Consider the following 111548-nt stretch of genomic DNA (forward strand, 5'->3'; position numbering starts at 1 on the left):
GGAGACCAAGAATCTTCAAACCTTCTCACGCGTTACCGGGCAACGGGTCGGGTAAGACTTATATCGACTCCATACTCGAATTGAAACATACACACCCATACTCAATTTCTTACCCGAATTTTAAGATAATACCTGAATCTAAATTTTTACCCAAATTTTAGGTGGATAATCATACTCGATTTCTTAATCGATTCTTAGGTCACCCAAAATTTTACTCTCATGCCTAAATTCTTTTTTCACTTTAATAAAAAACTAATCGTTTACATATATTTCAATATAGAATATGAATTATACTTTTGTTGTTGGGTAATCAGGTGGGATATGATGTATATTCATATCTGACCCTACAAAATTTTTGAATAAATAGGTATCAGATAATATTACCCAAACTCTTAATCGAGTAGAAAAACCTTGCCCATATCCAATTTATTCGGGCTGGATAGATGGTTATAATCCGAACCATTGTCAACATTAACAAAATTAACCTTTAGCCTTTACAGTTTTATACGACTAAGGCTATAATGACATTCGATATACATGGCCAAACCATCTCAAACAATTTTTTCCTTAGTTTCTCTCCTATTTGTTTTATGCCTATATTTTCTATTTATTTCTATTTTTATTTTTATTTTAATTACCCATCTCAACACTCACGACCCTCCCTGTTACTTAGTTCTTTGCAACTAAGGTATCCAACCTCTTAGAGCACCCGATTAATCCTTAGGGTAGGACACACTAAGTAATTTCTAGGTTAAATCATTGAGGGTGGTTAATAAGGGGGGATTCAAACTCAAGATCTCCGCTTTGTGAGCCATGGACTTGGCCATCACACCGAACAACCCTTGTGAGTTTGTCCCAATTTAAAATCATGAATATGTTGCTTGTTAGTTGCTCAACATTCAACTCCAAAATGTATAATCAATCTTTATGTGGGGTTTGATAAATTTGGGGGTCCAACTCAAAATCAATTGGCTGTGAGTGGAGAGACCCAAGAGCTTATAAGGAGAGAGACAAGGTAATGAGTGTCCAATGTGGGACTAAACTCAACATGCTCCTGCATGTGTGAGCCGAGCTGGCCGAAGCACTTGGGGATATGAATTGGGTGACGTGGAGAGAAAGGCCTGCTCTGCTGTGATTGTGCAAAGGTAGAAATTTGTTGTGTTTGTTGCTCCGAAGGTCTCAATGTGGGTTTTCATGCTTCACCAATCTCCCTTGGAAGGGCTGCATCTGACAAGGGAATCAGGGAGCGTGGAAGAGGAACATAAGAACACAAGAGAGCACATTTAGCATTTTGAATCTGACCCATTGATGAACGCACAGCATCTGCAACGGGCTTCTTTGTGAAAAACCAATTGAACTCTTGAAGATATGTTGATGTCTCAAGATGTATGTATTGTCTCTTTTTCGATATTTCTATCCTATCAAATTGTTGGGAAGAAGCCTTTTTTACTTATTTTTTGTCAAATATTTGGTATAAGAAACAAATTGGCTCTCTGATATATTTGTTTTTGTCGAATTCAAAAACGAAGTTCAAAGCCACTTATTAAGCAGTTTATGGGCTATTATTTCCAATCTTAGGAGTTGTTCTAAATGTTATGCTGAAGAGAATTGTTGTCCATTTCATTATATTTTTAGTGCTTCCACGAACCACATCAATTTGGTATTAGAGCTTCAATTAGCCAAATTGGCCTCAAAATGGGACTAATTAAATCAAATGGTCGTCAGTGCTTAGCCAAGTGTTTGGATAGCTTTTCAGAGAAGCACCCAAAGAATATTCCAACCATGAAATCGAAAAAATATTTCAAATAATCAAATTAAGGACAAATTATATAACAAAAAATCTAATACATTATAGAAGATCTACTTTATTTAGAAGACCCAAAAAAAATTACAGTTGCAACTGAAAATATTAAAAGTTAACAAATCTCATCTCATAGTCCTAACCTACATAAAAAAAATCTCTTGGCCAACATCAAATGAGGGAATCTCATCTGCACTATCTTGTATTGATGGTCACCCACTCGAACGAACATGCGCCCTTCTTATTTCACAGACTGGCTAGGATCATCCACAACCCAATTTATTTTTTTTATGTTTTCAGGGGTGGGATTGTTGAATTAATTGAACATGCTTAGACTGTCAAATGGGAAATTCAGGTCGAATTCAATTGGATCAAGTGAAAAATCCAAGTCCAAAGTAGGAGAATTGGAGGATGAAGTAGCAGCTGAGATGATCTCATTGAGATCAGAGTCCAAGCTCTTTGCAAATTTGGTGTACCTCCAAAGCTATTCATCTGACATGGAGAGGAGTATTTGATTCGGACCTCCTTGGGGATATAAAGTGAGAAAAAAATAAATTTACCAATGAGATTGTAATCGAGTGTCAACGATGAAAATATTTCATTTTCTGTTATGCACTCGAATGGTACGAGGAAGAAGGAGATGTTAATTCTTGGGTATCTAAGCCTTTGGTTTTGACTTTAAGTCCCGATTTTGATTTTGTTTATCTAGTGGAGGCAAACCCAAAGAAATACAGGGTATTGGGATGCAAGCAAGGGCAGAGCCAGGATTTTACTGTAGTGAGGGCACACTATGGTTAGTTGTATAGTTGAAGAACTTGAAGATGAATGATTTTAGGGAGAAATTCAGAGATTTTTTGTTAGAAGTTGAAGAAAATAATATTTTGATCATTTCCAATTGGGGAGAGAGGTGAGGGAGTGGTGACAAATGAAGCATGTCATTAGTTGAAAATATAGGGGTGTCCCAAAGTTCTGGAGGGGCAATTGCCCCCCACCAACTTCTTACTAGCTCTGCCCTGGATGCAGGTGTGTCTTTCTCGATAAGTGACTTCGAAGAATGATGGGTCATCTTCGGATCGTTGAACTTTCTTTGTAGCCAAACACCCTTGACGTTTATGATACACGCATCGAAAATAGTTTCTACAAATTTAATAACCTCTTATTAGATACAGAAAAGATATTCAACTACCTTAAAATCACAACTTTAGATATTTACACCCACATATATTATAGATTTGAGTCATGATAAAATGATGCACTAAATCGTATGTTGTTGACGTGGTAAGTGCATAGAACCAAACATGTTTTTTCATCGGGATACACAAGGAAAAGATCTAGGGTTTTTTGCACTTGCCACATCAACTATGTACAGACCATGTACGTTTTAGCCGTCATTTTATCATTTGTCTATAGATTTTATTTAGGATGATAGGGCCATGGAACATGGTGATAAAACCATGGCCATAGCCATGGCTTGGCATGAAGTGGGTTTGAAATAGACATGTTTAGTGGAGGGGCACATATGACAAGCAATGTAGGACCATATGATTTGGAGAGGTGTCACCATTAGCCGGAATGACAATATATGTATGTATGTCTTCAATTTGATGTAGAAATAACAAGTAGAAGCTATTTTAGAATAAAACTTAGTCATGAGGTCCTAAAAACAGCTTTAACTCTTGGGCCATGGTTACATAAAGATGAATCTATGTTTCTGGTCAAGAGGTTGAGTTTCATTCTCTAAAGGTTAGGTCAGATAATCCAATTGCACCCAAACAGGTTCGATGGTAGCATTTGGAACTTGTTTGGGGGCTGCTTTCCTTCACTTCTAATCAAAGTGATAAAAATAGGTACTTTTTTTTAAAAATCGCTATTAAATCTAGATTTCAATAATTATTGATTAAATCATGATTTAAAAAATAATAATCAAAGTTTTTGAAAACATTACTGATTTTTTAAAGAATCATGATTTAATCAACTATTTTTTGAAAAACAAATGTCAATTATTTAATTTTTCTTTTTTTAGCATTATAAGTGTTATTTTATTATTTAATGTATGAAATACATATTTTTCACATTTTTATACTTAAAAAAAATATTATTGACTTTTTCCAATTTTCTTAGAAGCTTCCCCTCGTCAAACTATTCTCGAACCCAGAATTTCTCACTAAGTACAAATTTAATAACTGATGAAAACGTGTTTATTGGTGCATGTACCATGAGGGTATATCTACAAATTCATTATAAATATCGAGGGTGTAATTATTGAGTGGGCGTAGATGTCTCAAACATGGTGCCCACACATTTTGACCAAATACTTATGTGATAATTGACATTAAAATTTGACTTTTAATTTTTTCAATTAATAACTAAAATATCTCTCAAAGTGTTATTGGGTATTATGACTCGTCAGGTGACATACTCAAATGACTCCATGATGTGATAAATTTGGGGATCATAGATCTAAATATCTTGGGATACACGATTGCACTTCCCCGTATAAAAGTATATTTAGAGAGAATCATGTATCCCGAGACATACATATCTATGGTCCCCAAACTTGTCCACATCATGGAATCATTTGAGTATGCCACCTTACGAGTCATATTATCAGGACTCTAACCAAAATGAGTTGTGATAAAATGATTCACTAGGTGGCATATTCAATCAACTCACTGATGTGGCATGTTCGGAATAGGAGATCTGTACGCCTCAGTATACATGATTGCACTTCCTCATAAAAAACTATATACCGAGGGAACTGTGTATCCCAAGACGGAAAGATCTACGGTTTCGAAATTTGTCCACGTCAGTGAGTCGATGGAGTATGCCATGTGACGAATCATTTCATGAGGACTCTACCAGAATATCAACCCAAAGTCCATACTCTAAAAAAAAAAGGTGTTTTTATAGAAGCATTTTAGTGCCTCTGACATTATCAATAGGAACTTTCAGCTTTATCTGACTAGAATTTTCTGAATTTGAGGTGGATCAGATACGATTAAGACATGTTTTGGGGTAAGATTTCTCACCTTGGGTACTTAGCTCCAAGGATGTCTTTTTGTCCATATTTCATCCAACTGTTACCATCATCAAGAGCACCTTTGAGTCCAGTCCGAGAGCAAACACGGACTTGTTTGGACCATCGAGGCAACATTTCCCTACAACACAAAAATCCCTGAAAATCGCTTTTTAAGATTAAGAATTTCTCCCAAAAACAAATTTTTCATAGAAAAGATGCAATTTTGTTTTAAATGCACCTCTTCTTGTACATATCTCTTCGATTCAAATCGTCGCTTTGTGGACTCCCATTGACCGAACGTGGAGAATCCAAAATACTAGATATGGGTTCTATTGGTTGAATCTCTGTTTCTGAAACACTTGGATTCAGAATCAAAAGAGTCTCGTTGAAGGAAGATAGCATCTTTTCTATTAGAAATTCTCCTGTCGAAGAAGAGGGATTAAGATGGATTCGAAGCTGATTCAAAAGTTCCTTTCCTTGGACTAACACATTGATTATCAAAGGGTTTTGATCTAAATATCCTGTGTTCTGCATTTTCAGATTAAAAAAGAAATGTTGGAAGACTGATTTGGAGTAAAAAATTTCCTTTTAACAGAAATTTCAAAGAATAATGTTTTTATAGAACCATAGAGATATTAAAAAAAAAAAAGATTATATAAATTTCAGTGTTACTCCAGCACGACTCAATAAGATTTATGTAAAATATTAAAAAGAAAATCTAAAATAATTTTCAAAAAAATAAATTGTACCACTTTTCGAGTTTGTATACCAACAATTCCATTGCTGGCTACTGAATTATCTATGTTGCGATCTTCAAAATTGAGGTCGTTCATTATTTCATCACCGATGCCTTGACGCTCTTGATCAAAATTGTGGTTAAGGTCAAATCCGCTACTTGCCATTGGATAAGCTGTGCTGTGCTCCGAAATAGGGTGTCTGTTACCAAATCCACTGTCGACCGTTAAACTATTTGCGTTTTTCTCCTGATCCAAATAGTGGTTAAGGCTAAATCCGCTACTTGCCATTGGATAATCTGTGCTGTGCTCCGAAATAGGGCGTCTGTTACCAAACCCACTGTCGACTGTTAAACTATTTGTGTTTTTCTCCTTATCCAAATAGTGGTTAAGGCTAAATCCACTGTTTGCCGATTGATTATCCATGCTGTGTTCCTGAATAGAGTGATTGTAATCAAATCTACTGTGCACTCCTCAATATGGTTGTTAAATCACAAGTGGCAATAATTTATAATAAGTAAGAGTTGGCGTGCCAATAGAAAATCTCTTTTCCTAATTCTAAACAACCGAATCTAAAACTGTTATAATTCTTTGTTATGTTAAAATAATAACTTATCAAACTTTTGTATGGTTGAATGGTGTGTTTTAATTTTAAATTGGGTGATAAATGTTTTAAGAAATTAGTGTGTAATAAGTAAATGTTGGGTTGCCAATAGCAGCTCTCAAGAAAGGGGAAAAAAAAGGCTAATTCAAACAAAAATCACTCCACTACTCTGAATTTTTACGAACAAACCCACCATTGAAAACCAAATCTTGGGAATATATAAACCCCTCAAGAAGAGAACAAGTTTAACAACAGATTGAAAAGAAACCATAAAACACCCATTAATAGTTCTTAGTTGGTTCAAATAAATCAGAAATTTCCATGTAGCTTTATTATATATACTTTAACAGCATATAGAAAAAGTAGAAGAATTTAAAACGCATTTGAACTCAAAACATTGTAATTTAGAAATGGTCTTAGATGCATGAAAGTTTACCTTATAAGATATGTAGAAGCAGAAGTAGAAGAGGTCCTTTGAAGAACAGAACAGAGAAAGACCAATTGCGAGTTCACTGTGGGAGAAGTTTCCATATATAACTCGAAATTTATTGAAAAACTAATACCGACTTCTTCTAAGAGACGCGTTAAAAAATGGGCCCCAAGGATGTTACATAGAAACTTGGAATCTGGTTCACTTCTCTCTCTCTCTTTTGTGGTGTTCGTCGTTTACTTGTTAGAGCTGATAACTAGCAAAAAGACAAGAACAGTGCAGGAGACCAAAAATCTTCAAACCTTCTTCCGCGTTATTGGGCAACGGGTACCCGAATTGAAACATACACACCCATATCCGATTTCTTATCCGAATTTTAAGATAATACCTAAATCCAAATTTTTACCCAAGTTTTTGATGGATAATCATACCCGAATTCTTAATCGATTCTTAGGTCACCCAAAATTTTACTCTCATGTTTGAATTCTTTTTTTTTTTACTGTAGTAAAAAACTAATCATTTACATATATTTCAATATAGAATATGAATTGCACTTTTGCTGTTGGGTAGTCATGTGGGATATGACGTATATTCATACTTGACCTTACAAAAATTTTGGGCAAATAGGTATCAGATAATATTACCCGAATTCTTAATCGAGTATAAAAACCTTGTTCATATCCGATTTATTCAGGTTGGATAGACGGTTATAATCCGACCCATTGTCAACATTAACAAAATTAACCTTTAGCCTTTACATTTTTTTCAACTCAGGCTATAATGACATTCGGTATACATGGCCAAACCATCTCAAACAATTTTTTTTCCTTAGTTTATCTCCTATTTTTTTTATGCCTATATTTTCTATTTATTTCTAATTTTATTTTTATTTTAATTACCCATCTCAACACTCACATCCCTCCATGTGAACTAAAGTATCTAACCTCTTAGAGCACCCGATTAATCCTTAGGGCAGGATGCACTAAGTAATTTCTAGGTTAAATCATTGAGGGTGGTTGATAAGAGGGGATTTGATCTCAAGATCTCCACTTCGAGAGGCATGGACTTGGCCATCACACCAAACAACCCTTGTGGGTTTGTCGCTACTAAATTTAATATCATGAATATGTTACTTCTTAATTGCTCAACATTCAACTCCAAAATGTACAATCAATCTTTATGTGGGGTTTGATAAATTTCGGGGTCCAACTCAAAACCAATTGGCTATGAGTGGTAAGAGGTTATAAGGAGAGAGACAAGGTAATGAGTGTCCAATGTGGGACTAAACTCAACATGCCCCAGCACATGTAGGCCGGATTGGGCCGAGCACTTGGAGATCTGAATTGGGTGACATGGAGGAGAGAAAGGTCTGCTCTGTTGTGATTGTGCAAAGTTGGAAATTTGTTGAGTTTGTTGCTCAGGAGGAATCTCAATGTCAGTTTTCATGCTTCACACATCTCCCTCGGAAGGGCTGCATCTGACAAGCGAATTGGGGAGCATGGAAGAGGAACACAAGAACACTAAATAGCACATTTAGCATTTTGTATCTGACCCATTGATGAACACACAGCATCTCAAACGGTCTTCTTTGTGAAAAAGCAATTGAGCTCTTGAAGATGTATTGATGTCTCGAGATGTATGTATCATCTCTTTTTAGATATTTCTATCCAATCAAATTGTTGGGAAGAAGCCCTTTTTTTTTTTTTTTTGAATATTTGGTATAAGAAACAAATTGGCTCTCTGATATATTTGTTTTTGTCGAATTCAAAAATGAAGTTCAAAGCCCTTTATTAAGCAGCTTATGGGCTATTATTTCCAATCTTAGGAGTTGTTGTAAATGTTAAGCTAAAGAGAATTGTTCTCCATTTCATTATATTTTTAGTGCTTCCACGAACCACATCAATTTGGTATCAGAGCTTCAATTAGCCAAATTGGCCTCAAAATGGACTAATTAAATCAAATGGTCGTCAGTGCTTAGCCAAGTGTTTGGATAGCTTTTCAGAGAAGCACCCAAAGTATATTTCAACCATGAAATCGAAAAAATCTTTCAAATTATCAAATTAAGGACAAATTATATAGCACAAAATCTAATACGTTACAGAAGATCTACTTTATTTAGAAGACCCAAAAAAAATTACAGTTGCAACTGAAAATATTAAAAGGTTACAAATCTCATCTCTTAGTCCTAACCTACATAAAAAAAAAACAAAAAACAAAAATCTCTTGGCCAATATCAAATGAGGGAATCTCATCTACACTATCTTGTATTGATGGTCACCCACTCAAACGAACATGCTCTCTTCTTATTTCACAGACTGGCTAGGATCATCAACAGTCCAATTTTTTTTTCTTTTTTTTTTTCTGGGGGGGGGATTGGGATTGTTGAATTAATTGAACATGCTTAGACTGTCGAATGGGAAATTCGGGTCGAATTCAATTGGATCAAGTGAGAAATCCAAGTCCAAAGTAGGAGAATTCGAGGATGAAGTAGCAGCTGAGATGATCTCATTGAGATCAGAGTCCAAGCTTTGCAAATTTGGTGTACCTAATATCCGGCATGGTGAGAAGTAGTTTGATTCGGACGTCGTTGGGGATATGAAGGGAGAAGAAAAGTTACCAATGAGATTGTTATCGAGTGTCAATGATGAAAATATTTCATTTTCTGTTTTTATGCACTCGATTGATGTTGAAGGGAATGAGAAAGAAGGAGATGTTAATTCTCGGGTATCCAAGCCTTCGGTTTTGACTTTAAGGCCCGATTTAAGGTTCAAGAGTATCTCTTGTGATTCCTTTTGCCTTTGTTGTTCTTGTTGATTTGAATTTTGCTTTTGTTTATCTGGTGGTGGCAAACCCTGAGCTAGACGGGATGCAGGAATGCAAGTGTGTTTTCCTCGATAAGTGACTTCAAAGATTGATGGGTCATCTTCGGATCGTTGGACTTGCTTTGTAGCATTACAATCTTGAGCATTACGATGAGTGCATCGATAATAGCCTCTGCAAATTTAATAACCCCTTATTAGATAAAGAAAAGATATTCAACTCCATTAAAATCACTACTTTAGATACATACACCTACCTATAAATATATATCATTGATTTTTATTTAGGAAGATAGGGCCATGGTAATAAAACCATGGCCATAGCCACGGCTTGGCATGAAGTGGTTCGAAATAGACATATTTAGTGGAGGGGCACATATGACAAGCAGTGTAGGACCATATGACTTGGAAAGCGAGGGGTGTCACCATTAGGCGGAAACAATAATATATGTATGTTTGTATGTATATGTAGGCATCTTTAATTTGATGCAGAAATAACAGGTAGATTTTGGTATAAAGCCATGCGGTCCTAAAAGCAGCTTTAAAGTGGATGGACTCTTGGGCCATGGTAATATAAAAATGAATCTATGTTTCTTGTCTAGGAGTTGAGTTTCATAATCTAAAGGGTTGGACATAAGGGTAGAGAATTCAATCACGGAGCTCAATCCAATTGCCCCCAAACAAGTTCGACAGTAGCATTTGGAAGATTTTAATAATTATTGATTAAATCATGATTTTAAAAAATATTGTCAAATTTTTTAAAACATTAATGATTTTTCAAAAAATAATGATTTAATCCACTATTTTTTGAAAAAAAAAATTAATTATTTATATTTTTTAGCATGATAAGTATTTTTTTTTTTTTTTGAAGAGTAATATTGTAAGTGTTATTTTATTATTTAATGTATGAAATACATATTTTTCATATTTTTATACGTAAAAAATTATTATGGACTTTTTCCGACTTTCTCAAAAACATTCCCTCACCGAACTATTCCCAAACCCTGACTCTTTCACTAGGTACTAATTCAATTACTGACGAAAATGTGTTTGTTGTCGCATATAACATGTGGGTATATTTACAAATTTGTAATAAATTTCGAGGATGCAATTACTAAGTGGGTGTAGATGTCTCAAAGAGTGGGTGTCAACACATTTTGGCCAAAAATTTATGTTTAATTGCATCTCACAACAGTGAGAAGTAAAAAATAGGTTAAGGAAAAAAATGGCTTTTAATTTTTCCAATTAATAACTAAAATATCTCTCAAAGTGTTACTAGGCACTAATTCAATATCTAAAACGTCCAAAACTTTTAATATAATTACCAAAATATCCACCCAAATTCAAAAAAAAAAAAAAAAAAAAATTTGTTTATAGAAGCACTTTTAGTGCCTCTGACATCGATCAAAAGGAAACTTTCAGCTTTATCTGACTCTTGAGAATTTACTGAATTTGAGGTGGATCAGATATAAAACATTTTTGGGTAAAATTTCTTGATCTTTATGGGGGATTTGAGAGGTTTCTCACCTTGGGTACTTGGCTCCAAGGATGTCTTTTTGTCCATATTTCCTCCAACTGTAACCATCTTCAAGAGGACCTTCAAGTCCAGTCCCAGAGCAAACACGCACTTGTTCAGTCCATCGAGGCAACGTTTTCCTACAACACAAAATCCCAGAAAATCGCTTTTAAGATTAAGAATTTTTCTCAAAAACAGATTTTTCACATAAAAGATTCAATTTTGTTTTAAATGTACCTCTTCTTATACATATCTCTTCGATTCGAATCGTCGCTTTGTGGACTCCCATTGATTGAACGTGGAGAATCCAATATACCAGAGATGGGTCCTGTTGGTTGAATCTCTGTTTCTGAAACATTTGAATTCAGAATCAGAAGAGCCTTGTTAACGGAAGATAGAATCTTTTCTATTAGAAATTCTCCTGTCGAAGAAGAGTGATCGAGATAGATTCGAAGCTGATTCAAGAGTTCCTTTCCACGGGTTAACTCACTGATCATCAAAGGTTTTTGATCTAAATCTCTTGTGTTCTCCATTTTCAGACTAAAAAAGAAATGTTGGAAGACTTATTTGGAGTGAAAATTGGCTTTAACAGAGATTTCAAAGAAGCTGAAAGGAACAAGAGAAGACAAAGAGGCAGAAACCCATAAGACACAAACATGAAAAAAGCAAAAACTCCAAAATGGGTTCTCAAGATTACAACAATAACAGAAAATCTAACTTTTGATGATGATGAGAGAGATAGACCCCAAATAGCAAAAATTGCAAGATGGGTGCTCAAATTACTCTATAACATATACTTTAATTGAAAACTAAATCTAATAAAAAAACAACTAAATTCGAAATGGGTAGTTGTCTCTTTGATGATTTTAAGAGAAAGAGAAGAACTGAAAGAAGTGATGGTTGTTGGAGCTAAAGAAAGAAAGAAAGTTCTCAAACTCTTAGAAGCAAAGGAGGGTGAGGGTTTGGATTTATGGGAAAACCTTTTTTGAATTAGATATAAGTTTGAATGGATGAGAGAGAGAGAGGTAAGTTTGACTGAAGAAAACGAGTAAAATTTCTAGAAAGACCAGTCTTTGGTTATGAAAATAGTGAGAGGTCCCATTAACAAAAACTTCTTAAAAAATCCAAAGGTAATCTCTCTCTCTCTCTAACTTCTTCAAAAATCCAAAAGTAATCTCTCTCTCTAACTTCTTCAAAAATCTCTCTCTAACTTCTTCTCAAATCCAAAAGTAATCTCTCTCTCTAACTTCTTCTCTCTCTCTCTAACTTCTTAAAAAATCCAAAAGTAATCTCTATCTCTCTCTCTTTCTTGGCGTATTGTCCTTCATTTGTTAAAGACTAGAGGGACAATAAAGCGCAAAAAGTCAAGAAGGGGGGAGGAGACCAAGAATCTTCAAATCTTCTTCCGCGTTACTGCCCTAAGTAGAAGACGAGTAATGACATACGATGATGACGTTAGTTAAACCCATAGCTTACGTTGATGTTGATAGATAATTATTTACACGGCAAACGTCGAAATTTATGATGGAAATCGATTTTCAATTTTTTCTAAATAATTTTTTTTTGTCGTTTAGTTAGATTCCCCAAATTTGATTATCAAATGGAAGATTGTAACGTGTCTAATGGACAACGGCTCTGATGGAAATTTTTTCTTAAGACGTGTATTTCTCAACTCATCTCAGCCGTCGTCGGATACACATTGAAACACCTATCTATATCTATATACATAAAGAAGTTAATTAAAAGAATTGTGATAATATGACTCGCCAGGTGGCATATTCAATCGACTCTATAACATGGATAAATCCGAGAACCATAGATTCATATGCCTTGGGATACACGATTGTGCTTCCTATAAAAAGTGTATCCCAAGATGTACAAATCTACGGTTCTCAAACTTATCCATGTCATGAAGTCGATTGAGTATGCCGGCCGACAAGTCATATTATCAAGACTCTAATTAAAAATCTATTAATATTATTTTGTTACCCTGTCAAGTATAGTATAGTAAAGATGAGGATATATTTAAAAGAGCCGGGAGCGGATCCTCTGTAGCATCCTACTCTTATAGCGCTTTTTGACGGTTAGAAAAGTGCCATGTCAACCACAACTTATAGATCTACCGTTGAAGATCTTTTGAAAATAAAAGCTTCGGTGATAGTCCATTTTAAAACTCATGGATCATGTATAGGAAGAGTTTTTTTTTTTTTTTTTGTAATATTTTTTATATTAAATCAGATCTAGGCCCTTAGCACTTTTGGGTTGTGGTGTTATTTTATCAAAATATAATCTTCCCTCAATGGTAAATTATGTGTTACAAGGTGTTACAGGAATAGGATGCCACAGATCGGATCTACTCTCAAAAGAGTCATGGTATTCTGACTTGAAAATTTCATTCGATTTGTACTCGATCGATGTGGCATGTGCACAGAGCCATAGATCTTTTTCTTTAAGATACACAAGAAAAAAAGATCTACAATTTTGTACACTTGCCACATGAGTAAAAAATTTCGAGTCAAATTATCATTAAGCTATATAAAATAGAAATAAATGCATTTAGGAAAATATAGTGAGAATAGTTTTAACATAGAAGATGAAGGGAAATTGACTCAATGATTTGAACGTATTCAAAGAATATTCCACTCTCAAAAAGTAGTCAAGGTGAAAATTTTAAAAGAAAAACAAAAGAGATCTAAACAAATGTGAATGAAGATAACAAAATTGTACATGAACTTATTCTTTCTTTCTTTTTTCTTTTTTCGCCTTCTACGAGAGTGTCTATACTCATAGGCTCGACTAGCAAGGATGAGATACCTAACTTCTTAGAGCACTATTTCTCACCCAAATCCTCCAAGTGTATGCGATACCACACAAGTCACACATATTAAGTAAGTCAAGATAAATCCCTAAGGTAAGAGGTTTGATAAACGAGCTTACTCTTGATGAGATATGACTTTGTTATTGTTGTATTTTATTATCTTATATATATAAATTGTTTAAAAAATCTTGTATGAATTTAACCTCAAGTATTTGTTTGTTAGACCTTCCTTTTATTTAAAATTTAGAAAATTCAAGTGAGTCAAATAAATATATACTGACACTAAATATTTTAAAAGTATTTACAATTAGAGATCAGCTTACCTTCTTTATTATTTATTTTACCTTAGAAAAGAAGATCAAATATATCACATATGCAGAATTTATAATCCCATTCCTACATTTTTTTTTCAAGTCTATTTGACAAGGTGGTTCAAATTGGACAGAATCTAATCTACTCAAATTTAAACAACAATAAAATCTTATCCCAAAATTTGGAGTCAAAAAAATGAATCATGTTTTGGATATTATATATATTTTTTTAATCTCTCCATTTACATATATCCAAAAAGTTTCTCAAAAATGAAAAAAGATTTAAAAATGTAAATGAAATATCAAGAAAAGATTCGAAAACATGACTTGAGTGGAGGATATATCGCTTTAGATTGAATTGAATGAAAAAAAAATCTGGACATGTTAATCACAATCTTCCTAAATGAGTTGTTATCATATTAGTATTGTGGATTTCAATTTTTTTATTTCTAGTACTCCAATCTTTTTTTTCTCTACTCAATGGTGAAGTTCAATTATCAATCTTTGGCTCTGTTAACTTAAAGATTATATTCTGACGATCAAGTCACTTGAAATTTTAATAAATTAACATAATTTATTTATTAAAATTTTGTACCTTGGCATTTTTCATTTTAATTTATATAGTTTTTGTTCATATAAACCCTATGCCATCATTGTTCTTACTTTTAGGGTTTGACATACTCTTTCTTATCATGACAATCCCAGGGCAAACATGGTGGAAAAGTTCAGAACGTCAATTAATTTTCTACTTTGGGTCGATGTGTGTGATCTTCTTTAAAATCAAATTGCAACAAGATATAGCAAATCTAAGTCTAATACATCCTTGAAATGCCTGAAACATCATAGTAAAAATAAAAAAAGACACAGAGATGATTGAATTAAATCCAAGGAAAAATTATACTTGATGTTGATGAATCCACTCAAGAATTCTAGGTAGGTCATCTACCCTCGCATGCATATTGACATTGATGGTTGACTTGCCCAGTCAAGTGTCCGACGCCTCTTTCATATGAAGATTTTTTAACCTGCCGTGGTAATTAACTATTGAAGAATGTGTGTACTAACATAATGATGCATCCCCAATTCACTACATAGGCATGAGGCTTGGACACATATCAACATCCATGATCATGATATTGATCGATCAATCTTTGATACATTTAAGTATTTAGAACTCTATAAATAACTGATCATTTAAAGATAAAATAAGCAATTTCTTTATTTTAACTATTTACCCAATTTTATTTTTAATTGACTTAATCGTCAGAGTACAATGTCAGATCTCTATCAATAAGTCAAAGGTACAATCAACCTACTTCTCATATTAAGGAAGAAAGGTAAACATTTTGTACCAACAATTTGTAAGCCCTCATATACTTTGATAAATTAGTAATGCCTCCCTTTCTAATTAATAAGAAACCATAAAATTGGTTTGGGTCGGTGGGCCGTGGAGAAAATAGCATGTAGTACGTTAAGGAGATCGCTCTTTAGAGCACAGAATCCAAACCCTTTCGGAATCTATCGCGAAATAACGCTGAAACGAAGATGCAAACACCGAAAATTTTAAAATTTTCTGATCTTTACGTGGATTTGGTCCCACCCACTTTAGGACCACACGCTTAAACGTGGTTTCTTATACTCTGAATAGGTCAAACATTAGAATAGTGAAATTACAATAATAGGTCTGAAAGGCAATTTCGCTTTAAAAACAAAGTAGCGTTCGTTCTTCCACACGTCTACAGCGGTTCTAGACGGTTTCAACTCTTGAGGAAATTCAAACCATACAATCATTAAGTTAGGTGTAGTTTTCTAATACACCATTCCTCCAATGGATGATACTTTTAAGTCCCTACCAGTCGGTAGTAGGGCTTGTCAATGGTTCGGGTTGATTCGGTCCCGTTCGGATTGGGTATATCAAGGATCAACTTATATGAATCGAGTGGTTCGTAATTGATCCGATAAGCATCAGATTGGATTCTTGTCCAATTGGATTTTCATCGGATCTTGATATTATGATTCAAATCCAATTTGATAACAATTGATCGGTTCAAGGATGAATCAAATTTGATTTAATATACAAAATATCTATATAAATTTCATGTATTTAAATTATATATAATTTACCTATTTTTTTTTTCATATTTTATTGAATTGTGACTCTATTACAATGCAATATGATTGATCCAAAACGATTTGAGAGATTATCAAATCCTTCTTTTATCCAAGCCTCATTCAAAAAAAAAAAAAATCCAAACCAGATCTAAAGTTATTGGATTGTAAGAAAATGGATTTTGATTTTGATTCTGATTAAATCCGTTCCTTCAAACATAATTGTCAAGGGCCACAACTAATGAGATTTGAATCCAAGTTTTTGGTATCATCACTTAAAGATTTTACCAACGAAATTAATTGGTACTTGCACAACAAGAACATTAATTATCACCTTAAGACAACATATTTAGAATTTTGGAGAAAACAATGATCACCCATGTATGATTGCATGAGAAAATTGACGAGAAAATATGATTTGTTCGTGTTTGATTGCATAAGTTCGTAGCAAAATAATTTTTTCTAGAATGAACAATATTTACCTTCTGTATATTTAGGAAAACATTTGTAGACCTAACATCCCAAGAAGTGTTTTATCGTTAGGATAGAAAACTTCAAACTGTTTCCTTTCTCTATTATAGACTACCCTCTCCCGCAAAAGTAAAAACATTCCATCTATTCAACATTTTCTTGTCAACAATTTAAAAATAAAAATAAAAATTGACAAATATTTATGTAGAGAATTCATTTTGTAGACCGTTTTCCTCAAAAATCATTTTCACAAAACATCCTTTTGTTTTGGATTATACATAAGGAAACGAACTATAATAATAATTCATAGGGAGTCTTGATTAATACAAATTGTACATTATTATTTAACAAATGTAAAAAACAGTACTAAATTGCAAATTGCCATTGAAACAAGGGTGGGAAAATGAGCTTTAATTAATTAATCACTCGAAATAATGAGCTTGTGCGATTGGAAATGATGAGATTCTTTGGATGAAAATTTAATTATTGTATCTTTATTATCATAGCGAGAGAAGGAGGACTAGAAGTGGTTCGATAACAAAATTTTGATTTCAAAAATGCCCCCCTATTTTAATATTAAATTCAATATAATCAATGTCATTTTAGTCAAAAATCTAAAAAATTATAACCCACAATCCTAGAATTACAAAATGTTCTTTCTACTATTTAGTATCTAATATTCAAAAATATTTTAATACAGCATGACAAGTTAGTTTGATTTTTAAGGAAGCCACTAATTATAATATAGTAAAATAATGTCAAATAATTTAATCATTTTTAGGTTTATCATAAAAACATCATCAACCAATCATAGTGTGTGATTCTGACACAAATTATTGAAAATTCTTATTAATTCAATTATTTTTAATTAATTGAAAATAATATAACCGGAATATAAGTCAGAGTGCTCCACTTGTACCCAAACTCATAATTAATGAAGTTGACAGTTCTATGGGAAAATTATAAATTAAGGCCCCACACTCCACAGTGTCAGCTGATTCAGATCTGTTTTATATTTAACGAATTTTATCTATCAAAATTTTAATTTATCTATTTTTTTTTAAATATATTTTTCGTTGGATTTACTTCATAGTTGATAGTTTAGTAGTTATGCAATTTTCCTATATGGTATGTACCCTCTCCCCTTGGACATACACACACGTCTTACTTATCACAGAATCGTAGATCATTTGTCTTGGGATACACAAAAAAAAGAAGATTTATGATTATACATATCTCAAGACAAATGATTTATGATTTTGTGATAGATGCGCTAGCGGAGTGTAAAAAATCATTATTCCCATCTACATTTCTCATTCAAGTACAATCTAGATAAGAGTGTCAATTGGTACTCATTTAACTCAAGTTGAACGCAATTGGAATTGAAATTTCGTGATCTAGATATTTTTATTTGAATCAATTAGAGTTGGTTCTCTTGAAATCAAGTTGATTGAGATTTGGAATTGATAAAAATTGATAGGAACCAAGAGCTGAAATCGTTAATTTTTTTTTTTTTTTTGTGACAATGTGGATTCTGATTACATTAATTTAAGAATCAGAATCTATTAGAATCAAACCTAATAGAATTTTAACCAATCAAAATATAAATCGAAATTGACTCATTGACACCTCTAATTTGAAGATTTCGATTCTATTAATTTAGAAAAATGATCAACTAATTTGGAAAAAAAAGTTATTTAAAATTTACTCGTTGGCGTGGAAAAAATACCTATGGTTATGTGCACATGCCACCCCTGCCCCCTATTAGAATCAAATCTAATAGAATTTTAGCCTATCAAAATATAAATCGAAATTGACTAATTGACACCTCTAATTTGAAGATTTCGATTTTATTAATTTAGACAAATGATCAACTAATTTGGATAGAAAATTATTTGAAATTTACTTGATCCAGAATCATAGATCATTTGTCTTGGGATATATAAGATAAAATTTATGATTTTACATATCCCGAGGTAAATGATTTATGATCCTATGATGGGGGCGTATGCGAAGGGGGAGTCAGAAAATCATTTTTCTTTAAGCATTGAAATTAAAATCAATAAGAATGGAATCAAAACCAACTCATTGACAGCCCTAATTTTACTAGTGGAACACAAAAAACGTCTTATAAGTCATGACATCTTAGTCAGAAAAAACGATGACACCAACCCTCGTTGTGATGGCCTAATCAACAGTTCTTCACTGATAAAAGAATAAATATATAGATATTGGTGAACGGGCCACGGAGGTTCAAGGAATCCAGTGATCCGGATAATGCTTGAACTGCCCATGTGTTTCAACCCCATTGGCTGACACTTGGCCTCTGTTGCGCCGGGAGTAACGACAACTGCGTGTGTTGCTGTTTTTTCTATCCTACTTCATGCCTTAAATAAACGCATTAACAACAAATATAAAAAAGCATAAAATGTGCATCTTTTTCGAATATTAAACTAACAGTTGGAGAAAGATAGAGTATGGAACAATTGTGACTTATAAAAAAATTATGTCAGAGTGTCCTCACGATTTCAACTTATGCTTATCTAAATATTTTGGGTAATTTACACACACCCCTCCATGTTTTTCTTGAATATTTGAGATAACCCCCTATATTTTCAAAATTCCACCTCTCAAAAATCTATCCTCTTCAATCTTTACAAAAAAAAACAAAAAATAAAAGAGTCGTGATAATCTCATGGCCCCCTCTGACATATGCCCACCTACACCCCCATCACAAAATCATAGATCAGTTATCTTAGGATACACAAGATTTTTTATTTTATTTTATGATTCTTTGTATCACGATGCAAATGATTTACGGCTCTGTGATGGCGAATGTCAGAGGGGCGTCAGAAAATTATTATTCAAAAGAAAAAATATTTATACTGTAGTCATTGATTTTTTTTTCTCCTAAAAAACCCTCTTTCTTGAAAGATTGAATAATTCAAAATCTAAGGTTAAATACACAATTCAGTAACTAATCAAATCATGGAAAAGACAAGTGAAAGAGGTATTATCACCAAAATCTAAGGATGAATAATTTATCAAAAATAAAAAATAAAAATAAAAAATCTAAGGTTGAATACAAAGGTTTTGGAGAAAAAAAAATTGAGTGAAAAAGATCAAAATAAAGATGAGGGTGTTTTAGTCATTTTAATTAATCTCCCACAAATGACTGGTCTAAGAGATATGTCATCAATTTGAAAATGGAGGGTTGTATCTCAAATATTCACTGGGGAGGGGAACCCTCTAAAACATTATTTCCCCTTTCGCCACATGTTGTCTTTGGCTCTTCCACCCATACAATAGGCACACCTACCTAAAATTTATGGTTTTAATTAAGTTGTATTATCCTTATCATATAGTGTGTCATTTATGATCTCCAAACATATTTTATTAGAAATTATTCAAAAATCATGTAGTTAAAAGGTTTATTGATTGGTGTCCTGTGATTTTTTTTTAGGACCACAAACACCTCGAGATCACCAATTAGTTGTGTTTTAAGCTCATTATCTTTCTGTCGAACAATAATGTGATACTTGTCAAAGAATCTCCAATACTTAAGTTAGATCAGATCTCAAGTCTTAGAGAATGATTGGAAATCCTTTATATAGTCATGTTTTTGGTATTTATAAAGTTGTCTTCCTTAAATCTTAATTTGATAATTTCATGTTGTTAATACTAGAAGAACCACTCATGAATTGGCTAAGGATATGTGTGGGGTAAACCATATCAGGCCTAGTTATAGAAAGATAAGGAGACAAATGAGTCAAACGATACATTGCAGGATCATGTAGACGCTCCTCACCAGTGACATTCAGCTTAACGTGTTGCTCCGTAGACAAGTTAAGATGAAGGACGCACACCAAGAAGGCCTAGATCTTGGAGGATGTCAAGGGTGTATTTGTGTTGACTGAGGGTTAACGTAATGCTCAAGAAATATAAAAGAGGGGGCCAAGGTCCTTAATGCAAACATGATCATAAAGGAATGATTTTAGGGCAACAATTGCCGATCATCATTCCCTATGACAATAACATAATCGACATAAACAGGGACAACGTTAAAAGTAGTACCATGATGATAGGTACAGTGTTGTCAAATGCGGTCGCATATTCGCATATGCTACAGTTGCATACCCCAAATTATGTTATCTGCCAATACGAGATGACATATTTTTGTGTGATCGCATATGCGATTGGTGTGATGGTATATTTTTGTGCAATTTTTTTTTTCCAATTTATGTTCTAGCAGCATATGCTAGCACAAATGCGATGTGCAAAATTGCATATACGAATAGCATGTGCTGATCGCATATAATCGCATATATTATTTAACAATATTAGATGGGTGAACAAAGAATAATTGGCCTTTGATTGTGTATAACCAACATTATGTAAAACAATGGAGAACTTGTGAAATTATTGTTGTGACGTCTGTTTGAGACTGTAAAGAGACTTGTTTAAGTGACACACGTGGTCTTCCCCTGTTTAGAAAAATAGGAAGGGACATACACACTTATTCATCAAGATCTACACATTTGAAAGCATTATGCACATGTAGTAGCCAATTTGTCACACCATTTAAACCTACTTTAGGACCAATATTCCTGAAGTATTCCATGCCGATCCTATAATTTTTGGTCTGCCAATTAAGTTTTGAGGTTCTTCATATTCAGAACTGATGCTAAATCCACAACTCTGCTTGAGTTATTAACACTTGCATTGGCAATACCTCCTCAGAAGCAAGTTGTTTTGTAAGAGAGTCATTAATTTGATGTTTAATTGTTGACAAATATGATTATTCGATCGTGTTAAACAATTTGCGATATCTGATAAGAAAAAAAGGCATTTTCCATTACTGTTAAAACACGTACATCGCACACCAAGTAAAAGTTGATTTTAAGACAATCATACCTAATCTAACATAATTTATCCATGGCTCCTGCAGATTGATACTGACCCAAATTTTTAAGATATGTGTGAGATATACCATTAGCATTGATAAAGTACATCTCGTACACTGTACGTCATTCCAAAAATCCAATGTGGCAGTGACAGAAGCACCTAAACCTACAGCAACATCCCGATCTTGGCTGCAAAAAACAAAACAAAACAAAAATTGAAAACAACATACACTTAGAGAAAAAAAGATAAAAACCAGAGGAGGAAGAAGAAAGCTTAAATTGATAAGTCTCTTATTCAATTATTTTGCCATATCACATTAGGCATTACAGGAGGAGTATTTAAACAAGTAATACAATGAAGTAATCCCATAAAATCTGCTACAAAAGATCCTCAGATTTGTAATTGGCATTATTCACCAAAAATTCTGCTATTTTGATTTGGTCTTTGGATAAGATTTTCCATATTAGCTGAAACTGATAAATCTTCATATTGATATGATTTTTCCTGATTTTTAGGACTTGCTGGATCATCATTTTGGTTTAAACTTATTGCCATTAAGCTCCAATACCCCTCAACATCTCTCCATCGATTTTGGCAATATTGTGAGAGTCTTCCCTCTTTTTTCTCCACGAATCTTGTGCTTCCTTTCGGTAATATTGTGAGAGTCTTCCCTTTTTTTCCTCCAAGAATCTTGTGCTTCCTTATTGCTCCATTGACTGAGTTGTGGTTGATTGAGTTGTGTTTCCTTATTACTCCATTGACTGAGTTGTGGTTTGTTGCTAATACCCTCTCTCAAACTTTGCCGGTGTTGGAGGCAAAGTTTGTTGCGGAAATATTGAAGGGCTGCTTTTGACATTGGCTTTGTGAAGAGGTCAGCAACTTGGTTATCAGTGGAGATATGTTGAGTGATAAGCAATCCACGTGCAACGCGTTCACGCACAAAATGATAATCCAACTCTATGTGTTTGCTTCGGGCATGGAATACAGGATTAACTGTCATATAAAGAGCACTGAGGTTATCACAGTAGAGTATGGGAGGAGATGTTATTGCAATTCGAAGATCTTTGAGAATGAATGTCATCCAAGTGAGTTCGGCTGCTGTGTTAGCCATGGCGCGGTACTCTGCTTCCGTGCTTGATCGCGAAATGGTATGTTGTTTTTTTGCACACCACGAGATGAGGTTCCCTCCAAGGAACGTACAATAGCCTGTGGTTGATCGTCGTGTAGTAGGACACCCTGCCCAATCTGCATCTGAGAAAGCAGAAAGATCAATTGTTGCTTTGACATATCGTAGGATACGTCGAACCATTTTTAAATGTGTCATTGTTGGAGTATGCATGAATTGAGATACATAATTAACACTAAATGAAATATCTGGGCGAGTGAGTGTAAGATATTGTAATGCTCCAACAAGACCTCGATAGTAACTTGGGTCTTCCAAGAGAATGTCATTGGAAGAAGTTTTGGTTTTAGCTTCAAGAGGTGTACTCATTGGTTTGCAGTCTACCATATTGGAGCGTTCAAGTATGGTAAGTGCGTAGTGGGACTGAGATAGATGAAGCCCCCTATTTGTTGTCGTGATTTCCATTCCAAGAAAGTGATGAATTGGCCCCAAATCTTTCATTGCAAACTCATTGCTTAATAACGTAATGAAATTTTCAACAAGTTCTGGAGTAGATCCTGTAAGCAATATGTCATCCACATAAAGTAGTAAGATTAGTGAACCAAATTCAGAGTGAAAAACAAATAATGAAGGATCGGCTAAACTACAAAAGAATCCAAATTTAAGAAGAAAAGCACTAAATCGATCAAACCAAGCACGTGGTGCTTGTTTTAACCCATAAAGTGCCTTTTGTAGTTTACAAACATATGCTGGATGTTCCGGATCTTTCATTCCTGGTGGTTGCTGCATATAAAGATTTTCAGAAATTAGGCCATGCAAAAAAGCATTTTTTACATCTAGTTGTCGAATAGACCACCGCTTAACAAGAGCGATAGTTATAATCATCCTAATTGTTCCTGGTTTGATCACAGGAGAAAAAGTTTCAGTATAGTCTACTCCATCAACTTGATGATATCCTTTTGCAACCAAACGCGCTTTGAGTCGATCTAACGTCCCATCAGGCTTGAGTTTTGTCTTGAATACCCATTTTGAACCAATGACATTCATGTTAGATGTGCGAGGAACGAGTTTCCATGTTTGGTTTTGATGAAGAGCAGCAAGTTCTTCATTCATTGCTGCTTTCCAACCAGGGTGAGCTAAGGCTATTTTGATATTTTGTGGCTCACGTGGTACATTGGCAGAAGTGATTGTGGTTAAGGCATACTTAGGGTTGGGTTTTACCACACCTAGTTTTGATCTAGTGCCCATGGGATGTATGTTTCCTGAAGAGGTTGGTGTTGGATTTGTTGATCCGGTCAATGTGATTGCTGGCTGTGGGGTTATGCTTTGTGGTATTTCCAAGGTTTCAGGTGTGTGTGTCTCATGTGGTGGTGGATTTTCAAATGTGCCAATGCTGTCATCAATTCTGAGAAGATTATTTTCAAAAATTTCTGTGGTAGTTTGAGGTACTACATTGAGGAGGGGTTGTGGTGAAGGTTCGGGTGACATGGAATCTTGTGAGATTGTTGCTGTGTCTTGAAGTTGTGGTAAGGGACTTAAACATGGAGCTTTGGAGGAGGTTGAATGTGTCCCTACAGAAAGAGGAATATCAGTATGTGGTAACCAAGTGTCAAAAATATTTATAGCCAATGGTTTTGCCGTTGTCATACAAGAGTTATTTGTAGGCTTATAAGGAAAAACTTGTTCATCAAAGACAACATGTCGGGAAATAAAAAAAATTTTGCTTGATGGATGAAAACATTTATAAGCCTTATGTTTTTCACTATAGCCTATAAAGATGCAAAGAAGCGTTTTAGGATCAAATTTGTGACGCCTTGTGTCCCAAGTGTAGGGAAAACACTTAGATCCAAAGGCGCGAAGTGATGAATAAATCGGATGTTTTCCATGCAATCCAAAATATGGTGTTTCAAAATTGAGAGTTGATGAGGGTAGTCGATTCATGAGATAAACTGCTGTGGAAAAGGCTTCTACCCATAAAAATAAAGGAACACCACAATGAAACAACATAGTCATACCTAATTCTCTTATAGTTCTATGTCGTCTTTCAACCATACCAGTTTGCTCGGGAGTATATGGAGCTGATATTTGGTGAACAATACCTGTGGAAAGAAAGTGAGTTGATAGTTTGAAATTAACAAACTCACCTCCTCCATCGGAATGAAAGATTCTTATTTGCTTGTTAAATTGTCTAGCAACATATTTTTCGAAGGTTAGATAAGCATTGAAAAAATCAGATTTTTGCCATAGAGGGATAATCCATGTATACTTTGAAAAATCATCAACCAAACAAGCATAATATTTGAATTTTGCAATAGAAAGATTAGGAGCAGGTCCCCACAAATCGCAATGGATTTTCTCAAAAATACTTGTACTCGAATGTTCCGAACAAGAAAAAGGTAAACGACTAAGCTTTCCTAGTTGACAACTATCACAAAGATGTTGTGATTTTGTTGTCCCTACAACATCAATTAACCCTTTATTTTTTAACATTTGTAGAGCTGAAGATTGAGGGTGGCCGAGACGTTGATGCCAAATTTCTGCTGTGCCAGACTTGAAGCGATTAGAGAAATAAAGTTCTGGTGAAGTGGGTAGGACATAGAGATCACCCTTGCGTTTTCCTGTCATCATCGCTTGTCCTGTTTCCCGTTCCTTAACACAAAAATCCACATTAGAAAATTCACAATTAACAGGAAACTGAGTGGTTAGCTGACTTACAGATAACAAATTCTTTTTTAAATTAGGAACTAATAACACATCATTTAGAGGTAAGGTTGATTTTTTTTGTTTTATATAAGAGTCTCCAATTGCAAGAATTGGCATGGAGGATCCATCTCCTATTAACACTGAATCGGAACCAAAGTAATGGCGAATGTTAGTTAACATACCTGACTTACCTGTCATGTGATTGGAAGCTCCGGTGTCAGTAGTCCATTCCGTGTCTATTATGGTATTGTCTAGTGTCAATGCTGCAAGTGCTTGTGGAATTTCATCTTGAGGAGTTGATTTTTTTGGTACCCACCAGCATATCTTCGCAATATGGCCCATTATTCCACAGTATTGACATTGCTGATCACGATATTTCTCCCTTTCGGAAGGTGTCATGCGACGTTCACCTGTTGGTGGAGGTCGGCGTTGTGTACTTGCAGGAGAAGAATTGTAGGCTTGACTTGAATCCTTGCTTTGCTGTGCTTGGAATCCACGTCCAGTTGACGTAAATTTTTGTGTTGGTCCATGATGTCTTGAGTTATTTGATTGAGAACGTTGCTGTTGTTGACCATAAAATGCTACTTGATGCGTGAGTGTTGATGCCTGAACATCGGTGTGATTGGAAAACCAATTTCGCCTTTGATCATAATTTTGGAGTTGAGAAATCAACTCAGAATAGGATGTGTAGACATGAAATGTTCACAATGAACTTCAATACTACATTGTTTGGAGTCGCCACCATTCTTTTTTGAAATGGGTGTGAATGGGCACCCGAATTGATTTTTTGAAAACCATTTTTTCCATGGCATTGTAGTGACTCTCATTTGTTGGAAAGGGCAAGGTCTACCTAAGATCTAGGTAAGGAGGTCCGATTAGAGGATGGGGAAGGTGTTAGGCACCCCATCCTCTCCACCAAAGGTGGTTACCTTGCTTGGCCATTTTATTTTGTAAAAAATTCAAGAAAACAAATATTAAAATGCATAAGAATGTATGGTAAGAGTGGTATGTGCATTAAGTGGAATATTCCTTAACAAAGGGTTTTTGATTTTTAACATGACATTAGGGGCATTCTATGGAAAAGAATGACCCATGTAGCCACATTAAATTTATGAATATGAATGTAGGTTTGAACTTTTAGAGAGACTCCATGATGGAGTTCCCTTAAGGCCACAACCATGATGCATGTATGCATGGCTAGAAACTTAGTGTTTCATCCCATCAAGAGGGTGACACATTTCTTCATCATTGCCATGCATAGGTGAGTGTGTGCATTGTGTACAATATGATGCATGAGATTGAGGTGAAAAGGGCTTCAACCCCCATCCTTTCGATCGAACCTTAGTCCAATCTACCGGGGATGGAAGAGGGTATGCATTACATCCTAAGACTTTCTAAAAAAAAAAGAAATTAAAGTAGAGGGTTAGGAGAAGAAGATGCAAGTTAAAAATAAATAAACTACATCTTAACCCCACCTTGTCCCTTGGTGGTCTTGAACCTTGAGAGGTAGACTTGAGAGTTGAGTGAGATGATTGAGGGTTGAGTGAGTTGATTGAAGGTTGAGTGAGTTGAAGTTTAGAATATGAGAGAGTGAGTAGAAATTTGGGTAGAGTTTTAGGTTGAGAGATGGGGGCTTGAGAGCATGCCTTGCTCATAGGAAATGAGGGTATTTATAGAGTTTTTGGAGAACTTTTGGGGATAAAGTGGTCCAACCCTAAAAATAAAGAACATGGACATGAGATTTAGGTTATTTCTTTTTGGATTTTTCATTTGTATGAGGGTAAAGATGACATTTGTGAAGAAACCCTAAAAGCATGCTTTGATCCTTGGTTTTTTGGTAAATAGAGGTGAGAGAACAAAGGTACTTTTGGGAGGATGAATGGGGGAGTGACATGTGTAAAGGTGGAGTGGTAGGTAAAAAGTAGATCTTGGTTTATTTGTAAATAACTCATAAAGCAAGGGTGGAAGTGTAGTTTTGAAATGGACCAATGGGAAAACAAAAGCACATTTGGGAGGGTGAATAAGAGGATGACATGTGTAAAGGTGAAGTGGTAGGTGAAAAGTAGACTTTGGTTCATTTGTAAATAACAAATAAAGCAAGGGGTGGAAGTATAATTTTGAAATGGACCAATGGGAGAACTCCATGTATGTACTTGAAGATTCCCACCTTTTGAGGGTATAATGGAAAGTTCCCTCACCTTTATGGATTATTACCAAAGACCAAACAACCTTTTTGGTTTGACTAAACCTTTTGAGAAGGGCATTCTTGAGTTTTCACAAAGGGAAAGTTGACCCTCCAATTAGATGATGCATTGGGTATTGGGGGCTTATGAGGTATCAACATGTGTCATCATATAAGGGGTGAGAGAATGGACTTGGATTTGGGTTTGGGATATGGACTTGGATTTGGGCTTAGGATGGACTTGGTTTTGGGTTAGGGATGTGGACTTGGGTTTGGGCTTAGGATGGACTTGATTTTGGGTTAGGACATGGACTTGGATTTGGATTTGGGATATGGATTTGGATTTGGGTTTGGGTGATGGGCATAGGTTTAAGTGGATTAGGGACAAGGCATGGGCATGCAATGATATGAGATGATGCATGTATGCATGAAAATGATGCAAAATAGCAATGTGGGTCCGTTGAAGAACTTGAGTTCTAAATCGAAATTAATTCGAGAAAATTTGGATTTTCCTATGGGTTCGTGCAAATTGGGGTGTCTACAGGATGGTCGTGGAGGTTTTAACATGGTTGTTGTGAACGTTTCATATTGTGGGCCAAGATTGGTGAGAAGACAGAATACCTTTTCTTGGTCTGGAATTTCCAATTGCTGCTAAATTGTCACAGAGACCTTTAAAGGTTCGAATGTGTTCTGTGATTGTTGTGTGGTCTTCTTTTCGAAGATAGGTAAGCTGTTGGCGCAAAGTGAATTCACGTTCTTGTGATTCTTGGGCATACGCATTTTTAAGAGCATCCCAAACAGCATATGCTGTATCAAGACCAACGATGAGGCCGAGAGCTTCCTCAGAGAGTGTCCCAATGATCCACCCTCGAAGAAGACGATCAGACTTTCGCCAAGTGATGAACGCATCAGTTAATTGAGGATTTGTGTTGTCTGTATTTGAGGAGTTACTTGGGTCTGGTATGACATATTTGTTTGGTGCTGGATCTTCATTTGTGAGATGTCCCACTAATTCTTGGCTTTCAGCAAGAGCTAATGCTTGCTCACGCCACAAGGGGTAGTTATTTGGAGTGAGTCTTAGAGTGATGAAGTTGCCAACATTGAGAGATAGTGTAGCCATGATGAGCGGAAGAAAGAGCTGTGGTTTGTTGCCTAAGGTTCACTACTGCTCTGATACCAAGAGAAAAAAAGATAAAAACCAGAGGAGGAAGAAGAAAGCTTAAATTGATAAGTCTCTTATTCAATTATTTTGCCATATCACATTAGGCATTACAGGAGGAGTATTTAAACAAGTAATACAATGAAGTAATCCCATAAAATCTGCTACAAAAGATCCTCAGATTTGTAATTGGCATTATTCACCAAAAATTCTGCTATTTTGATTTGGTCTTTGGATAGGATTTTCCATATTAGCTGAAACTGATAAATCTTCATATTGATATGATTTTTCCTGATTTTTAGGACTTGCTGGATCATCATTTTGGTTTAAACTTATTGCCATTAAAGCTCCAATACCCCTCAACATCTCTCCATCGATTTTGGCAATATTGTGAGAGTCTTCCCTCTTTTTTCTCCACGAATCTTGTGCTTCCTTTCGGTAATATTGTGAGAGTCTTCCCCCTTTTTCCTCCAAGAATCTTGTGCTTCCTTATTGCTCCATTGACTGAGTTGTGGTTGATTGACTTGTGTTTCCTTATTACTCCATTGACTGAGTTGTGGTTTGTTGCTAATACACTTGACTTCCCAGTAATAAAATTAAAGCTAACAATTTTTTGTTATTGATCCAACTAAATGAACACTAAAGATAGAAACAAATCGTGAACTACGAAAATCTCAATATTTGGAATAATGCATGTATGTATGTTAATGATCTAGAGAGGTAGAGTTGTCCTAAGTTAAATAAAATTAAATGAAGTAAACTTCTATCTAAATTATGGTAAGAAGTCAGAACAAGAATCATCAATGATCTAGGCACTCACCTTGGGTTCAATTATTGGATTTGTCGAATCCGATTCATTATCCTTTCCATTCATTTGTCTCTCCATAGTCTCTCCAGTTATTACTACCACATTCGTCCCCGTCTCGCTCACTTGAAGAATGTCTGAATTTAAATGGGTCTGATTAGCATCGCCACTTTGTACTTGTTTCTCTTGTTCATCATTATGATTATGAAAGCCACCCCTCATCATATTAGGTGCTATGAGATTACCGCAGCTAATCCCTACTTCAACTTCTGGATTATGACGAGGAGAGCCTATTGAAAGAGTACTAGCAACACTGGTGATGTCCCCCATAATCCCTACTTCAACTTCTGGATTACTCCGTGGAGAGCCTGTTGGAAGACTAGCAGCGCTAGTGACGTCACCCGTCACCACATTAAGTGCAATGGCATTACCACAGCTAATCCCTACATCAACTTCTGGATTACTCTGTGGAGGGCCAATTGAAGGAGTACTAGCAGCACTAGTGATGTCACCTATCACCACATTAGGTTCAATGGCATTACCACAACTAATCCCTACTTCAACTTCTGGATTACGTCCTGGAGAGCCTCTCGAAGGAGTACTAGCAGCACTAGTGATGTCACCTATCATCACATTAGGTGCAAAGACATTACCACGGTTAATCCCTATTTCGAGTTCTGGATTATGTCGTGGAGAGCCTGTCGAAGAAGTACTAACAGCACTAGCGACCATGAACTTCGGTTCCTTAAAGGATGTACTCTTTGGCGTCTCTGATTGACTTTGAAGTTGAGATGATTGTATTCCTAGAATGGAAGTGCCACAACCTAAATGTACATATATAGATGAATATTCATTTAGGGTACTAAAGAACAAGTATCACTTTAATATAGAGTACAGTTGGGGTTGTAATTAGGATTTAGGACTACCTTTGCTGCTGCAAGGAGAGAGTATCTGTTGTTGATTTTGATTTTGGTTTTGTTCATTTGCTGGTGGCAAATCCGGAATTGGATGGAATGCTCGGGTGCAGATGTGTTTTCCTAGATAAGTGACTTCCAAGATTGAGGGGTCATCTTCAGATCGCTGAACTTTCCTTTTAGCCAGACATTCATCAACACTACCATGAGTGCATCGATAATAGCTTCTGCAACTTTAATAACCTCTGATTAGAAAGAGTCGCTCTAAATGGGTTTCCTTCAACACTGTGATAATGTGGTAGTGTGTGGAAAGCCATAGATTTTTTTTCTCGAGGTATAAGAAAAAAAAACTATGGTTCTTTGCACACTGCCACATCAGCTCAGTGTCGAAGGAAGTCTGTTCAGCATTTTCTTTAGAAGTAAAAGAACGAGAGTCATCCTAGCTGAATGTGCAGGACACCGCATTAGACACCAAGCTGATGTGGATGTGTTCACAGAGCCGTAGATGCTTTCCACTCATATCTCAAGGAAAAGCATCTATGGTTTTGTGACACCTCCGCATCAGCTCATTGTCCAACTAATGTCGTAGGAAGTCACTTTAGCATTATTGGGTATGGTAGTGTTTTCGTACTCTGCACTTCTGGCTCCTGAAAAGCACTTTTTGATCGAAAATTACCATAGGTAAATGATGTTAAAATTGCTTCCCACAAAAGCATTAGAAGTCAAAAACAGGTTAAAGCCAAAAGTGGCCCAAGCCTCGACAAATAAAATCTTTACATACATCTTAAATTAATAATAGAATAATGCTCAAGTGACCTCAAGATTGGACCTCACATTGCACACCCTGACGTGAAAGTGTATGGGAACCATAGATGTTTTACCTTGAGACATGGGTGAAAAACTATCTATGATTCCTATCTACTTTCACGTCAAGGTGTCCGATGTGAGGTCCAATCTTGAGGTCACTCCAACACGACTCTTTATAATAATTAATTATTATTTGGGGGCAATCTTAAAAAATTCTTTGGAATTTTCTTGGAAAGTAATAAATTATCTAAATGCCTCATTTTCAACCACTTTCCAAAAACCTTTCATTTTTTTTTCCCAAAACCCCATTGTCTTCGATCTCTAGAAACAAATATTTTTAATCTTATTTTCAACCTCAAGACGTACAATTAAGTAAATTTTTCCATAAGATCAATTTTTAGATACAGTGTAATTCAAATGAAATTTTGATATTATATTATAAAATTAAATTTTAGAAATAGTGTAATCAAATGAGAATCTGAATTCTGGAAATCAATTTCTACAATCAAAATCTGATGATTCATAATCATAATTGGTAATCAGGTTCTACAACCTGTACCAAATGCCCCATTTGTGCCTGTTGACTGTTGTGACTTTAACATCAAGAGAATATTTCTGGATCCGAGATTAATTCAAATAAACTTGTTGGTGTTGGTAGGAGAGAATTCTGACATTGGGTATTTAGGGCCTGTTTGGATACCAGGAGCAGAACTACTCTTCCAAAAAATAGGAGCTGAAGTACTCTATGGAGGAGCTGGAAAAGTAATTCTGTGTGGAAAGGGCGTTTGGCAATCAACTCTGTGAAGTACTGGCAGAAGTACTTTTGTGCTGGAAGTCTGTTTGGGAACCATACTGACTTCTCATGACTTCTAGAAAAAAGACCAGAATACCCTTATATTATACCAGTTACTGTTTTTTATCTTTTAGTGTCATAATATGCCTTCAAACTATACTGTTTTTGACATTTTAACTATAAATATTAATATAATATAATATAATAAATATTAATATAATATTTTAAATATTAAATATTAATATAATATGTTTAAATCCATTATACTCAAAATTTAAAAAAAATTGACAGACTGTTTTTGACATAATATGACATAATATTAAAAAAAAAATTGACAGACTGTCTTTTAGTATCATAATATGCCTTCAAACTATACTGTTTTTGACATTTTAACTATAAATATTAATATAATATAATATAATATTTTAAATATTAATATTAATATAATGTGTTTAAATCCATTATACTCAAAATAAAAAAAAATAAAAAATTGACAGACTGTCTTTTAATGTCATGATATGCCTTCAAACTATATTGTTTTTGACATTTTAACTATAAATATTAATATAATATAATATAATATAATAAATATTAATATAATATAATATAATATTTTAAATATTAAATATTAATATAATGTGTTTAACTATAAATATTAATATAATATAATATAATAAATACTAATATAATATAATATAATATAATATAATATTTGAAATATTAAATATTAATATAATGTGTTTAAATCCATTATACTCAAAATTTAAAAAAAAAATTGACAGACTGTCTTTTAGTGTCATAATATGCCTTCAAACTATATTGTTTTTGACATTTTAACTATAAATATTAATATAATATAATATAATAAATATTAATATAATATTTTAAATATTAAATATTAATACAATGTGTTTAACTATAAATATTAATATAATATAATATAATAAATACTAATATAATATAATATAATATTTTAAATATTAATTATTAATATAATGTGTTTAAATTCATTATACTCAAAATTAAATTTTTTTTTTTAATATTAATAAATATTTCTTTCATTTGATTTAAGGGCAAATGAATTAGGAATATTTCATAGAAAATTAATAAAGTTAAGGGTATTTTGGTAAAACGAACCGTTAGATTTTGACTCCCCGCAAGATGAGTTTTGAGAAATAGGTTTTCTCGACTTCTTCACAAAGAGTAATTTCTTGCTTTTGCGCGGAGTAACTCTTCGAAGGAGTTGTTCATCAAAACGCATCCAAACGACTTCTAACTCCCCGCAAGAGTCAGAAGTAGCCAAGGAGTCCTATCCAAACGCCTACTTAGTTTCTACAATTTTTTTCTGTCCGTACTTTTTCCAACTGTAACCATCCTCAACCGACTCTTCGAGCCCAGTTCCCAAGGGAATACGTACTTGTTCTGTCCATTGGGGCTGCGGCGTCATCCTTCAACACAAATCCCCATAAATCACTTTTGAGATTTTTTTTTTTTTTAAATTTAATTTTAAAGGACAGTTCTAGCCAAATTTACATTGTAATTTGAAAATTTCCTAAAATAATAGACTATTTATTGTAGGGTGGTGTTTGGAGGACTTAAAGAGAGTCAAACATTTTTTTAATGTATGGGTTAGAAGTTTCAGAATAAGCTGATTTTTAGTGAGGGTCTCATTTTTTCAATGCATGGGTTAGAGGTTTCAGAATGGGTTGAGTTTTTGTGAGGATGAGAGATCATCCTCACTAAAAATCAGCTCATTCTGAAACTTCTAACCCATCAAAAGTGATTTATAAAAATCGGACGGTCCTCGACTCTTCAACTTGTAAATTAGGTTTAGAAGTTTTAGAATGAGCTTATTTTTGGTGAGGATGATCTCTTCGTCATAAAAATCATCCTCACAAAAAATCAGCCCATTCCGAGACTTCTAACCCCTATTTTCAAAAATGTTTGGCTCTCTATACAGACTCTGAACGCTTCCCTTTACTTTAATTTCGAGAGCAGTAAATTATTGTTTTAAAAAACTAAAACACTTTAGCTATAATGGGAAATGAAAAAAATATTTACTGGTTTATAACATAGAAATTTTTTCCCACTTTCATCAAATTGTTTTAATTTTGGTAAATTCTCAAATAATTACAAAAGTTTTTGTATTTCCAAAGTGCTATTAATGTTGACAAAGTTATCACGTAACAATCTAACAACATTTTTGTAAATATTATATGGTAGTAGTGTTAAAGTATGTATCACTTTCGGTGTTTTCGAAAACTTTGATAATTATTTGGGAATTAACCTTTTTAATTTCAAAAATCATAATTCACCGTTTTTAGAATTAAAATAAGTAGTATTTTTCTCTATCTTTTTGGAAGTTTCCCCTGAAATATATGAAAGTTTCAAGTTTGTTTAAACCAACCAACAAACCATAATCTACCTCTTCAAATGGCATAGTTTTGGCATCTCCGAAACTCGTTCTTTTAAACCTCCGATGTACTCTTCTGTTTCCAAATTGTGAACAATGGATTTCTCTGCTTTTGAGCCACTAATACTCCTATTCGGCTTCGAAAGAGCCTTCCCTTGGTTTAATTCATTGATCATCAAAGGTTCTTCATCTAAATCTCTAATGAAATCCATCTATAGCAAATCAAAAAAAGAAATATTGGAAGACTGAATTGGAACAATGAAGATCACTAGATCACTAGTTGGTAATTGGGAGGGTGCGAATTAATTTGGTTTGGTTTAATTAATTAACAAAGTGAATGCTAATTAATGTAAGAGAGAAGAACCAGAGAGAGAGAGAGAGAGACTAGGAGGATAAAAAGCATGAAAATAGCAAAAATCCGAAATGAGTACTCAAGATTACAACAAGAACAGACGATGTGGCTTTAGTTGTTGATGATGAGATTAATTGGTTCTCAGACCACTCTACAACATATAGTTTAATTGGGGAAAAAAAACCAAAAATGAGAAAATTTTGAAATGGTTAATTGTCTGTTTCGAATGAACGATTAGGGGAGAGGAGAATTGAAAGGGAGTGATGGCTAGAACAAGAAGAAAGAAAGTAGTTCATAAACTCTTGGAAGGAAAGAGGGTGTGAGGGACTGAGGTTTTGGATTCAAGGGAAAGCCCCCTCAATAAGGGTCTAGTTAAGCCTTTTGATAGGTGCATTTAATACACCTTGGAATAAGCATTTGAGGGTATTTTAGGTAAAAGAAAAAACTTTTGAGGATATTTTGAGTAGGAAATTCATTTCTAAAATGTATTTAATGCACCTATACGTGCCCTAATGAGAGAAGTTTGAATACTTTCCTAACGAGATAAATGTGAACGCGTGGGACCGTATCTCTCTCTCATTAGTCTACCAAGAATCTTAAAGACTAATGATAAAGCGACATGTTGACACATACGCGATTGACTTGGCAAGCGCACAAAATGATAGGTCTTGAAAATCTATGGTTCTGTGTCTTTGCCATGTCCGCAGCGTACCATACACGTTTTAGCACACACATTTATTACAACTCAATCTTCAAACCTTATTCCATCGAGAGACCCCTTCTCTCGGTGGAATATGAGTGATGTCGTATGTAGATGATATCAAATCACTGTAAGATCTTTTTTTTTTCAAGATACATAAAGAAAAAGACCTATGGTTTCGTGCACATTACACATCTACCAAGTCAATTTGTCATTAGTTTTTGGATTAAGGGCGTAAAAACGAAAAGATAATAAAATTGGAAAGATATTATTGAAAAGTGATAGAAGAAGAAAAAAAATAAAGTTAGAGAAATAATCTTAGAATAAGAGGAGAGAAGAAAATAAAATTGAAATTATTCCTCGACAAGCATGCGAGATTGAATCTTTCTTTACACAACACTACCTAGCTCAATGGACAGTGTGGTGTAACCATACATAACTTTTTTTAAGGTACCGAGTGTTGTGAGGAAAATCACTGGTTCTTGAAACTTATCATAGAAATTAAGATTGAATATTTAACTACTTATTTATTTATAATTTTAGATCCATGTGAAGATATTTAATATGATCTTTTATGATCTATCAACCTATGTAACCATTTCACTGATTTGTCTTTGTCAAGGGTGACAATTTTTTCCATCTTTCCACTCCTTGGAGCCTTACTTGGTATGCCTGCAATATATCATAAATGTGAAATGTTTGTGTTTTGGACCAAATTTAGGCTCTAAGTTTTACATTATAAAACTTAACATAATGTAAATTTAAGATGATAAAGTATATAAAAGACATCAAGGGATGCTCCAAAATTTTGCAACAAGTTCTAATCGTCAGAGAACAACATACCATCTAGCAAAGTTTTAAGATATTTGCTAAGAGTCAAGCAAGCTTCCTAGACGTAAATTTTTTTATTTAATTAAATTAATTCACTATGATTAGTGATTGTATCAAACATAGATCTAAATGGAACTAATACAGATCATCTATTCAACAAAAATTGTAAGACGTGATGTGATGCACTGCTTGCTTTACATATCTTTGTAATCTGTTAAAATGAGAAAAGGATTAGATTGACCTATTTGATTTTGGTTTTAAGTTTTGTCTTTATATTTGAGGAACTGGAGTTTCATGTGGCCTAAATGATTATTATTAAATAAGTGGAAGCTTGGTTTACAATGTGTGTCATGTAGGCCAACCAACTACTAAGAAGTGTGGCTGGTTTTCAAATTACCATAAGCCATTTCTTATTGATTTGTCCAAAAATGATTTACATCTATAATAACTGATGTGAGGTTTATCCCCTCAAAATTGTAATAATTGTGGGCCTTATAATTTTGTTTTATTATATAGATTAGAGTTCACACTTGCCTACCGCGCATGCATCCTCTTTGGGATTAAAGAGGTAAAAGTAGAAAAAAGAAATAAAGTTGTAGGGTATTATTATTTTAGATTAAGAGGTAAAAGATAAAAAAAAACAATAAAATGGGTTACAAGAATAAAAGAGGAACTATAATAAAATTAGAAGAGTGAAGAGAAAAGACAATAAATTAACTCCTACAAAATTGTAATTTGATGGGATGATTATCTTAACTAGAAGAAAGTTTCTCCTTCCACAAAAGTGGACCCTGCAATTGTGTTTTATTATTATATATATATTGGTAATGTTCGACAGGCAATCTTATAGGGACATTGTTGGGAGACAAAAAAATTCTTATATGGCTTAAAAGTTTTAGATTGGACTGATTTTATGTGAGGATGATCTTTATACACAAAAAATCAACCCAATCTGATACTTCTAACCCTATCAAAAGTGATTTCCAAACTAATGATAAATATCGACGGTCCACAATTCTTCAAATTTGTAAGCCACTTTTGATGGGGTTAGAAATTTCAAATTGGACTTATTTTTTGTGATGATGATCTCCTCTACATAGAGATTATCTATATAAAAAATCAACCCAATTCAAAACTTTTATTTCATATAGAACAAATTTTATCTCTTGTCCCCCCAAGATTGTTTGTTGAACGCTCCCTATTATATATATGGGTCAAGTTCAATAACCAACGTTTTGTCCTATATGGGTTACAAGTTTCAGAATTTATTGATTTTTTGTGATAATGATCTCCTCGCCATAGAGATCATCCTCACAAATCAACAACCCATTCTAAAACTTAAAACCCCATTTAAAGTGGTTTACAAGTTGAAGAATCGTGGACCATTAATTTTTATCGTAATTTGTAAATCACTTTTGATGGGGTTAGAAGTTTTGGAATTGGTTGATCTTTTATGAAGATGATCTCTTCACATAAAAATCAGCCCATTCCAAAACTTCTAACTCATGTAGGACAAAACGTTGCCTGCCTTTTTCGTTGGTTGTTGAACCCTATACATATATGAGGTCACTTTCATGAGTCCACGGATCCCAACCCTTCATTTGTTACAAAAAAATGTTACAATTGTTCAAAAGTTTTTCTAATATTATGTGAACTTTGTAACGAAAGTGGTAGCCAATTTATCACGCCATTTAAACCTACTTTGGGACCAATATGCCTGAAGTATTCCTTGTTGATCCTTTAGTTTTTGGTCTGCCAATTAAGTTCTGAGGTTCTTCATATCCTGAACTGATGCCAAATCTACAACTCTGCTTGAGACTAAGTTATTCACACTTGCATTGGCAATACCTCCTCCGAAGCAAGGTGTTTTGTAAGAGATTCAATTGATGTTTAATTTGGGACCAATATGATTATTCAATCATGTTAAATAATTTGCGATATCTGATAAGAATTCCATTACTCTTAAAACACGTACATAGCACACTAAGTAAACGTTGATTTTAAGACAATAAAGTACATAATCTAACATAATTTATCCATGGCTCCTGCAGATTAATAATAATTCAAAATTTTTAGATATATGAATATTTTGTATCAATGATAAAGTGCATCTCGTACACACGTATGTCATTCCATAACTCCAACGTGACAGTGGCAGCGGCAGAAGCACCTAAACCAACAGCAATGTCTTGATTTTGGCTGCAAAAATTGAAAACAACATACACTTGACTTCTCAATAATAAAATTAAAGCTAACAATTTTTAGTTATCAATCCAACTAAATGAGCACTAAAAATAGAAACTGGATTGTGGTAAAATTCAATAATGAAAATCTGTCTAACTTACGGTACAAAGGCAAAACAAGAATCATCAATGATGTAGGAACTCACCTTGGATTCAATTCTTGGATTTGTGGAATCCGATCCCTTACCCTTTCCATCCATTTTTCTCTCCATAGTCTCACCAGTTATTACTGCAACATCTGTCCCCATCTCGCTCACATGAAGAATTTCAGAATTAAAATGGGTCTGATTAGCATCACTACTCTGTACTTGTTTATCTTGATCATCAATATGATTATGAAATCCACCCCTCATCACATTAGGGGCAATGATATTACCACAGCTAATCCCTACCTCGACTTCTGGATTATGTCGTGGAGAGCCCGTCGAAGGAGTACTAGCAGCACTAGTGATGTCCCCCAGAATCCCTATTTCGACTTCTGGATTACCCTGTGGAGAGCCTGTTGGAGGACTAGCAGTACTAGTGACGTCACCCGTCACCACATTAGGTGCAACTTCTTTACCACAGCTACTCCCTTCTTCGCCTCCTGGATTACTCTGTGGAGGGCCTATCAAAGGAGTACTAGCAGCACTAGTGATGTCATCTATCACCACATTAGGTGCAATGTCATTTCCACAGCTAATCCCTACTTCGACTTCTGGCTTAGGTCGTGGAGAGCCCGTTGAAGGAGTACTAGCAGCACTAGAGAAGTCATCCGTCACCACATTAGGTGCAATTGCCTTACCATAGCTAATCCCAACTTCAACTTCTGGATTACTCTGTGGAGGGTCTGTCGAAAGAGTACTAGCATCCCTAGTGATCATGTCCATTAGTGTTATTTCAGCTTTACTCTTTAAAGTCTCTGATTGATTTTGAAATTGAAATGATTGTGTTCCTGGATTGGTGGTGGCACAACCTAAATGTACATAGATGAATATACATTAAGAATACTAAAGAACAAGTATCACTTTTCTATAGAGTATAGTTGGAGTGGTAATTAGGACTACCTTTGCTGTTGGAATGAGAGAGTATCTCTTGTTTATTTTGACTTTGATTTTGTTTGTTTGGTGGTGGCAAATCCTGATTTGGAACTAATTGTAGGGTGGTCCAGGAAGAAGGAGATATACGTTTCTTGATATGGGTGTCTTTGGTTATCTCGTCTATAACTTCCGGTGAGTTGAAGAATTCTATATCTTCCGGTCCATTTAGATTTAGTTCATTTGGTGGTGGCAAACCCAGAGATATAAGGGATACTGGGATGCAAGTGTGTTTTCCTCGATAAGTGACTTCAAAGAATGATGGGTCATCTTCGGATCGCTGAACTTGCTTTGTAGCCAAACACCATTGAGTGTTTTTACGAGTGCATCGATAGTAGCCTCTGCAAATTTAATAACCTCTTTTTAGATAAAGAAAAGATATTCAACTACATTAAAACCACAACTTTAGATATATATACACCCACCTATATTATAGATTTGAGTCATGATAAAATGACAAGCAGGTTTGAAATAGACATGTTTAGTGGAGGGGCACAGATGACAAGCAGTGTACGACCATATGAGTTGGAGAGTGAGGGGTGTCACTATTAGCTGGAAACAATAATATATGTATGTATGTATGTATGTATGTATGTGTACGCATCTTTAATTTAATGTAGTAATAACAGGTAGATTTTAAACCATGTGGTCCTAAAAGCAGCTTTAAAGTGGATGGACTCTTGGGCCATGGTAACATAAAGATGAATCTATGTTTCTTGTCAAGGGGTTGAGTTTCATTCTCTAAAGGGTTGGACATAAGGGTCAGAGAATTCAATCACGGGGCTCTATCCAATTGGCCCCACACAGGTTCTTCGGCAGCATTTGGAAGATTTTAATAATTATTGATTAAATCATTGATTTTAAAAAAATACTGTCAAATTTTTTGAAAACACTAATGATTTTTCAAAACATAATGATTTAATCGACTATTTTTTGGAAAAAAGAAAATCAATTATTTATATTTTTTTAGCGTGATAAGTGTTTTTTTAAGAGAAGCATCATAAGTGTTATTTTATTATTTAATGCATGAAATACATATATTTCACATTTTTTTATACTAAAAATATTATTATTGACCTTTTCCGACTTTCTCAAAAGCTTCCCCTCGCCTGAACTATTCTCGAACCCTAACTTTTTCACAGGGTACTAATTCAATAACTGACAAAAATGTGTTTGTTGGTGCATATAACATGTGGGTATATTTACAAATTCGTAATAAATTTCGGGGATATAACTATTAAGTGGGTGGATATATCTCAAAAATTGGTGATGTTAAAATAATATCCCACAAAACTCAAAAGTTGAAAATGGATTAAAGAAAAAATTGATTTTTAATTTTTTCAATTAATAACTAAAATATCTCCGAAAGTGGTAGTAGGTCCAAAACTTTTAATATAATTATCAAAATATCCACCCAAAAAAAAAAAAAAGAGAGAGAACTTTCAACTTTATCTGACTAGAAGAATTTTCTGAATTTGTGGTGGATCAGATATAATAAAAAGGCAAATTTACCAAAACATGCACCACATTTCGACTATTTACCAAAATGGTAAACTGTAGCAATTAATTTCAAAAACAGTAATTTTACCATTTTCGAAATTAATATTTTTACCGAAACGGTAAAAACAGTAAAATGTAATTTTTTTTATCAAAAATACCCTTTTTATTTTATGACTAAAATTACGAAAAAAATCCTCTCCTCTTTCATGTTTTTATTTAGTGTTGGGAAGATTAAAAAGAAAAGAAAGATTTAGTTGGATTTTAATTTATTTCTAAGGTTAAAATGGTAAATACATATGTAAAACAAAAAAGGGTATTTTCGGTAAAAAAAAATTATATTTTACTCTTTTTACCGTTTTGGTAAAAAATATTAATTCTGAAAATGGTAAAATTATCATTTTCAGAATTAATTGCAACAGTTTACCATTGTGATAATTAATTATGAAAACTGTACCGTTACGATAAATTTCTCTAATAAAATATGTTTGTGTAAAATTTCTTGGTCTTTATGGTGGGATTTGAGAGGTTTCTCACCTTGGGTACTTAGCTCCAAGGATGTCTTTTTGTCCATATTTCCTCCAACTGTAACCATCATCAGGAGGAGCACCTTCAAGTCCAGTCCCAGAGTAGACACGCACTTGTTCAGTCCATAGAGGCAACGTTCTCCTACAACACAAAAATCCCAGAAAATCGCTTTTAAGATTAAGAATTCTCCCAAAAACAGATTTTTCAGATAAAAGATTCAATTTTGTTTTAAATGTACCTCTTCATGTACATATCGCTTCGATTCGAATCGTTGCTTTGTCCTACTTCAACTTCCGGATTACTCCGTGGAGAGCCTGTTGGAGGACTAGCAGCACTAGAGATGTCACCCGTCACCACATTAGGTGCAATTGCCTTACCATAGCTAATCCCTACTTCAACTTCTGGATTACTATGTGGAGGGTCTGTCGAAGGATTACTGGCATCCCCAGTGATCATGTCCATTAGTATTGTTTCAGCTTTACTCTTTGATGTCTCTGATTGATTTTGAAATTGAGATGATTGTGTTCCTGGATTGGTGGCGGCACAACCTAAATGTACATAGATGAATATACATTAAGAATACTAAAGAACAAGTATCACTTTTCTATAGAGTATAGTTGGAGTGGTAATTAGGACTACCTTTGCTGTTGGAATGAGAAAGTATCTCTGGAATTGGATTGAATGCTTGGGTGCAGGAAGAAGAAGATTTCAGTTCTTGGATATCGGAGTCTTTGGCTATGTTGTCTATAAAGTCCGATGAGTTTAAGAATTCTTCATCTTCCTGTCCATTTTGATTTAGTTCATTTGGTGATGGCAAATTCAGAATTGGATGTAATGCTTGGGTGCAGCTGTGTTTTCCTTCATAAGTGACTTCCAATATTGAGGGGTCAACGTCAGATTGCTGAACTGTCTTTGTAGCCCGACATTGATCAACAAGACGACCACTGCATTGATCAACAAGAAGACCAGTGCATCGATAATAGTTTCTGCAAGTTTAAAAACCTCTAGTTAGAGAAAGAGTTGTTCTAAACTGACTTCCTTCCACACTATGCTGCGTACGTGGCAGTGTGGAAAATCATATATTTTTCCCTTGAGATTCAAGGAAAAAGATCTATGGTTCTTTGCACATTGCCACATCAGCGCAGTGTCGAAGGAAGTCAATTCGGCATTTTCCTTAGAAGAAATAAAAGAGCAAGAGTCGTCCTAGAGTGAGTGTGCAGGACACTGAATTAGAGACACTCGGCTGACATAACCGTAAATGTGTTTCATTCGAATATCAAGGAAAAACATTTCTGGTTTTTTTGACATCTCCACATCAGCTGAGTGTCTAACGAACTGTCCCGTGTAGTCATTTTAGCATTATCTAAAGAACAATGCTACAGTGACTCTGCCGGACACTGTGTTGGACACTGAGCTGGCTTGGAGGTGTGATAGAACTATTGGGTGATTTCTACTCGTATCTCAAGAAAAAGCATTTATGATTTTGTGCACACCTCCATGTCAACTTAGTGTCCAATGCAGTGTAGCGGTAAGAAGTCACTGCAACATTATTCAGATAAAATTGACCCCAAATTAATGGGTTCTATGATAGTGTTTTGGTACTCTGCACTTCTGGCCCTCAAAAGCACTTTTTGATCGAAAATTACCATATCTAATTGATGTTAAAACTGCATCCCACAAAAGCCAAAAGTGGCTCTAACCGAAACAAAAACAAAATCTTGAAATACAACTTATAATTAATAATAATAATAATTATTATTATTATTATATTATTATTATTATTATTATTATTATTATTCTTTGGGTTATTTAGATTTTAGACATGGTCTTGGATCCGGTGGAAAGTAATAAATTACCTAAATGCCTCATTTTCAACATCTTTCCAAAAGCCCCTTCATTTTTCTCCCTAAAACCCATTGTCTTCAATCTCCACAGAAAAATAGTTTTAATCTTATTTTCAACCTCAAGACGAACAATTAAGTAATTTTTTTTTCATAAAATCCAAATCAAATTTGATCTTAGATTGTAAAATCAAATTTTAGAAATAGCGTAACCAAACAAGATTCTAAATTCTGGAAATCAAATTTTGATAATTCATAATCATAATTAGGAATCAGGTTCTACAATCCGAACGAAATGCCCCCTTTATGCATGTGGACTGTGATCTGAATTTGAGATGCATTTATATAAGTTTGTTGGTGTTGGTAAGAGAGAATTCTGACCTTGGGTACTTAGCTCCTAAGATTTCTTTTTGTCCGTACTTTCTCCAACTGAAGCCATCCTCAGGCAGCCCTGTAAGTCCTGTTGCCGAGTCAACATGTACTTTTTGTGTCCATCTGGGCACCTCCAAACTACACAAATCCCCATAAATCACTTTTAATATTAAAAAAAAACAAAAAGACTATTTTATCAAAAGAATAATGTTGCAGTGACCTCAAGATTGTACCTCATATTGCACTTTTCTAAGTGTGTAGGAATAATAAATATTTTTCATCGAGATATGAGTGAAAAAGCATATAAGACTCCTACACACTTCCACATCAAGAAAGTATGATATGAGATACAATCTTGAGATCACTCGAGATCGACTCTTATCAAAATTTACGTTGAAAATTGAAAAATTCTCAAAACAATAGATCATTCATTTTAATTTTGAGGAGTGTAGTTAAAGGCAAAAGGTGCACTTAAGGCATAAAGGCTTCTTAGTGCCTAAGGCGCACATCTAAGTAAAGTAAGGCACAATAAAATTATAAAAATTAAACAGTGAAAGATAGGTTTTAGATATTTTACTATTCTAATATGTAGGAATATGATGTTTTACAAACAAGTGAAAGTATTCAACAATTCAAGAAAAAGGACAATCAATAATAAAAGAAAAAGTAGAGAGGAATAAGGAGAAAAAGAATAAGTGAAGTAAAAGACATAATAGTAGAAATAGAAGTAGAACTAGGCCAACAACATATGTTGTTGCTGCTATGGCACAACAACAACTACAACTATCAATGGGTGAGTTCAGCCCTAACCAAGCCCTAAAAAGGCAGGCTTTACCTTAGACGGACCCTATAGCCTTATCGGGCCTAATTGATTATTCCCTAACTGATTGGGCTGAGTAAAAATCACCAAACATAAAATTCCCTATTTTTTAATGGTAAAAAGTAAAACTTTTTAAATACTTATTTTGTATGTGAAAATTCTACAATCAATCTGGAAATTAATGTCTTATTTAAACAAATTAATCATTTTTAGTGAGGGCCACGCCTGGTACACCTCACCCCCCCCCCCCCCCCCCCAACTTGAGGCGCACCAAGGCGCTTGTCTTGACTACACTGATTTTGAGAGTAGTAAATTTTTGTTTTCAAAAATTAAAACATTTTAGTTGAAGTGGAAAAAAGAAACAAAATTATAGAGATTTACCTGGCAAACCCAACTGTTGCATTTTTACTACAAATACTCCCTTTAGTGTTCTGACAAATCCAAGGAAATCTTACTATATGAAGTTTGTTACTCACCACACCTCACTTTATCAAGTTTGTTACTGAGCAAACCCGGATCTACATCATAAAATTCAAATTTATGTGATTAATTTGTTACCTAACATACCTATGGGTGGATTCTAACCGCATCAATTTGTGGCATCCAAAATACATGATCTGGTGCCACAGGGTTATAAAATACAAAGTTCTAAGTACTTTTAAAAAAAAAGGTTTAATTTTCAACGTTTAATTGTAGTTTTAAATTTAGAAGTTTGTTAACCATCCATTTTCAACACCTACAATCAAACTCAAAATTTTTACTTTTGAATCTGAATTTTCCCATGAAACCTACAAGTCTGTGTTGCTAATTTTATAATCCATGTGAGCCCAACGACCCTTTGTAAGATTTGAAATCTTACTAAGTCATTGGTAGGATAATTCATAGAGTAAGGTTTGTTTGCAGGAAAAATATTTACTGTTTTAAATAACAGAATTTTTTTTTTTTTTTTTAAATGAAACCATAATTTACCGTTTTTTTTAAAGAGTTTTCCTTGAAAGATTTCTACAGGAAAATCAAAATTGTTTAAACCAAATAAAATGTACCTCTTATCTAGAGGAATCCAAATGGATTCTTTTCTTGTTGTTGGTTGAATCTCTGGGAGACTCAGTATCGATTGTTTCTGTTTTTCCAAAATTTTTTTTTTTTGACGTGCAATGAAATCTTCTGATGACCAATTCACATCCTCTGCTTTTGAGTCACAGCTTGTATTCGGCTTCGAAAGAGCCTTCTCTTGGTTTACTACTTCATTGACGATCAAAGGTTTTTCATCTAAGATTCTGATGTTCTCCATTTACAGCAGATTTAAAAAAGAAAGAAATATTGGAAGACTGAATTGGAACAATGATAATAATGATGATGAGAGACCTAAATAGCAAAATTTTCAAATTAATGGGTTCTCAGATCACACTACAACATATAGTTTATTTGAGGAAAAAAAAAAAAAAAACCAAATTTACGAAAATTCGAAATGGTTAATTATCTCTTTAAATGAATGATTACAAGAGAGAAGAACTGAAAGGAGTTATGGATAGAACTAAAGAAGGAAAGAGGCTGTGAGGCTCTGGATTCTAAGGGAAAGCCCTTTTAATGAGACAAGTTTGAACGCGTGGACCCCCTCTCGTGGACAAATTTTTCCTGAAAAAGGAAGAAAGAAAAGGCGAGGAACTTTCCACGAATCTTCAAAACTTATTCCGCGTCACTTCCCCCGGTAAAGATGAGGGATGCCTTCCGCTGAATTTGGGCGTCTCAATGGGTTGGTTCCGGCTCAGTTCCTAAGTAACTTAGAGTCATAATCATTAATATTAGTTCGATTTCGATTTTTCTCAATTTGGTCCGATTTCAAAATAAATGAATTTGAAATCGAAATCAAAATCGTAAAAAATAAGAGTACTCATCAATTCTGATTCTCAAAAATTGAATGAGAAAAAAAAATATTTCAAATCATTATAATAAAAAATTTCATTCAAAAAATTAAATTGCTATTATGTTGTGTCTTGTGCCTTAAAAATACATGCTTTTGATGGGCCAGATGGGTTGAGGCATAACAACATTTAAAAATCATAATGCAAACAAACCACATAAGAGACAAGATTGAAGAAGAAAATTGAAAAAAGAGTCGTGATTTTCTAATGCCCCCATCACGGACCCCGTAGATCATATGCCTCGGGATTCAAAAGAAAAAGGGTTAGAGTCATGTGCATCCTAAGGCAAATGATCTACGGTTTTATGATGGGGGAGTGTGTCCAGAGGGGGGGGGGGGGTTAGAAAATCATTACACCATTGAAAATTCTTTAATTTCAAGATAATTGCCACAAAAGAAATTAAAAAAATTGATTGCAACTTCATAAAGAGAGTGATCTCATTTTTACACCAATGAGCAGTTTCTAACAAATTTCATTTTCTCACAATGGGTCTATTGAAAAATTAATTTTCGTCAAAACATTTTAACTAAAATAAAATTCGCCATCCCCCCTAAAAAAATGACAAAGGAAAATTAATTTATTCCTTTATGGGTTCGTAGAGCACGAGTATCCTCTTTTAGGTTTAAGGGGCAAGAGAAGAAAAACAATAAATTTGACAAGGTATTATTGAAAAAGAGAAAAACAAATATAAAAAGTTGTAGAAAAGTTTTTGGAAAGGATGAGGGACAATCGTCCTTCTAGATATATTGTTTACTAGATATAAATCTTGAGACAAAATAATGAGATCCACATTATGTTTTATTATACAAATTTTATTTTTATTGTATCATTTACAGAATCAAATAAATACGTAAACTTCAATAAGTTTCCTTTTTTAGGTTTTTTTCCAATCAGAATGTATCAGATGATTAATGTGATACTTTAATTCTATAAGATCTTACGATTTGTCAAACATTTTTCTATTAATAATATATTTATTTTATTTTTATTACAGAATGAGCTAGGCCCATCAATGGGATCAGGCCAGGCCTGGATCATCCCTGATCCCAATAGTGTTAGCTTGTACCTTAGATCAGCCATATTCCTTGTAGCCTATGTCGACTAAGCCCTAACCTAACCCTAATAGGCTCGGGTTCCATTAAATTTTGTGTGAAAATGAATACATGTCAAGTTGGGATTTATACAAAAAAAAAAAAAAAGTTTTTCCTTGAAATTACAACAAATGTATTATATTAAGAGTGTGCCAGGGTGACACAGGATTTATGGTGATTCTCACAATTCTGACATGGAGATGCATGCATAACCATAGATGTATTTTACTCGTATCACGAGAAAACATAATCAATGGTTATGTGCACATCCTATGTCAGAATTGTGAGAATCGTAGTAAATGCCCTGTGTCATTCTAGCATTTTCCTTATATTAATTACAAAAGATGTTACTACTTGTCAGAATTTTTTTTTTGGTTTCTATCATACAATTAACCTTTATTAAGGTTCCCTTTTTTTATACATCTTGATCCTATAACACACACAATCATTATGATATATGAAAGGGATAAGTGATTTTATACTAAATTACCTTACTATTATCATAAATATAGACAATTAAATTGAAATATGCCTTATCACTATTTGTATTATTGAAGGTTTAGTGAAAAAAGTGATTATAATTAATAATTAATCCCATTGAATTTCAGAACGATTTAACTAATTTTATTACCAAATCAGGCCAAACCTCGTCCAATCCCCAGTTTGATTCGATTTTTAAAACACTACTTGAAATAGATCAATTGGTAAAACTAAGAAATTAAAAAGAAAAATAAAATAAAAGGAAAATTTCCAGATTATCAGACATCAATTTTTTATCCAACACTATCCTCTTCCCATGCAGAACCCTTCATTATGTCTCATTATCCAAAACCTCTCTATTTCTTCGGGTTTTCGATCTGGTACCCGACCCGCAATAAGATCCCACCTGAAAATTACCATTATTAAAAATAAAAATAAAAAATTAATAGAGCTCCTATTAGCACACGAACTATTATTTATAACACACCATCCATATAAAAAAAAAAAAAAACCTTAATTTCAAAAGGATTGGTGTGTTATAAGTAAAAGTTGGTGTGGCAATAGAATTTCTCAAAATTAAAATATCAAGAGTAAGGGGCCATGCATTCTCCAGTGGTGATAGTGTGATGATGCCAGTCAAAATATTTACCCAGGCCTATTAGAGCAACAGCCTAATCCTCGAGATACGTCCAATCCCCGCATATGTACTTTTCTTAATTTCTTGGATAAATCCCTAAGGGTACTATTATTCTTGATCTCTGATTGCAATTTTACTGCATCATGGGGGGCCATCTCTACCTACCTTTTGTCTTTTGTCTTTGATGGTTGTTGGAAATGAACCCATCATCTCAAGGTTGTAAATTGAAACCTAAACTTTAAGGATCTGTTTGGTTTGCAGTTCTCTAAAGTTGGATTTCCAAAGTTTAACTTTTGAAAGTTGACAACGAGATTCAATTACAACTCTAGAATTTGATTGCTTGTCAAAATTAACCCTGAAGTTATACATAACGTTTTTTTTTTTTTATCGATTATACAGAACTTCAAATTCAATACTTTTTCAATTTAGGCTTGGCTCAAACCTATGTTACATGGTTCGTCGGTTCACTCAGTTCGAATTTGGGTTCGTGGTTCAACACTTTAGAATGAATCCGGTTTGTATGGGTAAGTATAGATAATTCGTTTCTTGGTTAGATTCGGTTCCCTTGATCGGCTCACTAGCTTGGTTCGTTAGTGTGTATATATATAATTCAAGTACACAAATTACAAGTACAATTATAATCTTAAAAAAAATTCTAAATTAAATAGAAATAAATTAATATAATAATCCAAATTCTAAATATAAACAATGAAATAAATATAATAAATTGGTTCAGTTCGCCGAACCAGCCTGCTTTGATTTTTCAAACTCAATCAAAATTCGGTGGGTTCATGATTTACTTGATTTTACCCAGTCCAAACCATATCACGAAGTAGTCCAATCCTTGGTCAGGGCTAGTACCAAGGAATTGGGTAACATAGTTTGAACCACAATTGTATTGATTTATAGTTTTGTACCATCTCGGAATGTTTCGAGAAAATTTGATTTTCGCCGAAATTGGAATGAAACATTGACCTCAAAACATTAAATATTTTGATCGTTTTATAATGTTTCTGGATCATGGTTTTAGTTTTTCTCCTCACCCGACATTATTTCGAAATGAGAATTTAAATCTTAATTACTAGCTTAAACCTCAAATCATTAAAAAAAAATTATCGGAATTGTGAGTTTTGCTAAGAAATCCTACTTGTTTCCGACGAGTTTATGCATCCTATAGATGAGATCTACTTCTTGTTGGGTCATTTTTATGATTTCCCACTCATTACTACTCACTTCTGCAAAATCAATCAAATAAAACAAAAATAAGATGAAGACCCATTAGAGATTTAGTTAAAAAACCAAGAACCCATGAAGGAAAACTGATCTAGGAGACTAAAAAAGGGAAGAAAATTGAAGAAATACTGACCTTTAGATTCATAATTGGTAGTTTTGGTTTGCTTCCTATGAAGTTTATCCATGGTTTGTGGTGATATAAGATAGAAAAATTAACTCGATTTTATCTAAGAAGAAGAGAAAAGAAAATGGAAATGAGGAAGAAAAGAAGATTTAAGATTTGAAGGTTGTATGGAACGACGGGTGTAACGGAACAATCACATACAGTGTTGGTTAGTTCTTTATTGTACTGGAAAAACACTTTCCTTACTAACTTAGTAAGATTTGAAATCTTACGGAGAGTTGTTGAGGTTAAATGGATTACCAAATTAGCAATCCAACATCACAGCCCTCTAGATTTCATGGGAACACTTGTATCCAATAACAACAACAACAATTTTTTTTTTTTAATTTGAATTTGAATTTGATCCAAGGTTTTGAAATGAACTCCCATTGATCTCTCAAATTTAAAATTAAAATTTAATAGTGGATCATGTTTTTGGACGCCACAAGATAAGCTCAAACTACCTTGAGAAACATTTGAAATCTTACTAAGGTAATAAGGCTAGACGTACTCATTATACTTTATCCTTAACATTGAAATTAGTATAATTTCGATTTTAGAAATAACTATCCCCAATAAGAGATTAAAAATGAACGTTTTTAGGCTCATAATTCATTTAAATGGTATGGTATACATGACCAATAAGATTAATTAAATATCTAGGAAAATATTTTAATATCTAAAACTTAAATTATAAAAATAAAAGGACATTGTGTTGGATTGCCAATGTGGTAATCCAAACTAGCCCAACGACTCTTTGTAAGATTTAAATCTTTAAAGTAAAGGGCCGACAGACTTTAAATGTAGAGAGTGAAAGTCCTCTCTTTATTCTAACTTTTACTTTTAAAGAGTACCTTAGAAATCCTTTTTTTCAACTTTCACTCTTTAAAGTAAAGAGACAACAGACTTCAAAGAGTGTTGGAGATGCTCTTAGATGCAAGATCATTGGTGTGGGAGTTGATTTTCGCAAAAAAATCTCAAAAAATCAACTTTTGTTTCTTCATAGGTAATATTCTCTCACCAAACCCATTGAAAAATGATTTGTTTGTCAAGATGGGAAAATCCCATTGTTACTGTTTCAATTGCCACTGCCACCTAAACTGAAAGCCACCTCTCCTTTTGATATTTTCCTAAGTACAATCAAACACAATGAGCAGTTTCTAACAAATTTCATTTTATCACAATGGGTCCATTGGAAAATTAATTTTCGTCAAAACATTTTAACTACAATAAAATCCATCATTCCCTCTAAATGTGCTAACATTCTAATAATGGTTATAGTTGTGCACTAACAACAAATTATATTACGATGTAATTACATAAGAGAAAGCCAACTGGTGATTTTCTATCAAAAATCAAATACAGACTCCAATAATGACAAAGCTACCATCCATGATCGTAGTATGAGTTACTGGTTCACCTCTCTCACCAACGCCGGTCTCTCCCTCCAATCCGTCGTGCAAGCTGCCAATCCTTTTGCACTAGAGCAACACAAGTAAATGCAACAAATTAAACTTCTTTTTTATCTTTTTTTGATTGAACATGTAAAAATTTTTAATAATTATGGACTGCAAGTAAAGAGCTTTGTTTTGATATTTTTTATTTAATGAAATCAAGCCACGACAAAAGCAATTATACAGTACATTTTGAACTACAGGTTCCACCCAATGCATTTAAAACCTAACTAGCAAGATCGACTAGAATTAAAATATATATATAATTAAACAATGAAATGATAAGGAAAAAACTTGGATAACTCAGCATAAGTTGGCAGAGGATTTTGGATAATTATTAACTTTCTTATACAGGGATTCATCATCAAAATACCATATCATCTCCTTCTGTGTTGTCTGAGAAATATTATTCTAGTAAGGTACCGAAACAAGGTACATATAAACTTTTTATAAGAAAATTGTTTGAAGTAAGTAAAACCTTGTTTATATAGCATATATGTCTTATTTAACACAAAAGATAAATGTATATTTTTTTTCTTAAGCTAAATAGTTTAATGTATCTACAAGACATTGTTTTTCTAGGTCTTGCTATGCTCAGTTGATACGTCTTATTCTGTAAGTTAACCAAGAGGCATGAACAATACTGAGACTTTAAGGGCTTAGACCCATAGCTCAGTTGGTTTGACACATTGCAAAGCAACTTTGTGGTCCTGGGGGTCAATTAAAAAAAAAAAACGAACTTAAAACCTTAGTACCTTGGAGCCAGTTGGGCTTAAGTCTTCCTTGCTAATCTGATAGTTTTGGACCATTTGGTTTGCCACTTAAGTTTTTCAGGTTCTTTATATCCAAAACTGATGCCAAATCTACAACTCTGCTTGAGAGAAAGTTGTTCACACTTACATTGGCAAGGCATGCATACGTCCTCATAAGGTACAACCCTTGATTGATGGGAAATTGAAACTACAGATAAAATCAAATTCCCCATCTAGTGTCTTGGATGATGGGCTGGCATTTGTGTGTTGATGGGTGGTTTCGGGATTTCATGTTTGTTCACTTTCAAGGGCCTATGCCAAGTGGTCTAGTTATCAGAACTTAAAAACTGCTATCAATTGTTGCATGAAAACTATTTTATTTAACTGTTTGAGTAGAAGCAAAAACACTATGCACAGCTCTAATAGATCTCAAAATTTTAACTCAGAATATTCAAAAAGAAAGATAAGAAAAAAAAAAAAGCATCCCCTTGTTTTGAAGAGTTTCAACTTACTCAGTGTAACACGCTTCGCATGAATAGTACAAAGCATTGCATCTTCAAACATCTGAACCAAATAATCTTCAGCCGCCTACAAAAATGGTCACCCCATTGAATGTAACATGTGTCTATGTACATTATAATAAGGTATAGCAATAACATCTACCTACATCCAATCAATAATTCCAACATAAAAAACATAAAAAATTGGAGGTTTTTGTGCAGATAATGAAATGTTGTCATATGGCTTTTGAATGCAAAACTAAACTGGTAGAGTTCACCGAACACTACAAATTGTACCCGAAAATAAAGCATTTTAAAATCCTACAAATACATTCAACGGATATACCTCTAAGAAATTATAAATGCCCATATAATTTCAAAAGAACTACGAATGCAACATATGTTTGACCTAAAATAAAAACACAGTAGCAACAACAAGCTATATAATGCAATCAAAGCCATGATCAGTCAAAATCAAACATTCAAGTAAAGATCAAGGTTTGAGAGTCAATCTTTTCTAAACAGAAGAGAGTTTTTTTTCCCCTTTAGCCTAACCAAGACTATGCTGCTTAGGTAGCACACAATTAATCAAGATTTTTTTGTCAATTTCATGGATTTCTATACTGACCATCGATTTCTCTTATGAGTCTTGATTGCCATACTTACGTTAGGATGGTACCAAGTGTTGTCAGGAGCGTGAACAATAACAAAAAAATTAATTTTGGAAAATCTAGGACATCTGGAAAATATTTGAATTTACCATGGCAGAGATCCAAATCATATTAGCAATTTGCTGAAAGCAACATGGTCATCCTCCTTCCATTAGAACTCATGCTGCAAAATCTACTAGTGGTTCAACATTACCAACTTAAATTGAAACCCATGGTGCAAACCATAACTGAGCCATCTCAAGGGGGATCAAAATCAGAAAACAACAATGAGGAGGGGTTTGGTTATAGGAGGGGGGGGGGGGGGGGGAGAGAGAGTTGGGGGAGCAAAACTCTGGTTAGGTGGGAATAAGACCATATTTAAAATTACTAGCATCTACAACAAGGACACCTTGAAAGGGGCACAAGAAAGAGGGAGAATCTAAAAGAGAATCTAAAAAATTTGGCAAGAAAAACAGTTGCTCTATTTTTCACGCACCAAACATGAATAACTTCCAAAAGGTTGAAATTTTTTTCAAGGAGATAAGAATCTTGCAAGATTCAAGTATAAGTTATAATGCTATTTCCATTGACCATTGATGCAAGAGTGTCACAGGACAAGACAATCCTAATTTGAAAATTTATTTAAAAGATGGCTAAATCATAATATGGATGATAGATTTGGAACAAGCATAGAAGCAAAGGCTATGGAGGTCCCAAGATAGTCATGAAAAATACCAGCCCAATATAGGTCTAGTCAATCTTGTGGGGTACATAGGCATAGATTTGGGCATGATGCCCTAACATAGACCAAGGTAAATACCATTGAAAGTATGAAAAACCAAGACAAAGTTGTGTCAAGATATAACATCCTGAACAGAAGATACAACTAACTTACACATGATTAAGATTGAACAAATTGAGACCAACCCAAGCACAAATTTTACATCACTCCTTTGTTTTTTGAGTGTAAGATGAGGTTGAACCCACAACCTCATGGCTGCAATGTAGAAGATCAATCGATTCATCTATAGGCTCGAACACATATTTGACATCAATTGCAGCATCCAATAACTTCTTGAACACCAAATCACTCTAAAGATGGATGAAACAATTAACTAAAGCTGACTTCATTGACATATAAAGTACCAATATTACTCAACCATTCCATTTTTATTCAACTATAGTAACTGAAAACCACCAATAAAGAAATCACACATGTATCTTATAGCTTAATACCTCTTGAAGTGCAACCAAAGCTTCAGCGGTCCAACGACTAACTACCCTGCTGAAGCCATTACTAATCTCCCTTACCTAAAATAAACAATGAGGATCTTTAAAATCAAAGTTACAAACACAGCGCTATCGCCAAGATTAAAACCCTAAAAGCAAACAGAGTAACAGACACCAAATACTTTAAAGCACATATGTTACCAAAGAACTAAACCCAAAATTTATTAATTAAATAATAGATACACCCAATGCTGCATTACTACTGTCTCTATACCTAATCACAAGAACAAAATCAATATAACTGAAATAAATTTCCTCAAGAAAGTATTTTGTCTAAAAGTTAACATTGCAAAGCATTTTGGGGTTCTAAAGTAATTTGACTTGCTCTAGCTTAAATTAAGACTATAAGTCATAGTTCAAGCGTGATTAACACTTAGTAACTGATATAAACCCTAAAATGATAGATCGAACTCTCTAATTAGATTATTCTACAAATAGTTCTGGTTCTGGATTCGAAATAAGCTTAAAACTCACAATTCTGATGAAAGGGGCTGCTGGTATGAGAAGCTTCCAGTTTTTCTGAAAATGTCGAATCTCACGAAGAGCCACTGTTCCTGGACGAAAGCGATGGGGTTTGCGTTTCCTTTGTGGTGGTCGTGGTGGTGCCTGTAATTAATCATTCACCAAAAATGATCTATCAATTCCAAAAAATTGGGAGAGAGAAAGAGAGATCGAAGTGAGGAGTTGGAGTACCGAACTAGGGCCAGGAGATGCTGAGGTTTCTGCGGCTGATGCTATTAGAAGAAACGATAAGGAGTTAGGGTTTTGGAGGAGAAAAAACCATTAGAGAGGTTGAACTAAATATTGGTGAGACAAAATCACAGAGAGAGAGATCTGACCAGATGGTGGGGCGGTTCGCCCCTGGCCTCGAGACCTTTTGGCGGGATGTTTGGTCCTCGCCATTGATATTGGTGGCGGAGGCTGAGAGAGAGAGAGAGAGAGTTTCGACTTGCTTGTTTTCAAAATGAAATTCTAGAGAGATTATTTCCCGCTCGATCTGTGATTTGATTTAGGTTCTCTCTTGTTGTCTTTGCTAGGCTCAACATAACGGTTGAAATGTTAGACCATCTCCAGTCTCCGCTGATGGTTTTAAAACTCAGTTTCACATCTCGTCTCACCCATGTCAGATACCGAGTCAGTTTAGACGAGTTTTCTGATAGAGAAAAAATGAACTTGGGGTTTTAAATCTCATCCTATACATTGACTTGTCCGTCTGTCTTGTCCATGCCCCGATACTAAGACTACTCGGGCCAAACGTCTTCGTCTCGGACAGGTTTTGATATCATATCTCCAATGCTAATGTTAATTTGCCTCGTAGAAATTCTATTTTTCAAGAATCTAAATGCATAAAAAATATCATATTTAACCCATACATCTCCCATGTTTCTTTTCAAAAGAATGTCATTGAGATGTTTCAGGTGGTAATTTGATAATAAATATTAAAAAAAAAAAACTAATCCGAAAAAAAGTATCTTTTCATTTGTTTGGATGGTCATTTAGTAAAAAAGAATAATTAAAGACACATTTAGCAAATTATGAGATGAGATAAAATCAATGTCAAAATAACATCTATTATATTTGAGACACCATTTGAGATGTGCATTGGAGCGCATATCTGAGAGACTATTTCAAAATTTGGAATTGGCATCCCAATTTGAGAGATAATTGGAGATGTTCTTAGGGATTCCCTAGTAATGCTCTTAGGTTACTTCGTTTTTTCATTTTTTTTATTTAAAAGAAAGTCATGAATATTTACAGGGAAAAATTGTGAATCTTTTCAAGAGATGCTATTGGCACCCTCAACTTTTACTTATAACTAAAGTTGAGAATAATTGAAGTTGGGATGCGAATAGAAGCTCTCTCTCTCTCTCTCTCTCTCTCTCTCTTTTTTGTTAGATTTCTAGTTTTTGGGTTTGAGATTTTATATGCTATTAATTAGAAGCTCTCTCTCTCTCTCTCTCTCTTGTTAGATTTCTAGTTTTTGGGTTTGAGATTTTATATGCTATTAATTAGAAGCTCTCTCTCTCTCTCTCTCTCTCTCTCTCTTTTTTGTTAGATTTCTAGTTTTTGGGTTTGAGATTTTATATGCTATTAATCAGAATAGTAAAAACTACTTAAATTGTTTGAATGAGTGTTTTAATCTTTGATTAGGGTGTGATAAATAATTTAAGATATTGTTGTGTAATGAGTAAAAGTTGGGGTGCCAATAGCAGCTCTCTTGTTTTTTAATCTTTTTCTTAAATTATTCAAGTAATTCGTAGATGATTCAAAGAATAGCTAACTATGACTATGTAACTATGACTATGGTTGAGTCATGGTCTGGGTTGTGGATCCGGGCCCATTTAATCTTTAGCCGAGGTCCGGCCCCTTTACGGTTGGATTGTACATTTGTACCATCTTTGGGAATAATACTAGGGATCTCCTAAGGAATACTGTCCTCCTTAGATCTACACTGTTGGATGGTCCTCCATATATATGGAGTGGAAGCCTTGATTCCATCCAATGGTGTGGGAACTAATGCAATAGTAGTCCAACAGTTTAACATCCTCCCAATAGAGGAAAGAAGTTAAGATTTTGTAAATAGTAGATCTCACCCTCATGCCTACTTTTCTGGAGGGCCAACATGAACAGCTTCACTAAAGATACCAGTGTTACAAACATGATCCTGACCATTCAATTGGCCAACAGCAGAAAAATCTTCACTGATCCAATGGATGAAAATAAGTGAATTTCATTAGGGAGGGACAAATCAAGAATAAAGCTTATTGCATTTTGTGATACATGCAAACAAACACTTAACCATCAAAAAACATTCGATTTCGAACAGTTCTTTTTATCTGATTTCCATAATAAGGGATCTCCCTTGGTGGGTTCTGTCCCACTGTGTTCCAAGCGATATAAAACCGCCACCACAGACTGGAATTACAGTATTTATAAATAATAATAATAATAATAATAATAATAAATAGAACTAAAATTTTGAAATTCATGGAATGAATTTCATTTAGTCCATCTCATCATATAATTGCATCCGAATAAAAATCAATATAAGAATTAAAGTCGATAAGCATTCTTCGTAAGATCCAACACTAACAGAAAAATATAACGAAAATGAATTTCCGTCACCATGAAGTAGCCAATATGCGAACAAAAGGAAGATATTGCAGACTACTTTGTAATTCTTCGAGATACAAAACCAAATATATATTGTATTTATTTATTTAGTTTGATGAATCCATTTAAGCTCAAGAACTTAATGGAACAGAATAATTTAAATTCCATAACTCACATAGTCGTCCCCGGATTTCCTGGCCAGACCATTTTTGTTCCAAGAACACAGATGTGGGTATTAAAGTGCAATACTATGCTACGGTGGAGAGGGTGAAGGAGATGCTGGAGGTTTGAAATCCGGATACTGCACCCACAAAAATAAGAGAAAATTAAGTAACTTTAGTTTAGAAAATAACACAACAAATTAGATTGTTCGGCAACCCCAAGGGGTTGGCCTAGTGGCAAGCCGAGCCTTGATAAGCTCCTTACGAGTAGGTCAAGTGTTCGAAACCCCATGCAGCTATGAATTTCTTGGGGCCACTCTCAAGGGACCAGCGGACCTTGACTCACCTGTTGCACATAGGACTTTCCAAGGGGGCAGTGCGTGTGACCACAGGATTAGTCCCACCCGAAGATTGTTCGGTAAACCAATACTTTGGTCGATAGTAAAGAAGCCAGACATCATAGCTCATGAGATGACATTAAAATGAAACAAACAACAAGAACATATGAACAATTAATGAGATATCTCATGAACTACATATTAGCTCTACATTCAAGGAAAAAAGAATAGTAAAGAAAGGTTGGTAAGTAGTAGTTACATTTGGGTATGGTGAAAGTGATCTTGACATTGTGGGATGTGATTCTTCTTTAGCTTCAATATTAGGGATTGAATTGATCTGGGGAGGAGGTTCCGCAGCTGACTCGGTATTCAACTTGGGAGCAACTTCAGCTTTCTCTACAGGAGCATCAGCGATGGCAGTACTCGGACTTACCTCCACAGGTGCGGGTAAAGACTTCTTATCCGTTGGAAATGGTAGAAAAGCCATCCCAATTTGCTGAATTTTCAATAGAATGAGAACATATAGATCATAAATCATGGGTGCCAAGCACAACTTCCCTTTTTTCAATATTTGAAAAAGAAAAGAAAAAATTACTAGATTGGTTATCATAGATATATACAGATTAGGTAGTCTAATAGTAACAAAGTTCAGATTCGGTATTTATTCAGTGGAGGGTTCAATTCGGTTAATTCAAATAAATTTGGGAAAGTTTCATATAAAAAAAACGGCAAAATTTTGGAGATTATACAAAATATTTAATTGGGTTTCTTACCAAAACTTGAATAAATCCTATCTTCTTCTTGATGTTTGAATGTTGAAAAAACTAAAATTTTGGAGGTGAAGGGTAAAAATGTTACCATATTCCACGATGAATTGAGGGATCGTTGATTAATTCGTCAATTCGCCGAATTAATCGGCTAAACCCTAATTTGAAGGATTTTACGAATTTTCTGAAAATTTTGGAGAATTTTGTGACTATCTACAATATTAAAAACACATCATTGTCAAGTACTTAAAACGTTTTCTGAGATGTTGAGTGAGATTTAAGAGATTGCAGGGTCATTTATAACAACAGATTGATCATCAGAAGATTCTAAAATGACTCGATAAAATAAATGGAGCACCCAAAGTGGTTAGGATGAACTACCTTTACGTCACCGACAAGCTCTTTGGGAGCAACCTTTGTGGTTACAAACTCATCAATTTGTTGCAGAGTTTCCTTTCGATCCTGTAAATGAAAAGTGAAGAAAGTAGCATGAACTCCAACTATTTATTGATGAGATTTGAGAAAAATTAAGAGGAAAGAGAAAGAAGAGGGACGGAGTATAAATTTCTAAATTAACCCTCTATCCAAGAGCAGGATTAAACAATTTTTAAAATATAGACAAAATTCGTTATTCGAAATTTCATGCAACAACAACAACAACAATAATAATAATAATTGAGAAGGTATCATAGACTAACTTCCGCAAATAGAAGTTTCGTGCTGACAAATTGCACGAGTGCAGCTGAGCCCAAAACTTGGAGTAACGTTTCTATCTGCAAAAAATTACATTTAAGCCATTAATGTTAAAGTACTCATCAAAAAACATCACAACCTAAAAAAAAAAGATTTTAACAGCCCAACCTCCGAAAATGCCAATACGCCTAATCCAGTAGCCACCGCTAATCCAAGGGTGACAGACAAAGCATCAGAACCCTCCTGCACAAGCATAAGGGCTTATTTGTAATTTAATTTAAAGTGATTTTAAAGATTGCATATTAAAAGGATATTCTTGTAATTTTGAAAAGCTAACCAACGTGAGAATAGGGGGGCGTGGGATCGGAATTTATGATTTTTTTTCATTTTTTACCAAAATGACTGATTATATTAAGTTTAAATTTAAAGGTGAGGGAATTTGTGGGATCCAAATTTTGGTGTCGAGTGTCGACCAAAAGCTTATCTAACATCATCCTTATGACATAGGTTATGAGATAGATATTCTAAATTTGGAATTTTTAAGATTTTCAGCAAAATGTACTTAAAAGAATTTTAACAAAGTAATTAATTAAAAATTCTCAGATACTCACTCCAAGTGCTTCACTGAATGCATCTGTTAAATTGCCAAAATCAAAACTCAGTGTTCTCTTTGGCGGTATCCAAGGAAGCCCACTATTCTGCAACATTGGAATTCATTTCCAAGATTCTAGATACTAAATGAATCAAATATAAATTAAAATTTTGATGCTCAAAAGAACAAGAAATAAATAAATTAGATGAGAAAAATGAAGACCATCCATCCGCGAGCTCCTTCTGCACCATCTTTTATTGCATATGCAGCTTTGAAACCATTCACAGTGGCTAACTCCGCCACCAGTTCAGAGTTCCCATCAAATCTGGCTTCAATCACAGTTTCGGTTAAGTAAGTTCTGAATTCTAACTTTGAAAAAAATTAAACAACCGAACAGCAATTAAATATCCACAAAACAAGATAATCGAAATATCAGCTCCCGTGGTTAAGCAGTTTTGTCTTTTATATCAATGTTCGATCTTGGTCGTATCCGCTCTCACTACTTCAATCCACATTCTTTTGGCCGTCACCATGCACTTTTACAACCTTATTCTAGATGTGGTTGTGATTGGCTTTTTATTGCAGATTACCATACCATCTCAAACAATTTTCATTTAGGTCATCACCTATTGGGGATACCGACTACATTTTCGAAATTGTATTCATTTCTAAATTTTTATTTCCTATGTTTTCCATTAATCCATCTCATCATCATCATCTCTGCTACACTCAATCTATTCCACATGTTTCTTGATTGCCCAACATTCAACTCCATAAATCATAGCCAGTCTTATTGTTATATTATAGAATTTTTTTTAATTTTTTTTGTTTAATTGGGAAACGCCAATCAAATTAGGGTATTCTTGAGTTCTTCGTGCATTTAGGAAGTGAGTTTTAATTAATTTTGATCTCTTGGGAGTGTACATCTATTCTATCTACCTATTATTTCAGAGTTAGAAAACTCTCACCAAACAATGGCATGGCATTGGTACCATACCAACTTTATACCAAAACTAAGCCATTAAAGTTTATATCTTATAGATTGCCAATGTGGAACCTCTTCAATCCAAAATGATATGGTTTGTGGAGACTGGTGGTACTGGTCAGGAAAGAGTATTGTTCATCATTTTTCCATGGGTATTTTCGTAATTTCACTAGTATTAGGTAAAACCCTAATTAGATTTTCCAAGGGGTTTATATATCTATTTCCGGTGAAAAGGTGTAATCTGTAACTACAAATTTTCTCTTCATGGTGAAATTGTTATGATCTATGGACGTACCTCAATCTTGAGGGAATCACGTAAAAATATGTGTTTTGTGTGTGATTGCATCTTGGTTTATTTTCCTTTTTTTTTATTATTGCTATTGGATCAATTTCACTACACAAAATACTTTTTCTCAAAATCAAATCAGACAATAACAAGTACAATTCACATGTCAGGGAGAGAAACAAAATACATCACTTGGGTAAAGAATCTTACTTGTCTAGAATGAACAATGTGGTATTCTCTGGTTCCTTGAACTTCAAAGACAATTTCTTCAAGAACCCAGGCTTGTCTTCTCCCTTATATACTATGGACACCGCCTTCTTCTTTAAGCTTCGGATATCTGGGCTACCAACTTCCCTCAAATCCCCCAAAGCCCTTATATCAACCAATTGGGTATTGGCATCATCAGCTAATTTTGCATAAGAATTCTTAGCAGATTCAACACCCCATGGTTTGGGTTTCTTCAGAATTTGAGACAAAAATAGGGGGACAGCTAAAATGGTGACTCCACCAATTATGATTGCTGGGTTCTCTGTTCCAAACTTAACAACACTGTCTACAAACCCATTAACATCAAAATCAAAACTACTCTCTGATCTAGAGGTACCCGTAGACTGTCCTAGAGCTTCCTCATATGTGAGGGCTCTTGCAAGCCCACCACCAAGAACAGAAGACAGAACCACTAAACCTCCATTAACATTCCTTGACAAAACCTCTGATAAATTAGGTGGGGTGGATTGAAGTTTAGTAGATTTAGAGAGTTTGAGGTGACAGGTTAAAGGGAGTGATGAAATCTTTCTGGGTTCTGTTCTTCTTTCAGAAAGAACTGATACTGGGGTCAAACTTGCTGCATTGAGAACCTCCATGGCATGATTTTAGATATAAAAAAAAATTGGATCTGGGTTCTAAAAAAAATGACTAAATTGATCCTATTTCCATCAAAATTGAACGATCCTTGACGATTAAAGTTCTTTTTGTTGTTTTTTTTTTTTCAAGGTAGATTACAGATGAAAGGCTTTGCTACAGACTGGACAGTACAATGGTGGAGTTGAGGTGGAAAAAATATGGGTAGGACAGTAAGGAAGGGGTGCCACGTGTAATTTAAGATGAGATATTGACGATCTTGGTATCTTGGACGTTATATGATTGTGTGGATGAGAAATGTTTGAAGTTTCCAGAAGGGCTAGGAGCTTGAAAGGAGTTGGTTGATATAGTGCTCTCTTGGTGTACCATATTAGGGTCCTCAAGTCTTTGGTTTATACTATGAAAATAAACCTCAGCCATCGCATCAACGGTTGATCATATTCTGGCAATTCTTATTTCAAGATAAAAAACTTTGATATGAAATGCTGAATTTTGATCTAAACAACAAACAATCGTTGGATGCTGATGGCAAGCACCACTGGCCTTGATTCAATGCGAAATCCTAGAGATGGCCCACTGATCAAACAATTATATTGATGCCAATTAGGCCACGTGTGGATTTCGAGTGCAGGGCCCACAAGCTTGATCGGATACGGCCTCATCATTTTTATCTACTACTCATCGATTCTTCTTGTGGGACCACCACTGATTTATGATGATCATTTCACACCAAACGGGGGAACCTCTCATAGCATCTCAAAACCTGATGAAATGTAGCAAAAAAAAAATTGCTTTCCAAGAGAGAGAGTCCATTAAAACAAGTAAAATGACAAAGGAAACGAGGTTGATAGCTTTTACCCATAAGAACTGGTGCGATATTAATACAAATTGTTACATTGTTTAAATAAAGTGACATTAGAGAAGATCAAAAAAATAATCCAAACCTTGCCCGATCTCCCAAATCGAAATTCCAGTCCCCCAAGCACGAGCTTCCTCCAATCGTGTTGAAATCGACATCAAAGACGGGTAGAACACGGCGTGCTTGGTTCGGCGATCATCAGAGTAAACAAACATGTGCTCCTCACTTTTCTCCTCCCACTGCAACACAGGCTTGTGTTTCTCCAACAAAGACAAGTACTCCCTACTTGTGATCGCTCCACCTAAAGCTGCAATATCAAAATCATTCGTTTATTCAAAAAAACAACGATCAAAATTGCTCAAACCCAATTCACAAATATGTCAAACCACATACCTTCTGAAAGCCCGTAATCATTCCCATAGAAATTGATGCCAAGAAATATCTTGTGGGGTGGGTTTCGTGCGTCGGTACTAGTGGCACCAAGAAGTATCCGTAAGGTTAATTGAATCCACTTCAAAGGTGCATTGGGCCCAGGGTTACGAATGCTTGAGAAGTCATACGTCATGAGCGAGAAACCATCTACCACATCACTTAAGCCTTGAAGATCTTCGGGTCCAAAATCATGTTCTTGGAGTTTTGCCGAATGTGGTGGACCAATAACATAGATCAACTGTAGACGTTGGTCAGGATTCCTAGCTGATGTTACAGAATGCAAGACTTGTCCTAGTTTTTTGATGAACTTCAGTGCCTGAGCTCATGTACCAAGAAAGAACCCATCAAATAAATGTATTTAACACAAATTTGTACTTAGCTCATGCATTGCAAAAGTTCGTAATTACCATACTCCGCATTTCTGGATCATACAAGACACCATATGCCGCCCACCTTGACCAGGATTCTAACACCACCCCATCATATTCCATCTCCCTATTCATTAACAAGTAAATTCACAACAACAAAAATAGTAAATAATGGATGCGCAGCCAGTGTAGATCATTGGTAATCTCGACCTCCCATGCTTGTTTTCTTATCTAGATAAATATATTTAGAGAGCTGGTATTGACACCCAAACGTTTACTTATTACACCCCAATTAAAAATAAAGAAAATGAGTGAATGATTGAGAATAAGAAAAAGTTAGGGTGCCAATAGAATCTCTCTCTTTTTCTTTTTTTTCTTTATTACAGTTCTATTGAAATTGTTTGAATGAGTGTTATAATGTTTTGTAATGTTGAGAATATCATTTGAGTCAAACCTTTGTAATGTTTGAAGAGTGTGTCTAATCTTTAATTGGGGTGTAATAAATAATTTAAGAAATTGGGTGTAATAAAAAAAAATGGGGTGCCAATAGCAGCTCTCTACATTTACAGTAAATTATATAACACTACAAGAGTAACAGCTAAAGAGAAGGGGAAAGGGGAACAACTGCGAAGATTTCTCAATAAATGAGTGTATGCATGAATCTCCATAAACTCATCAATTTCTTTGAAAATTGGAGATCAAGGCAAAATGAATAGTAAAGATGGAAAGCTTACTTGCACTCTGTTATTATGAGATCAATCGCTTTATCTTGGTGCTTCCTATTGCTAAGAAACTCTTTAGGAAACGCTTCTAGAGCAACTCGAGGTAACACCTATTTATCAATAAATATTGAACATAAAAAGATTGTATGAACCATGCAAAAAATGTACAACATTAAGTTAGTACAATTGAATCTTGAAAGCAAATAAATGGTATTTCAAATACCATGAAAATTTTGTTCTCAAGGAACTCCGAAAGCATCTTCTCATAAACATTAAAGAGAGAGAGAGAGAAGGAAAGAACATCATTTGAAAGAGTACAAGGAATCATTTGTAGACATTGAATTATTTTTTTTGCTCATAAATTGACTTAAAAACTAAGTAGCTCTTCTGCTTCTACCACAACTCAACCCCCCCACCCCCAACCCCTAAAATGTTTTGAGTACTTTTGGACCGAAAAGTGGTTAATGCCCGTAGGTCGTGAGTTCGATACCTAGTATGAGCATTAATTCCTCAGGGGGCGCACCCTCACTTACCTGGTGCGTGTGATGTGCGGGCGTCGCACGTGCCCTGGGACTAATCCTTGGACAAGACATGGTCTATGAACTGGGCAAAGCCCAGAAACGGGCCCGGTTTGTTGTCTACAGCGATACCCGGTTTTAAACAAACAAAAAAAAAACCTAATTAACATATGATTCTCCAATATAAGGCTATTTCTTTTATTTGTCTTGCATACTTAGATTCTCTTTTCTCTTCAATTTATCTTTGCTGTACTCAAAACCACTTTTGCCCAATGAAGGTAAACTACCGAGGTAGTTTTTTCTAATGTGTAGTAGTCTTTATCTTGTTTGTTTCATTCCATAGTAACAGGTAAGTCTCCTCGAACCCCTTGTTATTCTAGTAATAAATGTTATGCCCATAAAAATAAAAATAAAATTGTTACCGCATCATTAAATTTTCTAAAGCATAATTCAAAACAACCTCGGTAAGGATAATATTCATACCAGAGCATGTCCATTCATTCTAAGATCTGAAATCCATCCCAAATCAGCATTGTGCCTTCCCTCCAAAATTAATTGAGCCCCTTCACTGGAACCAGAAAAAACCAAAGAACTTTAAATAACAATAGCAGTTATAGCTTGAACAGTTGTCTCACAAATTAGCATACCTCTTAAGATTATACCACACAGGTGATAGATGTGTAAACTTGGAGTTGAATCTCTTAGCCAATTCATAGCCTCTGGAATTCCTGCAAAGTACAGAGAATTAGAAGGATTTCGTAAATTGATATCTCACTCACAATGTATGTATGCCAAGAAGAGCAACAAAATTGTAAAAGGAAATAAAAAACAAAACCAACTTTTTTCTTATCTTTCTAACCTTTTTTGTATTTTTCAAGATTTTCTCCACTTCGATTTTGTTATTAGGTCTTGAACTAAACTCTTTTCTCAAATAATCATTTGAACCTAATTACTACTCTAAGAACTTTTTGCACCACTCTTTCAGTATAATTGTCATTCATCCCACATCACTAAAGCGCCTTGCACATTAGTTCCATATTCCTTCATCTATTAACCTTTTTCCTAAACGACACTATATTTTCTCTTTGTACATGATCTACCACATAATTCTTAGGCAAAATTTAATGAGGATGTGTTTGATTGCACATGGAAAATGTCATTTCCATGTGTTTGATTGGTTTTTGTTATAAAAAATGGTTTTCAACCCTCTTCCAAAAATCCAGAATTTCATTTTCTCACCTACACCCATGGGAAGGTGAGAAAATGAAATCTGCCCCCAATTTTCATCCCCAAATCAAAATCCTAATCTCCGCTTTTCTTCTTCTTTATATTTGTTTTCCTTGATTTTGTCTAGATGCAATCAAACAATGGAATTTGATTTTTCAACGCTACCCATTTTCCACCACCATTTTTTCAATGGATTTCAAATTTCTTGGAAAGTGACTTTCCATGCAATCAAATTAACCCTTGTAGTATTTCTCTAACATCTCTTAACACAAATATTCATAACCACTAACTTATATTTCATGTTAGACTCTCCATTGGGATCATTCTACAATCTTTGCATATCAAACATTATTATTTTTTATTTTTTTATCCCAGGGGGAATCCCCACCTCGCCACACTCATTGGGTAATTGCTGGTCATACCAAACCCTAAGGGGTGGCCCCAAGGGAATCATTGCTTTCTTGGGCTTTCAAACTCCTGACTTACGCTTCCTGAGGCACTTATAAAGGCTCGACTTGTGACTAGGCTAACCCCTCGGGGTTCAAACAATACTTGCTTCTTAGAAGAAACGATTCTATCAAACTTTTACTAGTCTCACTTTTAAAAGTAATCAGACATTTGTCTCTCTTTTTAAGGCAAGTATTTTAACTAATATCAGGTCATAACCCCCCCAACCCAAAAAAAAAAAAACATTTCCTTCTCCAAAACTTAGTATTGTATGTGTCCTCTCATATCTCCTATTTTCTTCCACATATGCTTATAGGTCCTCTCTTATAAATATCATTTCAAAATCAAGGATTTTTAGTAATAAACCATCACTCTTTTCCTCAAAAGGTTGGGATTCATTGACTCACAAAGAATGACTCATGAGAAAACACATGATCCCAACCATTTAGATACAATATCCAACAATTGAGGTTTATGCATATCTTGATAACACATATCTCGAAGATACTTATCCCGATGAGAAATCTAAACCATTGGATTTTGTGTTTAAATGGTTGGGATCATGTGTTTTTTCCACGAGTCATTCTTCATGAGTCAAGGGATCCTGGCCCTTCCCCAAATTATCTTTTAACATTTTCATCTCTTCCTACTAGGATGCATAAATGCTAATAATGTTAACTATCTTTACTCTTAAGACTGGTTTAATACACATAAGTTTGTCACTCACTCACTCCCATGACACACGCTATCTACCAAATACTTTTCTAAATACTCCTAACTCACTTTAAGTATGATCTGGGCCTGATATCGACAATTTAAGCCTAAGGCTCTCAAAGGTGAAATTTTGTTAGATTCCTTAATCACTTAGGAAAATTATAAAACCAAAACAAAAGATAATTCTTGAATTAAAAAAGAAAAAGTGCACATAAGAAACATACAAATGTTGATATTCTAACATTCCACAACAAATTTTAATCAATTTAATTGAAATATACTCTTTTTCTTCTTTCTTTTTTTTTAAATGATTGGTGAGCTGGGATTTATACGGGATCTGCCCAAAAACATAGAAATCCATTATAAACAGGATTAGATTATTAAAACTAATGAATCAATTTACTTGCAAATATTAAAACTAATAAATTTAAATAAAACACTAAAATTAAAAAAAAATATATGATTTAATCAGACTATCAGAGTCTTGCAAAAATTATTTTAAATGGTCACTAATTAAATTCATTATTATAAATGGTCACTAATTAAATACATTATTATAAAACGTCACTAATTAAATTAAATTAATCAATTTACTTGCAAATATTAAAAAACTAATGAATTTAAATAAAATATTAAAATTAAAATTATTTCTGTATTTTATGATAAATGGTCACTAATTAAATTAAATACAGCAAATATGATCTATAGAGTATAGAGACTAGAGAGTAGAGTACCAAGGAGTGATGTAGGCCAGAATAGGATTCGTATAGTACCGACGAGATGTATTTTCTGAAACCCTCGAATTTTCCTGAATTTCTTGGAAATAAAAACAAAGGAAAACTAAAAGAATAAAAAATAAATAACTAAAAAGAAGGGAAAATGCAGGGACTTGATGGGAATTATATGACTTACAGCGAGGATTTCTTGGTAATTTGTATTAGGTCTTACAAGTCCTCGCTCGTACACAGAGAGGAGTACAGTATCGGGCGTATGTGGAGCTTGTTTAATACGATATACGATGAGGGGTATTATGGGAAGGATGATGAAGAAGAAGATGAACCGACGATCGAAGCGGCTGTGGTGAGATTGAGAAGAAGCATCACCGGTTCGCTCTCCTCGAACCGCTTGTTCGGCTCGGTCCGAGCTGACCTGAACTCTCTTGTCGCGCTTCTTGGCCATTCTTTGAGTCGTCGATTCACAGTTGCAGACTCCCAACTGGCAAAAGTTCAAACCCCCTCGAAATGAGAAAGTTTTAGGAATTTTAGATGTGCTCTCCAAATTTTGATTAATGTTAGAAACGCCCTATATTTTAAAACCGATAAATTACTCCTTGACCATTGTCTTCTACCAGATGCTCATGTAAACGACTGTAATACCCCCCTTCAACTTCCAATTTACTTCTACAACTTCACCTATTAAACTCTAATAACAATCTAACCAATTCCATCATGGTTTCAAAATTCGTCTGAGATCGAGATGTATCGCCCGAGTCATCTCAATATCGAGCATGAACGAGACGGACGCATAAGTTAATTTTTTTAACCAGATTTAATATCTCACATTCATTTTTGAAATTTTTGGACAAGACATCTCAAACGTATCAAAAAACTTGTCCGAGATGTCTCGGTATCTAGCATGGATGAGACGAGACGCGACGCGAAATCGAATTATAAAACCATGAATTCCATAGATATTTTGATAGAAACGGATGAAATACTTTCCATTAAATATTCTATTTATTTTCCTAGAGACTCGAGTTCAGGTATTAATGGATTCGTTATTTGTTTCCAAGTTTCATATAATTTAGAAAATACTAATGTTCTCAAAGCATCTTGATCGTATCTCTCGTCAAAGGGTGTTATTTGATAATGCTTGCCTAGCAAATTCCCTGCTAATTCAAGCGAGCATTCAAAAATTTGTCTTACCTCTGAGTGCATTTTGAAACATTGGTTAACATAATTAGAAGTAATCAATTAAGTTTATGATGAAACCTAGAAATCAATCATTCATCCAATCTGAGTACTTCCATAAGATAGACCTTAATAGAAAACTAAAAGGTAACAAGGTGTGGATTGAGAGAAATAACAAGGTGTTCAAGAGTAAGATAAGAAACGCTCACGACAGCTTCTTAGAGATTTTGGGCCTGCTATATCTTTGGTCAAAACAGAACACAGAATTCAAGGGAACTACTTTTAATAATTTTGTTTTTAGATAGAACTCTTTACGTAATGATTGATGCTTTAGCTTTCCTTTGCTTTGTTGCTCTTTGAGAAGCTTCATCGGCCTCCTTGTAGTTTTTTTCTCTCTTTTTTCAATATATTACACTTATCAAAAAAAAAAAAAAAACCTAAAAGATAACAAAAACAAGTGATTGAGTTTAGTAATTTCTCATAAAAAAATTATTGACTTTAAATATATGATAATATGGAGAAGACTAAATTTCTTGAAGCACCCACAAAACCAAAAACACCCATTGTTTCAAATAAAGGAGGATGAGTTATTCACATTTTTTTTTGTGGTCATAAGTTAATTGAAAACTAAGTAATTGTAATTTTACGAAGAAAAATAGAGATGTCTCCTAACCCTTAATTTTTCCAAAAGAAAGTTCTTTTGAACCTCATCTAAGATCATTATCAACATTTAAATCTTATCCCAAGAATTTTGGGTTGGCTAAATGAATCGTATTCTTCCCTTTCACTTGGTATAAAAAGATATGTCTTTTATTATTTACTATTTATTAATATGTTAGAGTTCGCTTGTGCCTATGGCACGGGCATCTTCTTTGAGAGTTAAGGTGGATGAGATGTTTATCTTAGCTTAATGAGAGTTTTTCCCTCACAAAAATGGGACTTATAATTGTATTTTATTATATAGGTACTTTTTCTTATCTTTTTTTTATGTATTTTAAGAATCGTGATTTTCTGACTCTCTTTTTAAATACGCTTCTTGACCTGATAATTACATAATCATAAATCTTTTTATTAAGTATCCCGAAGCAAAGGATCTATGTTTTTATGATGGGAGCATATGAAAAGAGAGAGTCAGATTATCACAACTCATTTTTTAACTCGATTATTATGCGACAAATACTCAAAATTATAAAGAAAATGAAATAATTAATCAAGTAAAAGAATCTGATCATAGATCACAGATATTTTTAAGTTCAATATTAGTGGGACAAAGTCTAGCCACGTGTCAGTTTTTCTCGTGGACTAGGACAAATTTTGATCCTCCATTAAAACAGCAAACTTTGCTCCCAGCAACCCCATCGGCTGATCGGCAACATTCTCAGGAGCATAAAGCAATGCCACGTAACACAAATAAACACGAGAATTTCAAACACGTGGAAAATCATGCAGCAAGGCACGTATCGATACCAACCGTTCTCCCCACTACTCTCTCTCTGTCTCTCTCCATTATACGAAGTCTTCTCTCTATCTCTCTTTGTCTCAAAAACACAGATCGATTCCGAAAGCGATTTTGCTTCAAATTCCTCAAATTTGTGAGGATTTCGACTTGAAATTAATTAGTTAAATCTAACAATGGTGAAGCTTGCATCTGCAAGAGAAAACAGATTGTACGGTCCAAGGTTGGCCCGAAACCAATGGGAGTACATCAATGCAGGGTTATATGTGTTTGCAACAGTTCTTCTTCTTTGTGGATTTGTGTCTCAACTTTCGAACATGAGCGCGAAATCTGGTCTAGTATTGCTGCTTATAAGTTCAGGGATCATAATAGTGGTGAATCTTCACGATTTGTTGGCTCATTATGCAGGAATCGATTATCGATTGCCATTGTTACAGATTGATTCTCAGCTTGGAATGGTTGAGTTTTTTGTTCCAATTGTACAAGCTTTGGGATCGCTTCTTTTCTTCTCGGGAATTCTCTTGCTTTTCATCGAGGTTTGTTTTTCTTTTTTAACTTTTTGTTGGACTTTTTTAACCTCAAATGAACGTTTCATGCAGTGTGTCAAATGTACGGTTGAGATGCGCATTTTAGGGATCGGTTTTTTTTTTTTATATTTAAATTATCATAAGAAAGATCCAAAATTGGTTATTTATAGATTCTTTTAATCTTTTTGAGAAAATTCCCAAAATGGTAGAAAATTAATTGTAGATGCCAAAACTTGTACCTTGGGATTTTTTATGTTGGCTCGAGATCTCTATGTCTTGAGTTTCTAGGTGTGCCTGTCATACAACCCCTCTGACGCTCAAATAAACCAAATAAAAGTGGTAGAGTAATAATCTAATGACTAAAAAACATACCTTTTGGTGACTCTGTATTTGTATTTATTGAGATAAAACCCTGAGATTCTCTTACATCTTATTATCGATTTGACATTTATCCAATTTAGAATGTGGGTAATCTAGATTGTTTCTTTATTCAATCCTTGATTTTTTAGGGATTCGGATTGTATAAGTCACTTAACTACGTATCTTTGTCCCAATATTACCCCAATCAACCCAAATTTATATTCCTAGCGGAAGGTTTACTTTCGATCGGGTGAGTTGTCTTAGTTTTCTTAGATTTACACAAATTCCTAAGTGACACGTGTCATCCCACGGTACTCGTCCTACAAAAAAAATACCATCCACACTATTCATTTCAATTTTCTAAAAATGATAAATTACCATTTTAGGAATTAAAACAATAAAGGCATTTACTGTTTTATAAAACTAAGAGTCCTGATAATATGACTCGCCAAGTGGCCTACTTAATCGACTCCCTAACATGGACAAATTCAAAAATTGTAGATCTGTACACCTTAGGATACACGATTCATTCTGGATACACATTTTTTTATGGGGAAGTGCAATTGTATATCCTGAGGTGTACATATCTACAATTCCCGAACTTGTCACATCAGAGAGTCGATTATGCCACATGGTGAGTACTATTTTTATCGAGATATGAGTGAAAAAACATCTTTGGTTTCTATATACTTTCACGTCAGGATGTGCGATATGAGGTAAAATCTTGAGGTCACTCCAGCACGGCTCAGGAAAAAAAAATATGAAAAAAAAAAAAGATAAGTCACAAAAGGATGAATTTTCACTATAATTTATTGTTGAGTTTAGTCCTACATCGGACACTCATTACCTTTTTCTCTCTCCTTATAAGCTATTGGGCCTCTCCACTCCTTGCCAATTGGTTTTGAATTGAACTCCTAAATTTATCATGGTATTAGACCGGGCCTTTCTCTCCTCCACGTTATGCAGTTCATATCTCCACGTGCTTTGGCCCAATCCGGCCCACACGTGCGGGGGCGTGTTGAGGTTAGTCCCACATTGGAAACTCATTGCCTTGTCTCCCTCCTTATAAGCTCTTGGGCCTCTCCACTCATTGCCAATTGATTTTGAGTTGGACCTTCAAATTTGTCATAGTATCAAAGTAGGCCTTTCTCTCCTTCACGTCACCCAGTTCACATCTCCATGTGCTTTGGCCTAGTCTAGCCAACACATGCGGGGGCGTGTTGAGTTTAGTCCTACATCGGACACTCATTACCTTGTCTCTCTTCTTATAAGTTCCTGGACTTATCCACTCATTGTCAATTGGTTTTGAGTTGGACCCCCAAATTTATTATCTGTAGAGCCAAATCTAAGTTAATTCATTGATGCCTAAATTAGAGAGTAGACCCATTGACAACCCTACTTGGGATCGAACCTATTGTTGAATTCATAGACAGCCAGCATTAAAATCACTTTGATTAAAGTTAAGGTTTATTATGTGAAAAGCATTGGATTTTCCTTTTAAATGTTGGCTCATACTTAATTTACTTGCTGTAATTAATTTTCAGGTTGAAAAAGGTTTTGTTAATGATAAATTGGAAAAGCACGCTTTGAACATGCTTACTGCAGGGCCGATTTTATGGCTCATTGGTTCGATTCATAATGTGTGCCAAGTTTACCAGAGAGCAAATGGTCATCTTCAAGTTTTGCAAGCAAGTGTTCAAATTCCGTTCTTGATGGGAAGTTTGTTGTTCTTGGTGGGTGCAATTCTCAATAGCCATGCTCACGTTGGGCGATTAGCCCACCATGGCTTGACATTACTGGTACAATCTTGTAACACAAACCATGGAACTAGTACTTATCCTCCCATATCATGTCATGTTGAATTTATCTTTCAAACACGAAGAGGGGGGGGGGGGGGGGGGGGGGGTTCTATGTTCGAAATTATATTGGTATGATGGGAACAACACAAATCATCCGATGGGGTTGATTTCTCACTTAAAAATCTTTTGGTCGGCACTCTTTATTTATCCCTACCTAGAGCTATACTTCTCCTAAGATCTGTTCCCGTTTTTTTTTTTTTTCAACAATTCCAATTTAATCTTATCTTTTACTTATTTAGAGCTCTGTTTAGAAGGAACATGTAAGTTGGATTTAGGGGAAAAAAATTAAGAGGAAGATAAAAAAGAACGTAGATTGAGATATCGATTAACAAACTTACAATAACAAATAACATGGCTTTCGATAACAATGAAATGGAAGAACATGATTCATTCATCTGACCCTAAATTTATGGGTCAAGACTTTGATGAACTTGCACCACAAAAATTCTCTTTACGTGACGTCATTTTTTTTTCTTCCAAAAAAATAAAATAAAATAAATTGTTTTTAGCATTAAAATTTAATCTTTGATCGTGTTGATTCATTGCAGGGAAAGAGTTGGATTTGGTTGGGAATATTTGGGAGTTCATTGTTCTTGTTAGGTGGATTGATGAATTTGGTGAAGGTATTCAAGATGCAACAAATAGTTGGATTAAGGCTGGAGAAACTTCGTTGTGGAGCACAAGAGCGACTTAACCGAGAAAGACAAGGCCAAGTTCCCCTCATACTAGAAGAGGAGAGGAGAAAGAGTGAGGAAGGGAGACCAGTGCCTGTGCCCACACCTTACAAGGACGTCCTCATTGGCCAGGCTTGAAGCAAAAAGATGGTAATAATCATGGTTCATTTAAATTGCCTTGTACAAGATAGAAAGTTTTTTCTCTCTAATTATTATCTGAATGCTTGGGACTTAGTTTCATTAAACTTCGTTTTCTTCGTTTCTTTAATTTTCTTTGTTTGATGCATGGTTCCAAATTTACGCCATTCAAAAAGCTTTGTTTTTTCTCTTCCCCTTATCCCTAAGATAGTGAGTGTTGGTCGTTTAATGCGAATCTGATTTTGCTACCTAAATCATTTGTTGTTTTGTTTTGTTTAGATATGTAGGATGGTAGGTTCGATCGATCGATTGCTTGTTGGGCATGCCAAATTATTATAATGTGTGAACATCGAATGCCCCGATGAACTTTTGGCTCACTCCTTGGTGGATCTTTAATCCCAAAATAATCCAATTCAAGGGATTTTAATCATAAACCATGGGTGAAAACATTAGCCCTTGATGATAAAATTATAGTTTATGTTACCACACCAACTTTTTTATGGCATACCAAACAATATAATAAAAAATGTTGTTTACTATTTTTTTAATTAGTAATTCCAAGCCTTTTAGTTTGGGTATCTAGTATAAAAGTGTTGAGTTCTCCAAGCTCTAGTGGGACCGATTGCAAAGTTGCTTTTAGGAGATTGGTTATGAGAACGGTAACAATCAAGGAAGAAATCGAAGATAACTACTATTGGATTGTCGTCGAAGTTGTTCTTTTCATCGTCTTATATTATTTTATACTTTTGATCGGTCCCCTCCTTTTTTATGCAATATCCTTATTTGGTGCCATATATAATTTCACTAATTAGTGTTATTATAAAAATAAAAATAAAAATAATTTAAAAAGAGTATTTTGCCAAAATTATATACTTTTGGAATGTTTATAAAAAGGGTAAATTCTAAAATAATTACAAAAGTTTTCGGTATTTTCAAAACAAGATTATCATGTAATGTTGACAATTTGATAACATTTTTTTCACCATTATGTGATAGTTGTGTCAACATATGCAATATTTTCGATATTTTTGAAAACTTTAGTAATTATTTGGAATTTACCCTTATAAAAAGGCCACAAACCCATTTTGATATAGATATAACCAAAATGGGTTATTTACAGCCACTTTTTGTGATTTTACATCCATACCCTTCTTGTGAAGCACAAATTAAAGATTATTCAAAATAAGGGTATAAAGGTAAAAGTCACTAAAATGATTATATGAAAACCTTATATTTCATACGGAGGTAGACTACCTAGTGGAAATGCTCTTTAAGGGAACTTTAGCTTTAGTTGGTCGCGATCAAGAAATCACTAGTTTCACTTAGTAGGCATGGATATCCGATTTTGCATGAGAACCTATTTTGATAAAAATAAATAGATCTTTTTATTTGGGATACATAAGGAAAAGATCAACAGTTTCGTGCCCTTGCCATGTCAACTGAGTACAAACCGAGTGAAAATTTTCAAGTCAGAAAATCATTAGAAAATAAATAAATACCAAAAACAAGTATTATGGTTTTTTTTTTTTTTTTTTTTTTTTTTTTTTTTCTTTTGTGTGTGAATATTTTAAAAAACTTGTGCCAATAGTTTTGAAATCATATGTGCCATTCTTTGTACTTTCCTCGAGTCTATACCCAAAGAGTCGAGCTGGGATTGCACAAAGGGGGAAAAAGGGGTGGCACACATGTTACCGTAGATGCTTTTCCGGGAGATACTACAAACAAAGGGGTGACAATGACTTGGTGGCACGCATGTTACTGTAGATGCTTTTCCACAAGATAAGACTACGGTTATGCACGCGCCACCACATGTCACCTTATGTCTCTATTTGTGTCATTTCTCTAATAATTCTTGTTGATCAGGCATCATAATTGGAGACAAAATCTCTTTAGGAATAGTATATATTCTCTTGCTATAGGGTCTGACAATGTGAATGATTATGACAAGTGAAACATATAATGGGAGAGTTGAGATTGCTACCAGAGATCAATGGTAAGTACATTAGGGGCTCAGGATGATAGGAGACATGATTGAAGTGGTGATCATGGTTTCCTATTAGTCTAGGAAGAAAAGAGGTGTGAGAGTAATGAACACAAACACACTCATGTTGCATGTGTTGACAGCCTTTCTATGTGACTTCTGTTGAAAAATGGAAGGAATTTATGCTTCCCCTATGATACTAATTTCCTATCTTTAACCATTTAAAGTGGTCAGTGTCACAATAACTCCAACAAACAAACGCACACATGACAACATCCACTACTCACACTTGTTAAAGTGGTGATCACTGTCACTCACACACATACACATGCACTCACACGGAATGGTACTTGAGTTAGGCCAATCAAGACAAAACAAAGGGAATCCATCATATCCAAGGAGAACCTCAGTGACTCCCCAATTTTGTTGGGTTGGAGGGTGAATTTAGGCTCAACCCAAGTAGTAGAATTCTTAACCTGAGCTCAACTCAACTCGACCATCAAGCTTGAGCTCACTAAACTAAGATCAACCCAAGCTTGATCATCTAAAATTGGGTTAGGGTTGGGTTAGCCCGAGTTAGATAATTTTATGAATATCCCTAATTTCATTTTAATTAATAAATAAATTTTATATTTTAAATAAAAATACAACATAAAAAAAATAAAACTACCGGTAAATAAAATCACATACAACCTCCAAATCTATCATTGAGAAAATATGTAGACAAATCATGCTTAATCAAAGCCCACATTAATAATATATCATTGTCCACAAGGTGGAATGAAAAAGTTAACAAAAAAATATAATTACTATAAAATATTTGTATATTTAGTAATAGGCATCTGTTGTATATTTGTATATACAAATATTTGTATATAATTAAGGGTTGCTCAAACCCTTAATCGAGCTCAACATGAATTGAGGTCACGTTGAGATATTCTAACCCAGGCTCAACTCGTTTTCTTCATAACTCAACTTAGGCTCGCTCATGACTTGGGTTGGGCCCGGGTTGAGTTTGAGTTAGCTCGCCCAAGTTGTAACCCTAGTTTTGTTGGTGGAGGTGTGTTAAAAACCCATATCAACCCAAGCCTTAGTATAATATGAACACGTTTGGATCTTACCAACCGAAGTGAGGAGTGTGTAAGGGTGCATGAGCGGGCTAGACTGCGAGAATAAGTTAAAAAAATCACAAAGTACGGAGTTTCGTTTCCTTCTGCTTTACCTATTTTATTATCATTTAATTTTTTTATATCAAGAAATATACTTTTAATGAGATCAATAACTTAGTGATTGGCTGATGGCGAGAATTGAATCCTACTCTCTACTATCTCTCTACTATCATCACCTATAGACTTTACTGACTAAATTAGCTACCACTTTCCACTACTTACTATTCTTTGAAGGATCTCTAGTAAAACTTGAAACTAACAATCTATAACTATTTTAATTAATTAAATAAATTATATATCTATGAGAAAGACAAACATAATTTCTCTATGGTCTATTGTTTGGTTATATTTTCACTCATACCATGTTCATAACTTGATTGCATTTCATTTCACTATTATTACGATTTGCCAATATCACTAATGTCGATATTTTACTCACCATATCCGACTAGCTACAACAATACAATTATAATCTATATTTTTATTTTTTAATTATAAATATTTAGTGTGTTATTGATAATTGAAACTTATTCTTCTATTTTTTTTTTTTTTTTTTTTTTGAGGTTTCTATGAATTGTGTATTTTGAACACCATTTTACCTTTTTCTAATATCACACTATTGATGTCTTTTAGTTCTAATAACTAAAAATCATCAATATTTTATTACAATTTACGAACATTGTTTTTAAGAATAAAAAAAATTACATAATATTGTAGATGGAATAAGATTATCCTAAGTGGATTCCTAGCACTTTGGACCTTAAAGTTGGATTGATTAGATATAAAACCCGAAATCCAATTCGTTATGATAACTTTGAATCGGGATTGACAACTAGAGGTGCCATAAGGATTCAATTTTATGACCTATTGGATTCGTTGTGGATCAATCACATCCCGATCTGATAGGAGCCTGATCCGATTAAAATTGGGAAAGCATGTAAAATTGGTTTAAATTGTGTACATCAAATTGAATCAGTCTTATAATCTGTTATTATTGGATTAGATTTCGACCCTAATATTGATATCCAAAAACCCCAAGCTGATGTTTGTTGGATCAGTTTTGGATCTGATCCAATCTTCACCGGATTACTCCCACTTGACCCAACCTGATCCATTGACAGCCCTACCTCAAAGACCGAACACTTCTATTTGTTCAAGAAGATGGTTACTATTGCCACACCAATCAGGTGCCATTCAATGGTGATATACATTGGAATTGGTGTGGCATTAGTAAAAGTTGGTGTGGCATTAGCAACTCTCTTGTTTAATCATATGAGAGAGAGAGAGAGAGAGAGAATCCAATCTTCCAAAAGTTAGATATGTTTCAGTCAAAAGGTAGAAAAAAAAAAACACAAAATAAACCTCATACTTCCTCCAACATATTACACATAAAAAGATAAAAAAAATCTAAAAAAACCCATTTTGACTTTTATAGGAAACTTCAAGTCCTCTTTATCTCCTACAATATTAGGCAATCTCTTGGTTCTTCTCTACAACCCTCACTCCCTTTACAGATCTAAGAACTTCTGCCTGTTTAACAAAACAAATAAAAATGTAACTTTTAGGTAAAAATAACTAAAAATAAATATAAACCCTTGAGACTAATAACACCAAAATCACCTGATCATCACTAATTTCAACTGCAAACCCATCAACAATTACCAAAGAAAATCTTTTCTTGTAGGATCCTGGTTCAAGTATACTTGCCAAAAGCTCATCATGTTTGTTACTCATATATGAATCTAGCTCAAAAGCTCCTTTTTTTGTTCTATTAAACACAAACCAACAAGAATGTATAGAACACTTGTATTAGAGTACTCTTATAAGAAGAAACTTAAACAGATTATTTTGTATAAAAAAATAAAAAATAAAAATATAGAACAAACCGATCAGCTCGAAGACGCTCGTATTGAGGATCAAAATTCATGAAAACAAAGTATAATTCACTTGTACTACTTCCCATTACTACTCACTTCTTCTTCTTTTTTCAGTAGTTTTCAACTCTACATTATTGCTATTTATACACAAATAGACAACAAAGAAGACTTGGGAAGTTCATGAGAACCCACAATTCTCTTTTGGAGAAAAAGATGCTTTTCTTAATAATCTCCTCCTTCTTTGTTCTATCTAATTTTATAGAGAAACCCTTTCCTTACTATGATAGTGGGGAAAAAGGCATTACTAAGACTCATCCACCATCAAAAGAACCTTGAGATGCGTAAAACAAAAACTCCTGATTTATTAAAATCTCGAGAAGATGTTTTACGTATCTCGAGATCTTTTTTACGGTGGTGGATGAACCTTAGTAAGGCTGGTCGAACTTAAAATAAGCACCCCACTTCAATTTCTCTTTTTCATGGAAAATCTCAAGCTAATGATTGAAAGAAATTGCAATTATCAAATTACTCAAGTGCCCTTTTAAATTAAAGATTCACGTGATAGGGGCCTGGGGTGACATTTGTATTTACTGCTATTATCACATTTCTGACGTGGAAGTGCTCACATAATCGTAGATGATTTTTTCTCATATCTCGAGGAAACATGTATATGATTATCACATAAATGTAGTGAAAAACAAAATCCCTTAGGATTTTACTTAAAATTGAGGACAAAGAACCTTCCTAGAGTGACTTTGTTTTTTTTTTTAAACTGCAATTCACACGTTGTTGAGGAGGTGGTGTTCTCAGAACCACATATCTTTTCACTCTTATCTCAAGGAAAAGTATCTAGGGTTTTAAGCACATCGCCATTTCAGGTTTAATTTTTGGCTTATATACGGATAATCAATTCCAAGTGGTGGTCTCTGATTGGGTAAAAAGTTTTTTCATTTTCAGATCTTGGAGAGGGGTTTGTGAGTACAGGGCAGGGGACCATGAGGCTCTTGTTGCTCAATGTGGGCCCTATTCACTGAAAACTAAGAAAATTTTCAGTAAGATTTGCAATTCCAAGGAGAGTGCAAGCTGTAACTACTACAGTACTATTAAGTAGCAACCATTTACAAGGTCCAAATATACCCTGTGCTCGTACTGAATTTTAGTAAAAATATTATCTTGAAAAATATTTTCTAGAAATTTCAAAGAATCTTTTGTTATAATTATTATAAATAAAAGAAAATCAATATTAATTTTTTTTTGTTTTGTTTTTGTTTTTGTTTCAAGGCCTTAAGAATGTATAAATAAGATTAATCTTCGATTCGCATTGAAGTAAGGGTGTCAATGGATATCCAGTTATCCAAGGTTTCAACCCTGCAGGGTTGGCTCAATGGCAATTTCAGATCGAAAAGTTGTCACTACCCGTAGGTTGTGAGTTCGATACCCCATCTGATCATTAATTCCTTAGGGGTCACCATTACCTAGTACATGCAATGTGTGGGTGTTGCACGTGCCCTTGGAACTAGTCCTTGGACAAGACCATGGCCTATGGACTGGGAAAAGCCCAAATACAAGTCCAATCCGCTATCTACAAGCAGGGCGGAGCCAGGTTTTTGTTGTCGTGGGGGCAAATTACAAATAGAAAAATTTTCTAATTTTCTATGGGGGCAAAGCAGTAGAATGTTAAAAAAATTTGTGGGGGCAAATTACAAATAGAAAAAATTTCAAAACTTCTATGCGGGTAAAGCAGTGGAATGTTAATTTTTTTTTTTATATATTATTAGTACCTCCCTATTGATTTTAGAAATTCTTGTGGGGGCAATTGCCCCCACTGTCCCCACTGTAAATCCGCCCCTGTCTACAAAGATACCTAAAAATAAAGTTATTAAAGATTTTTGAAACCAATCATTCAGTGTTAGGTCCACCAGCATCGATCTAGTCATTTTTCAATTTGGTTTGGATATCTATTTTATGGATTTGATAAGAATCGAGTCTCCTTTCAATATCTGGCTAGTGAATTTATTTTACATAAAATATTGATTATCTAATAAAAATATTAATTAAGGGCATCTTAAAGTAAATATTTTTTTTTTATCTAAGATTAAAATCTAAAATGATGTAGAGTCTTTTCTTTTCTTCTATGTAACGCCAATTCATAATCTACACAATTACAAATAATAATTTTGTATGATACTTTCTTTTCAAAAAATTTCTTTGCTTGAATAATTAAGACCGGCAATGGGTTGGATAATATTTATATACTGACTCATCTCTACCTAAGTTATTTGGGTACGGCTTTAGAAATTTTTTATCCATTTAAAAAATCGGGTAAATTTATCCGTAATTTTTTTTATCTGAATATTTTTAAGGTTGGATATGGATATGTATCCGTTTATCCGAGCTTAATACTGTAAATTCACAATAAAATATATGTATAACCCAAAATCAAGATTTTTTCATCACAATGAGATGTATATATCCGATTTGGATATCCGTTCGAAAATTAAGTACAAGTCGAATACAAGAAATTACAAGGATATGAAAATAGTTTCATCTGATTCATTGCCAACCCTATGAATAATCAATCGTTGGTATATGAGAAATTACAAATTAACTTTTTATTCAAAAGTATTATTATTATTATAAATTCATCATTTATAAAAGAAAATTTTTTTATCGCCTCGTACATAAATAAATAAATAAATAAAATAAAAATATTTTATTACTAATTTATAAAGTTTAGAATTAAGTATTAAAATGATCAAAACTGTAACAATGAAAAATCAACAATCCAATAAATAATTACTTAATCATCAATCAAGGTGACTGTTTCTGTACAGTCCCATCACGAGATCAAACTTACAGGAATAGCAAACATTTTGTCTTAGGTAGTACAGCGAATTTGCATCAACGTGACGTGTCAGTCTCTGCGCTTCACATGTCCACCCACGATTCCTGTGGAGGAGGAAACGCTGACAATGAACTGAGGCGTCGTCCTATTGTCCAGTTCGCCAGCTGTCAACCTTATGGTGGTCCTAAAGGACAAGGGTTAATATGACACGTGCTCCTTTTAACCTTAGTCTTCTGTCTAACTAATTAATGGGCTGGGTAGGACAAAACAACTCGGCAAACTTCTTAAGCCTATGGGCCTACAACCAAACTAACCCGTTAGAGTTGGCCGGGCTTTCAATATGAGAACCCTACCCGACCCAGGCCCATGGAGCTCCATTTATCCCCTCCCCCGAATTTTTTTACTCACTTGTGCTCTATATGACTATATAAATACAATTATTACATTAACTTACCATTGTTTCTTAGATAAATATGGTTCATATTATGACCTTTTAAATGTGATTTTAACTCAGAGTCAAAGTTAAGTCAAGCATCAAGCAAGTCATCCAGATTTCAAAGTGGGTAAATAGTTAAGTTCCAATACAACTAAGAGCAACTCCATTGCATTTGGGCTTCGACTCTGTATCTTCTCTAAATTGTCATTTTACAAAGTCAAAAACTTCTAAAATCACTACAATACATTTGGATTGGGGATCTCTACTTTGAAATATTTTAGTGGGAGAAAGTGAGAGAGACGAAAGAAGATAGTGAGTTTCTCTCTCTCTCTATCTCTCTTTCTCTCTCTCTCTACCTATTGACGATAAAAACGACAATAATTATGAAATATTTTATTGTAATTGAATTTGTGAAAAATTATATTTACTTAATATGGTTGGAGAGAAAACCCTTTGAATAGGTAAATACAAAAATTTCTTTATCTTTTTTACTAAATATTTATTTTCACGAATTTTTTAATATTATAAATTCGCCAAGTTTGAATGCAATTGTTGCCACTCATTTGTAAATTGGGGAAAAAAATGAAAAAAAAAGGCGAAATAGGAATCTACCTACACTTATGAAAAATTAAGAATTTTCATTGTGATATTTGCTTTTCTGTGCTAAGTTTGTTTCCTATGCTTTTACTTTGTGAGTTGAAAACTGAATTTTATTTCTTCAGTTGTTCCTATTGTTTTTCTATTATTTAATTGAACTTTCTTTGTTGTCCCAATGATCCAATCCAATTATTAGATCAGTTATGGTCCAATATATATCCGATCCTTATCGGATTGGTTTCTGATCGATTACGATCGACTGCCCTACCAAATGCCACGTAACAAGATTATTGTACTTTATAATTCAAAAGAATGTTTAAATAATTGTTATTTTAAACACACAAAAAAGTAGTCTATCTCTATCATATTTTTACCTTCAAAGCTGCAATTGTGGATTTTACATAGATGGTTCCACCTAGAATTTCCTTTAGAAAAATACTTTCTTTTCTAACTTAGTAAGATTTCACATTTTACTAGAGGTCGTTGGCCTAGATGGATTACCAAATTGACAATCCAACACCACAGCTTTCTAGATATCACAGAAAATTTATATTCTTAATAATAATAATAATAATGTTTCAAGCTTAATATAAGGTCTTGAAAGTAGTAGCCATCAAACTCCTAAATTTAAATTTATAATTTAGTGACAAAAAATAAATTTTTTTCAAACTAGATTCTTAAAAAAAATTTCCTCTACATCGCTTTGGCATCAGATCATGTTTTTAGATGCCACAGTGTGAGCTCATGTCCCTTAGTGAGATTTGAAATCTTACTAAGCTAGTCAGGTTAGCCTGGCTGTTTCTTTTCCGCCAAACTCTTTTTTTAATTTTATGTTTATAAACTTAACATTTTTGTGTAAAATGATGCTGCCCAGGATCGAACTGGGGATCTTTAGTGCGTAGCCAAACTCCTTATAGTCCCTTTAGATGGCCCCGAGATGCCACACGTGTCTTGAGAGTATATTTGTAAGGGTCTTAAAAAACACTAAAAATAGTCCCACATCGCCAAGCTGTAAGATTAGCGCTTCCTTTATATACAAACACGTTCAGCATGATAGTTGTCTCTTCGGAGACATCCGATAAAATTGGAACGATACAGAGAAGATTAGCATGGCCCCTGCGCAAGGATGACACGCACAAATCGAGAAATGGTCCAAATTTTTTTGACATTTTTACCCTCAATTTTTTTAATCGTTTTCAGGATCTTCGATTTCTTGCAAGTATTTGCTTATTTGCACTAATTTCTGCAACAATTGTCGAGTTTGAATTGTTTAATTATGATTAATTTTGGATTTGAGTTTTGTTTGCTCGTCTTCTTCGAAAAATTCTATGCACACAAAAAGATTTATTGGGTAAAGTAGATAACCTTTAAAAAAGTACCATTTTTTTTTTTGGCGGAAACACAATGAGATGAAGGGCTCTTCACAACCCAACCACCTCTGATTTTGCTTGTAACGGTCGAATTTCAATGGATAAAACCACCACAATTCATCAACTCAATCTCTCTGTCCCTCAAAACCCATTCACCAAAAAGCGAAACAGAGCCAATCTTCTTATCCCTTGTGTTCTTGGAGTCGCAGAAACCTCAATTTCAAGACCAGTTTTAGTTGACTTTAGAAATTTAGAATCATTGACTTTAGTCAAACAGATGCATACCAAGATGATAAAAGAAGCAGAAAATTTGAAGTCTGATGCTTTGGTGGAAAATTTGATTAGAATGTACTTGAAATTTGGTGATTTTCAGTCTGCTTCAATGTTATTCTTCATGGGTTTTGCTAAAAACTCTTCCCCATTGAGTTTTTTAATTGAAGAAGTAAACAAGGGAGGGGGGAGAACACATGAACTCTTAGAATTTTTCAGGGAATTACATCACAAGGGGTTGGTTTTTAGCAGTAAAGATCTTGTTGTTTTTCTGACGGTATGTGCCGATTCAACTGATTTTTGGTTGGGAGTTGTAATCCATGCATATCTGATAAAGATGGGTTTTGATTCGGATTTCGATTTGAAGTGTGCTTTGATGGACTTCTATGCAAGTAGTTGGGGCGTTAATTATGCCGATCAAGTCTTCGTTGAAATGCCCCTTCGAAAAGTTTCTTTGTGGAACAAAGCAATAATGGCTAATTCACAAAGTGGGTCATGGGTAAAAGTTCTCCATTTGTTTCGAGAGATGCAATTTTCGTCGGTGGAAGCTAATGGTTTTAGTGTTGTTAAGGTTCTGCAAGCGTGCGGGAAACTGCAAGCTTTCAAAGAAGGAAAGCAAATCCATGGCTATGTTATTCGTTCTGCATTCGAATCAAATTTCTTGATTGGTAATTCTTTGATTAGCATGTATGCTAAAAATTCCAAACTTGAATCGGCTAGAACTGTTTTCAAGTTGATGCAAAAACCTACAACAGTCACTTGGAACTCAATCATCTCGGGTTATGCTCTAAATGGTTATCTTAATGAGGCATGGCAGCTCTTCCATGAAATGGAATTGTCTGAGACGAAACCTGACTTGGTAACTTGGAATTGTCTTTTATCAGGCCATTTCCTTCACGGATCCTATGAGAAAGTCCTGATAATTTTGCAGAAAATGCAAAATGTGAGTTTCAGACCTAATTCCAGCTCCATCACATCTGTTATTCAGGCAATTACTGAATTGGGTTCATTGACTTTGGGGAAAGAAATTCATGGTTATGTGATAAGGAATGCGCTTGAGTTTGATGTATATGTCGGAACTTCATTGGTTGACATGTATGTGAAGAATCGTAGCTTAATGGTTGCGAGGGCAGTATTTGATTATATGAAGAATAAAAACATCTTTGCTTGGAATTGTTTAATTTCGGGATATGCCTTTAATGGGCTTTTTGACTTAGCTTTGGACTTGTTGAATCAAATGGAAAAGGAAGGTATCAAGCCTGATTTAGTCACATGGAATGGTTTGATCTCCGGGTTTTCAATGTGGGGCCGTAGTGAGAAAGCTTTGGCCTTGATGTGCCAAATGAAAACGTTGGGGTTGTACCCAAATGTGGTCTCTTGGACTGCTCTTATCTCGGGTTGTTCTCAGATGGGGAACTACAGAGACTCACTTGAGTTTTTCATCCAAATGCAACAACAAGGAATCAAGCCCAATTCAGCCACCATATCAAGCTTACTCCGAGCTTGTGCAGGCATGTCCTTGCTACAAAGGGGTAAAGAAGTACACTGCTTCACAATCAGAAACAGTTTTACCCAAGATACATTTGTAGATACAGCCCTCATTGACATGTACTGCAAATCAGGTAGTTTAAATTATGCCCATCTGGTTTTCAGGAAGATTCGGAATAAAACAGTAGCCTCTTGGAATTCTATGATCATGGGTTTTTCCATACACGGACTCGGGAAAGAAGCGATTTCACTTTTTGTTGAAATGTGCGAAGTGGGTATACAGCCAGACAGTATAACCTTAACGGCTATCCTCTCGGGTTGCAAACATTCGGGTTTGATTGATGAAGGATGGAAGTATTTTGATAATATGAGTAAGGATTATAATGTAACCCCAACACTTGAGCATTACTCTTGCATGGTTGATCTTCTTGGACGAGGTGGGTATTTGGATGAAGCTTGGGATTTTATACAAACAATGCCATTAGAACCGGATGCTAGCATTTGGGGTGCACTTCTTGGGTCATGTAGAATCCATAAAAATTTGGAGCTTGCGGAGATTGCAGCAAAGTACCTGTTCAAGTTAGAACCGTATAATTCTGCGAATTATCTATTAATGATGAACTTGTACAGCATTGCAAACCGGTGGGAAGATGTCGTGAATCTTACAGATATGATGGGTTTTGTAGGGCTTAAGAGTAGGCCAGGATGGAGCTGGACACAAATAGATCAGACGATCCATGTTTTCAGTGTCGAAGGGAAATCCCATCCTGATATAGGAGAGATATATTTTGAGTTATATCGGTTGGTTTCGGAAATGAAGAAATTGGGGTATGTGCCTGATACAAGCTGTGTGTTTCAAAACATCGACGAGGTTGAAAAAGAGAAGGCTTTGCTAAGTCACACTGAGAAGTTGGCTGTTACTCAAGGACTGATCAGGAGAAGAAGTGGACCCGTTAGGGTTATAAAGAACACTAGAGTTTGTGCCGACTGTCATAATGCAGTGAAATACATGTCTCGGGTAAGCAGTCGTGAAATTTTCCTTAGGGATGGTGTTCGGTTTCACCATTTCATGGATGGGAAGTGCTCCTGCAATGACTACTGGTAATAGGGTTTTGTTAACACGTGCCCTAAGGGCACACGTCAAAGTGCATTAAATACACCTTGGGAGTTGATTTTCATATCAGAAGTGTCCCCTTTTTTTTTCCTCCAAAAATACCCCAAATGCTTATTTCCAAGGTGTATTTAATGCACCTTAATGTGTTCCCTTAGAGCACACGTTAACCATCTCAGCCAACTTTCTATTGCAGTCAACTAGTGGAAGATTTGCATCTAAACACACATCCTAGCCAATCAATGGTGATATAAGTACTTGTACAAAGAACACTCATTCAGGAACAAATTTAAGAGCAAGGCTGAAAAGTTCAAATGGGATTCAATGAGACAAATCACTCGCTATGGTTCAGTGTATACTATCATTAACGAGCTTCCTTAGGAGGGCTGCCAAGAGTCAAATGAAGTACAAAGCTTCCAACTTCTGTGCTAAGGTAAAAGCCTCAAAGCTATCTGGGAAAATGATGCAATGGAGAGTAAAGAAACAGTAAAACAATGTATTCTGATGGGTTCAGGCATGGATGATTTCTTTGATTAAGAAATCAAATCCATGGAATTTGAAGCAATGAATCTGTCGTCTAGTGTGATGAGTCAGGAATTGAAGAGCTTCGTTCGTGAGAGATTCAACGAGGAACAAATATTAAGAATATATTTCATAGAGGGTTTATCTATCTCAATATGAATGCATGGACAGCTCCTTGTCATTTCCATTGTAGGGCTTTTTTTTTCCCTTTTCTGGAACAAGATACACTTGTTGTATAGAATTGTTTGATATAGTTTTTCAATTAAGTTTGTTCTATAGTAACTTGAGTTCATGGCCCTCTTGGAATGTTATGTTTTTTCATGTCTTTTGTGTGAATGGTGAAATTTTCTTCTCCTTCAAGGTATTATAGACTCCAATAAATTGCATGAGAGAAACAATAGGTGAGGAAGAACAATGGGAGATTTTTTTGTTTCTTTTGATGGGTGAAAGAAATGAAGGCAATCTTGGCCCAAAGAAAGTAAAATGGAGGCTAATTCCTTGTTGATGAGTTTGCATATGGTGAAATTTGAGCAATCGTGGTTGTTGATGTAAAAATTTGCCACCCCCAAAAATTATAGTCGACCCAAATATTCGGAGTGAGGCTTTGTTGGATACGGGGAAATTACCCGATGGGAATAGTTTGGGTTGGGTACAATTCATTTCTTTTTCATTTAAAATTTTGGCCAAAAAAGAGGGAAAAACAAATCTAATAGGAGTTTGATGACTTTTGAAATGTTTATAATAGAAATATTGTCTTCTAAATAAATTGGGAATAAACCAGCGAGAGATGGGTATAGTGGCCAAGGCCTCCCTCCAAAAAGGGAGAGGTTTTGAGTTCAATCCCCCTTATTGGCTATCTGCAAGGATTTATCCCAACTTACCCAGTATGTGTGGATTGTAGGGTATTGTATCTACCGGGGGCATTTGGGTGAGATATGGTTCTCTAAGAAGCTAGTTGTCTCACCCTTATTAATCAAACCTATGGGTCTGAATACTCCCGTCATCAAAATAGATAAATAAATATCTAAATTAATAATGATACATGAATAATATTCACACGTGTATTGATCAAACTAGGATTTTCACTGGATTGGATTTTAGTCCAATCCAATTGTTGTGGATGGAATTTGGATGGTATCAATTTTGTTGGAGTCAATACATTTTAAAAAATTTTAAATATATATCTTCTAAATTATCTATTTTCTTATGAAAATAACATTCACAAAAGAGTCATGATTTTCTGACTCCCCCTATACTCTCCGGATGTGGGATGTGAGAGAACTGTAGATTTTATTTCCTCAAGATGCCCAATTACACATCCTCATAAACATGTGTACTTGTGTATCTCGAGGAAGAAAATTTATGATTCTATTACATGCCACATCATGAGAGTATGTCTGTCAAAAAATCATTATTCTTCACAAAAATTGATGGTTCATTGAGCAACCATGGTCCAACACTCCAACCTCGTCGGCACGCCGATGTCATATGGCCTTTAAAATAGAGTCTAACTAGCCTTACCAAGCAATGATTTCACCCTCACTAAGGGTCCTTGGGTTCAACCTATGGCATCCAAAACCGTGATATGATGTTTTAGGTTTGTAGAGGATAAAATTATATGAATTTTGAAAAAATATCGAAAAAAGTTAATTTTTTATCATGAAATTTTAATTTTAAAAGTTGAAGTTATGGGGAAGTATGGTAGTCGTTCACTTTCAAAACCCTGGATCAAGTCATGAAGTCGAAAGAAAAAAAAATTAGATTTTTTTTTTTGGATTTGAGTTATTTCATGAAATTAAGAGGGCCATTTGAGAAAAATCGACTCTTATAAGACTTCAAATATTTAATAAGTTAGTAAGTAAAATGTCTCTCTTTAAACTACTAATATAGTGAGGCCACGTGTTTAACTTGAAAGAAAGATTTTGTTACATTTGCAGCTACGATGTACAAAATATTGGTCATCGTAGAACGAGTTACGACTCGGACATGTACAATATCTCTCTTCCCTCTATTAAGACTCTCCTTCTCGATTAGATAAGGTTTTGCCTCTAATTCACTCTTCAGTCTTCTTTGATCGTGAGTCTAATAAAAGTTTAAACCAATTACAGAGGTGGAGAAATGGAGTACAGAGAGGGATAGAGGTTCTTCAAAGAGAATCCTCTAAGGCCCTAGTTTTCTCTTCGCCATGACGGCTCTTCAAGCTTCTCTTCTCTGTAGACCTTCGTGTTCTCATCATATTTCTTCCTCAAAGCCTCCTCACATCTCTCTATCCAATTTTCATCGCATCCACTCATTCAATTCTTCCGTCTCCTTTGTATCTCGTTCATGGAGATCTCACCATCACCAACACAAATCACTGATCCTTTGTTCAATGGTGTCAGAAAATACGAATTCAAGCTCAGATTTGAGTTTCTTTGATCAAAATTCGATTTCGGATGTTGAACATAAACAAAATTACGATTTATCTGAGGAATTTAGTAGCGGAAGTTCCGAACCTGAAGCGGAGGAATCTGTTATGGAGGTTTCTACGGTAGGAGATGTTAGCTCTGAAGTAGAAGTTGTGACAGAATCTGAAAATTCTTTGGAAAAAGACAGAGAAGTGAGTAGATTACCGGTAGTAGTGTTTCTATTGGGAGTGTTAGCTTCCGCAAAAAGTGGATTTGAAAAGCTCGGATTCCGAAAGTGGTTGAATTGGTGGCCATTTTGGCGACAAGAGAAGCGATTGGAAAAACTGATTGCTGAAGCTGATGCCAATCCTAATGACGCAGTAAAGCAGAGTGCTCTGTTTGCTGAGCTCAACAAGCACAGGTTCAACTCTGTAATCTTATCTTTTTCATCAAATTACATTTTTTTTTTAAATTTTGTTAAAAAATGTTCACAATTTGATTTTTCTGTAATTTTAATTAAACATATTCTTGTTAATTAATAATTAAATCTTCAAAGAAAAAAAATAGATTTATTCTTCTTTTTGAAGATTTAATCATAAAATTAGATTTATACATCATTTTGGCATTTAAATATATAATAGTTTAGGATTTAATCATAAAATATTCCCGATTTATTTTTCTTGGCAGTCCCGAGTCTGTCATAAAGCGTTTTGAACAAAGGGATTGTGCAGTAGATAGTAAAGGAGTTGCAGAATATCTTCGAGCTCTTGTGGTTACAAATGTAATAGAAGAATATCTTCCGGATGAGCAATCTGGAAAGTCTTCCAGTCTTCCAGCATTGGTAATGCCAACCCAGAACTTGCTTTTAATTGTCAATTTTTATTTTTGGGTGGCTCATGAATGTTAAATATTCCTCAATCCATAATCCCTAGCATTGGAAAATGTCTGCCTCTAAATTAGTATCAGTTTGTTGAGTACGTAAGTTTTTGGATTCAACTAGTGTTTTGATTTGATTTCCAATTAGATACTCCTATGTGTTTACTTTTCCATATATAGGATATATTACATCAAAATTCGAATATGTTCTTTCTCATTTTTCATTTTCTTAGTATTTGATTTTGTTATAGTTAACAGTCGGCCATGACTAATTGCTGACCTTTTACAAATAGTTGCAAGAGTTGAAGCAGCGTGCATCTGAGAATACAGACGAGCCATTTCCTAGCCTTGGCATATCTGAGAAGCAGCCGTTGCATGTGGTGATGGTAAGAAGTAATACATTATTACAAATTGGTTCATTTGCTGTTTGTGGAATATATTTTGTGATAATTACTCATTTGCTTCACTTCTCAAAAGGAAAAAAAGAAAAATTCATCATCAAAAATGAGAGATAGATTGCTGTGTTTTTGAGTGTCCTCCAACAGCTGTGTTCTTGTAATATTCTTCATTTACAGCTTGCAATGCTTAGCTTGTGGTTTCTTTCTGTATTAGGTTGACCCTAAAGCATCAAACAAATCAACACGTTTTGTGCAAGAGTTCATCTCAACTATCTTGTTTACGGTTGTTATTGGCTTGATGTGGTATGATGTTGTTCCATATCCCTACACCTTTTTTACTTGATACTATTCGTTAATGAAAATTCTTCATTCTTTTTCCTGTTATTATCGTTTTTTTTTTGGTCTTCATTACCTTGTGCGCTTCTGGCTTTGTTGAATTATGGAGATTTTGTTTTCTTCTACATGCCTATTAAGGTTTCCTGTTGGGACTTATCTGTTTCATTCAACACAGTCAAGTTCCCAACACAAATGAATTCATAGCATTTTTGGTTGAAATACATGACGTTTTGAATTGTTGTTACATCAAGGCATGACCTTGTTTCTTTTAACGTTTCTTGGAGTTTTCAATTGTTTAAAAGTACAAGCATTTTTTCCAGGGTAATGGGTGCAGCTGCACTTCAAAAATATGTAGCTGGCTTAGGTGGAATAGGTGCTTCTGGTGTTGGCTCAAGTTCTTCATATGCCCCAAAGGAGTTAAACAAAGAAGTCATGCCTGAAAAGGTAGATGTTGATACTCTATGCCCAAGCTATCTTGGGTTTGCAATTTGTATGATACTAGTTTTATATGAGTTTTCTTATGAGACTTAACTTGCATATATATATATGTTTTTTTTTCAAATATCTTTTTCTTGTACTTTATTTTGAAAAATGAGACAGATTGGGTGCTGTCGTAGCATTGTAGACGCAGGTGCTGTGCTCACAAATCAGAGGTTGAAAATCAGATTTTATTGTGTTTCTTTGGACCTCATAATCAAATCCAAATTCCATACAAAATCTGGAAAGTTTTTCTAAGCAATTATATAATCCATTGCAACTGTCCATCACGGCCCAAAGGAATTATATTACTGGTTTGATTACATAATTAGTTGATATCATTTACTATCACAATATTTTTCTGACTTGTTGGCTTGTCCATCAGGGCCCATAACTTTAATCTTCCTGTCCCTACCTTGTTAAAAATATCCCCCCACAACCCGAACCCTAAACCTTCTTTTCCAGATTCATATGATCTTTACATCAGACACCCTAGACCTTTTTGATTTATCCAATAAGAACCCTAAATCCTTAGTTGTTCAACATACCACATCCAAAACTATCAGTTATTATGGATCAATTGATATATGATATATAACCTGCATGTTTCTTCCTTTCACCTATTAATTGACTTTCCTGCAGAATGTGAAAACCTTTAAGGATGTTAAAGGCTGTGATGATGCAAAACAAGAACTTGAAGAAGTAGTAGAGTACCTAAAAAATCCAGCAAAGTTCACTCGTCTTGGAGGGAAGCTGCCCAAGGTATGTTGAGATCTTTAAGTTCCTATGAATTATACTTCTACAGTAGTACACAGGAGATGGTTTTCCATGTATATTTCTATGTTTGCAATTCTTTCCTTTCTTTGATGGATATGGTAATGTTTGCTAGAAGTTCGAACAAAGATACAACAAAAATATTGCTAAGTTAATATTTTAAGGAAACTATTTTTTTCCAGTTTTTACACAAACCATGCTTTGTTTTTTGAAATGGTTTCAGAAGAAAAAGCAAAACAGAAACTATGGATGGTTAGCTCATGCTTTCTTCTGTGCTACGATTATTGGTTTAGTTTTTTTTTTTTTTTTTTTAATATCTAATTATATTGAGATATTTACAAAAAAGTGATCCACTTTTGACGAATTTACGATTCCAGCTCACTGTTCATATTAATTACCAAAATGTGAACGATAACGAATTCAGAGGTTTTTAAAGTGACTATTTCGCAGGTTTAAAGTGACAATTTCACTTTGAAGCTGCAAAATTGTCACTTTAAGCCTGCGAAATAGTCAGTTCTTTCTGAATTTTTTTTTAACGAAAACATGATTGTTCACGTTTTGGCAATTAAAATGAAAACTTTCCGGAATTGTAAATAACTCATTTTCAGCTCACGAATTAGTAATTCACCCAATTATATTTTTCTAATTGATTATCTATTTTTTAATTTATATTGGTATTTATTTTTTGAATTATGTGTGGCACTGATGCCTTTTGATTCCTTGATTAGTTGTTTTATTAGTCATTTTGTAGTATCGTTTAGTGTAGCTTCTGCTTTCTTCTTGCATTTTGGTTATGACTGAGTCTAATAGGACTTCACAGGGAATTCTTTTGACAGGATCCCCTGGGACAGGAAAGACACTGCTTGCTAAGGTAAGGCGTTATGTGTATATTATTGTCCAAATTTTTTACCTTGTGTTATGATTTTCTTACTCCTTTTTCTGTAGTTATTTGAAAATATAAACTTGCTTGTGCTACTAGGGAAGTTTTTTGGGTTGGCACATTTGATATGTTATTTTTGAGTTAAAATATAGTCCTTAGCTACGCTTTTTTTTGCCAAGTATTTCTAGTGTTAGCCAATTTTGTTCACCATACCTTGTATTTAGTGCCACTTTTTGAATTTAAAAACCCACTCAACCTAGGGTATATGCCTCTAGGAATTGGCATTATTTATCTTGTATTTCTGATTTTTAGCCTTCTTAATCCTAATTTTGGATCTCATGGCTTATCGGCATGTCTGGAAAGTTATTTGATATGATCTGGAAAGTTATGTTCTATTATACATGTTTATCCCTGGAGCTGCCCCTTTATTAATAGGACCAAGAGAAACGGAAACTTCTTTTCTTCTTAGCACAACATTGAAGCCAAGAGCTTGTTCAGGTTGCTTTTTCAGATTTTGTCATGCTTCATTCTCATTACTATTATTGGGGGAGAGAGAAAAGAAGTTTGAGCCACCAAACTTTTCGGAAAAAAAACTTGAAATTGAACCACCATGGTTAAGGTGGTGTGAAGGTTCATCTCAAAAAGCCATTCAGGGGTGTGTGGAGGAACCAAAGACTTTATGGGTATGGGTGCCAGAATAGGCAATGGGAGGGAAACTAATGTCTTTCTTCCTATGGGACAGGATTACATTCATTCTGATTTCAGGAAGGGTAGCTTATAATGTGGAAAAAGGTGATCGAGTCAAATTTTGGGAGGTTCTATGGTGTGGGGAGGAGGCACTTTCCCATCCATTCATGCCTTCTCGGACTACAAAGGAATCCAAATAAATGAGTTTTGGAATATCGAAGGAGATGTGCAATTACTAGAGTACAAAGGTGGGACCTGGGCTTCCAAAGAAATTTCAATGACTAGGAGTTGGACGATGTTGGGAGGCTTCTGGGTGTTCTTCAGAACGAGAGAGAAGTGGAGGAAGAAAATAGAGGAGTGTGGATAATCCTCCCTATGTTTACTACCCACACTCCCAGTTTGTTAACTTCTATGTGCATAACTGAAGATGCCAGCTTGCTAAGTTGGTTAAAGTCTGAGTGTTGACACTACGACTTGGTTCAAAACCTACAAATCTCACTTGCCTAACTAAAAAAAGTTCAATGTGCATATCTTTCTTTTATAGTGAATCAGATGCTTATTTGTCTACATTTATCCCTTATTTTTGGTCCATAATTTACATCCTCAATTGTACATGTGATTGTTGCATTTGGATCTTTGAAGGCTATTGCTGGTGAAGCTGGGGTACCTTTTTTCTATAGAGCAGGTTCTGAGTTTGAGGAAATGTAAGTATCTTCCTTGTTAATCTATAAATAGTTTTGGTGGTCCTATGGTAATAATATAGTAAAATTTATGTTATTTATCATTGCAAGGGATACAAATGCATCTATCATTTTTCATTTCTTAAGTTTGCTTCAACCTGCACCAACACATTCTTGACCAATTTATTAAATTTGACCATACCATATCAATTGACTCTCTTCACTTTATATCCTATTAGTGCACTTTTACCTTCTCAGGCTCACTGGAATGTGCTTATTTCTGATTCTGTATTTTTTGGCGTGCTTCTGTCACAAAAAACTTTACATTAGTCATCCAGCTTAATTCTATGGGCAACATCATCGATATTCCCCAATTACCCACCCCCACTGTAAATGAATCGAGATTAAAAGAGGGTCTCTGTTTTGGGCATCTCATGCTCATCAATCTTACATATCCCCAGTGATTTTGATTTACAAGCTCAAAACTCATTTCTTCCCCAACACCCACCAGATTCTGTCTTATTATAAGCTTTCTCCAGGTCATTAAGACCATGTGAGATTTTCAATCTTCTTTTTAAACTTCTCCATATGTTGTCTATGTAATATGATAGCCCCTTCCTGGCTTTAAGTGGAACCAGTTTAAGGATATCCTTGTTTGCCATCTTAATCTTTGAACCATCACTTGTTTCTATATCGTTCTGTATGATAGGCTTGTAAAGAAAAAATCATTCATAGGTTATTATACTGGTTTGCTTCAGACTGCTTCCATTCCACTAAGGGCCTAAGACAAACAAACTTTTATGCTGGATTATGTGTCAGTATTTGAGCAACTTTTAATCCTGAAATTGGTTTCAGTTTGAACATTTGGAGAAGCTTGTCCCTGGAATACACAGATATAGAATGCATATTCCCCTTGATGACATTCGTAATCTTCATTTTTGTATCTTTCTGCTGTATATTTGCTTATGCATTATGTTATTGCCCCACACTTTGGTACAAAACAAAGTCTTATCCAAGATTTGGGATCATATAAACAAATCATGTTCCTCGATTCCACTCTCATATGGTTAGAAATTAATGAACCAGTTCTTAAGGTATTGAAAGAAGTTAGGTATCTTTAGGACAAAGTCTTAATGTGTGGTGAGGTCTTTTTATTCCAGGTTTGTTGGTGTTGGTGCTCGGCGTGTACGGGGCTTATTTCAAGCTGCTAAAAAAAAGGTGATTGTTGTTGTTGTTATTATTTTTTCGTAGTATAAAATCGTTATCACTAATATCTCCTGATGAATGAATTCCTTATGGGTTGACGGAGACTTAGTGTCCTACCATGGAGGATCTAGACCAACATCATACTGTCAGTTGGTGCACATTATATGATGTAGGACATTTACAACTCTAAGCAATGTTCTTATTCTATTAGGTTTTATTTCTATTTCTAGTTCTAGTAGGATTTATATTTCATAATTATGTTAGGAGTACAATTCTTTGTTAGTTTCTAATTTGTTTTAAATTTATTTTTATTATTTAGGCTATAATTAGAAGTGTTCAATTTGAGTTCTAATAGGATTTGAAAGTTAGTATTATGTTAAGAATGTTAATTTTTAGTATTTTAGTAGAATTATAAGTTGTTATGATGGAGTTATCTATATATGGACCTCCAAATCTGAAAATTCAAGAAAAAAAACAATAATCAATTCAATTATCTTTTCTCTTTTAATTACTTTTTCGTTTTATGCTTTATTTTTTCAAGGTATTGCTTGTTTATTAATTGAATCTATTGATTCAAATTGATTTTGAGTGTTCCATTGAATACAATCTATCAAATCTATTGATTAACACGCTTCCGCTACGTCATGATGATATCTTCAATTATGCATGAATAGATATCTGAAACAATGAGAATCTGTTACCACAAGAAAAAATCCTAGAAGCCAAATTCTTATGGAAAAAAAAAAGATAGTCTGGCACCTCAAGTTCAAGGATGTGAGAATTCTTCTGGGGGAAACATTCTAATCCAGTTTTCCATATAGAAACACAAAACTGGTAGACATTAATAATTATTATGGGAACAACAGTGGTGTAACAACCTTCAAGAACATAATGAAAACATGATTGCAAACTTCTGTAAACTATAAATCCTCTTCTGATATAAAAATAGACTGCTAGCTTCTGTAAAAGAGATTATGTGCGGGTAAAATCATTATGGCAATCCTGATTTCCTATTCCACTACGTCAGGACTTCACGAAATCAGTTTTAAAGTCTTTTAAAACACGAACTGAATATAATAAGCTTGTTTTCATCTTTTTTATTTTCAGAATTCCTCATGTCCAATCCTTCAATAAGATGTCCTCCTGTTTTGCAAATATAATTTCTACGTGTAATTGTTGTCTTTCTTTTAAGTGTCATACCTTCTGTGACAGTTATCTAGTGCATTTGTGCTTATTGCACCTTTTATCTACCATCATTCACAGGCACCTTGCATCATTTTCATTGATGAAATAGATGCAATTGGATCCACTCGAAAGCAATGGGAAGGACATACAAAGAAAACATTGCATCAGCTGCTTGTTGAGATGGACGGCTTTGAACAGAATGAGGTACATTTGGATATTCTCACCAAATTAGCCGTATGAATTTATTTGCTCATTTCTTAATCCGGTTAGATCTTCTTATGTAGTAGGGCATAATATTGATGGGTGCGACAAACTTACCCGATATTCTTGATCCTGCTTTAACAAGACCAGGCAGATTTGACAGACATGTAAGTTTTTCTTAGATATCTTGATAACAGGAATGTTGTTTTGGCTGAAGTTAATTTTGAAGTTTGGAATTGTACTCTTATGAATTGATCCAGAAAAAAAAAATGTTTATGACTGATGAGAAGTAGGCCCATTAAATACTACTGATGAATTCTGCTTATCTAGTGCTTCTTTTACAAATACTTTGCTGATCCCAGCAAAGTATTGTAAAACCTACTTTAGAGTGAGTTGATAGAAGTCAGGGGCTTAATAAACTTCACCAATTTTCAGATGCTATTACGATCCAGCAATCCCTATTATCAAACTCCATGAAATGCTTATTTGGTGCTAGCAAATTCGTTATGACAGCTATAGTTGAATTTTTGTTCAATATTATTTCTGATATTGTTGTTCACCCAGTCATGTGAACCTTGAGAACTGGATAATACTTGAATGGTCTCTACTAACTGGTCTGATTTAGCCTGACTTCTGTTTTTCTACACTAAATTCATGGTCAATCTTTCTCGTGATTTTGAACTCAGTTTTCTTGTCCTGCATCTTTCGTCATTTGGTTTCAAAGCTGAATTTTTGGGAATACTTGAGTCTTCCATGTCTTATGGAACTTGGGATATTTCTTGTCTTATCTTCACACTGTAATCAAAATTTAGTTATCAATTCCTGCATTTGAATATTGCAAAACCTAATCAGTCTCCTTCCAGATTGTTGTTCCAAATCCTGATGTGCGAGGTCGTCAAGAGATATTGGATCTCTATTTACAGGATAAACCATTGGATGAGGATGTAGATGTCAATTCAATTGCCCGTGGTACTCCTGGGTTCAACGGAGCAGGTGTGTTTTGTTTGTTCCAACTCAGGACCAACTTTTATTTGCACCCAATACTATGTGGCTATTTTGCCAATAAGAGTATGTTTATGAAGGATGTTTTTGAGACATGTACATCGTCACCCACTAAATCTCCTCTTTCTCTCATTTTCCCTTTTAATAGATCTGGCAAATCTGGTGAACATTGCTGCCATTAAGGCTGCCGTTGAAGGTGCTGAGAAGTTGACTGCTTCACAGTTGGAGTTTGCAAAAGACAGGATAATGATGGGTACAGAACGGAAAACAATGTTCCTATCAGAAGAATCCAAAAAGGTAAGCATATTATCTAGGAGAAATCTAGAGTAGAAGTTGAACCTGTAGCTGAAATTTTTGGTGTTCTACACTACAGCTTGGAATGGAAGAGATTATTACACCTGTCAGGCATAGTGACAATCTTTTACTTTCTGAAAAAGTCACAATAAATGAGCAACTTTTTCAATCGGCAGTTTAATCCTGAAGTTTTGAAAATTACATTTTTTTATATTATTTTTATATGATAAATAAATGTTTCTAATGTGATGTGGAACCCTAGCAGGTGCCCTTCTACTACTCTTCTATCGCCTGCTTTGTTTGGTCTGGTTTTACATCAGAGAAAATCTCAGGTTAACTATTTGGGTAGACCAGAACGGTCAACCAACGACATACATGGGGCATACATGACAGAGGGTCAGACCCAACTAGGAATCCCTTAGGCCACCTATAAAATAAAAAATAAAAAATCTCCTAGGCCAACATCAACCAGTTGGGATGGTCCTAACCATCTTATGTGTAGAATAGTTTTGGTTGTCCATAAGGGTCGATTTGGCCTGTTATATGTCCTTACCTGCTGATTGGTAAGTCTCGTACAACTATGCCATTGGCAAGCCATCGGCAAGCCATCTTGTGGTACTTTTGATTCCACCTAGGAGAATTCGACATAGAATTGTGCATAAATTGCATTGGTATGCATATTTTATTTATTTGAAGTGACATTAAGATATTTAACTTTTTTCTCAGCTTACAGCGTATCATGAGAGTGGCCACGCAATTGTTGCATTCAATACCGATGGTGCACATCCCATTCACAAGGCCACAATAATGCCACGGGGTTCTGCTTTAGGGATGGTTACACAGCTCCCGTCGAATGATGAGACATCTATAAGCAAGAAGCAGTTATTAGCACGCCTTGATGTTTGTATGGGGGGAAGAGTTGCAGAAGAGCTTATCTTTGGTCAGGAACATGTCACAACTGGAGCAAGTAGTGATCTTTATACGGCTACCGAGCTTGCAGAGTATATGGTATTCACTTCAGGCTATGCTCCATATATGTTGATATTTTAAAATATCTTGTGAGTTAAAAGACTTGAAATGAAAGAAAAGAAAAACCTTGATTTCTTGCTAGAAATTGCAAGTCTTAGTTCTTATTAAAGTTTAACAAAGTATTCTTTCCATTCTCTCAAGCTTTCGATTATTATATATATAATAAAACAAAATAGTGGACCCTACTTATTTGTCTCAAGATTTATACCCCATAAGAAATGTATCTCGAGGACAAGTTTTCTTTTCTCTTCTTCCTCTTCCGAATATATCACCAAGTTTATTCTCTTTCTTCTTCTACCCTTTCCAATATTTGCCCCTCCGATTTTATTGTCTTTCCTCTTCAACACCCCCCTCCCCCCCATCTTTTTCATAATAATACATATCCAACTTTATTATTTTTTCTCTTTTACCCCTTAATTCCAAAGATTTTTTAGTTATACCCCCTTTTAACTTTGTTATTTTTTCTCTTTTACCCTCTTAACCCCAAAAAGGGTGCCCATGCTGTAGGCACGGGAAACTCTAGTGAATATATATATAATAAAACACCACAGTAGGTCTCATTTTTGTAGAGGACAAACTTTCATCCAACCAAGATAAACATTCCATCCACACTACAATTTTTGTGGGGTCCACTTTATTGCCTTTCCTCTTCACTTCCTCTAATTTTACTATATTTCCTCTTTACTTCTTTTACTCATTTTGTTATTTTTCATTTTTTACCCCTTAACCTCAATTTTTTTTAATAATATTTCCTAACTTTTTTTTTTTTTCCGCTTTAAACCCCTTAATCCCAAAGAGGATGCCCGTGTCATGGCATGGGCGAACTCTACTATATATATGAGAAAGCAGGTCACTTTATAACCTTTATATTGCCTGAAAAATTTCTAGCCAAAGAGCTGTGATTATGTCTAGGTTCATTTAAAGGAACACAACTCTTTTCAGTGTCATCCTTATGATTCATGGCAAACTTTTTTCTATGCCAGGTATCAACTTGTGGGATGAGTGATGCAATTGGACCAGTTTATATCAAGGAGCAACCTGGTACAGAGTTGCAATCACGCATTGATGCAGAAGTATGTTTTATAAATATTGAATTGTGTTGTTCCCAATGACGGATCTAGCAATAGTAAATTATAAATTTTTTGATGACTTGCTCATGATAATTGATGAGTGTGGTATAAATACTGCAGGTGGTGAAACTCCTAAGAGAAGCTTATGATCGTGTTAAAGCTCTACTAAAAAAGGTTTATTCTATAAGATCTCATTCATTCTTTGTTTAATACAAAAGAAGAGAAAATCTAAGGACCCTTTCTGCTAGTCGGTAAGAACTAAGAATGAATGGTCTATCAAAATTATTAGTTGGCAAAAATTTCCGACTCAATTGAGTGATCCTAAGTCTTACATCTGATTTACTGTTATTTTAAACAACTGTTAACTAATTTATATACATATACATGCATGCATATGCTGCTTGTAGCATTAACCTTCAGTCTCTGCAGTTATCAGTAATGCATTTTGATGCATTGATTGTTAAAAACAGTCTGTTATCTAAATTTCTTGTAGATTTGGATTGCTAAGATGTGCTATCCAAGTTGAAGATTTTAATGTATTATACTGCACTTATATCTTTATGGAAGTTGATACTGGATCCCTGGAAACATGATAACTAGGTGCTCAAACTCACAAAAATAAACAAGTGAAGATTAGGTTTCTAGGGTTTATGTTGTCTAGATAGGGCTGAACCGTATGGGATTAGGGATTCAGTTTAACTAGGATATGGTTCTAGTTTTCATTTCTTGGCTTCTTGCAGTACTGTTTGAGGTAACTGGTAACTTGCTAGTGGTAACCCTCTTCATATTGTATATTCTGTTTATTGAAGAGAGCTGCTATTGGCACCCCAACTTTTACTTATTATACCCCAATTTGAATAAAAAAATAAGTCAATGGATGAGAACGAGTAAAAGTTTGGGTGCCAATAGAAACTTTTTTTTTTTTTTTCCAATTTCTATTTGGTAGATTTAGGGTTTTATATGGGCCTAATCCTAATTGTAAACAACTGTTGAAGTCATTTGAATGTGTTATAATGCTTTGTAATGTTTGAATGGTGTGTTTTAATCTTTAATTAGGGTGTGATAAATAATTTAAGAAATTGGGGTGTAACAAGTAAAGGAATAAAGAGAATTTTCTACTAAAATTCGAATCACAGTTAGGGTGCCAATAGCAGCTCTCTAATTGAATCACATGAAATCATATATGCAATAACATGAAATATGTATGGACCAAAGGAATAAAGAGAATTTTCTACCTACTAAAATTCAAATTTGTATAGAACATATAACATTTCTGTGGCTCTGACCATCTTTTTTTTTTTTTCTTTCTTTTTTTTAAAAGCATGATAAGGCATTACATGCAGTTGCAAATGCCCTTCTCGAGTACGAGACTCTCAGTGCAGAAGACATAAAGCAGATTCTTATTCCTTCTCAGGAAGGACCGTTATACGAACAACAAGAAGAGGAGCTTGCATTGACTTAGCATCCATGCTTTTGAAATGTAGTCTTTTCCAACTGTTAAGGGGAGCAGTGTACAGTGTACCAAAATATTCCAGGTAATTTATTTACAAAGATCTATAATTTTCTCTTATCTTCAATGTTTAGAAAATAACTTTTATTATTATAACTTGAAGATTTACAAAGCCACTCCATTGTTTAAGAATTGTAAACTTGCAACAAGTTTGTCAGAAAGAACAAAAATGATACTTTAATTAGGATCATCAAGACCAATTATTCCTAAACCTGAAACTCCACACATTGATCATTCCATCAATGCTTCGCTCCTTAATGGCTGATGGCCTGAGCAGTAGAAGTCCATAAAGTCCAGACTAATCAACCACATTACCAATAAAATGACCATTTTCTTCATCTTCTACACTAAATCTATATACTTTACTGTTAAAGGTTCAGTTTTTCATCATCATGGTGGATGACCAAAAAGAACATGGATTGTGGTGGTGAGAGTGGATATGAACACATTTGAATTAAGAAAAATATGATTTCAGACCATTGAATGGAGGAACAGGATTCGTTCTGCTGGCCCCACGTGGCATTTAGGGTACTTCTTATTGAATCGGGTACCTTAGATCAAGTGAGATACTCAATCCATACCCTAATCTATGAATATTTACTCCATCTCTTGATATATCTACACAATACAATTATAAATTAGTGATTTAGTACCAATAAAGTAAACATACCAAATGCTTCAGGGTAAAAATATGAGATCAATCAAACCTGAGATCCAAATGATTTTATATAGGAGGAACTCATCGTGGTCGTGGGCCACTAATAGATTATGTTCTTATCTTCACTATGACAATACATACACACACACACACGCACACATACACACACACACACACACACACACACACACAAAACTATTACGATGAGAGGTGGATTGCTGACACTAAAATTGTCTTCCAAAATTTCCCTTACAATACATTTGAACTTAATAATTATTAGGGTCTTATTTCTTTAAAAAAAAAAAAAAAATCAAAATAAAGAAAATTACAGATGCAGGACTCCAATAAACATTTTAGTTAATTTGTTAAAATTGGAGGACAAAAATACCTGTCAATCGTCTCGACTAATATAAAATGGGATAAGGGTACGATGTAAATTCAAAATTCCCCTAATTAATATTTTAAAGTACAAAGATATTCTTGTAATATACTAAATTATAATTAGGATTTAAAATTAGATTATCTATTTAAAATTTTTAAATCAATTATAAACATAAATCATAATTTATGTAACACAACCCCGAGAAGGTGGCTTCGTAGCAATTTTGAATCCAATAAGCCGTGAGAGTCCATAGGTTGTGTGTTTAATACCTAGTATGAGCAATATTTTCTTGGGCCACCCGTTAGGACGGTCCATCACTTACTTGGTGCATGTGATGTGCAGGCGTTGCACATGCCCGGGGGAGGGCCCCATGTCTTGGTCCCAGCCCTGGGTCATCAGGTCCCCCTAGTCAGATGTAAGTCTAGACACCCCCTTCACCCTTGTTATCAAAAAGAAAAGAAAATAATAATTTATGTAATGCATGTGCATTCCCACATGCAACCTACTAGTAAAATAAAATAATTGATGACATGGTTCGATACTGTGAATGACGCCACCCAAAAACTCTATGAATCTGATTTAATGCGTCAGAGTGTCTTTAATAGGTACCGCATTGGTCCCAAAAAATGACAATGGGAGATCAAGTAAGTTGCAACTATGTCGATATCAACGAAAAAAATCTCCTCACGAATTATCAGCCATGAAAATCTAAAATCTGTCCTAGAAACTACCAGTCAAGATAATGTGTATGTGGACATCCAAGAAGACAGATCTACAAATTACTCATTGAATTTATGGTCCAAAAAGTGCATGTGACAAGGTTCTTTAATGGGGTGTGACCACCAAAGCTTTTTGTGCCAAAGGGCACATTATTCTATACAGCTCGAATGTTACTTTTCCAACAGAGACGAGTTGCCTCATCAAACTCGGTCTCCACACAACAAGTGTAACCTGTCAAGAGCACTGTTTTAGAACACTAGAAGTTTGGTCAAATCTCTAAAAGCGGACCCTTTTGCTTCTTAGAAAGAGACATCAATTCTTTATCTTACAGAGAAACCTACACAAATTATTATTATAGAAAGAGTCATCTCAAACTTTCAAGGGCACATGCTGCAAAAGTAGTTAAATTGATCTAAACCGTCCATGTGATGGACCACCAATAGTTGCAAATATTGGACGACAATCTTAACTGTATCTTATAATAACAAAAAGAAAAACCAAAGAACTTTCTATCAAATTGCCATGACAAAGACCGCTAGAGAAGTTGACAAAAACCACCTAAAATACTAACTGTTTCTTGATCAAATGTACCAGGATAGGAATCCATTTTGTTAACAATCTCTAGGAAAATTTCTCATCTCAAGGGTTTGTTTGATGGAGAGCCTCAAACATTGTTTGGGGTTTTACTTTTCTTTTTAAAGGACTTGCCTCCTAACTTCTTTTTTTTTCATTAAAGAATTTTTATTTAGAAAACCATTTATTCCTCATCAAGTCTGATGGTCTCACAACTGAGGACTATAATCAATCTGGACCATCTAATAAATGGATCAGTTAAGCTAGACCCATGACTTAATTGGTTGGCATCTTTCAATGCAAACTTAGATATGGTAGAGTTCAAGAACAGCTAACCCACCAAACTTAATTTTAAGAAAAATAAAGAATGGATCAGATCTCTGAACTGCCTAAAGACAATATAAACAAGAGTCTGACTAGGAAAAGAGGCTTTACTAAGCCTCGTCCATCGATAAAAGGGTCTTGAGATGCGTAAAACAAGTCATTGAGTTGAAAATGAACTGTCACTGAAAATCAAATTTTCAACTAAGGGATTTTTATGGATTTTTTTTTCAAATTACTATAGAGGATCCAGTCCCTAGTTTATAAGGTCATAAAACAGTTCTCTATGGTCTTTATCTTATCAATTGGTTCTTAATCATCCAATCAGTTAAAATCATGATATTGTCAAATCACGAATGAATCTGATCGCCCACCAATTAGGTCACTTATGTAAGTAATCAAATTATTATGTTACCCAAATGGTAGTGAAGGAACCATCCAAAATGTTTGCCAGCGAAGCTGACTTACTGTTTTTTTTTATTTTTTTTTTATATACTAATGATTTTCTAACTCAAAATTTTTCACACGGTCTGTACTCGACTGACATGGCAAGCTCATAGAACCATTGATCATTTTCCTTGTGTATTCCGAAGAAAAAGATTTATGACTTTGTGCCCTTGCCACGTCAAGCGCATACACATCATGTGCAAAAATTGAGTCAGAAAATCACGACTTTTTCTTATATTAGTATTGCATAGTTTCCACTTTTTCAACCAACAAAAAGTAAACCGTGGAGTGAGTGAGTGAAATCGATGATCAGAGGACCACAAAATCATCATTATCAAGGCCTTATCCCAAAGATTTGTGGTCTGCAAAAGAAATCCTGTTTCTCCATTCAATTCTATCAAAAACCTTTTATTGAAAGTGAATTCATATCTGCTTTCACTATCTAAGGTCTTCAAGTGTGGGCCAAAACAAGAACATGCAATTTAATGGCGGGTGGGGGACTATTATGAAAAAAGAAAATGGAATAAACACCACAAAAGAAATTTCAGAAATTTTATATATAAAACAATAATATTTGAAGAACTACTTAAACATGATTACAAAGAGTTAACGAATAAAGGAGGAAATTTCTTCTACAAGATAACAAAACCTAAGATTCATTACTTTTCAAAAAACAAAATTCCAAAACTAAAATCTAATGGGAACAGCTTTTCCAAAGTGGAGTGATCTTGTCGGACACGTTTTATATGGCTAGATGCAATGAATATGAATACATGATAAACACATTCACTACTATTGATTGGTTCAAATGTTAATCAAGAGAATTCAGCTCACCTGGCAAAATAAAAACGTGTCTGGCGATACTATTACACTTTTTGAAAAATAGTATGACATGGCAATAAGAGTAAGACCAGAAAAGAAAAAGAACAAAACAAAACAAAAAAAAAGTGATGTTTTGAGCTTTTCAGAAGATCTAAGTCTTATTTCCCAATACCTTAAGAGGATCAATTCGGAGACTCGAATAAACTGTCGCTCATCGTAACTAGAACTCTATATGTCAATCATCGTAACTGAAACTTAAGACCCGCTCAATATTAGTGGTCATGTAAAAATTTCCATGAAGTATTAGTTGGATTTGATGGTTGAGATTTTTCAAATTAAGTTATCTTTAAATGAGATCACGAATGTCAGAATGGAATCGGCGTAGATATAACAGAGCAATACACGCGCGCGTGTTTGTGTGTGTGCGCGCGCGCAACTAGAGCTGCAACTACAATATGAGAACCCAATGACCCAAAGAATAAACCACTAATGCTTTCCAACAGAGATATTTACAATCATAGAAAAATAAATATCACCATAACCAAAATCCACAATAGTAGTGAAAACAGAAACAAAACCTAGTCTTCTTTTTTTTCTTTCTTTTTTTTCCCATTCATGGAAAGGTTTTGGAAACCTGTAGAAAAGATGTGGTCCTTTGGAGCTACTAAAGACACATGAAATTAACAGGAAAAAAGAGAAAGAAAACGAAACAACAAACAGAACAGAACAGACGGTAACACCAACATTTCCAGAGCATGGAAGAAGTTTTACCAGTCAGACTCCAAAGCTTCCGAGATCTGAAAGCCTCGGAAACTTCATCCGTGGTAATCAGAGCCCCTCCTCCTACATAACTCAGATTCGGTCAATGGGTTCGGTTCGATCCTGAACTGCAAGTCGTTCGGAGACGTCAGCAAGAGATTTGAGGTTGCACTTGATCAGGGCCTCGACAAAATAGCATGTCTCATCCTTGGTGTTCCCATCAGGTACATCCACCACGAATGACTCAATCACCAGTGTTCCTGGTCTCCCATCAATAATCTCTGGATGGAGGGTGATAATTGAAGAGTAGTTCTGCAAAACAGAGAAAAAAAACAAACAGGATTGGATTGGTTTGATTTTACCTAACTGCAAGGTTTGAGGATCGGCAAAAACATTGGAAATCAGAAAAGAAAAGAAAAAACTAGGTCACTTATGATGATATAATGGGATAAAATCCAACAAAGAAACAAAAAAACTAAGTCACTAAAGATTCCAGACTACTAATTGTTTAGAGGAATACTTAGGCAGAAGATGCCGCCCTACCCTGATTCTGCGTCGTACAAACATGCAGTAGGATTGGAAATGGGACCCACCATTTTTATTTTGAATTTCGGATCATCAAAGTAGAATTACTCAAGGGGTCAAGGTTTCATGTAGAGATTTGGCAAGACTAGTTAAATGTAATTTCCAAAGAACACATTGTCATCCTCCATGATCACCCCCCACTAACCAACAACAGGTGCAGGGCACACCCAGAATTTCAAGAGAGGAAATGGAGGTGATTTGACAATATTTTGTGTCAAAAAGAACTAACAACCCATGTTACATTCATCACTAAATAAATTTAAAACGGGGTGTTCAAGCCATAGAACTACAGGAGGATACTGCTGTTGAAATCAGGGAACAGCCAAACATACTAATCTAATAAAAATGAAAGTAAGCCAGAATTCAGATTGGAGTGAGCTAATTTCAGTTGATTTGGTTCATGAACCTGAAATTTTTTTCCTAGAGTAACCATGCAAACTCAATTGATTGCCATTGAAACATCAAGTTGGGTTTAGATTTAATTACAAAATGCTACTTTTCCAAATAATAAATCTAGAAAGAACATCAAAAATCAAAATGGTGAGTTTTCTTTCTCTCCAAAAGTGGAGAGAAATGGAGAAACACCTTTGAATTTTTTTTATAAATTCCAACTCTGCCCCTAGATCTCTTTTAATACATTTTAAAATTCCAAAGTTATCCCAATTTCTCTCGTGTCAATCTAAACATGGTGGAGAGAAACTGAGTTTCTTTTCTCTTCTTTTAATGGGTTTCTCTTCTCTCCACTTCTCTCAACCCAAACAAAGTGCAAATCTTCTAAGCCATATAACATTGTAAAAATCAAATAAATTATAGTGAAAATATGCTAACTCGCATAGACAAACCTTAACACTAAAAGTGAGTTCAATCAAATTAATTTAAAAGAGATAATAAAAACAGTTAAAATGGAGAACTTTACAAACCTTCAGCCTGTGATCTCCACCAACAATTCTGATACTGAGGATGTGTGCATCATCATCGAGAAGCTCCAACCTTTCAGTGCTGGTCGTCGCTGGAAGCCCCGACTTAACATTCACTTCTCTAACACTTCCAATCTCAGGTTCTCCCTGCACCACACATCTACTGACAAACGGCTTGTACTTCTGTGGTTGATCGAATCTCCTCACCAAAGACCAGACCTAATTTCATCAGAATCAAGAGAAATTGATTTGAGTTCTTATTTATCTTTCAACAAATTAGTCGAAATCACGAATTTCTCTCATAAGATTCCTCATGAAAACTATGGATACATAGATCCAATTTCTTCATTGAAAATATTCTTTTTCTTTTTCTCTCTTTTTTCAAATATAAGATTTCCTTTCCACATATATCTTCAAAAACTAAAAACATTTCTCACCAATAGTAAACAATCACCACAAAAATAAATACAAAATATTCCCAAAAACAACATCATCTACCTATGATAACTTCCACCTCATTTAACCCATGTAATAGCGAAACTTCATCAAAAACTGAAATATCTCAAATCCGAGAACTAATTAGACGAGTTTTTTTTTTTACAAATTTTACTTCGATCGAATCAAAATATGCGAAAGATTAATATAAATAACTCGAAAACATAATCAAATACAGATGAAAATCATAATACATTCAAATCAAAGTAGCTACAAAAAAAGGTCAAACTTCGAAAATCTACAATAAGATCAATAAAACCATCAAGAATCCATATAGATCTGATCACTGATCTTCTAAAAACTTCAATAACATAATCAAATCAACAATCAAGCAAATCGATAGTCAGAAATCGAGATAAAGAGATAACAAACAGTGAGATCTTACGAGATGAACAGGAGCTTTGATATGTTTGACAAGTGGAGAACTACACTGATTCTCCCTGATCTCGTGTCTGTGGTGTTTGAAAATATACTCAGATTCCATCCTGTTAAATCCATTACCGCTCATGGTGATTTTCTTCTCTCTTCAACCATCAACCGAAACCTAGAAAAAATCTCTCTCTCTCTCTCTCTAGCAGAAAAAACCGCTCCAACCACCAAAAAACCAGAAACCGCCGTGAAAACTGGTTTTCTTTCTCTCTCTATCTCTTTGTCTTCGCTTCGAAGCTTTCTCTCTCATAGAAATCAAATAATCTCCACCGTCATCGCAACCTCCAATACCAAAACCTCTTTCATCATCTCTTCGTCTGAAATTTAAAAAAAAAATTAAAAAATTATATATTAAATTATTACTATTATTATTTTTGTATAAAAAAATACGAAGCGCTTTCTCATCCTCCTCCGCTCGCCATTCCTGTACCGTATTATCTTGGTTGAAATTATAAAAGGTACATATTTGTTGAATTATTTACGAAAATGCCTGACTTTTTGTCTGTTTGTGAATCAGATATTTTGTGACGAAATTAACCCTGAGTCAAAGCTATAATTACTTATCCAGTTTGGGACTTTCGCGCTTTATATATGTCGCCGTTTCATTCAGGAGAAAATGTCGGCGATCAATTTTGTTGATTCGGTTGTGACGGTTTGTTCATTATCGTTGCTTTTAACTGAAACGGTGGTATCTCGTCTCTCACATGCATCCCACCACCGTCTCAATATCGAGTTGACTCGTTCGAGTAAGCTAACTCAAACGAGTAGATCTATTTTATATTATGTTTTTATTTATATTTCAAAAATTCTAGTTTCCTTATCATAGGGTGAATTAGTTGATGGTCTGTCACAAAGTCTATGTTTATATACTATAGATAATGAACATTTAAATTAGTAACTAAATTA

At 34.5% G+C, this 111548-nt stretch overlaps 12 protein-coding genes and 1 non-coding gene across 19 annotated transcripts; 4 read left to right on the forward strand and 9 right to left on the reverse strand.

Moving 5' to 3' along the window:
- Nucleotides 1-1799: 1799 nt before the first annotated feature.
- On the reverse strand, nt 1800-6752 carry LOC147393827 (putative WRKY transcription factor 53). Of its 2 annotated transcripts, none has more exons than XM_086455818.1 (5): nt 6595-6752; nt 5570-5989; nt 5059-5348; nt 4831-4959; nt 1800-2938 (listed from the first exon to the last, which is right to left on the reverse strand). In XM_086455818.1, the coding sequence occupies exons 2-5, from the start codon at nt 5978-5980 to the stop codon at nt 2740-2742; spliced, it is 1029 nt and encodes a 342-aa protein (XP_086311944.1). In that variant the 5' UTR covers nt 5981-5989; nt 6595-6752; the 3' UTR covers nt 1800-2739. The 2 variants fall into 2 exon arrangements, with proteins under 2 accessions (XP_086311944.1, XP_086311945.1); XM_086455819.1 differs by having other exon boundaries at nt 4831-4976.
- A 1931-nt stretch (nt 6753-8683) lies between these two features.
- On the reverse strand, nt 8684-11980 carry LOC147393828 (putative WRKY transcription factor 53). Its single transcript, XM_086456281.1, has 3 exons — nt 11161-11980; nt 10935-11063; nt 8684-9582 (listed from the first exon to the last, which is right to left on the reverse strand). The coding sequence occupies exons 1-3, from the start codon at nt 11454-11456 to the stop codon at nt 8976-8978; spliced, it is 1032 nt and encodes a 343-aa protein (XP_086312407.1). The 5' UTR covers nt 11457-11980; the 3' UTR covers nt 8684-8975.
- Nucleotides 11981-21475: 9495 nt separating this feature from the next.
- On the reverse strand, nt 21476-31912 carry LOC147393829 (uncharacterized). Of its 2 annotated transcripts, none has more exons than XM_086455021.1 (3): nt 30436-31912; nt 29525-30333; nt 21476-21725 (listed from the first exon to the last, which is right to left on the reverse strand). In XM_086455021.1, exons 2-3 carry the CDS (start codon nt 30239-30241, stop codon nt 21660-21662), a joined length of 783 nt encoding a protein of 260 aa, XP_086311147.1. In that variant the 5' UTR covers nt 30242-30333; nt 30436-31912; the 3' UTR covers nt 21476-21659. The 2 variants fall into 2 exon arrangements, with proteins under 2 accessions (XP_086311147.1, XP_086311146.1); XM_086455020.1 differs by having other exon boundaries at nt 29525-30312; nt 30436-31910.
- A 6383-nt stretch (nt 31913-38295) lies between these two features.
- Nucleotides 38296-46212, reverse strand: LOC147393830 (uncharacterized). 2 transcript variants are annotated; one of them, XM_086456613.1, is made up of 8 exons: nt 45740-46212; nt 43886-44014; nt 42303-42607; nt 41902-42211; nt 41673-41804; nt 39609-39979; nt 38709-39517; nt 38296-38518 (listed from the first exon to the last, which is right to left on the reverse strand). In XM_086456613.1, the coding sequence occupies exons 1-8, from the start codon at nt 45985-45987 to the stop codon at nt 38447-38449; spliced, it is 2376 nt and encodes a 791-aa protein (XP_086312739.1). In that variant the 5' UTR covers nt 45988-46212; the 3' UTR covers nt 38296-38446. The 2 variants fall into 2 exon arrangements, with proteins under 2 accessions (XP_086312739.1, XP_086312738.1); XM_086456612.1 differs by having other exon boundaries at nt 42303-42649.
- Nucleotides 46213-51358: 5146 nt separating this feature from the next.
- On the reverse strand, nt 51359-56712 carry LOC147393831 (histone H3-like centromeric protein CENH3). Of its 2 annotated transcripts, XM_086457157.1 has the most exons (6): nt 55708-56348; nt 55562-55602; nt 55343-55474; nt 54815-54889; nt 52941-53016; nt 51390-51703 (listed from the first exon to the last, which is right to left on the reverse strand). In XM_086457157.1, the coding sequence occupies exons 1-6, from the start codon at nt 55769-55771 to the stop codon at nt 51648-51650; spliced, it is 444 nt and encodes a 147-aa protein (XP_086313283.1). In that variant the 5' UTR covers nt 55772-56348; the 3' UTR covers nt 51390-51647. The 2 variants fall into 2 exon arrangements, with proteins under 2 accessions (XP_086313284.1, XP_086313283.1); XM_086457158.1 differs by lacking the exon at nt 54815-54889 and having other exon boundaries at nt 51359-51703; nt 55708-56712.
- A 1345-nt stretch (nt 56713-58057) lies between these two features.
- LOC147393832 (rhodanese-like domain-containing protein 4, chloroplastic) lies at nt 58058-63348 on the reverse strand. The gene is made up of 8 exons (XM_086457153.1): nt 62015-63348; nt 60756-60858; nt 60553-60639; nt 60110-60184; nt 59947-60021; nt 59630-59710; nt 58741-58977; nt 58058-58283 (listed from the first exon to the last, which is right to left on the reverse strand). The coding sequence occupies exons 1-8, from the start codon at nt 62665-62667 to the stop codon at nt 58236-58238; spliced, it is 1359 nt and encodes a 452-aa protein (XP_086313279.1). The 5' UTR covers nt 62668-63348; the 3' UTR covers nt 58058-58235.
- Nucleotides 63349-63492: 144 nt separating this feature from the next.
- Nucleotides 63493-69206, reverse strand: LOC147393833 (Glycosyl hydrolase superfamily protein). 2 transcript variants are annotated; one of them, XM_086457154.1, is made up of 8 exons: nt 68865-69206; nt 68687-68760; nt 66212-66292; nt 66048-66156; nt 65059-65156; nt 64364-64451; nt 63918-64272; nt 63493-63831 (listed from the first exon to the last, which is right to left on the reverse strand). In XM_086457154.1, the coding sequence occupies exons 1-8, from the start codon at nt 69129-69131 to the stop codon at nt 63581-63583; spliced, it is 1323 nt and encodes a 440-aa protein (XP_086313280.1). In that variant the 5' UTR covers nt 69132-69206; the 3' UTR covers nt 63493-63580. The 2 variants fall into 2 exon arrangements, with proteins under 2 accessions (XP_086313280.1, XP_086313281.1); XM_086457155.1 differs by having other exon boundaries at nt 66048-66132; nt 68865-69205.
- Nucleotides 69207-71369: 2163 nt separating this feature from the next.
- Nucleotides 71370-75006, forward strand: LOC147393834 (polypyrimidine tract-binding-like protein). The gene is made up of 3 exons (XM_086456985.1): nt 71370-71854; nt 73750-74004; nt 74613-75006. The coding sequence occupies exons 1-3, from the start codon at nt 71495-71497 to the stop codon at nt 74874-74876; spliced, it is 879 nt and encodes a 292-aa protein (XP_086313111.1). The 5' UTR covers nt 71370-71494; the 3' UTR covers nt 74877-75006.
- A 4379-nt stretch (nt 75007-79385) lies between these two features.
- On the reverse strand, nt 79386-80087 carry LOC147393835 (subtilisin-like protease SBT2.5). Its single transcript, XM_086457144.1, has 3 exons — nt 79913-80087; nt 79647-79794; nt 79386-79556 (listed from the first exon to the last, which is right to left on the reverse strand). The coding sequence occupies exons 1-3, from the start codon at nt 79987-79989 to the stop codon at nt 79494-79496; spliced, it is 288 nt and encodes a 95-aa protein (XP_086313270.1). The 5' UTR covers nt 79990-80087; the 3' UTR covers nt 79386-79493.
- A 4753-nt stretch (nt 80088-84840) lies between these two features.
- On the forward strand, nt 84841-84943 carry LOC147393836 (U6 spliceosomal RNA). The gene has a single exon (XR_015182460.1). It is a non-coding gene; the product is annotated as a U6 spliceosomal RNA (small nuclear RNA).
- On the forward strand, nt 84844-88834 carry LOC147393837 (pentatricopeptide (PPR) repeat-containing protein). Its single transcript, XM_086456842.1, has one exon. The coding sequence runs from the start codon at nt 85249-85251 to the stop codon at nt 88012-88014; it is 2766 nt and encodes a 921-aa protein (XP_086312968.1). The 5' UTR covers nt 84844-85248; the 3' UTR covers nt 88015-88834.
- Nucleotides 88835-90522: 1688 nt separating this feature from the next.
- On the forward strand, nt 90523-103594 carry LOC147393838 (ATP-dependent zinc metalloprotease FTSH 11, chloroplastic/mitochondrial-like). 2 transcript variants are annotated; one of them, XM_086456973.1, is made up of 17 exons: nt 90523-91350; nt 91617-91770; nt 92099-92191; nt 92418-92506; nt 92860-92983; nt 93659-93778; nt 94627-94661; nt 96000-96061; nt 97198-97254; nt 98505-98632; nt 98716-98796; nt 99493-99622; nt 99780-99928; nt 100652-100933; nt 101938-102027; nt 102145-102198; nt 103346-103594. In XM_086456973.1, the coding sequence occupies exons 1-17, from the start codon at nt 90728-90730 to the stop codon at nt 103484-103486; spliced, it is 2412 nt and encodes an 803-aa protein (XP_086313099.1). In that variant the 5' UTR covers nt 90523-90727; the 3' UTR covers nt 103487-103594. The 2 variants fall into 2 exon arrangements, with proteins under 2 accessions (XP_086313099.1, XP_086313098.1); XM_086456972.1 differs by having other exon boundaries at nt 90525-91350; nt 94611-94661; nt 97198-97255; nt 98507-98632.
- Nucleotides 103595-107924: 4330 nt separating this feature from the next.
- On the reverse strand, nt 107925-111066 carry LOC147393839 (abscisic acid receptor PYL3-like). The gene is made up of 3 exons (XM_086456974.1): nt 110599-111066; nt 109722-109937; nt 107925-108528 (listed from the first exon to the last, which is right to left on the reverse strand). The coding sequence occupies exons 1-3, from the start codon at nt 110719-110721 to the stop codon at nt 108310-108312; spliced, it is 558 nt and encodes a 185-aa protein (XP_086313100.1). The 5' UTR covers nt 110722-111066; the 3' UTR covers nt 107925-108309.
- Nucleotides 111067-111548: the final 482 nt, after the last annotated feature.

The sequence above is a fragment of the Akebia trifoliata genome, chromosome 10, assembly GCF_017979445.1.
Source record: "Akebia trifoliata isolate Shusen 1 chromosome 10, ASM1797944v1, whole genome shotgun sequence".
Classification (NCBI taxonomy): domain Eukaryota; kingdom Viridiplantae; phylum Streptophyta; class Magnoliopsida; order Ranunculales; family Lardizabalaceae; genus Akebia; species Akebia trifoliata.

Coding starts and splice junctions, on each gene's coding strand:
- LOC147393833 (XM_086457154.1), bottom strand. CDS start 69,131: ATGGCCAAGAAGCGCGACAAGAGAGTTCAGGTCAGCTCGGACCGAGCC. Junction 65,157..66,047: donor GAATGAATGGACATGCTCTG/GTATGAATATTA, acceptor ATTGATAAATAG/GTGTTACCTCGAGTTGCTCT. Junction 64,452..65,058: donor CTCATAATAACAGAGTGCAA/GTAAGCTTTCCA, acceptor GTTAATGAATAG/GGAGATGGAATATGATGGGG.
- LOC147393839 (XM_086456974.1), bottom strand. CDS start 110,721: ATGAGCGGTAATGGATTTAACAGGATGGAATCTGAGTATATTTTCAAA. Junction 109,938..110,598: donor TCAAAGCTCCTGTTCATCTC/GTAAGATCTCAC, acceptor TGATGAAATTAG/GTCTGGTCTTTGGTGAGGAG. Junction 108,529..109,721: donor GTGGAGATCACAGGCTGAAG/GTTTGTAAAGTT, acceptor TCTGTTTTGCAG/AACTACTCTTCAATTATCAC.
- LOC147393830 (XM_086456612.1), bottom strand. CDS start 45,987: ATGGAGAACATCAGAATCTTAGATGAAAAACCTTTGATCGTCAATGAA. Junction 41,805..41,901: donor AGCGATATGTACATGAAGAG/GTACATTTAAAA, acceptor TTTGTGTTGTAG/GAGAACGTTGCCTCTATGGA. Junction 39,980..41,672: donor CTTGGAGCTAAGTACCCAAG/GTGAGAAACCTC, acceptor TTAAATTTGCAG/AGGCTACTATCGATGCACTC.
- LOC147393828 (XM_086456281.1), bottom strand. CDS start 11,456: ATGGAGAACACAAGAGATTTAGATCAAAAACCTTTGATGATCAGTGAG. Junction 11,064..11,160: donor AGAGATATGTATAAGAAGAG/GTACATTTAAAA, acceptor TTTGTGTTGTAG/GAAAACGTTGCCTCGATGGA. Junction 9,583..10,934: donor CTTGGAGCCAAGTACCCAAG/GTGAGAAACCTC, acceptor TTAAATTTGCAG/AGGCTATTATCGATGCACTC.
- LOC147393834 (XM_086456985.1), top strand. CDS start 71,495: ATGGTGAAGCTTGCATCTGCAAGAGAAAACAGATTGTACGGTCCAAGG. Junction 71,855..73,749: donor TTCTCTTGCTTTTCATCGAG/GTTTGTTTTTCT, acceptor ATTAATTTTCAG/GTTGAAAAAGGTTTTGTTAA. Junction 74,005..74,612: donor ACCATGGCTTGACATTACTG/GTACAATCTTGT, acceptor GATTCATTGCAG/GGAAAGAGTTGGATTTGGTT.
- LOC147393832 (XM_086457153.1), bottom strand. CDS start 62,667: ATGGAGGTTCTCAATGCAGCAAGTTTGACCCCAGTATCAGTTCTTTCT. Junction 60,640..60,755: donor AAGGAGCTCGCGGATGGATG/GTCTTCATTTTT, acceptor CCAATGTTGCAG/AATAGTGGGCTTCCTTGGAT. Junction 60,185..60,552: donor CATTCAGTGAAGCACTTGGA/GTGAGTATCTGA, acceptor ATGCTTGTGCAG/GAGGGTTCTGATGCTTTGTC.
- LOC147393829 (XM_086455021.1), bottom strand. CDS start 30,241: ATGGTCGCTAGTGCTGTTAGTACTTCTTCGACAGGCTCTCCACGACAT. Junction 21,726..29,524: donor ATCCAATAATTGAACCCAAG/GTGAGTGCCTAG, acceptor TGTTTTTTGCAG/CCAAGATCGGGATGTTGCTG.
- LOC147393838 (XM_086456972.1), top strand. CDS start 90,728: ATGACGGCTCTTCAAGCTTCTCTTCTCTGTAGACCTTCGTGTTCTCAT. Junction 91,771..92,098: donor CTTCCAGTCTTCCAGCATTG/GTAATGCCAACC, acceptor TTTTACAAATAG/TTGCAAGAGTTGAAGCAGCG. Junction 102,028..102,144: donor AATCACGCATTGATGCAGAA/GTATGTTTTATA, acceptor TAAATACTGCAG/GTGGTGAAACTCCTAAGAGA.
- LOC147393831 (XM_086457157.1), bottom strand. CDS start 55,771: ATGGCGAGGACCAAACATCCCGCCAAAAGGTCTCGAGGCCAGGGGCGA. Junction 55,603..55,707: donor GCGAACCGCCCCACCATCTG/GTCAGATCTCTC, acceptor TTCTTCTAATAG/CATCAGCCGCAGAAACCTCA. Junction 54,890..55,342: donor CAGCCCCTTTCATCAGAATT/GTGAGTTTTAAG, acceptor TGTTTATTTTAG/GTAAGGGAGATTAGTAATGG.
- LOC147393827 (XM_086455818.1), bottom strand. CDS start 5,980: ATGGATAATCAATCGGCAAACAGTGGATTTAGCCTTAACCACTATTTG. Junction 5,349..5,569: donor GTATACAAACTCGAAAAGTG/GTACAATTTATT, acceptor CTGAAAATGCAG/AACACAGGATATTTAGATCA. Junction 2,939..4,830: donor CTTGGAGCTAAGTACCCAAG/GTGAGAAATCTT, acceptor TTAAATTTGTAG/AAACTATTTTCGATGCGTGT.
- LOC147393835 (XM_086457144.1), bottom strand. CDS start 79,989: ATGGGAAGTAGTACAAGTGAATTATACTTTGTTTTCATGAATTTTGAT. Junction 79,795..79,912: donor GAGCGTCTTCGAGCTGATCG/GTTTGTTCTATA, acceptor TGTGTTTAATAG/AACAAAAAAAGGAGCTTTTG. Junction 79,557..79,646: donor TTGAAATTAGTGATGATCAG/GTGATTTTGGTG, acceptor TTTGTTAAACAG/GCAGAAGTTCTTAGATCTGT.
- LOC147393837 (XM_086456842.1), top strand. CDS start 85,249: ATGGATAAAACCACCACAATTCATCAACTCAATCTCTCTGTCCCTCAA.